At 38.2% G+C, this 141,134-nt stretch overlaps 3 protein-coding genes across 25 annotated transcripts in view; all 3 read left to right on the top strand.

Moving 5' to 3' along the window:
* The first annotated feature begins 22,785 nt into the window (after positions 1–22,785).
* On the top strand, positions 22,786–98,234 carry USP45 (ubiquitin specific peptidase 45). 15 transcript variants are annotated; one of them, XM_003897944.4, is made up of 18 exons: positions 22,786–22,894; positions 28,654–28,763; positions 30,103–30,275; positions 31,357–31,460; positions 33,896–33,996; positions 47,544–47,686; positions 48,072–48,167; positions 52,795–52,925; positions 59,657–59,744; positions 67,380–67,461; positions 69,572–69,663; positions 71,172–71,228; positions 71,559–71,702; positions 84,141–84,807; positions 86,991–87,088; positions 90,796–90,882; positions 93,243–93,396; positions 94,803–98,234. In XM_003897944.4, exons 2-18 carry the CDS (start codon positions 28,664–28,666, stop codon positions 94,931–94,933), a joined length of 2,448 nt encoding a protein of 815 aa, XP_003897993.1. In that variant the 5' UTR covers positions 22,786–22,894; positions 28,654–28,663; the 3' UTR covers positions 94,934–98,234. The 15 variants fall into 15 exon arrangements, 11 of the variants coding, with proteins under 11 accessions (XP_003897993.1, XP_021793321.1, XP_021793323.1 ...); XR_002521664.2 differs by lacking the exon at positions 84,141–84,807; XM_021937629.2 differs by lacking the exon at positions 90,796–90,882.
* Positions 98,235–106,362: 8,128 nt separating this feature from the next.
* Positions 106,363–133,440, top strand: PNISR (PNN interacting serine and arginine rich protein). Of its 8 annotated transcripts, none has more exons than XM_009205727.4 (13): positions 106,363–106,493; positions 115,238–115,317; positions 116,965–117,079; positions 118,961–119,149; positions 120,718–120,941; positions 122,354–122,525; positions 123,429–123,619; positions 125,527–125,664; positions 127,000–127,099; positions 127,816–127,869; positions 128,984–129,154; positions 130,057–131,143; positions 131,376–133,440. In XM_009205727.4, exons 3-13 carry the CDS (start codon positions 116,992–116,994, stop codon positions 131,404–131,406), a joined length of 2,445 nt encoding a protein of 814 aa, XP_009203991.1. In that variant the 5' UTR covers positions 106,363–106,493; positions 115,238–115,317; positions 116,965–116,991; the 3' UTR covers positions 131,407–133,440. The 8 variants fall into 8 exon arrangements, 7 of the variants coding, with proteins under 7 accessions (XP_009203991.1, XP_009203990.1, XP_017813640.1 ...); XM_009205726.4 differs by having other exon boundaries at positions 116,961–117,079; XM_031667316.1 differs by having other exon boundaries at positions 106,380–106,493; positions 115,238–117,079.
* A 4,220-nt stretch (positions 133,441–137,660) lies between these two features.
* The window catches only part of COQ3 (coenzyme Q3, methyltransferase), a 24,763-nt gene continuing 21,289 nt past the window's right edge, over positions 137,661–141,134 (top strand). Inside the window, exon 1 of one of the 2 annotated variants that reach the window (XM_009205723.4) lies at positions 137,661–137,822. In XM_009205723.4, the coding sequence (XP_009203987.1) occupies positions 137,810–137,822 (13 nt within the window). In that variant the 5' untranslated portion in view covers positions 137,661–137,809. Of the gene's footprint in view, positions 137,916–141,134 lie in introns of both variants that reach the window. The other variant, XM_003897943.4, reaches the window with a different exon arrangement.

Raw genomic sequence — 141,134 nt, 5'->3', positions numbered from 1 at the left:
CTAGGACTATGGCTGCACAGCTAATTTTTAAATTTTTTGAGGAAATAGGGGTCTCACTGTGTTTCCCAGGCTGGTCTCAAACTTCTGGCCTCAAGTGATCCTCCTACCTCAATCTCCCAAAGCCCTGGGATTACAGGCATGAGACACTCCACTTAGCTGGTAATCTAAGTCTTTTAAGTAGTACCTTGTTCTGGAGAGTGCAATGGCTTCTCAAAATTCTAAGGATATTAACTTAGGTTTTTTTGGTTGTTTTAAAATTTTCTTTGTTCCCTGCATTAACGCTACAGGTTGAGCATCCATAATCTGAAAATCTGAAATCCAAATTGTCCAAAACCCAAAACTTCTTGAGTGCCAACATGATGCCACAAGTAGAAAATTCCCTATCTGATTTTATGTGATGGGTCACAGTCAAAACTTTGTTTCGTGTACACAATTATTTCAAAATACTGTATAAAATTAACTTCAGGCTATTTGTATTAAGTATACATGAAATATAACTGAATTTTGTTTAGACTTGGATCCCATCCCCAAGATACCGCATATATAGGCAGATATTTCAAAGTTTGAGACACTTCTGGTCCCAGCTGTTTCAGATAAGGGCTATTCAAACTGTATTTCCTTTAAGTTCCTTTTTGCTGTTTGGTTTGGTCGTAGTCTTTCAAGTTAGAATCTTGGCCGTAATTGTCTCGGGATCCTTCATATTTGAGAGACACAGAGAAAACTAACTGGAACATCTCTGTGTACATGGGTAGGACTTTTCAGTGGTGAGCTTCATTATAGGTAAGAGAACAGCAAAACATTTTCCTTAGCCATGTCTCACACCCCTAACATGGTTTTTTAAAGGTTTTTCTTCAGGGTGGGTCAATTTTTCTGGAGAGAAAGCTTATCTCAGGTAATAGGAGCTGGGCTGTCAGTTCTGAGACGAAATAAGGCAAGAAGCTAGCTCACGGTTCAGTATTCAGTTTCACTTTATCTTCTTGTTTTCAGTAAGGAGTCCACTGCCATTCCTGCCCCCATATGTTTAGGAGTTTTCACCTGCCATCTTTACCCATTAATGTTAAATTAATGCAAACAGTAACACAAAATATCAGCTGCCTACAAACAGGTATCATATTGTACATATTCACACAGTAATAAATAGTGGCAAAGTATTAAATATTTGACGTGTTATCTGATTTAATCTTCAAAACTTTACTGTGAAGTAGGAACAATTATTATCCTTATTTGGATTCACTTCAACCACATTCTGCCATTATAATACCTTATTGGCCGGGCATGGTGGTTCACGCCTATAATACCAGCACTTTGGGAGGCTGAGGCAAGCGAATTGCCTGAGCTCAGGAGTTCGAGAACAGCCTGGGCAACACGGTGAAACCCTATCTCTACTAAAATACAAAAAATTAGCCAGGTGTGGCAGCGTGTGCCTGTAGTCCCAGCTACTTGGGAGGCTGAGGCAGGAGAATTGCTTGAACCTGCCCGGGAGGCGGAGGTTGCAGTGAGCTGAGATCGAGCCAATGTACTCCAGCCTGGACAACAGAGCCAGACTCTGTCTCAAAAAATAATAATAATAATACCTTATTAAAATTTCTTTTTTTCTTCTTAATCCTTTGCTCCCAGAGAAACTTTTAGCATTAAAAAGTGGTGGTGATAAAATTATATTTTTCCATTAATAAATTGCTGTTTTTTGGGGCACTGAAAAATATTTTTTACTGGATGGTAAGACAAGCATTCAATTTTTTGTGTCTAATCATACAAAATTTCTCATAGATTAGCTGCTGATCCTACTACCTCTATCCAGTATTTCTATGGCATATACATTCTAGATAGCAAAAGGGCACATTATCTCAGAATCCAAGAAACCCCACTGAGATCATAAGCAGAGAAGAAAGATGATGTGAATGAAAGAAACCTGAGATACTTTGATTGATTTAGAACTCTGAGGCTATCCACTGTTGCCAGTTTTTTCAGGACATCTTCCTCCTATTCCATTATGAAAGAGATGTAGAGTACATATAGCATTTAAAAATGTAATCTGGCTTTTCTCATACATATCTAAAACTTTTGATCTACCCTTATATTATCAAAGTAAAAGTGATATTCTCCCATTATTCAAATAAACAGACATTTATTAAATGATGTATTAAATCATATGCTGTATATTCACATTTTGAGGTCTCTGATACTACAGATCTTAATAACGGTTTTACTCCTAAGAGTTTTGTTGGCATAAGGCCAGGTGCTGTGGCTCATGCCTGTAGTCCCAACACTTTGGGAGGCCAAGGCAGGGTGATTGCTTGAACCTAGGAGTTTGGGACCAGCCTGGGAAACATGGTGAAACCCCGCTTCTACAAAAATTAGAAAAATTAGCTCGGTGTGGTGGTATGTGCCTTTTGTCCTAGCTACCCAGGAGGCTGAGGCAGGAAAATCACGTGAGCTGCCCAGGAAGTCAAGCTGCAGTGAGCTGTGATGATGCCACTGCACTCCACTCGGGAGACAGAGTGAGACCTGGTTTAAAAAAAAAAAAATGTATAATTTGTCTAGAGCCAGAGGTTGCAGTGAGAGGAGATTGCACCACTGCACTCCAGCCTGGGAGAAAGAGTGAGAACCTGTCTCCCTGTCTCAAAAAAAAAAAAAAAAAAAAAAAAGGCCAGGTGCGGTGGCTCATGCCTGTAATCCAGCACTTTGGGAGGCCAAGGTGGGCAGATCACGAGGTCAGGAGATCGAGACCATCCCGGCTAACATGGTGAAACCCCATCTCTACCAAAAATAGAAAAAAAATTAGGTGGGCATGGTGGCGGGTGCCTGTGGTCCCAGCTACTCGGGAGGCTGAGGCAGGAGAATGGTGTGAATTCGGGAGGTGGAACTTGCAGTGAGCCAAGATCCTGCCAGTGCACTCCAGCCTGGGTAACAGAGCGAGACTCCATCTAAAAAATATATATATACACACATACACATATATACACACACACACATATGCACACACATATATACACATATATATATATACACACATAAAATTTGTTAAATATATCAGAATAACTGACAACTAAAATTGTCTTTATAAGTTTGAGCTAATATAGAAGATAACATTATTCTAATTTATTAACCCTTTGTTTATTTGGGTAAATAGAATACATTATCAAGTTTTTTCTTAAAAAAAAAAAAGGGGGGGGGTACCAGGAATCCAAAGGTATAATTGTATAGTCTTGTTCAGGTGTAGCCAAGTGGGGATAACAGTTCCTGTCCCATGCATACAAAAGGTAAAAATAAGTGCTTACCTACCAAACATGTTAAATAAAATTGTCAACAATACTGTTAAAGCCTATTGTGTTCCTCTCCCTTCCCCTATTGGAAACCATTCAGAATTAGATATTTATTATTTTTATAATTTATTTATATGTACACTATGTCCATATGCCTAAATAATAATATAATATTTTATATGTTTAAAAACTATACTGGCCAGGCATGGTGGCTCACGCCTGTAATCCCAGTGCTTTGGGAGGCAGAAGAGTAGGATCAGCTGAGGCTAGGAGTTTGAGACCAACCTGGGCCACATAGCGAGACCCTGTCTCTACAAAAAGTGAAAAAACTACCCAGGTGTGGCGGTGTGTCCCTGTAGCCCCAGCTACTCTGGAGGGTGAGATGGGAGGATTGCTTCAGCCCAGGAGGTATAGGTTGCAATGAGCTGTGATCTTGCCACTGCATTTCAGTCTTGGTAACAGTGAAAAACCTTGTCAAAAAAAAAAAAAAAAAACTATATATGTTTCTGTAATTTGCTTTTTCCCCTCAACATTGAAGAGTCATCCATGTTAAGACATGTACCTCTGATTTCTCCATTTTCACTAATCCTGTCATCAGGCGTGTCTAATCTGCCATTAAACCTGTCTACCTTCTAATGGGTGTTTAATCAAAGTTACTGAATATATTAATCACAGTTATTTTAAAGTCTGTGTCTGAAAACTCCCAATCTGTAGATCTTCTGTGGATCCATTTCTCTTGTCATGTTTTTCCATTGTTTCTCAATCATAAAGTCCTATTGACTGCTGTGCTTAGTAATTTTTGGTAGAATACTGAAATTGTGTGTGAAAATTGTAAGGTGAAATTCTTTGTGAAAAACTGTAAGGATAATTTGTGGCTGTAGCTCAGGGATCTACAAATTATGCCCCATGGACCAAATTTGACCTGCTACCTGTTTTTGCCTGGCTTTAAGTTAAGAATGTTTGCTGTATGTTTAAATGATTGAAAAATAATCAAATGAAGAATAATATTTGACAACACATGAAACAAAATTCAAACCTAAGTGGCCATAAGTAGAGTTACTGGAATAGTCACATTATGTATTGTCTGTGGCTGCTTTTGTGCTGCAACAGCAGAGTTGAGCAGTTGCAACAGAAACCTAATTGGCCACAAGACTAAAAGATTTATTATTGCCAACCTCTGCTCTAGCTAGATAATGGTATCTTTCTCTAGAGAGGATTTACTTCTGGTAGGCCCTTAAGATATTAGGAAGATCACCTTAAGTCGTTCAGGGATTTAGTTGATTCAAAGCTTGTTTTGGGTTCTTGTGGGGGTTGTGAATTTCTGGTTCACCTCTACTTCTAGGGCATAGCTTTTCAGGGATTCCGACTAAAAGCCAGATGTATTTACCCAGAATCCTATTCCTTGATGGGCCCAGTACTTCAATGTTGGTTCATTGTCTACAATTTTCCTTCTCCCTGAGATTATGGCTCTTCTATGTGTGTGTGTATATGTGTGTGTGTGTGTATATATATGTACATACACACACATGCACTGACAGAAATATATATATTTCTGACATTGTCAGAAATAGAAGTTCAAGGTGATCAAATTGCATCCCCACCCCAGATTCTTCAATGGCCTTCCATCTCATTTAGGAAAAAACAAGTCCTTATAGTTACTACAAGAATGACTGCATGAGTGAGTCTAAAAATACATGGGTCTAAAGAGGCACAGACAAGAGAAAACAGGTTTATTTTGCCACCAGTGCATTAGCACACTAATAAGTGTAGGACTTAACACTCCAAAGGAATATACCCATGCTAGTGGGAGTCATTTACATTTAGGCATTTGTTCTCATTATTTTTAAACTGAGGTATAATCACTTACCAAAAATGTACATTTAAGTGTTCAGTGTGTTTTGACAAATGTATATACCTATGTACCAATACCTCAGTCAAGATACAGAACATTTCCATCACCCTAGAAAGTTCTCTCCTTGCCTTTTGTTTTTTGTTTTTCAATTTTGTTGTTGTTGTTCTGAGACAGGATCTCACTCTGTCACCCAGGCTGGAGTGCAGTGGTGTGATCTTCCAGGGTTCAAGTGACCCTCTTGCTTTAGCCCCCTGAGTGGTGGCACGCACCACCGTGGCTGGCTAATTTTTTGTATTTTTTTTGTAGAGACTGGGTTTCACCATGTTGCCCAGGCTGGTTTTGAACTCCTGAGCTCAAGCGATCTGCCTGCCTAGGCATCCTAAAGTGCTGGGATTACAGGCCTGAGCCACCGTGCCCGGCTCCTCCTTGCCTTTTCCAGTCAATCTTCTTCCCTGTAGAACAGCAACCACTGTTCTGATTATCCCCATATTAATCAAAATTTTTATTTTATTTATTTTTTTGGAGACAGAGTCTCATGCTGTTGCCAGGCTGGAGTGCAGTGGCGCAATCTCGGCTCACTGCAACTTCCGCCTCCCGGATTCAAGCAATTCTCCTGCCTCAGCCCCGAATAGCTGGGACAGGCTGCCGCCACCATGCCCAGATGATTTTTTGTATTTTAGTAGAGACGGGTGGTTTCACTATGTTGGGCAGGATGGTCTTGATCTCCTGACATCGTGATCCACCCTCCTCGGCCTCCCAAAGTGCTCGGATTATAGGTATGAGCCACCGCACCCGGCCCAATTTTAATTTTTTAAATTGCAAATTTCATCACTACCATGCTGGTCATAACACTGCTATAAGTCTTTAGAAGCTGTTAATGTATTTGCGTTGTTCAAATTTCACCTACTTCTCTGGATCCCAGATTAATTGATTTTTTTTTTTTAAGGCCACATCTGCATGTTAATCTGCAGGTCTAGCTCATAGCCCCTTTGATGACTAGAAGGTATACTAACACAAACGTCATACATGATTAGGTAATATAAGTAACCTGGTCTTTTAGAATACTATTGAATGACACTAAGCTACTTAAAAATTAATTCCTAGAATCCCAACCCTTGTATTTCCATGGCAAGTAACATGCATTATCTCAGGTGAGAGTACCATTTTCAATTTACAGATGAGAAAATGATTCAACAACTAATTGGCTTATACAAAAATCCCCTTACCGTAATCAGTGGTGCCAGGACTAGATTTTTATTATTTTGCTCATTCCACTATCCTAGGCTGCATGTACACAAGGAAAGAGCCAACTTGTATTCCAAAAATTCAATTTCCTTGTTTCTTCTCTGAAAATTCATAGGTTACCCATTCTTCCTATCCTCTGGCATAGTGTTGAGCACTGAAAACATACATCAAATAGTGCTATAAACTTTTTTTTGAGACAGAGTCTCGCTCTGTTGCCAGGCTGGAGTGCAGTGGTGTGATCTCGGCTCACTCCAACCTCTGCTTCCCAGGTTCAAGCGATTCTCCTGCCTCAGCCTTCCAAGTAGCTGGGACTACAGGAGTGCACCACCATGCCCAGCTAATTTTTGTATTTTTAGTAGTGACAGGGTTTCACTATGTTGGCCAGGATGGTGTCGATCTCCTGATCTCGTGATCCACCTGCCTCGGCCTCCCAAAGTGCTGGGATTACAGGCGTGAACCACCGCGCCCGGCCGCTATAAACATTTTCTGTACTTTATAACAGAAGATAGGAAATTTAGAGATAAATAATTCCATGGCTATTCACCATACAATTTAGACTCCACCTATGTAAAAGATTGTGTTACTTTTGAGTAAGATGACAAGAAGCCCTTAGTTTTGCAATCCTGCCTTACTGACAATAATTACAAGAAATTCTTAGACATATAAAAATGTAATATATATGAAACATTGCATTATACATTTATGCATCCATTTTTTCCTTCATCTACACACCTGTGAAAGCCCAGAGATACTGCTGTGTCCAGGGCCGCCTTCCTTCTCACTCCGGCTAAACAAGAAAACACTAGGTGGTCAGATTTGGAGGGCTTTACTTCATTGTACTTCTCTTTGAAGTCTCTTGGGTTCATCTGTAGAGCTTCACCTACCTCATCCACTGAAAGAAAATGTTAAGAATTTCAATTAGATTTTATATATAGTAAAGTATTTATATGTTTTTTAATAATTTAAGACACATGTCATTTACATGGTATATTGATAGACCCAGGGATTTTTTGATACTCCAGAATTCCCCATGTCTCTGTAACATCAATTAACATAATAGGTGACATCATTAGAAATAGCAGTATAAAAATTGTGGTGGTTTCCCATTATTTACTTCAAACCTGGAAAAAATAAAACAATTTAGGCAACTTCAAAGTGATATCACTATTAATGGCTGGAAATAATAGGTTAAACGAATTTCCCCCCTGTTCCAGTCAGTTAACTATCGTCAATTTTTTTGCTTTAATAAACAATGTATTCTAGGTATGTATTTTGCACAGTGACATAATAAATATATATTTGGTCTCTGCTCCTGGTTCCTGATACAAGAGGTCCTAAAACCCTTATAATTTCCTGAGTGATGGTGGTGGGGGGGTGCTGGGAGCATCTTTTGTTTTAATGTATTTCGTTTTGTACTCCACTTCCTGACACAGAGCTCCCAAATCCCTTGGAATTTCCTGGGTGATAGATTCTTTTGTTCTAATGAAGGGACTCTTGGTAGGTTCATGGATAGCTTCAGGATGGGGGCTGGTCACCAGAAAGACCCAACTGTGATTAGGAGCTTGGAACTCAGCCCCATTCTCATCCTCCAGGAGGTAAGAGCAGCTGGAGACTGAGTTAATAACTGATGACTACATGATGAAGTTTCCATAAATATCTCTAATGGGGTTCAGAGAGCTTCTGGTTGGTGAACACATTTAAGTGCTGGGAGGATAAAACGCCCCAACTCTATAGGGACAGAAGCTCCTGTGCATGGGACCCTTCTAGACTTCCCACTGTGTACCTCTTCATCTGGCTGTTTATCTGTATTTTTTATTATATTCTTTCAAATAAATCAATAAACTTGTTTCTCTGACTTCTTTGAGCAGTTCTAGCAAAGTATCAAACCCAAGGAAGGGGTCAAGGGAACCCCCAATTTACAGCTAGTTGGTCAGAAGAGTGGGAGGCCTGGACTTGTGACTGGCATCTGAGGTAGGGGTAGTCTTGTGGGACTGAACCCTTAGCCTGTGGGGTCTGTGCTAACTCTGGGTAGTTAGTTCAAAATAAAATTTTAGAACATCCAGTTAGTGTCTATAGAGAATTGGAGAATTACTTGGTTTTGGAAAACCCACACATCTCCCACACATCTGATATCAAAAGTGTTGTGAGAGTACAGAAAAGAATTTTTCAGCCAGGCATGGTGGCTTATGCCTGTAATCCCAGCACTTTGGGAGGCCGAGGTAGGAAGATCTCTTCAGCCCGGGAGGTGGGGTTGCAGTGAACTGAGATCACGTCACTGCACTCCAGCCTGGAGGACACAGTGAGAACCTATCTCAAAAAAAAAAAAAGGCGGCCAGGTGTGGTGGCTCATGCCTGTAATCCCAGCATTTTGGGAGGCCAAGGGGGGGGGGTGGATCACCTGACGTCAGGAGTTCAAGACCAGCCTGACCAACATGGTGAAACCCCGTCTCAACTAAAATTACAAAAATTAGGTGTGGTGGCAGGTGCCTGTAATCCCAGCTACTTGGGAGACTGAGGCAGGAGAATCGCTTGAACCTGGGAGGTGGAGGTTGCAGTGAGCCAAGATTGTGCCATTGCACTCCAGCCTGGGCGACAACAGCAAAACTCCGTCTCAAAAAAGAGGAGGAGTTTTTCCATGTATGCATGTATCCCCTGACTGTGAGCATCAGGATGCAGCCTGTGCTGCCCTGAATGTTTGATATTGGCCTTGTGTCAGTTCCATATTCTGCTCTTTCTAAGCCCCTTAATTGGTGGGAGCTTGTAAATACACATTCAGCATCTGGTGACTGAATTATGGAAATAATTTGTAAATCTTAATCTAAGTTACAATATTAAGAAAATTTTTATTTCATTTCCCCTTGCAAGCAAAGATATTAAGACATAGATTAGATGGGGACCTTACACTTTATACTACAATTGTAAGTACTTAATGGCACTGTTTCTTTTTTTTTTTTTTTGAGATGGAGTCTGGCTCTGTCAGCAGGCTGAAGTGCAATGGCGCAATCTCAGCTCACTGCAACCTCCGCCTCTCGGGTTCAAGCAATTCTCCTGCCTCAGCCTCCTGAGTAGCTGGGACTACAGGTGTGCGCCACCATGCCCAGCTAATTTTTGTATTTTTAGTAGAGACGGGGTTTCACCATGTTGGTCAGGATGGTCTTGATCTCTTGACCTTGCGATCTGCCACCTTAGCCTCCCAAAGTGCTGGGATTACAGGCGTGAGCAACTGCACCCCGCCTGGCACTGTTTCTATCTCTTAAATATAGTCGCCTTTTGGTATCTGAAGGGGATTGGTTCCAGTACTCCCTTATATACCAAAGTCTGTGGATGCTCAAGTCCCTTATATGAAATGGCATAGCATTTGCATATAAGTTATGCTCATCTCCTGTGTACTTTAAATCATCTCGTTTACTTATAATCCTTAGTACAATGTAAATGCTACGTAAGTAGTTGTTATATTGTATTTTGGGGGGTTTTTGTTGTTGTTGTATTGCTATTTTGGGTTTTTCTTCCTGAATATTTTCTCTCTAGTTGACTTGAATCCTCTGGTGTTGAACCTGCAGATACAGAGTGCCAACATATTGTCACATAATATGGTATTGTAATATAATATTGTAACATAACAATTGTAACATAATATGGTATTGGAACCCATAAAATAAAATAAATCCATGGGTCCATACTGACATAAGGATATAATTGAATAAATAAATTGGGAGAAGGGATTATCTTCCTTATACGGGAATTTCCAACTAATAAATATAGAAGGAATGATGGGAACAGAAAATCATTAGGCAAACACTCCAGTAATAATTGTTGCAGATAAAAACCATTGATAGATACAGATCTAGTGGGTGAAAGTGTGATGAGAAATGAGGTAATATCTTTCCATGAGATACTTACTAATTACAAAGGGAGAAACCTGAAAGATACCACTTTAACTAGTTATTCAAATATAACTTCACTCATCCCTGGGATGCAAGGCTGGTTCAACATTCGCAAATCAATAAACATAATCCAGCATATAAACAGAACCAAAGACAAGAACCACATGATTATCTCAATAGATGCAGAAAAGGCTTTTGACAAAATTCAACAGCCCTTCACGCTGAAAACACTCAATAAATTCGGTATTGATGGAACGTACCTCAAAATCATAAGAGCTATTTATGACAAACCCACAGCCAATATCATACTGAATGGGCAAAAACTGGAAAAATTCCCTTTGAAAACTGGCACAAGACAGGGATGCCCTCTCTCACCACTCCTATTCAACATAGTGTTGGAAGTTCTGGCTAGGGCAATTAGGCAAGAGAAAGAAATCAAGGGTATTCAGTTAGGAAAAGAAGAAATCAAATTGTCCCTGTTTGCAGATGACATGATTGTATATTTAGAAAACCCCATTGTCTCAGCCCAAAATCTCCTTAAGCTGATAAGCAACTTCAGCAAAGTCTCAGGATACAAAATTAATGTGCAAAAATCACAAGCATTCTTATACACCAGTAACAGACAAGCAGAGAGCCAAATCAGGAATGAACTTCCATTCACAATTGCTACAAAGAGAATAAAATACCTAGGAATCCAACTTACAAGGATGTAAAGGACCTCTTCAAGGAGAACTACAAACCACTGCTCAGTGAAATAAAAGGGGACACAAACAAATGGAAGAACATACCATGCTCATGGATAGGAAGAATCAATATCGTGAAAATGGCCATACTGCCCAAGGTAATTTATAGATTCAATGCCATCCCCATCAAGCTACCAATGAGTTTCTTCACAGAATTGGAAAAAACTGCTTTAAAGTTCATATGGAACCAAAAAAGAGCCCGCATCTCCAAGACAATCCTAAGTCAAAAGAACAAAGCTGGAGGCATCACGCTACCTGACTTCAAACTATACTACAAGGCTACAGTAACCAAAACAGCATGGTACTGGTACCAAAACAGAGATATAGACCAATGGAACAGAACAGAGTCCTCAGAAATAATACCACACATATACAGCCATCTGATCTTTGACAAACCTGAGAGAAACAAGAAATGGGGAAAGGATTCCCTATTTAATAAATGGTGCTGGGAAAATTGGCTAGCCATAAGTAGAAAGCTGAAACTGGATCCTTTCCTTACTCCTTATACGAAAATTAATTCAAGATGGATTAGAGACTTAAATGTTAGACCTAATACCATAAAAATCCTAGAGGAAAACCTAGGTTGTACCATTCAGGACATAGGCATGGGCAAAGACTTCATGTCTAAAACACCAAAAGCAACAGCAGCAAAAGCCAAAATTGACAAATGGGATCTAATTAAACTAAAGAGCTTCTGCACAGCAAAAGACACTACCATCAGAGTGAACAGGCAACCTACAGAATGGGAGAAAAGTTTTGCAATCTACTCATCTGACAAAGGGCTACTATCCAGAACCTACAAAGAACTCAAACAAATTTACAAGAAAAAAACAAACAACCCCATCAAAAAGTGGGCAAAGGATATGAACAGACATTTCTCAAAAGAAGACATTCATACAGCCAACAGACACATGAAAAAATGCTCATCATCACTGGCCATCAGAGAAATGCAAATCAAAACCACAATGAGATACCATCTCACACCAGTTAGAATGGCGATCATTCAAAAGTCAGGAAACAAATAGGTGCTGGAGAGGATGTGAGGAAATAGGAACACTTTTACAGTAAGCTGGGTAATGAAACTAGTTCAATCCATTATGGGAAAACAGTATGCATGATTCTCGCTGATCTAGGAACTATGCCCATATGACCCAGCCATCCCATTACGGGCATATGTACCTGTAAAGTTGATTGAGGTAAATTATGCTGCTATAAAGACACATGCACACACGTGATGTTTATTGCAAGCACTATCTGCCAGCAAAGACTTGGAATCAACCTAAATGTCCACTTGCAGTGATGGACGGACTAAGAAATGTGGCAATTACATACAATTCATGGATCACTATGCAGCCATGCATGAGCTCGTGTCCCTGTGGACATGGATGCAGCTGTCCGTCATTCTTAGCAACCATCACAAGAACAGAAAACCAAACAATCGCATGTTCTCACTCATAGGTGGAACTGGAACAATGAGATCACTTGAACTGAAGGGAACATCAAGCCACCGGGCCCATCATGGGAGTGGAGGGGAGGGGAGGGATTGGATTGGAGTTATACCTGATGTAAATGGACGAGTTGATGGTGCAGCACACCAACATGGCAGAAGTATACATATATAACAAACCTGCAATGCTATAATATGTACCTACAACTTAAAGTATAATAATAATAAATAAATTAAAAAAAATATATATATATAACTTCACTAGTAATAAGACATGTTGACAACATGTGCCTCCTGATACGACACCCTGAGAAGAACACACAATATCACTTCCTTAGTATTCTTGCAAAAAAAATTCATGTCCTGAATCTAATTAGAAAGAAAGCCCTGACCAAAAAAATCTACAAAATAACTAGTACCCTTTTTAAAAGTGTCAGTGTCAAGAAAGATTGAAGTCTGCAGATTAGTTAACAGTATTATATCAATATTAATTTCCTGATTTCAATAATTGCGCTATGTAAGATGTTCATACTATGTGAAGCTGGTAAGAATAAAGGAAACTGTTTTACTTTTGCAACTTTTCTACAGGTCTAAAATTATTTTTTAAAAAGAATATCCAAAAGATTTTTAAAATAACAAAAAAAGTAATAATGTTCGTATTTCACAACAAAATGACCACTGTAAGAAAGGTAAATAAGGCCAGGCACAGTGGCTCATGCCTGTAATCCCAACACTTTGGGAGGCTGAAGTGGGAGGATCACCTGAGTCCAGGAGTTGGAGACAGCCTGGGCAACACAGTGAGACTCCATCTCTACTAAAAGTCTTTTTAAAAAATTAGCCAGATGCGATGGCACAAGCCTGTAGTTCCAGTACTAGGGAAGCTGACGCAGGACGATCGTTTGAGCCCACGAGGTGGAGGCTGCAGTGGGGCTGTGATGGTACCACTGTACTCCACCAGCCTAAGTGACAGACTGAGACTGTCTCAAAAAAAAAGAAAAAAAAGAAAAAAAAGTAAAAAAGGTAAATTATACAGGTATGCTTCAAATTTTATTTAAAGTATTAAATATAGTAAAATTGATTTAAGTAGTGTAGAGCTGGTATAAGAAAAGGTTTAAAAGTCTGAGTCCAGAAAAGAGACTTACAATATACTTTATACGAGAATTTGGTATCTGCTAACAGTGACATTGCAAATTAATAAGGAAATGACATTATATTCAATAAACAGGCCAACTAAGTAGGAGAAAACACTAAGCAGGCTGTTACCTCATTCCTTACGCTTAAATTCCAAATATAAACCTAAAATCTTATTATTATTATTATTATTATTATTTTTGAGATGGAGTCTCTCTGTCGCCCAGGCTGGAGTGCAGTGGTGTGATCTCGGCTCACTGCAACCTCCACCTCCCGGGTTCACACCATTCTCCTGCCTCAGCCTCCCAAGTAGCTGGGGCTACAGGCACCCGCCACCATGGCCAGCTAATTTTATGTATTTTTAGTAGAGACGGGGTTTCATCTTGTTAGCCAAGATGGTCTTAATCTCCTGACCTCGTGATCCGCCCACCTTGGCCTCCCAAAGGGCTGGGATTACAGGTGTGAGCCACAGCACCCAGCCCTAAAATCTAATATCCTAAAAGTACTCATAGAAAACATGAGTAGATAATTTCAGTCTTAAGAAAGGAAGGCTATTCTAAACATGACAAAACTCAGAAATCATAAAGGTTTGATCTCATAAAAATGCTAAATTTATATATGGAAAAAGAAGAATGAACACTTTGAATACAAGTAACAGGAAGAAAATTCTTGTGACATAGAAAAAAACCAAAAGATTAGTGTCAATAAAAGAGAGTTCATACAAATAACTAGGAAAAAGAAAAAAATTCCCATAGAAAAATGGTCAAAATATATGAACATGGAATTGACATGAGAAATATAAACAGCCAATAAAATGTGAAAAGGTGCCCGATCTCACTACTAATTAAGGAAACACAAGATATAAACAAAATGTTGTTATTTTGTCAGGTTTGTAAAAATTAGAAGAATTTATAATATCAAATATTGGTGAGGGAAAGAGGAAACGGGTACTTTCCTACATTGCTGGTAGTGTATAATGTTACAAACTTTTGAAGGGAAATTTAGCTGTAATAACATTGTAAGTATGCATATCCTTTTTACCTCACAATTTTAGTTTTAGGAATCTATCCTACAGGAATCTTAGTATGAGTTAATACAGATGTGTATATATATGTAATTTTGTTTGTGGGTAGCATTCTTTGTAACATTGGAAAACTACAATAAGCTGGAAGTTCAATAAGGCAACTGTTGTAAGTGGTACATTTATACAATGGGATATGCATCATTTAATATAAGTTGTCCAAAAGAGTATTGAATTTAAAAAACTAGTTGTTGAACATTGTGTATAAACCTAAGGTTCCCAAACCTTCTGGGTTTACAATGCTTTTAATGCCTTGGTAATTTTTTGCAGGGCTCATAGGCCAAAAGAAATGAACAGCAGTTCCATGTATTAAGTAGTTAAGAAAAGCCAAAAGTAAGTTACAAAAAAAGCATATCTTCTTATAAAAAATAGACACTCTTTTGTTTTATTTATTTATTTTTTTAGACTAGTCAAGTGCAGTAGTGAAAAGGAGGGAAAGAGTAGAACAAGTTCGATCTGTAACTGACTGGACAATGAATTGAGGTAACTCACTACCTTCAGACCAGCCATACTTTTCTATTTTCATCTGTCATTTTCATGGATAGCAAAGTAACATACAAATGGACAAATAGCTATAAAGGTTTAAATGAACAGGTTTCCAGCTATTCCACTCCCATGTATATGCTCAAATGAAAACAGGGACTCAAACAAATACTTGTACACTAATGCTCATATGTATTCACAATAACCAAAAGGTAGAAACGACCCAAGTGTTCATCAACAGATTATGGATAAATAAAATGTGATGTATACATAAAATGGAATATTAGTTATAAAAATGAATGAAGTACTGACACGTGCTACAATACGGATGCACCCTGAAAACATGCTGAATGAAGCCAGACACAAAAGGATAAATATTATATGATTCCATTTATATGAAATATTTAGAACAGGCAAATTCATAGAGACAGAAAGTAGGTTAGAGGTTGTCAGGAGTTGTAGGGAGGAGGAATGGTGAGTTTCTGTTTGGGGTGATGAAAATTTTGGTACTGAAATAAAAAGTGTCAGTGGTTGCACAACACTGTGAATATAATTAATGCTACTGAATTGTACATTCAAAATAGTTAAAATCACATTTTATACATATTTTACCACAATAAACAAAACTTAAAAATACAGGGTTCCTCACCCCCTTCAGATCTGAAAAGTTGATTCACTGTGTCTATAAGATGAGATCTTAACCTAGAATCAAACTATTTCTCATCCAGCTAGCTGTTTTCTGAATTCCCAGAATATAAAGAGCCAGCAGGCTGAATTAATAATGCTCATTACTGCTCATTGTTAGGAACTGGAAAACTATGGTAATTTTATAATTTATGTTAAACTCAAGATTCTGGCTCTTAGCCACTGTGAAAGATAGTGACAGCAAGTAACTTCTTTAACTGGATCAAAGATAGTTATGTTTTTCTTGTAGTCATCTAACTGATATTTAACTTTCTATAATTCAATTATGCTCCTATTGGGAGGTGGAGGATGGGGGAAATAACCAGTGAACACTAGCTTTCTTGCCTTTCCACTCAGTGAGCAAAAGCCTGAAGCAAGCCTATTTGTTTGATGAGTCTCAGCTCCCCCAAGCCTCTCATGATATGAGCCTCTATTCCACACTAATTATTTAAAGCCAACAGTGCGTGTTTTTATGTACAGCATGTGCTCCACTTGCAAATCAACCACTTGATCTTGTGCTCAAAGAAACACTAATCTGTTCCTATACTGAAGAAAAACTGGCTATTTAGGATTTACTGAGAGATGATGTGTGGTTCTCTAGAGGAAAGATTTTCAAGAGTAATACAGACTGCACCTGATTTTCACATTTTCAGCCTAACCTTTGAATAACCTCCAGTTTTACAGTTTCCACATTAGTAAACCTAATATTACCTGGATATTCACTGCGGCATTACAACACAGGATAGAATCCAAGCTCCTTAGTATGTTCCTTAATGCCTTTCAACAACCCTTTACCAGCAGTTTACCAAAACCACTCCTCCCCCCATTTCTCCTCTTAGGCCCCAATTGCTCTATCCTCCAGCTACATCAAAAGTATATGTGTGCTCCTGGTCGGGCGTAGTGGCTCACGCCTGTAATCCCAGCACTTCGGGAGGCCGAGGAGGGCGGATCACGAGGTCAGGAGTTTGAGACCAGCCTGACCAACATGGTGAAACCCCCGTCTCTACTGAAAATACAAAAATTAGGTGGGCGTGGTGGCACGTGCCTGTATTCCCAGCTACTCAGGAGGCTGAGGTAGGAGAATTGAACCCATGAGGCAGAGGTTGCAGTGAATGGAGATTGTGCCACTGCACTCCAGCCTGGGTAACAGAGCAAGACTCCATCTCCAAAAAAAAAAAAAAAAAAAAGTATATGTGTGCTCTAAATACAGTTTTATAATGAAAAGAGGAGGGATTTTAGAGTCAGATAAACCTAGATTCACATTCTGGCTTACCCACTTACCCCTGTAACCCTACAGAAATTACTTAAAATTTTTAGGACTTAGTTTCTTATTTGTAAAATAGGAATATTATTATCATTTAAACCTATCAGCTTTAAGGTAATGTATATACAGTGCAATCAATCAATATCTATTTCTGCCTTTCCTTCGTGATTTATACATACTGCCCATTCTCAAAGAAATATCTTTCTCCCTCATCTCTCCATGAAACACTCTTACTCTCCTTTAAGGCCCAGTTAAATATCCCTTGCCACCTCCCCTTTAATCTAACAATTGCGCATCTAGATATCTATTTTAGTAAAATATTTGTACAAATACGCAAAGTGGTATGTACAACGATAATTACTGAAAAACTTTATAATAGCAAAAAAATTGGAAATCAAAATGTTCATCAATAGGTGACTGGTGAAATGGTGGAACATATGTGGCAGTTAAGAGAGTTACATTTGCCACCATAGAAGGCTTCTGAATACCTGAGAAAAAACTGCAGAAAAGTATGCACAGATCACATTTGTATATACAGTATTTTTACGTACTTTTATTTATGTATATTCATAGACAAGTGTTTAGAAGGGTGTGTATCAAGCCATGTCTGGGGAGAAGAGTGGGAGGGGGAGGATATATAAAGGAGCCACATGTTGCATTTTGTTTTAATATGAGGATAGAATCATTTAATACTAGCATTTTTTTTTTTTTTTTTTTTTTGAGATGGCATCTTGTCCTGTCGCCCAGGCTGGAGTATAATAGTGCGATCTCGGCTCACTACAACCTCTGCCTCCCAGGTTCAAGCAATTCTCCTGCCTCAGCCCCTCGAGTAACTGGGATTACAGGCACGTATTACCACACCTGGCTAATTTTTGTATTTTTAGTGGAGGTAGGGTTTCACCATGTTGGCCAGGCTGGTCTCGAACCTCCTGACATAAGGTGATCCACCCACCTCAGCCTCCCAAAGTGCTGGGATTACAGGCATGAGCCACTGTGCCCAACCACTAGCATAATTTTATATGTATATTTATTTATTTTGAGGCAGGGTCTCACTCTGGTGACCAGACTGAAATGAAGTGGCATGATCTCCCAGGCTCAAGTAATCCTTCCACCTAAGCCTCCTTAGTAGCTGGGACTACAAGAGCTTGGCTAATTTTTGTATTACAGCATAATTATTTAAATAAAAAAGGTACCTTTTTCTAATACTTTCTAGAACTCAGAGTCAGTTGTTCTTTCCATTGCAGTGTCACTTGACTGGGCTGTGTGTGGTGATTACTTGTGTCTGCCTTCCCTAGAAATGGGTGAACTGAGCTGCAGAGGCCGTATCACCAGCAGGAAGCCTGGCAGTTTAGGAGCTCAATAAATGGTTGATTTTTTCATGTTTGAGACAAGGTCTTGCTCTGTGGCCCAGGCTGGAGTGCAGTGATGCAGTCGTGACTCACTGAATCCTAGACCTCCCAGACTTAAGCAAGTTCTCCCACCTAAGCCTCACCGGTAGCCGGGACTACATGTGTGTGCCACCATGCTGGGTTTTTGTTTTGTTTTGTTTCTTTTTAGTAGAGATGGGGTATCACTATGTTGCCAAGGCTGGTCTCGAACCCCTGGGCTCAAGCAGTCCTCCTGCCTTGGCCTCCCAAAATGCTGAGATGATAGGTGTGAGCCACCACGCCAGTCCCAGAGCTCAATAAATGATTCTCTTTTTTTTTTTTTTTTTTTTTTAAGACAGGGTCTCACTTTGTCACCTGGGGTGGAGTGCAGTGATGTGATCTCAGCTCACTGCAGCCTCGACCTCCTGGGCTCAAGTGATCCTCCTGCCTCAGTCCCCCCAAGTAGCTGGGACTACAGGTGTGTGCCACCATAAGTAGCTAATTTTTTCTACAGACAGGGTTTCACCATGTTGGCCAGGCTGGTCTTGAACTTCTGAGCTCAAAAAGCTCAGCCTCCCAGTGCTAGGATTACAGGCAAGAGCCACCGCGCCCCACCAAATGATTCTTTAATAAAGGTGAAAGGAAACAGTCTGAGGCCAGGAGCAGTAGCTCACACCTGTAATTCCAACACTGTGGGAGGCCGAGGCAGGAGGATCACTTGAGGCCAGGAGTTGGAGACCAGTCTGAGAAACACAGCTAAAACCCCATCTCTACAAAAACAAAACAAAAGAAAAGGAGAGAGAGAGAGGGGAAGAAAAGAAAAAAAAAATTGCATACAAAAGCACCTCTTAAACCACAGACGACTTACCAACAGTTAAAATAGGTAGGTGGGGCTGGGGGGAAGCTGTGTTAATGCTGGGTCCCTGTAGCTGCATCCACAGATAAAAGTTGGTGCTGGAGAGGCGGCATGCAAAGCGAAAAGAAGGGACCGCTTTGAGTTCTAGACCCAACGCCTCCGGTAACCACCTTCACTTAATCTGGTTTCTGCTGGCTCATGGGTAAAACGAGGGGTGGTATTTTTATAGTTCTAACACGTTATAGTTCTAGGTGGCTGTTTCATGAAGCGCCAAGCGCTGCTCTCTAGCGGGTCACAAATGTAACTCGCAAGGCTGGGCTCAGCATTACGACTCTCGCGGGCAGGGACTGGCTATCTTGCTCGCTCCTCTGAGTCGCAAAATTGGCATTCATGTATTGCTCAGTCAAGCACCACTACCAATATAAACGCCCTCCCACACGACGTGGCTGGAGTAATGTTTACTTCTGTCCCTGCTTCCCCAGGGCGCCCACAGGTTCGGGTAGCCCGAGATCTTCGAACAAGAACTGCTAGTGGGTGTTACATTACCAGATGCCAAGAGTGATGGGTCTGACTTTTAACTGGAAGTCTAAAGAAGCGAGCACCCCCACCAATGTTAACCCTTGCCTGAAGTGCAAAGTTAGGCCCTCTCCCTTTTCCCAGTGACCACCAAGCTCACCGCAGAGCGCAGCCTTCGCGGACCCGAGGACAGCCCTGCGCTCAGTCCCGAGCAGCAACCAGGGTGGCACCATTGCGGACTGGCGGCCGCCGCGCTACTGACCACCTCCCCCTCCTCTTCCTCCTCCTGCTCCCGCCTCCCGGCGCGCTGCTCCAGGCTCTCCGGCGCCCTCCAGCCAGGCACCGGCCGAACCGGGTAGTGCCGCAAGGTGTAATTACTGCTTTAAAACCTAAAGGCATTTGGAAAGAAACTAAAGGTTATGCTTACTTTTTTTGTTTTTATTATTTTGTAGGAGACACAAAGTTTAAAAATAGAAAGCAGAAAATGTGACACATTAAGATTTAAAGTAAATAAACTTTTCCAATTTACCTTACAACATGATTTTCATACATTGGATTTGTTTAAAACTGACTACATGGATAACTTTTCTAAGGATTGTTCTTAACTCTAATAGCTGGTTCAACTGATGTAGGCATTAAAATAATGTCATGTTGTCATCTTTCCTCCACGAACTGATGATATTTGACTATAGGTTTGTCAGAGTTATGTCCAACTATTGTATAATATGTGTCAGTTTCCTATTGCTACCGTAACAAATTACCCCAAATTTACTGGCTTAAAACAACACAAATTTATTATCTACAGTTCTGTAGATTAGAAGTCTCACTTGGCTAAAATCAAAGTGTCAGCAAGCCTGTGTTTCTTCTGAGCTCCAGAGTAGAATTTCTTGACTTGTCTTTTCTATCTTATAGTGGTTGCCTGCATTCCTTGGCTCTCATGGCCTCCTTCTCCATCTTCAAAGCCAACAGCTTTGAGCTTCAAATCCCTGATTCTGACTCCTGCTTCTGTTATCACATCTCCCTCTCTTCCTCTGACTCTGCTGCCTCTCTTTTATAAGGACCTTTACATTCAGACCACAGAGATAATCCATGATAATCTTCTCATCCCAAGACACTTAATCACATCTTCGAAGTCCCTTTTGCCAGTTAAGGTAACATATTCACAAGTTTCGGGTTTGTAGAACATGAACATCTTTGGGGCAGGAGGTCATTATTAAGCCTACCACACAAAGTTTCTCATTATCTTATTTTTTATTTATTCTCAGATTGGTTCCCAAGCATAATAAAAGCTATATTTAACTGCAAATAGATTTACAGTTAAAAATTAAAATATTTGGCCAGGTGCTGTGGCACCAACCTGTAGACCCAGTTACCAGCAGGCTAAGGCAGGAGAGTCACCTGCGCTCAGGAGTATGAGGCTATAGTGCACTATGATCAGCCTGGGTGACTTAGTGAGACCCCATCTCAAAAAAAAAAAAGATATTTAGCATTATTTGGAAAATACATGGTTAGATAATCTTAAGGTAATCTATATTTTTATTTGATGTTTTCTTATAATGTCATTGTAATAGCACTAAAACATACTTACTGGCTAACATTTAAAAATAATTTCCTTTCTTTGAATAATCCATCAAGTAGTAAATTTTACATTCAATTAAGTGAAAAGATAAATGAGGAACATCAGAAATAAAAACTTGGTGTTACAGAATTTTCCTTAATTTATGTCAAGTTTTGAAACAAAGATTGAAATCTCTGGAGATTTTGGTTATGCTAAGGGTACATCCACTGGAAATCAATATTTGAAATTTGTCGTTCCCAAGAAAATTTAAGTATTGTATGGTATTTGATAATTTCTAAATTTTTTCTTATGAAGAAAATAACCTAAATTTCCATAATCTAATTCAATCCCTTTTAAAAAATCAATCATAAACTGGGTTTCCACATATAATACATTTTTAAAAATCTTTTACAGTGACACAATTAAGATGCAAATTATTTAGATTTACTCGTTTGCTTGTTCTTATTCCTCCAAGTTCTAGATCAAATGCAACGTGAAAATATATGAAAGCTTTTGATTTACGAAATAGACAATTTTGCCTTCAAAATTACACCACACAACCTATTATTATTTGAGGAATATTTTATTTTTCCCTAGGGAAAAAAATTATCCTAACCCCCCAAATGATAGTGTACCTCTATACCTATAACAGCACCTGGCATATCTGTGCTCAATTATATTTGTTAATGATCCTTGTAAGTACGATATAAGCAAATACCAACCTTCTTTGCCAAGTTCTCCACATGTAAATACTATTATAAAAAAAGTTTTTAAAGTAAAATTTAGTGTTTAAAATTTTAACTCTTGTATCTTCTGATTTCTACGCCAATAGTCTTATCCTTAAAGCCACATCTGTCCCTTGGCTGAAGAGCTGTGAAAGATCAGGAGACTTTTAGAACCTATCCATAACCAGTGTTGGCATTTGCAATATCCATGATTCAAACAAAATATTTTCAAAGCAACTACTTTTACTTTTACTATGCACTGTGCTGGCCACTTTAACAGATAACCGGGCTTTGAGGAGGTATATGTGTATTTGAAGAAGTGTACTATCTAGTTAGGAAGAGAGAAGGACAGGTAAGACAACAGCAATGGGGAAGAAAAGCACAATAATATATGACGAATGTTAGATGTGACTTTAAGAGTCCAGAGGAGGGTAACGGAGGGAAATCGGAGTTTGTTTCAGAAGGCGCCCAGCAACAAGTGGAACTTAAGCCGACTCCTGGAACATCCGAGGTGCGCCCGCTGGCCCAGGATCCTAATAAATTGCTAGTCGGTAGCTATTACTCTAAGATTACCAGGGGCTCTCCGGGCTCTGCGGACAAGCAGAACGCAGGCGCCACGCAAGCCGGCCCCGCCCTTCCACCCCTCCCGGCGCTCCCCGGCCCCGCGCGCGCCGCCTGGAACCTTCCCGGGCCAGGCTGCGGGCGGGCGGACGAGGCCCCACCTCTGCCGGGCGCCAGACGGGCGCGCAGGCGCAGTCTCCCCAGGTTGTAGACGCTGCGGCCCGGCCGGGCAGGGTGAGTTGGGGACGCGGCGCTGTGGTCGCAGCGGCGGTGTGGTCGCCGCAGTTTCTCGGTCTTCGCTTCGGCGACCTTGACCCCCTTGTGGGTGGGCGAGGCTGGAAGAGAGGCTCCCCACCCCCCTCGGCTTCCCGATCCCTGGGGTCGCCGGGCGGTCACCCAGGGCCGTGTGAGCGCAGCTCTGCAGGCTTCGGGTCCCTGCGGCTGCGGGAGAAGCCCTAGGCGTCAGGGCTGGCGAGGGGCCGCCTGGGAGGGGCCCGAGTCCCCTGGTGACCTGGGCGTGCGGCGGCCCCACACCCTTCCGTCCGCCTCCTCGCGGCGCATTTCTCTTCACAGCCTCGGAGTGTGTGTGTTGGTGACCGGAGGAAGCGTGTCTAACCCCGACTTTCTGGAAGCGTCGTGTATTAGGAGCTCCGGAGCCGGACTGCTTGGGTCCGCATCTCCGTCCACCACTTACTGGCTCTGGGACCTCTGCAAGTCAACCTCTCTTTCTCACTTTCAAGTGTAAAATGCGGGAAAATAATAGCAACTTACCTCCTAAGGTGGCTGTGAGGGTTGAGTGGGTTAATATCTGTGAAGTGCTTAGAACTGAGCGTGATACACAGCAAACCCTAAGATGCTGCTCATCTTTTTGAGCTTGGTATATAAAAGGAGATAGTGTTTTTTTCTTCTCTTTCCAACCCCCATAAATAATTGCCCAAGAGTGGGAAAAAAGGACTTTTTCTTAAGGATATGGGCTTTTTGCATAGCCTGTTTAAAAACAGCTTTCTGAACAACTTGGTTGCACATCCTACTTTAGAGAAAAGACAGGTGTTAAGTGATGGTGAAGTCGAAAACTGTAAAGTTTATTGTTTGGAAAACCGCATGAGAAAAATGGCCAGAACATATTTGTGCTAAAAAGAGTTAACATAGCAGGCCTGAGACTGCTATCTTTAGAAAGGACTGCTTGCAATGTTGGTGCTTGTTTGGCATCTGGGAACTTAGATTTTTGGGTTTGTGCTGAACAGTATGTTTTACACCGAAATTACCAGCTTCTGTAAAAATCCGGGACACCAAGTCTCTGATGGGCTTCCCTGCGCGGAAGCGTTGCATATGTGTTGCTGTATTTTCATTGGTGGAGGAAGGGTGTGTTTTGTTTGACCCCTCCTGGGAGGCAGACTGCATAAGGAGCCTACACGTGATTCCTCCAGACTCCACTTGTGTCTTTTTCTATTGTGATGAGCCTGTATATCCATACTGCATTGTGTAATAAATGTCAGCCATGAATACAATTATATGTTGAGTCCCGTGCATCCTATCAAAACTCTAAATGTGGGGGAGATCACGGAGATCCACAGCCACAGTTTTGTAAATTTGTATAAAGGTAAGGGATATAAGTGCAGTTTTGTTACAGGATCTATTTCCTAGTGATACTGGGCTTTTAGTGTAACTATCACCTGAATAATGTACATTGTTTCTATTAAGTAATTTCTCATTCCTCACCCCACTCCCATCCTTCCCAGTCTCCAGTGCCCAGACACAATTTTGATGATATAAAGTATTGGAAGCTCTAATAATTGGACTTTTAAATTTGTCCTTTTGCCTTAAATGGAAATTGGAAAACTGCAGATACGTGATTGCCGAATCCTGGGTTACTGTACCAAATGATTCTGTCTTTTTAGACATATTACATATAGCAGAAAAATCATCAGAAATTGCCTCTACCAAGTTAAGTTTGAGTCAGTGTTTTTGAAAAAAGGCACAGGTTGCTTACAGTATGTAGGTCAAATGCCTGGTTTTGTTTATTATTTTGTTAGCATTATCTGTGTTAATGCTCATCTTTATCAAGAGCTTATCTGTACCACGGCGGGAAAATATAACCAGTTTCTCATAGACCATTTTCTCTGTACTTTATTAGTTATACCTATCTCTTTTCAGGACATCAAATTTAAATTGATGGAGGTATTTGTAAATTTGGGAATAGAAAGATCAAATTTGCCATCTGCTTATGTCTCTCTTCCCTTAGTGAAAGACTAGATCAGTTTTTGATAAGTTAGTGGGGAGATGGAGAGGTTAGAGGTTTAAGGAAAGTGAAGAAGATTTGAAATGGCTTTGTGGATAGTATGTAAGTTTACCAGAAGGTGTAGTGAATAATAATGGACCTAGTCTCCTTTCTTAAGAGACTTTCTCCCGACATGGAGAAAATGATTAATTGGGTTCATCTAGGATTGGGTTCTGCCAGAGAGGTGATGTCGTCCTTAAGGCTCTGCACAAGTATTCCAGTTCACCTCTTTTTGGGTACATGTAATGTTGTATTCTTTGTACATGGGCAACCCCTCTCCATGTCTACTTGAAGTTAAATGTGCCATGTGACTTGCTTTAGGAAGCAGCTCTCCATTAGCCATTTCCGCTTCTCTCTACCCTTCTGTAAGGGTCATGGAAGGACTTGAGATGCAGCCTCTTGTCAGCCTAGACACTATAGGAAATTATGAGTGGCTGATCAGGCATGCTGGAAGGACTGGGAAGTTACGATCAGAGAAGGGGATACTTAAATTAGTGATTTTATAAGGTAGAACTGTAGGGGAGAGTAGATGAGGAAGTTTGGAGGGAGAAGGTAGAGATGAAGTGCTCAAGGAACTCAGAGGCTTTTTACATGTTCCTAACCCCGAAGCCCTTAATTTATTGCAACTTAGTTCAGTAGTGATGACCTTTGGACTTAATGGTAAACTTGAAAGCTCCCTTATTGTGAAATATGGAATGAATAAATCAAGATTTGGAATTTAATACTGAATTGAAAGATTCATTACTTTGGTTTTGTTTTTGTTTTTGTTTTTTTTTTGAGACGGAGTCTCGCGCTGTGTCACCCAGGCTGGAGTGCAGTGGCGCGATCTCGGCTCACTCCAAGCTCCGCCTCCCAGGTTCACGCCATTCTCCTGCCTCAGCCTCCCAGTAGCTGGGACTACAGGCGCCCGCCACCACGCCCGGCTAGTTTTTTGTATTTTTAGTAGAGACAGGGTTTCACCATATTAGCCAGGATGGTCTCGATCTCCTGACCTCGTGATCCGCCTGCCTCGGCCTCCCAAAGTGCTGGGATTACAGGCTTGAGCCACCGCGCCCGGCCTGAAAGATTCATTACTTTGATCATTGAAAAGTAAGTCAGCAACCATGAAAATCGTGATGTTGCTTAGCTACCAGGCAGGAGAGTAATAGGTAGGCTAAGCTACTCTAACAGAGACTCCAAAATATAGTGGTTTTAAAAAATGCTTAGCTTGTATCTAAAATCTTTTATAATTAACTGAATTTTTAAGAAATGTAAGGGATGGAGGTAAATAACACCATGAAGAAAGAGACAAATTCAGTGTGAGACATTATACAACTTTGCTGTTGAAAGAGTATTCTGTAGGCCCCCAGCAGTGGCTTCAGTTTTAAGCTTTTTAGATAGGTAGAATCTCAGGTCTTGTGCCAAACTTGTTCAATCAGAACTTTGATTTTAACAAGACCCTCAAGGTGACTCATGCACTGGCCTGATCTCTTTAAAAAGCTAAAGTCTTAGGCAAGTAAAAGGTTGAAGAACTGTTCTGTTAATAGATTAAAAGATACTAAAGAGACACAACCAATATAAAGTGCAAACCTTGATTGGATCTTTCAAAAAACCAGCTATAGAAGACAATTTAGGGCCAAATAAGGAAATCAGAATATGATGGAAAATGAGATGATATTAGAAAATTATTAATTTTCTTAGATATGATTACATTGTTATATGGGAGACTGCTTATTTTTAAGAGATACATGCTGAAGTATTTAGGGATGAACTGTCAAGATCTGTACAACTTTCAAACAGCTCAACAACAACAAATATATATATATATGCACACATATATATGTGTCTCTGTATACACACATATTGATATTTAGATTAAAAAAACATAGCAAATTGTTAATAGGTGTGGAATTGGTGGGGCACCATGCTTCATACCTGTAATCCCAGCAGTTTGGGAAGCCAAGGCCTGTGTGGATTGCTTGAAGCCAGGAGTTCAAGACCAGCCTGGGCAACATGTAGAAATCCCGTCTCTACTAAAAAATACAAAAAAATTATCTGGACGTGGTGGTGTGCATCTATAGTCACAGCTACTTGGGAGGCTGAGGTGGGAGAATCACCTGAGCCTGAGGAGGTCGAGGCTGGGTGAGCTGAAATCAGGCCACTGCACTCCAGCCTGGGCAATCGGAGTGAGACTCTGTCTCAAAAAAATAATAATAGCCGGGTGCAGTGGCTCACGCCTGTAATCCCAGCGCTTTCGGAGGCGGAGGTGGGCGGATCACGAGGTCAGGAGATCCAGACCATTCTGGCTAACAGGGTGAAACCCCGTCTCTACTAAAAATACAAAAAAATTTAGCCAGGCGTGGTGGCACGCGCCGAGTGTAAGCCCAGCTACTCTAGGGAGGCTGAGGCAGGAGAATTTCTTGAACCCAGGAGGTGGAGGTTGCAGTGAGCCAAGATCCGTCTCTAAAAAAAAAAAAAAAATGTAATAAATGTGGAATCTAAATAGTATATGAGTGTTCATTATACTGTTCTTTTAACTTTTGTAGATGTTTAAAATTTTTCATGATAAAAAGCTAGAGTGAACCCCCGCAAAATGTAGTAGCTTAAAAAGATAGAAATTGGCCGGGCGTGGTGGCTCACGGCTGTAATCCCAGCACTTTGGGAGGCCGAGGCGGGCGGATCACGAGGTCAGGAGATGGAGACCATCCTGGCTAACACGGTGAAACCCCGCCTCTACTAAATATACAAAAAAAAAAAAAAAAAGCCGGGCGAGGTGGCGGGCGCCTATAATCCCAGCTACTCTGGAGGCTGAGGCAGGAGAATGGCGTGAACCTGGGAGGCGGAGCTTGCAGTGAGCCGAGATCGCGCCACTGCACTCCAGCCTGGGCGACAGAGCGAGACTCCGTCTCAAAAAAAAAAAAAAAAAAAAAAGATAGAAATTTAATTTTCTCTTAATATTCTGGTGCTAGTCGTACAGCACAGGTAGAGCGGCTTTACTGTGCTTGGCTTACAGCTTCCATTTTTGATCCAGTATGGCTCATCCAGCTCCTGCTATTTCCTTGCTAGCAGAAGGGAGGAAAGGGTGAAGAGGACTCATTATCCAGAAGCAACACTTATTCCGTTGATGAGAACTTTAGTTTTGGTCATTCACCTGGACATCTTATATTTAGGGGCGGTGTCTTGGTTCAGCCCGCTATAGCAAATTATTATAGGCTGGGTTGTTTAAACAACACAGACTTATTTCTCACAGTACTGGGAGCGGGGAAGTCCAGGGTCAAGGTGCCGGCAAATCTAGTATCTGGTGAGGGCCTTCTTCCTGGTTTATAGATGGCCATCTTCTCTGTATATCCTCATGTGGATACAAAGGTAGCTTGTATTATGAGAGGCCAGTCTCATTCATGAGGACTCCACCTACATGACCTAATTACCTCGCAAAGGCTTCACCTTCAAGTACCATCGCTTTAGCGATTAGATTTCAACATACGAATTTGGGGTGGGGACACAAACATTTAGTCCATAACAGTATAGTTGGCAAAAGCCAGTGGAATATATCATGTGTATACTGATTTAACAAATATTTATTTCATTTCAACTGATGTTCCCTTCTTCTTCCTCTGTTGATATCCCAGACCAATTAAAATTGAAGTCATTTCAATTTTGATATGCATTAAATAAAATATAAAATTTTAATTTTGAAGACTCAAATGTATGAATTTTTTTCCCTCAATCCCTTCAGTAAATAACAGATGCGGGTGAAAGATCCAAGTAAAGCTTTACCTGAGAAAGCCAAAAGAAGTAAAAGGCCTACTGTACCTCATGAAGAAGACTCTTCAGATGATATTGCTGGTAAATTGTGATATTTGGCATCCCAAATAGTGTTGAGAAGAAATAACAATGCAGTTGACCCTTCAACAACATGGATTTGAATTCTGAGGATCTACTTGTACACGAATTTTTTTCAACCAAACGTAGATGGAAAATACACTATTCTTGGGATGTGTAAAAACTGCATACTCAGCAGACTGACTTCCTAAATGCAGATTCCACAGGGCCCACTGTGGGACTTGAGTATGCACAGATTTGGGTATATGTGGGGAGGTCCTAGAACCAACTACGCCACCCCACCTCCCTGCCTCAAGTATCTGAGGGATGACTGTATATGTTTTTAATTAAGAAATCTGTTACTCTTTATTTTTACTATTTTCTGCGTAAGCATTAGAATCACCTTGTCTAGTTCCAAAAAAAATCCTGTTGGTATTTTTATTAGGATTTTGTTTAGTTTATAATATGAAGTAACTTAGATAGGCTTTTTTTTTTTTTTTTTGTCTCTTTCTCATGGCCTATTAAAACCATGTCACCAAGCCACCAGAGCTTGGCAGATGGCCTTTGGGAGCTGCTGGCCTCAGGGCTTGGTTTTCTCTTTAGTCTCATGCTTTTGATTTAGGCCTCTGAGGATTTTCCTCACTTTCTTGCCGGTTTTCTCCATTTAAAGAGATATTTTTAATATATTATTTCCATTTTAGGTGTGCATAGTTGCATACAGCTATACACACACACTCACATATGAGTGCATATGTCTTGTGAAATCCGAACAAGTTCTAAGGATTTTACCAACATCAGCTTCCTGGTTTTGATATTTTACTATAGTAGTCCAAAATATTAACATCAGGGGAAGCTCAGTGAAGGGTGAATGAGACCTCCTTGTATATTTCTTTGTACCTTCCTGTGAATCTAAAATTAGTTCAAAAATTTAAACCGTAATAAATCAGGGACATCAGGTAAGGTCCTAATGATATTTAAAGAGATACTTCAGACATCCTTCAATGCAGCAAACTGGCTATCCTGAAACATCCAATTTTAGTACATGTATAGCTTTGTATAACCACCACCAATCAAGATACTTAACTGTATCATCACCACCCTATGTGCTGTCCATTTATAGCAACACCCTCTGCCTTGCGTCCACTGCCCCCTAAAACCATGAATCTCTTCTCTCATTCTATAATTATGTTGTATCATGAACATTATATAAATGGAATTACATAGCATATATTTTTTGAGTTATTTTGTGTGTTGAATCTGTGCTTTTTAGTGAACAGCATTTAATACTTTTGAGATTTGCTTAGTAATGGTAGCACTTTGGTGTAGCAAAGAAAATGTTGAGATTTTGTTTTATCTTATTCAGTAGGTTTAACTTGCCAACATGTAAGTCATGCTATCAGTGTGAATCATGTAAAGAGAGCAATAGCTGAGAATCTGTGGTCAGTTTGCTCAGAATGTTTAAAAGAAAGAAGATTCTATGATGGGCAGCCAGTACTTCCTTCTGATATTTGGTTGTGCCTCAAGTGTGGCTTCCAGGTAAGAAAAGTGTTATTTATATGTGAGTTTATCTGAAATATTTTCCTTAAATGCTTATTGTGAGCTGGACTGTTGGTCATGCATAGGAGTTAAGATATATTTATTCCAATTTAGATAGAAATTTTCCAAGAATGAACTTAAAAATGATTGTTAAGGTAAAGTAAAAGGTATGCTATGTTCAGAAAGTAATCAAGTGTGGTTTATAAATACTTGCGGAGGGAATTCAACCTATTTGCAGTAGTTCCCATATCTGGACCAGTCTTTACCTTTTGTATTTACTTAGGAAATGGATCCACCTTTCAGATTAATTTTTTTTCTCTCAAAACAGATTTTTCTGCTGCTTTTGCAAAATAGTTTAAAATCTTAAAGTTTAAAAGTTATTGATACCTGTAATAAATTTTCTAATGAAATGAAAAGTATATACTTTCTTTAAAAAAATAAGAGAAATCTTCATTATCTCACATGAAATGCCCAGAAGTAAGGCCACTTCAGGATTAGTTAATTTAATGGAAAGAACATTAAAAACTGAGGTTTATTCTGTTCTCTGCTCTGCCATCCTCAGGTTGTGTTCCTCTTTAAAAAAGAAAAAAACCTTTCTGGAAAGATTCAGCAGATTTGACTTCCCTTCATGTTGCATTAACCAGAATTGCATCTCATTTCTTTACTTACCTAGTGAGGGAAATCGCTATGATTGGTCTGTGTCTCAGTAGTTCTCAGTGGGTTGGGGTGAAGTTGTGTACAGGATTGGGAAATGTGTGTTTGTGGAAGGGCACCACTGGCCTGCCAGGATGCTGGGTGTTCCACAGTGTGCCAGACAGTGTGTACATTTTTAAATGATAGGGAAATTAACTTTGCCCATGATTGTTTTAAGTAAATACTGTGTATTGAAAAGCATGTTAACCTGTTTGCAAGAAATTAAATTTAATGAGAATCCATATTGCTTTTTTGAAACTTTCTCCTCTGGCCTGAAATTAAAAACAGAACAAAACTTTTCAGTATAAGTGTGAATATAATTTAAGTTTTGATTAATTTGAAACAAACATTTGTAAGTCATACAAAATAGCATTCTGTTCATCTTCAGGGATGTGGTAAAAACTCAGAAAGCCAACATTCACTGAAGCACTTCAAGAATTCCAGAATAGAGCCCCATTGTATTATAATTAATCTGAGCACATGGATTATATGGTAAGTTAAATTTTGTTAGTTCTTGTGTCCACTAACCACTCCCCCAATTTTTTTTTCTTTAAGCTTTTAAGGTAAAATATTTAAAGATGTTCTATCAGCTTATGGTTTTTTAACCTGAACACAATCTACGGGATACTTGAAGAAAATTAACATTACCTATGAATATAAAATTTTAATTGGAAAAATTTTAACTATCTCTCTACCTTTTTTTGTTGTTGTTGAGACGGAGTCTCACTCTGTCACCAAGGCTGGAGTGCAGTGGTGTGATCTCGGCTCCCTGCAACCTCTGCCTCCCGGGTTCAAGCAATTCTCCTGCCTCAGCCTCCTGAGTAGTTGGGACCACAGGCGCACGCCGCCACAGCTGGCTAACTTTTTGTATTTTAGTAGAGATGGGGTTTCACCATGTTGCCCAGGCTGGTCTTTGAACTCCTGAGCTCAGGCAATACGCCCTCCTCAGCCTCCCAAAGTGCTAGGATTACAGGCGTGAGCCACTGTGCCCGGCCTCTCTACTTTTCTCTGACATTTTCCTTGTAATATAAAGAAAAATTCTTTTTAGTTGATTTTTTTTGGTAGTGAACTTGCTAATACAGAATTCTAGTGTTGTAGAGACGGAAGATACTTCAAGCAGTCAGGTCATTTTCTGAAGGGAGAAGGAAGAGCTGGGCATAAGTAGCTTGTAAAAACTTTTCAGGTCATTCTGCTATTTAATCCTGGTTGAGAACCTAGTCCAGTTTCCTATGTTACCTGTAAGGAAACTATATAATATTTACCTTTTTGTGGTTATGAAGTAAAAATCCAGGTACTAAAACAAGTTTTTTTCGTGGGGCGTGGTGGCTAACACCTGTAATTCCAGCATTTAGGGAGACCACGGTGGGTGGATCACTTGAAGTTAGAAGTTTGAGACCAGGGCGTAATGCATTATGTTTATAAAACACTTTGAACACTTTCCAACACATGTTCTTAAATGATCACTGGATCTCATGAGGATAAAGGAAACAGGTAATTATAATATAGAGAGGAAACAAATTAATACGATGTATTAATGAGTAAACTTAATTGAGGTTAGTTTTCTGAATTGGAATGTGCTTTTGAAAATGTCTTTCCTAACCCTCTACCTCCAAATAAGCCCCCAGCAAAATAGAACAGCTATCTCTTTGAGTCTTACCCATCTCTATATGTAATCAAGCTAGAAGCCTGGCAGTTATTTTCTTCCCCTTTTTTATCTTATTTTATTTTTTAGCCTGTTAACAAAAGTAGACAGAATGGTATAATGAATTTTCCCATACCCATCAACCAGCTTCCGTTGTTGTTGTTTTTCCAGCTTTAAACATTATCAACTCACAGCAAGTCTTGTTTCATCTAGGCCAGGATTTCTCGATCTCAATACTCTTGGCATTTGGACTGTTAATGCTCTGTGATTAATTCCTTGTTGTGCTGTCCTGTACGTTATTGGATGTTTACCAGCATCGCTGGCCTCTACCCACTTAAATGCCAGTAGTGGTCCTCTCTCCTCTCACCAGTTGTCAGAACCAAAAATGTCAAATGTCCCCTAGGTGGCAAAATCACTCCTCATTGAGAACGGCAGTGATTCTCAACACCAGCATTGAGGATTGCTGACATTGTCTCACTCCTCCCTACCCAAGGCAGTTATTTTGACACTTCCCTTTCCCTCTTCTTTTATATCTAATTTGTTACTGTTTCTACCTGCAAATATATATAATGAATGCCCATTTCTCTGCAGATCGTCTGCTACTATACTAATCTGTTTCTGTTCCTAATGCCCTCCAATCTAGTTTATCATATTAGTGAGAGGGATGTTTTTAAAGTGTAAGTTGGGGCTGGGTGTGGTGGTTCACACCTGTAATCCCAACACTTTGGGAAGCCGAGGCGGGTGGATCACTTGAGGTCAGGCATTCGAGACCAGTCTGATCAACATAGTGAAACCCCATCTCTAATAAAAATACAAAAATTAGCTGGGCGTGGTGGTGCATGCCTGTAATCCCAGCTACTGGGTGGCCGAGGCAGGAGAGTCACTTGAACCCTGGAGGCAGAGGCTGCAGTGAGCTGAGATTTCACCACTGCATTCCAGCCTGGGAAACAGAGTGAGACTCTGTCTCAAAAGTAAAAAATAAATAAAATATAAGTTGGACCATATCATGGCCCTGCTTAAGAACCCTCTCATGGCATTTCATTATAAACTGCCAAAGATAAACTGCCAAAACTTTCATTTCAACTGTAAGGCTCTGTATGAATTGTCCCCTGCTTATTTCACTAGACTTACCCAATGCCTTCCGGGTACATTTGTATACAAATACATTTGTATTCCCTCCCATGTAATTTAAGACAAAAGTAACTAAATGCCAACTTTGTTATCTGATGTGCAAAATTATTGAGGATATTTTCATAATATTTTCTTAAATTTTATATTTTTTCAGGTGTTATGAATGTGATGAAAAATTATCAACGCATTGTAATAAGAAGGTTTTGGCTCAGATAGTTGATTTTCTCCAGAAACATGCTTCTAAAACACAAACAAGTAAGTTAAGCAATTACTAAATGAATCTGTGTTAAAATATAATATTTCATATGAAGAGTTCAGAAATTCATAAAGAATACTTTAGATTTCACTGTGACAGCCCAGTCAGTAATTTGAATAAAGATATTATGAGTATTGAATGGGTGCAGTGGCTCATGCCTGTAATCCCAGCATTTTGGGAGGCCGAGGTGGGCAGATCATGAGGTCAAGAGTTTGAGACCGGCCTGGCTAACATGGTGAAACCCCGTCTCTACTAAGAATACAAAAATTAGCCGAGTATGGTGGCACGTGCCTGTAATCCCAGCTACTCGGGAGACTGAGGCAGGAGAATTACTTGAACCCCGGAGGGGAGGCGGAGGTTGCAGTGAGCCAAGATCACGCCACTGCAGTCCAGCCTGGGCAACAGAGCAAGACTTCGTCTCAAGAAAAAAATACATATATATTATGAGTATCATGCATTCTTAGGTGGCAACCTTGTTATATGTTTATATAACCAATTTGAGAAACTGAAGTATGTCGTGTCTAGATCATGGGCTTTGAAGTCAGTCCTAATAAGTTTGAATTTAGGCTTCCCCACTTACTAGCCATGGTCACTTTTATTGCTTAGTTTCCTTATTTATAAAATTAGGATGATAATTCTGTCTTGTGGAATTACAATGAGGCCTAGAGATAATATTTTCTAAAGATTTAGAAATAATGCATGTAAAAATACTTGCATAGTACCTGTATTAGTCTTTTCTCATATTACTATAAAGAAATACCCGAGATTGCATAATTTATAAAGAAAACAGGTTTAATTGGCTCACGGTTCCACATGTTGTGCAGGAAGCATGCTGCTGGCATCTGTCCAGCTTCTGGGGAGGCCTCAGGAAACTTTCAATCATGGTGGAAGGCAGAGTGAGAGGAATCAAGTATTAATATAAACCTCAGGTTTTTTATTGAACAACTAGGTGAATGGACGTGATAATTTTGAGTTGCCTTTGAAGCAGAATTGAATTGCTTAGTAGGTGGCATCAGAAACTGAAAAGCTATGTAAAACTATAGTTGCCAACTGTTTTCTATAGCCCAGTGTACAGCTGTTTTTGTTAGCCATTGCCCTAATGAGACAGTAATGGTGAAGGAACTGGAGGAGGAACCAGAGAAGGTAAACTCAGGCTCCTGGACAGCAGTAGAAATGATTAATTTGATCACTTATTCATTTACTTATTCAACAAACATTTATTGAATTCTGTTCTGCACCAGGCATACTAGTTGTAGCTCCAATTCTGCTCAAATAAAGAACCAGGAAAATATGGTGGTGAAAGACATGTAATACTACTGGAATTGAAGTTGGTCATAATACTGTCTGCTGAAAAATGTGCATTAAGTTTCCTTGGCCATAATAAGAAGATAGGCAAGGATATGATGGCATGGGTGATGAAAGTACAAGTTTAGAAATTATTTTCTCTGGATTTTTTTTTTTTTTTTTTTTTTTAAACCTTAGAGGTTCCCTAAGGTTACGTACAAAGCCAGTCTGATTTTCATTCAGTTTTACAGATTTCTTGAATGATTATTACAAGAAAGATGCTAGGAAGGGAGCATAAAATTATGGTATGATGGAAAGTACATGGCTTTGAGGTTGGGCACGGTGGCTCATGCCTTAAACCCAGCACTTTGGGAGCCCAGGGCGGGCAGATCACTTGAGGCCAGGAATTGAGACCAGCCTGGCCAACATGGTGAAACCCCGACTCTACTAAAAATACAAAAAAATTAGCTGAGCGTAGTGGCACATTCCTGTAATCCCAGCTACTCAGGAGGCTGAGGCATGAGAATTGTTTGAACCCAGGAGATGGAGGCTGCAGTAAGCCGAGATCACACCACTGCACGCCAACTTGGGCGACAGAGTAAGACTGTCTCAAAAAAAAAAAAAAAAAAAAGACAGTAGATGGCTTTGGTCAGGGGATCTGGCATTCAGATTTGACTGTCACTAGATGTGTGACTCCAGGCAGTTATCTGTTTATCCAAGCCTCATTTTTCCATAGTACTTTATATTTCCAAGGTGCTTCAGGGAATAGAGATTGATAAGACAGTCCCTAAATCTTTAAGAGGCTAAAGATCTGAAAGAAGGTGTGAGATTAAAAAGTAATGATAGGCAAGTAGAGTAAGTTTTCTATTTTAAGTAACAACCAAAGTCCTTCAAATATCCAAAGAGGGATATAATGTTCAGTTGTAGGAACTAAAAAGGAATCATGGATGAGCTGGCTTTCAAGTTGACCCTTAAAGGATGAACTTTGGGCAGGTGAAGATGAGAGAAGAAATCATTTCAGGTGGTGGGAAGCACTAATACAAGCCTTAATTGTGCTTATGGAACCGTGAGATAGCACCTGGAATGGTGGGGAATGGGCTCTTGAGGTAGTTTGAAAGTGAGTGAACCTTTCAAAGTTGGAGAGATACGTGGTTCTTAGTTTAAGGCTTTCGGTGGTTCTAGGGCAAGATGTCATTATCCTTGTGGGTTAAGCTACAGGATCTCTCAGGCAAGTTTGATTTAAAATAATATTCCTTGGCATTCTAGAATAAGTTTTTGGATATAATAGTTTGTCATACTGTGTCTTGTATGCAGCTTCAGTATATTTTTATAAAAAATTTGGAAAATCAAATATGAAAGTTGTTATTTAGGTTGCAAGGATGCTGGATATGATTTTGCAGTAATCTTAATGGTAATCGTGAAGATTATAGCATTGTGAAAACACCTATATGTGATAATTCAAAAGGAATATGAAACTGTATTATTGTGTTTGCGTGACAGGATAAGTATGATTTTAAAAGATTATTTTTGTATTTTTGCACTAAGTAAAAATAGTTATCAAGAAGAAACCCTGTGCCTGTACGTTAAACACATTTTGAAGTTATGCATGACCAGACATTTTCTGTCTCTCTCTCTTTAAAGCATATCACTAATTCTTTTGTTTTTTTCTTCCTTTACTTTTAGGCGTCACTATCCTAAAATCAGATAGTATGTGGGTGGCTCACGCCTGTAATCAGAGCACTTTGGGAGGCTGAGGTTGGCAGATCACTTGAGTCCGGGAGTATGAGACCATCCTGGGCAACATAGCGAGACTTGTCTCTAAAAATAAAAATAAAATAAATAAAGTAAATACTATGAAAGATAACTTTTTCAAAACACAAGTTTAGTGAGTGGCACTGTCTTACATTTTTACAAGTCTCAAGTGTCTGGCTTAATAGAAAATGGCTGGATTCTCATATCTGCTTCTGCATTTAATCTTTTGTGATATTGCATGCCATATGGCCTCTGGAGAATGGCACTGTATAATTGAGAGTGAATGAAAGTAAAAAAAAAAAGCAAATAAAATCTTAGGCTTATTACGAAAATACTTTTGACCTTAAGTACCCTTGAAAGGAGGAAGTTGCCTTCCGACCCACTTTGAGAAGTGCTGAACTGTAGCACATTTGTCTTTATACTTTCTGTCTTCAGCCTTATCCATTAAGGCTCAGCTCAAATTTTACTTCTAGGATGCCTTCCCTTATCTCTTTTTTGGCACTCAGTGTCTGTGCAGCACACTTTAGAATCTAAAAACGCACTTTTTTGATGTTTCATATTTATGTTTGTACTTGTCTTATTTTCTCTCAAGACGGTAGGTTCCTTGAAGACTGGACTCTGGGTTAGATTCTCTTTTATTTTTATGTGAGTAGACAGTAAATACTTGCTGAATAAACCAAAGAGAATGTGACCAGTTTTTATTGAGGAAGTAGATAGATAAGCTTCACACTTTCACCCCCCAATCCTAAATATTAATATCAAAATTATTTATTCAGTCTTTTAATATCTTTGAGTTTCTGCTTTGTGCCAGATGCAGCATTAGGTGTTAGAAATGCAGTAGTGAATGAGACAGATCTACTTCCTAGTTCCCGTTGTTACTGATCTTTTGGTCTATTGAGGGATATAGACAAATTGCGCTTAGTTATACTTGCCTGTTTAAATAGTGCTGTGATGGAGCAAGTACCAGGGGCCGTGTGAACACTTTGGAATAGTATCTAACATCGATTGGAGGAGCCAGGCCACTTCTATTTAGAAGAATAATCCAACTTAGTTGGAAGCAGAAGAATATCTAGAAATTATCTGGGCAAAAAGGGAACGGATTGTGTGCTCCAGGCAAAAAAAAATAGCTCATTGACAAGAGCTCGATAGGTTCAGGGAAGTCTAGAGAGCTGAAAAGTTGAGTTTTGTGGTGTAGAAGATGGTGAGAGGTGAGACTTGAGGTAAGTAAGAACAGGTATTTAAGGGCCTTGTACAGATAGAATTTATTCTGAGGGCAGTGAGGAACCACTGTTAAGTTTTAAGCAGAGAAGAGGCTGATCAGTGATTTTGTATCTTAGATCTCTTGGTTTGACTTGTATGGAGACAGTTAGGAATGCCTATATATGTATAACTGCCCATTTATTATGTTAATATCAATTTATCATATGACAGTAAAGATTTATAAGGCAAATGGTTAACTGGAAGTTAGTTGATTTTGAGAATAAACTGGCAAGCTAATTATTATTTGGTTCCTAGCTAGGGGAATTGTGGGGCAGCAAGTTGTCTCTTTTTACTGGCTCTTTAAAGATTAAACTTCTTTTCAGCTGTAGAAATGGGCAGATTACATTAATACTACATGACTGGTTTAGGTAATTGCATTAAGCAGTTGAGATGAACCCCAGCTCAGGTTCCCAGAAGAATGCTTACAGCTGTGTAGATTTCACATCTGATGTTAGGATTTGCTTATAGAAACAAAACTCCCTCTACCACCCCCTTCCCCATACATGTAATAAAAAGGTCATATACAATGCAAGACTGAAAATAGGCAAATAAGCATTTTTGTGAGTCCCACCCAGATATAGGTATTATTAAAAAGTAGACCAGAAAACTTTGGAGACAGTAAAAAAAATCAGTGGTTGCAAGGGGTTGAGGAGAAGGGGTGAATAGGCAAAGCACAGATAATTTTTTAGGGCAATAAAACTACTACTATAATGCTGGATCCATGTCATTCTGCATCTGTCCAAATCCATAGAACGTACACTGCCAAGAGTGAACCCTGATGTAAACTATGAACTTTAGGTGATAATGATGTGTCAGTGCAGGTTCATCAGTTACAACAAATGAACCATTCTGGTGGGGGATGTTGATAAGAGGGGAGGCCATGCACGTGTTGGGGTGGGGGGATATGAAAATCCCCATTAACGTATGCTCAGTTTTGCTGTGAACCTAAAACCTGCTTGAAAAAAGAAATTTTTTTTTAAAGTGGGCCAGTGTCCTCTGAAAGGCTCATGAGGTTTCTCACTTTAATAGTCTTTTAAATGTCACGAAGTGTTCTACACATATTTAGAGAATATAGGAATTCCTGGTGAAATAATGTAGTTGAATATTGGTTTATTTTTTGTGAAATAGATACTGACAATCCCATGTTCTTTTCTAAACCAATACCTTTGGCTCATAATTTTAATACTGATGGGATGCCATTTTTAACAAGATTAAAGAGAAGACAAAATACTATATCCTGCTGAATTTATTAAGCTTGTGCTCCTGGTGTACAATAGACATGAATTATGTGGGATTTATGAAGGATGAGTTTGCTGTATCTTTTTTTTTTTTTTTTTTAAATAAGAAAGTAAGTGGTGGTATGTTCAGGATCTGAAACTCCATCTGAGGATAATATTATGACCTGTTTCAGTAACAATTTGATTATTATTTAATACTTAAAAAAAAAAAAGGTGATACACGCTGGGCACATGTATGGCTTATGCCTGTAAGCCCAGCACTTTGGGAGGCTAAAGTGGGAAGATTGCTTGAGGCCAGTTGTTCAAGACTAGTATGGACAATATAGCATGACCTATCTCTATTTATTTTTGTCTGTTTTTTTAAAGAGGTAATACAGTTCTCTAAAGTGACAGTCATGTTTCTAAGAAATTTGCATTTTCAAAAATAAGCACTAAAAATAGTTGTTTCAGTTTATACAAGGGGCTAGGCTCAAAAAGATAATGACATTTTAAGAGCAACTTATTTTTACCTCTGGGGTTTTTAATTTGGGGTTCCTCATCTGAACTACAAAACACAGTAAAATTATTAGAGTGACAATTTTCTCAGTTCTCCCAAAGGTGTCACATAATTAGTACTCTTCCAGATACATAGGGAGAAGTTAATTGCGTACAGTGGGTACCTAGGATGTTAGGGCCTAATTTTTTAAGGATTCATTTGAGAAGGGCTGCTACAAACTACGATTTAAAACGCTATAAATCCAAACACAAAACACATGCAGCAATTGATTACATACAGCTTTTACTTAAGAGTAATGGCTTTTCTATTCATATCACCACTGTCCTTTTGTTAGTGTCTTAAACTACTGTCACACTTATAAATTGCACCATCTTTATTATAACAGACAGTAGATAATGTTTAAGTGAGTGAATTCTGAAGCTAGACTGCCCAGGTTTGAATCTTCCCTCAACACTAACCAGCAGTATACCTCATTTCATCTTTGAAATGCTTCAGTTCTGACATGGGGACAGTTATCAGAGGTGACAATTTAAGGGAGATACGCTCTGAAACTCTAAATGCAAAATAAGTTCTCTTCCCCCTTGCCTATGGAAAGAAAGGGAAGAACCAGTGTTCCCCACTTTTGGTTTAACCAAGGCAATTCACAAATACACCTTTGGGAAAAGAAAGACACCAATTTAATGTTGCTTCACAACAAACCCACTATTGGTTGTTTTCAATTTTTTCCTGTGATAAACAAAGCTGTATCTTTGTGTATTTGCTCTTTTATTTTGTAGGTGAAAATTTTTTGGAATTTCTTGGCCAAAGTATAAATTTGGATTACTGTTGTAAAACTGCCCTCCAGAAAGCTTGTACAAAGGGTATAGTTGACAATAGTGCCCATAATTCCATATTTACCTTTATCATTCAGTTTTGTTTTGCCATAATGAAGTTTTTAATGTAATTGTTGCCAGGTCATTAGTCTTTTCTGTTTTTAACCTTTGGGTTAATATGCTTTGAAAGTCTTTGCTCTCCAAGATTCTAAAGATACTCACCTAAAATTTGCTGTACTTTGAGTTTTTTTATGTTTATGATTTAATATCCTTGAACTCAGTTTTTTTGTTTGTTTTCTGAAACAGAGTCTCACTCTGTTGCCTAGTTTGGAGTGCAGTGGCATGATCTCAGCTCACTGCAACCTCCACCTCCCAGGTTCAAACGATTCTCCTGCCTCAGCCTTCTGAGTACCTTGGACTACAGGGAAGCACCACCATGCCCAGCTAATTTTAGTATTTTTAGTAGAGACAAGGTTTCACCATGTTGGCCAGGCTGGTCTGGAGCTCCTGACTTTAAGTGAGCCTGCTGCCTTAGCTCCCAAAGTGCTGGGATTACAGGTGTGAGCCATCGTACTCGGCCTTGAACTCAGTTTTTAAAAAGATAGTGATAGGATCTCTAAGTGTTGAAGTCATTTTTATGCTAGAAAAATTTGAGGTAATATCTTAAGATTTTTTTAAAAGTTCTTAGACAAGTTGTTTTGTTGTTTCTATTGTTTTGTTTTGTTTTGTGTTTGCTTTGCTGGTATTTCAACCAGTTTTGTCTTAGAAGACTTGAGGTACATACAAAACCTATCAGTCCTACTCAATCAGCTACTTTTTGAGGACTCAGATTATAGGCTTAAAGGTAAACTACAGAGATGTGTAAGAGTTTTAAAAACTTAAAAGTGCCGGAAGTGTGCTCTCAATGTTCTTTGCATTCTAGGTTGATACTTTTTTATGTAAAGGATGACAGTGTTAGTAATATAGAAGTGATAAGTAAATTAATTGCTTTTATTTTGTATTAGTTTTGATTTATTTCCCAAGGTGAGATAAATCCCTTTTAATAAAATAACCTAGCCTGGAAACTCTGTGATTGACTGTATGGACCACTTTTTTGTAGGTGTGGGTAAGCCTTTAGGGGAAGAAAATAAATGATAATAAAAATTTTGTGTAGTTTGTCTTTATTGTCATAGCAGCTTTGTCCTCTTTCTTATACCATACTTAAAAACATCTTGAAGTTCATTCCTTATTGTATTTGGTTCTGTGTTTATAAAGGAAGAAGAGAGTTTTTAATATGATCTAAAATGTTTGCACTGCCAGATTGAGAAAAGCTTTGTTATCTCTGAAAACAAAATGATCAAAATATTTCTTCAGTAGAAGCTATAAATTGCTTTTTATTAAAACATACAGGCTAGGCGCCATGGTTCGTGCCTGTAATCTCAGCACTTTGGGAGGTCAAGGCAAGGTGGATCACCGGAGGTCAGGAGTTCGAGACTAGCCTAGCCAACATGGTGAAACCCCATCTCTACTAAAAACACCAAAAATTAGCCAGGCATTGTTGTGGATGCCTGTAATCCCAGCTACTCAGGAGGCTGAGACAGGAGAATCACTTGAACCTGGGAGGTGGAGGTTGCAGTGAGTCAAGATCATGCCAGTGTACTCCAGCCTGGGCCACAAGAGCAAAACTCCGTCTCAAAATACATACATACATACATACATACATGCATACGTACATACATACCTGCATGAATGTCAAATAATTGAGACTGATTCAGACATCCTGTTTTAAACTAGAATTATAAACTCTCAGTTGACAGCTTCTTAGTAAACACATGCACCACAAGTATATTTAGTTTCCACATGTTTTCCTGAGATATTAGTTATCATAAATTTAAGGCTTGGCCGAGCATGGTGGCTCATGCCTGTAATCCCAGCACTTTGGGAGGCCAAGGAGGGTGGATCACCTGAGGTCAGGAGTTCAAGACCAGCCTGGCCAACATGGTGAAACCCCATCTCTACTAAAAATATAAAATTAGCCAGGCATGGTGGTGTGCGCCTGTAATCCCAGTTACTTGGGAGGCTGAGACAGAAGAATTGCTTGAACCCAGGAAGCAGAGGTTGCAGTGAGCCAAGATTGTGCCACTGCACTTTAGCCTGGGCAACAGACTGAGACTCCGTCTCAAAGAAAAAAAAAAAAAAAAATTAAGGCCTAAAGTCTCTGCTGTTCACTATGTATCAATTCTTTGTACTCCAGTCATAAATAAGAAATTGGGTGTAAACAGTTATAGTGGTTCATATAGTGCCTGATACACAAAGGGCATTGATAAATAAATTTAAGTTGTTACATTTTATAAATGTACTACTTAGTAAAATTTAAGACTCGCACTTTTATTTTAAGTAAAACACTTAAATAACTCTTAGAGATGTTATTCTGGCCAAGTGCGGGGGCTCACTCCTGTAATCCCAGTGCTTTGGGAGGCCGAGGCAGGCACATCACTTGAGATCAGGATTTCGAGACCAGCCTGGCCAATGTGATGAAACCCCATCTCTACTAAAAATACAAAAAATTAGGCATGGTGGTGTGTGCCTGTAATCCCAACTACTCGGGAGACTGAGGCATGAGAATCACTTGAACCTGGGAGGCAGAGGTTGCAGTGGAGCTAAGATCACACCACTGCACTCCAGCCTGGGAGACAGAGCAAGACTCTATCTCAAAAAAAAAAAAAAAAAAAATATTGTATTTTCTAGTTAAATTATGTTATCTGTTTAATAGCATATTTTTTAATATTTTCTCACAGACTTACATGTAAAAGTCAACAAACAGACCCTTGCCACTTGTGTGAAGTGGCTATTTAACCATGAAATAAACTCTTTTTATTGCCATTGCCCTGTGGGTATGTTCTTTCTGGCAGTGCTGTCCATATTTGGTGGCTATGCATGGAGAGCCAGGTGGTGCTGAAAAGCATCGCACAGTGAAGCGTGGATATATCTAGGTTTGACATTTGTCATCCCTTACCGCTGAAGGGAGGGGGAAAAATCTGTTTTTCCATATGTTTATGCTTTATTTTGCCTGCAGTTTTGTCCAGATGGTCTTATGAACATTGTTTACTTTGGGATTCCATCCCAGATGTTTTGAAAACTGTTGGATAAATGTGGCACACAGATACATAAATCATTTGCATATTATGGTTTTTAAAATGTTATGTGTCTTTGCAAGATTAAAATATAATTTATTTCCAGGAGTATTTTCCCAAGTGAATAATGTGTCTGTGTATATATGTATTTTTTAATGTTTTTTAAAACAGGCCCAATGGGCGTCATGTGTATATATATTTCATAAGTATATAAAACATATATAGTTATTATCTGTAGGTTATTTCTTCCAGACATTCTGTTTTCATGTTAATAAGCTAAAAAAATATTGTGGCAACACTTATTAAGAATGTTAAGTCTGTTTCATGTTTTGGAAGAAGCCAAAAAAAAAGTTAAAGACGATATTTTTAAGGAGTCATATTTGTTTAGGGTTGCATATACCCAAATCTGTGAGAATCTTGTCCTACTGTTTTTTATAATTCTTCTCATTGTACATAAATCTCTGAAGAGAATTTAGGTGATAAAATGACAATGAATTTATAACCAGAAGATTATCATTGTGATCTTGGGCAAATCACTTAACCTGTTGGAGACTGAGTTTTCTAAATGTAAAATCAGAGTTCACAGCCTGAAAAAATTGAGTAATGCTTGGATTTAATTTCTCTCCCATCTTAAATCTCTCAGAAATCACTGTGAAACCACCTATTGGCAACAGCAATAATGAGAGTCTGAACCCTTCCTATTCTAGGTTCTATGTACAGGCTCAGATATAAACAAGAGGCAGACTGTTCTGTCTGGAAACCCAGCCAGCATCCATATGAGGGTTCCTCTTGTTTGTGTAGTGCTTCTTAAGTACTGACTGGCTATTTTCATTTGCTTTTATATTCATTTGAACACTACCTGGCCTCTTCCCCCTTTTCCTTTTTTCCATGCCTGGTGTTTGTACTTCAGTGACCCACTTCATTGATTGTGCTGGCCTTTGCCCCCAAGCTCTAGTATGGGGTTTATTTCTTATTTATTATAATATTTGGAGGACAGGAGAAGAGACCTATCTTGCTAGTTCTTTTCTGCTTTAACTCAGGATTCTGGAGTTGGGAGTTAAAAACAACTCCTTAGTATCTGGACAACAGATTCCAGTAACAACCAATAACATTAAAAGAATAAAAAAACCAGGAATAAGGGGGGAAGCCAGTTAATAGGGTTTATAAAAACTATTGCAGCACAGGATAAAAGTTGTTAGAACTTAAAACTCTTTTCCATGAAATAGGTTTGCTGGGCACGGTGGCTCACACCTGCAATCCCAGCACTTCCTGCTCCTTAGAACAGGGCCACTCCCACTCCAGTTCATCTCCTTTAATACTGTTTACAGAAGTAGGGCAGGTGTCGTAATTTATTTCCTCTTAACTTGTCAGAGACGTAAGAAGCTAACCTACTAGTTCTGCTGTTTAATCTTGCAGGTTTTTATGTGTTTTGAATTTTTATCATGAACAGTCCCCCCAGTGCTGTACCCCTTTGGCAGGAAGAGCAATAGTAAGAGACATTCCCCTATTTCCATCAGTCAGCCAAATATTTAAAAGTTAATTAGTAATGCAAGGCAGCATGTCAGTATTGGGTGAAAAAACATGTAATTGTAATGAACTATAAAATCTGAGGGCTGGCCGGCTACAGTGGCTCACACCTGTAATTCCAGCACGTTAGGAGCCCGAGGCAGCTGGATCACTTGCGGTCAGGAGTTTGAGACCAGCTGGTCAACATGGTAAAACCCCTTCTCTACTAAAAAAAAAAAAAAAAAAAAAAAAAAAAATACAAAAATTAGCTGGGTGTGGTAGTGGGCACCTGTAATCTCAGCTTCTCGGGAGGCTGAGACATGAGAATCACTTAAACCTGGGAGGTGGAGATTGCAGTGAGCTGAGATTGCACCACTGCACTTCAGCCTGGGCTACAAAGTGAGACACTGTTTTTTTAAAAAGAAAAAATCTGAGGGCTGAAGGGAATTTAAAAGAACATCTAGTTAAAACTAAAACATTTCAGAACTTGGGAATTTCTTGTCAAACTTCAAATTATCATAATTTTGATTCAGAGAGTAATCTGCTAAATACATGTAGTCACCCATGTCAGTAAATGTTAGGAATTGTTCTTTGTTTTCATATTAGTAAACATGAACTGATAATATAATTTTCTTTTTTTCTTTTGAGACAGAGTCTCACTCTGTCACCCAGACTGGAGTGCAGTGGCCTGATCTCAGCTCAGTGTAACTTCTGCCTCCCAGGTTCAAGCGATTCTCATGCCTCAGCCTCCTGAGTAGTTGGGATTTCAGGCGCGCGTTCCACCACGCCTAGCTAATTTTTGTATTTTTAGTAGAGATGGGCTTTCACCATGTTGGCCAGGCTGGTCTCGAACTCCTGACCTCAAGTGAGCCACCTGCCTCAGCTTCCCAAAGTGCTGGGATTATAGGCCTGAGGTACTGTGGCCAGCCTAATGTAATTTTCAAATCTGCATTAATTATACAAATCTGTAAGCACAAAACATGCACTTACGTGTCATACACTTAGGTATTTTACTTTTTGTATTACAATGTGGTTCTATTGATTTTTTAAAAACTTTTAATATGAACATTTTCAAATTAACAGAAATGTTGCAAGAATAATACAAAAATTGCCACTATAGGATGGTGATTTTCCTAATTCTGTCATTTCTTTTTTTTTTTTTGAGGCGGAGACTTGCTCTGTTGCCTAGGCTGGAGTGCAGTGGCTGGATCTCAGCTCACTTCTGAAGTTCCGCCTCCTGGGTTCGCCATTCTCCTGCCTCAGCCTCCCGAGGTAGCTGGGACTGGTAGCCACCTCGCCCGGCGCTAGTTTTTTTTGTATTTTTTAGTAGAGACGGGGTTTCACCGTGTTAGTCAGGATGGTCTCGATCTCCTGACATCGTGATCCGCCCGTCTCGGCCTCCCAAAGTGCTGGGATTACAGGCTTGAGCCACCACGCCCGGCCTAATTCTGTCATTTCTTCTATTAGCTGGCATTCTCTTATAAGGAAGTCTCTTCCCTACTTTTTCTCACTTAAAAATCTGTTACCAATTCAGATTCATTCTGCGAATAATAATCTATTATACTACCCTTACTTATTTTTATTGTCAAATTATCCTGAAGTGAATGAGCCTGGTCAAAATCCCTGTGTATTTTGACTTATTCCCAATCACACTTTTTGAGCACTTCCTTATTCTCTGGCATGGCAAAATGTTATGGAATCATTTTGCATCTTTGCTACCCCGGGTTAAGAATCAGCCTTTTCCCCTAGAAGTCCTTATTCCTTATCATGGGGAATGGTATTTAGAAGTTAGACCTTTTCTACTTGTTCTCGACTGTTCTTTTACATTTAGTTTTTAAATTCATCTACAATTTATTCTGTAATATAGTGTGAGGTACAGATCTGTATACTAAAGTTTAAATTAATTTCTCTAGCAATGAAATATAAAACCAAAGACAGTTGTGTTTATATTCTTCCCCTTCAGGAATACTGATTGAGAGAGACAATCTTATTTAAATTTAATTTTAATTAATGTATATAAATTATGTTAAATGACATATATTTAACTTTACATCATGTGTCAGTTATTTTTTCTCTAACTTGTAGGTGCATTTTCTAGAATCATGAAACTTTGTGAAGAAAAATGTGAAACAGATGAAATAAAGAAGGGAGGAAAAGGCAGAAGTTTATCATCTGTAAGAGGAATTACAAATTTAGGAAATACTTGCTTTTTTAATGCAGTCATGCAGGTAAGAGTCATCAGAAAGCTCTGTAATATGTAAAAAATTCTCTTAATTTATATGGTCATTGGCTCACCTGTAGACTATCAAATGACTGCTAAATGTTCCTCTAGAAATTTCTCTGTTTTCCTTTGTTTATGCTATCTTGGGCCATCGCCATATGTATATATGTACCTTATTTTCACACAGTGCTTCTTGAAAGGTCTTCTGTGTATTTTACCATGGCTTTATCGGTAATAGTGACCTTTACGAAATGTAAAATGTACTCAACTAAATCTTAATATTTTTTGAAATAGACATTTTTGCTATGCTAGATGAAATTTGAGAGTGTATTCCATAAAATCAGAGGCATATTTTAACTGAATCTGAAGACTTTAATTTTGTTTTCTTTTAGAACTTGGCACAGACTTATACTCTTACTGATCTGATGAATGAGATCAAAGAAAGTAGTACAAAACTCAAGATTTTTCCTTCCTCAGACTCTCAGCTGGTGAGTAATAACAGAATAATAGCTGCTTTCAGATGAGCCACTGATGTTACCAAAATCTTTTTTCCTAATTCACAGATCAGTCAACTAAGATAGTAGTCAGGGGACTTAAAAAATAATTTAAATGCATTCTGTGAAAATAATCAGATTTAAAATTTCTAAAATCATAACTTTAGGGTATGTTATGGTTCCAATATGCCATGGGTCATATAATAAAAAAGATACCAAGACAACTTTAAAACAAACATACTGGAAGAAACAAAAGAGGTTTGACTTCTATTGAGCAAAATGCCTATGACCCCTATTTTGTAGTTTCTGGTGACATTTGTTTAAATTTAGCATTTTTATTCTTTAAAGGGAGATGAAATTTTAATAGTGAGCATCTAAAGGTTTTTTGAAGCCTAGCCTGATGATAGATTTTTAAGCTAGTGAGAAAGATGAAAAAAAGAGCAGCCCCTGATATTCAGAAGCTGACCTGGCACCCACAGTTAGGCCATGTTATTCAGATGATCTCACAGAATAATAATCTGATACTAGGTTTCTCTGAGACTACGATGAAATGAGAGAAAGCAAGGCCACTTCATGATTTTGTCTAAAGCAAGGTCACTTTGCCATTTAGAAAATCTCAAACACCCTCCTTCAGCCAAAATGAGAAATGAATGACTGCTACTTTACGAGTTAGAGATTTATCCTCATTTTAGTCTCCCCCACCAACTGTCACGATATGTAAGATTTATTGAGATGTTCAATAATAGATTTACCCTCACTTTCTGAGGGCATTCACTCTAGAGTAAACCTCTGCTTCCTGAAACCCACCTTCAGATTATTCAACCAAAGCCTAAATCCTGGGTAGGTTCTTTATAGCGCCCTGTTACTAGGACACCCTGTGGTTCCCCATGCTGTGTGATCTCCCTCACTACCACAAGTAATAAACCCACCTACTTTAACGATAGGTGTGTTTCTGATGGGCTTTGGCTGGGGGCAGGGGGGAGGGGCGGTATTTATACTAGTAAGGATAATTTTAGTGAGAAATTGTTCAGCGTGTGTGTGTGTGTATAAGACAGTATATGTATAACTCATGATCTGACTTTTGAAAACAATTAAAGAAGAGTTCTAAAAATGCTTAGCTCTCTAAAAATGCTTAGTAGTCTTAGATTGTTTTTCTCAGTAGGCAGTTTTGAAAGACAGTACTGATATATATATATATATAGCTTTGAAAGACAGTATTATATATATAACATACTGTTGTATCTATAATAACCTCCATATATGTATTTACTATACATATGTTTACCATATATATATGTATGTATAGTTGAAAAGCAGCCTGTAAACATTTCTTGTTCAGCCCCTTAAAAATTTAATGATAGATTCCAATGCCCTATTCTAAAAAAAGTGTAGTGAGATCCTTGAAACTGCTAAAGGGAAGTTATTGCCTAGTCATTTAAAAAGACCTATTAAATGTGATTTCCTGTTAAATGCAATTGGATGTTGAGTTTAAATATTTGACATGCAGAACTGTGTCTCAGGATTACTATATGGCAGTTAGATACTGTATTTAATAACTTTAGGTTTGTATCATTCTAACAGGGTAATTTCAATCTTACGTCTTAGATTTTTAGGGCATAAAGTTGACCTGAGCTGTTGGACTACTCTTTGAGTAGGTTACTGCCCTTTGAATCGCCAGTTTATCTTTGTCTTTTGTCTATATACCTTTTCTTTCTTTTTCTTTACCTTTTTGTGCTGGCTCAGACCTCCAGTAACGTGTTGAATAGAGATGATGGGAGCAGTCAGCCTTGCCTTAATCCCAAAATTAGGGGAAAAAACACTCAGCCTTCTCCCATTATTACATATGAAGGTAGGATTTTCAGAGGTGTTCTTTATAAGGTTGAGGACATTCCTTTCTACTGCTAGTTTTCTGAAACTTTTATCAGAATGGATGTTGAATTTTGTCAAATGCTTTCCCCACATCTATTGAGATGATCATACGGTTTTTCTTCTTTATTCTGTTAATGTGGTGAATTACATTGATTCCTTTTTCAAATGTTAAACCTATCCTGTATTCCTGTTACAAACCCCAGTTAGTTATGATATTTTTATATGCTGCTGGATTCAATTTAATATTTATGTGCATGTCAACAATGTGTTTGGAAAACTTTTTAATGAAAATATTCTTACAAATGTATATTATGAGTGTATAGCTTGATGAATTTTTACAGCTAACACACTTGTGTAACTAACACCTTGCTCAAGTAACCTTACCAGCATCTGGAAGGCCCCTTCAACTTCCCCCTCCATTCACTACTTCCCTAACCCACATGAGTAACCACTAACCTGGTTTCTAACAGGATAGATTAGTTTTGCCTGTTTTAATACTGCATCTAAATGGAATCTTACTATGTACATTCTTTTGCATTTGGCTTCTTTCTATCAACATTATGTGTGAAATTCATCCTTCTTGCGTTTTCAGCAAACTTTTATTTTCAAAGTTTAAGTGTATTTTTAATTTTTATTTTATTTATTTATTTATTGAGTTGGAGTCTTGCTCTGTCACCCAGACTGGCGTGCAGTGGCACAATCTCCGCTCACTGCAACCTCCGCCTCCTAGGTTCAAGCAGTTGTCCTGCCTCAGCTTCCCGAATAGCTGGGACCACAGATGCATGCCACCACACCCAGCTAATTTTTTTTTTTTTTTTTTGTATTTTTAGTGGAGACGGGGTTTCACCATGTTAGCCAGGCTGGTCTCAAACTCCTGACCTCAAGTGATCCGCCTGCCTCAGCCTCCCAAAATGCTGGGATTACAGGCATGAGCCACTGCATCAGGTCTAAATGTAGTTTTTAAAACTAAGGTTATTTCCTTATCTTATTCTGAAGGTTTTTTATTCTGTCTAAAAAATACTTTCATTGGGAAAAGGGGAAGTGCAACTTGGTACTTGAACTTTAAAATTACCTTAGATTTTACTTTTGACCCTTGAGGTAACTTTCAGTTGACTTGGCAGAAAACACTTAAAAAAAAATAGACTTTATTTTTTAGAGCAGTTTTAGGTTTACAGCAGAAGAGAAAACTTTTTTTTTTTTTTTTTTTTTTTGGAGACAGAGTCTCATTCTGTCACTCAGGCTGGGGTGCAGTGGTGCCATCATGGCTCATTGCAGCCCGGGCTTAAGGGATCCTCCCACTTCAGCCTCCTGAGTAACTGGGACCACAGGCACGTGCCACTACACCTGGCTAATTTTTAAATTTTTTTTGCAGAGACGGGGTCTCCCTGTGTTGCCCAAGTGGGCCTCCCACTCTGGGCTCAAGTGATCCTTCCACCTTGGCCTCCCAAAGTGTGTAGATTACAGATGTGAGTCATGGCACCCAGCCCAGAAAAGCACTTTTGACATTCAAAAGCTATGAAAGGCTGAGCACCATGACTCATTCTTGTAATCCCCTAGCAGTTTGGGAGGCCGGGGTGGGAGGATCACTTGAAGCCAGGAGTTTAAGACCAGCCTGGGCAACAAAGTGAGACCTCCCCCCGACCCCAGTCTCTACAAAAATTTTAAAAATTAACTGGATATACTGGCATGCATCTGTAGTCCCAGCTGCTCAGGAGGTGGAGGCAGGAGGATCACTTGGGTCCAAGAGTTTGAAGTTACAGTGAGCTGATTGCACCACTATACTCCAGCCTGGGTGACAGAGTGAGACTTCGTCTCAAAAAAACCAAAAGTCTGTCTTGAGTCCTCTGTAATTTTCACTGGGTGTGGTGGCTCATGCCTGTGATCCCAGCTACTTGGGAGGCCGAGGCGGGGGGATTGCTTGAGCCTTAGGAGTTCAAGACCAGCCTGGGCAACCCTGTCTCTTAACAATAAAAAAGCTATGGAAAATTATAGCTTGTCCTTCCTGTGATGATAGTGGATTTTTAAGGATAGTTGGTATGAACTACGTATGTAACAGTTATTTCATGAATACAGGAATAGGAAAACACATTCAATAGTTGTCTTAGAAGATAACATTCTTTAATGTCCTGAGTTTATATTGGGATGTCCTTTCTATTCCTTGTCCTTTAGGAGAAAGTGTTATTGGTGGGGATAATACTTTAGAAACCAGATTTCTAGGGGAAAAAACATTCTGGAATTAAATGGGTTAATCCTTCACCCAATGTTAGCTGCTTTTGTCAAGCTTTATGTCTCTCCCCTTTAAAAGAGGGAGATGTTATGCTGACTTTGTCACGTGATTCCACATTATTATTTTACTAGTAAAATATTTGGGGAAAAGAAAGTTGTATAATCAATCATACATCATACACAAATAATCATACATTATTTAATAATCTACAAATATTAAGTAGATTAGTGATTTTACAGGAGAGTACATTAAAGGACAGTGAGAAACAACTAAAGGTTGGTGACTTTAGTTGGAGCTAATAGTTTTATTAAGCAAAGGGCAGAGGATATGAAAATACCTGTGTTTTTCAAGGCAGGTATTCTGTTTTCCATTTTTATATATTCATTTCATTTATGAAATAATAAAGTTTCTTAATACAATTGGGGGAATTTAGTTGCTGTTATTTAAGCAGAGTGTAACTGAGATTTTTAGTATGTTATTTTTAAACTGTACATTTCTGACATAGAGTTGATCATGTTTTTAAAGGACCCGTTAGTGGTGGAACTTTCAAGGCCTGGACCACTGACCTCAGCCTTGTTCCTGTTTCTTCACAGCATGAAGGAGACTGAAAAAGGACCACTTTCTCCTAGCGTTCTTTTTAATCAGCTTTGTCAGAAGTGGGTGCATCTACATTTTTAATATAAGTAATTATGAGTTACAAAATACTAATGTATTTATCACTTAACATGAATAGTCATTCTTACTGTAACTTTGCTATTACTGCCCAGACTATCAAGAGAAAGAACTAACATTTATTAGTTGTAGCTCTATGCCTTATGAAAATTATATCTCAGTCCTCAGAAGAAGCAGATTATGCTCATATATAAGGAAATGGAGGCACAGAAATTAAATGGCTCACCTAGTCTGAGTGAAAAGCTGAGAATCAAATAGAGGTCTATCCTGACTTGGATGCCTTTATTGTAATACCATAAAGTAAGAAAATCATAGAGTTGTAAAATCTAGAAAGTACTGTAAGATACCATCTAATCTAGCTTTCTTATTTTAGAAGATGAGCTGTGAGGCAAATAGAGTTTAAGTGAATTTCTCAAGGTATTACAGTATGTTTAAAAACCAAATCCTTGTGTGCCTAGAAATAAACACATAAAGGAACTGACTTGACTTTAATGCATTCATGTATTCATTTATATAAAAAATTCAGAGCTTGTTTTTTATGAGTTACTTGCTAGAATTCAGGGGTACACAATGTATATTGCATCACAAATGCACCCTGTCCTCATGGAACTCACAAGCTAGTCCAGTCCACAGTTACTGAAATATGTAGAAGGAAAATTCTTTGAATATGAGCTTGCATTTTTGCATATTTATAGACTTTAAAATCTCATTTTAGTTAAAACTAGTAATGAATGCCATGATTTTTATATATAGTCCAAAATAGAGGGCTTAGTGTATGTTTCATTTGGTTGGCAAATGATGTTTCTTCAAAGCCTGAAGACCAAAAAACCTGCAAAAGTCTCAGAGGCATGAGTGTTTCGCAGAGTTAAAAAGTTTTTAGCACAGCCATAATAAAGAATGAAATCATGTTATTTGCAGCAACATGGATGCAGCTGGAGGCCATTATCCTAAGGGAATTAATGCAGGAACAGAAAACCAGATACCACATGTTCTCACTTACAAGTGGAAGCTAAACATTGGGTACTCACGGACATAAAGATGGCAATAATAGAGACTGGGGACTACTAGAGGTGGGAGAGGTTGAGGGAGGAAGGGTTGAAAAACTAGCTGTTGGATACTATGCTTAGTACTTGAGTGACAGGGTCATTCGTACCCCAGACCTCAGCATCAAACAATATACCTGCAGGTAACAAACCTGTACATGTACCCCTTGCATCTAAAATAAAAGTTGAAATTAAAACAAAGTTATTAGGGCATTGTATGCTTTAGAAATTTGTTTCTGACTTTGCCAGAAATAACTTGTATAATTTTCTTCCTGGTTACAAAGGTTTATTAGCATTTTGAAAATTATTATTAAATAATGGGCACTCATAGGTAAAAATTCAAACTCCTCTCTATACTCCTCAGAAGTAACTATTATCTGATTCTTTCCAAAAGTGATTATACATACACAGGCATATGCAAATCGTTTGCAACTTGCTTGATTTGCTTAGTATATTTTTTCCATGTTAGTACGTGTGTGTATAACTTAGTTTTGTATGTATACACTGTACTTGCGGAAGTACATCTGTAGGATAAATTCTTAGAAATAGAATAACTAGATCAAACATTATTTGAAGAGTTTTATTTATTTTTTGTATTTTTTAGGAGACAGGGTCTCGCTCTGTGCCCAGGCTCAGGTGCAGTGGCCTGATCATAGTCGAATTCCTGGGCTCCAGCATTCCTCCCTGTTCAACCTCCCAAGTAGCTGGGATTACAGGCATGAGCATCCATGCTTGGCGGAAAAGTTTTAAATTGCTTTCTTTTTGTTTGTTTTATGGCGTTTACTTTTAAAAGAAGTATGCATTAGACAAATTTGTTTTTTTTTTTTTTTGAGGCAGAGTGTCGCTTTATCACCCAGGCTGTAGTACAGTGGTGCGATCTCTGCTCACTATAAGCTCCGCCTCCTGGGTTCATGCCATTCTCCTGCCTCAGCTTCCCAAGTAGCTGGGACTACAGGCGCCCGCCACCACGCCTGGCTAATTTTTTGTATTTTTAGTAGAGATGGGGTTTCACCGTGTTAGTCAGGATAGTCTCTATCTCCTGACCTTGTGATCTGCCCACCTCGGCCTCCCAAAGTACTGGGATTACAGGTGTGAGCCACCGTGCCCGGCCAGGTAATCAGGTAAAGATTTAAGCCATATGTGTTTGGGTTTATTTCTGAACTATATTCTGTTTCATTGATCTGTATGTCTTGTCTTTACCCCAAAGCCTACACTGTCCTGATTACTGTAGCTTCATAGTAAGTCTTGCAATTGAGTAATGTGAGTTCTCAAATTTTGGTCATCCTTTTCAAACTATTCCAGGTTTTTTTTGGTTTTTTTTTGAGACAGAGGTTCACTCTTGTTGCCCGGGCTGGAGTGCAATGGCATGATCTTGGCTCACTGCAACCTCCACCTCCTGGGTTCAAGCAATTCTCCTGCCTCAGCCTCCCGAGTAGCTGGGATTACAGGCGCCCACCACCATGCCTGGCTAATTTTGTGTTTTTACTAGCGACAGGTTTCTCCACGTTGGTCAGGCTGGTCTTGAACTCCCAACCTCAGGTGACTGCCCGCCTTGGCCTCCCAAAGTGCTGGGGTTACAGGCGTGAGCCACTGCACCCGACTGGTCCTTTTTTTTTCTATGTAAAGTATAGAATCAGATTGTCAGTTGGGATTGTTTTGAATGTGTAGATCAATTTGGGGAGAATCAACATCTTAACAATGTTGAATCTTTTAATGTATGATATCTTACCAGTTTTCTAGGTCTTTGATTTTTCTCATCAAGGTTGTATAGTTTTCAGCATACAAATCCTGCATTTGTTTTGTTAGATTTATCTTAAGAATTTCATGTTTTTATGCTATTTATTTTAAATGGTACTCTTTTTAAAAAATTCACTTTCCAATTGTTCATTGTTAGTATACAGAAATACAGTTGATTTTTGTATGCTGACCTTGTTTCTTGCTACCCTACCGAACTTGCTTTACTAGTTCTATTAGCTTTTTGCTGATTCGTTGGTATTTCTTATATAGACAATAATGTCATTGGCAAATGAAGATTGTTTTATTTCTTTCCAATCTGTATCATTTTATATCTTTTTCTCATTTTATATCACTGGCAAGGACAACCAATACAATACATATTGCAATAGGACTCTTCTTGGAAAAAAAATGAAAAAGGACTGCCAATACAATGTTAGAATGGTGAAATGGGTGTCTTGCCTTATTCCTGATATTTATCAGGTTGGGGAAATTCCCAGTTATTCTTAGTTTTTCTTTTTTTCTGAGAGTTCTTATCAAGAAATGGATTTTTAAAAAATACTTTTTCTATATCAAAATAATCATGGTTTTTTTTGTTTTTGTTTTTGTTTTTTGTCTGTTGGAATAGTAAATTATATTGGTGGATATTCTGACTAGCTTTACTAAGGTATATTTGACATAAAGTAAATTGTACATATTTAAAGTGTACTATTGGGGCCAGACACAGTGGCTCACACCTGTAATCCCAGCAGTTTGGGAGCCAAGGTGGGAGAACTGCCTGAGGCCAGGAGTTTGAGACTAACCAGGACAACACAGGGAGACTCAAACTCTATGAAAAAAAAAAATTTGTCAGAGCTGTGATGGTGCACACCTGTAGTTCCAGCTACTCTAGAGGCTGAGGTAGGTGGATCACTTGAGCCTAGGAGTTTTGAGTATACAGTGAGCTGTTAGTGTCATTGCACTCCTGTCACCCCGTCTCGCTGAAAAATATACTATTGGATAAGTTTTGACATATCTATACACTTTGTGTGTGTGTGTGTGTGTGTATATATGTACATTCATTCAATATAATGAATGTATCCATCACCCCCCAAAGTTTTGTGGGGCCCCTTTGTAATCCCTTTCTCTGGAACCTCTCCCCTAAACTCCATCCCTGGGTGGTATACCCCTTACCTGTGTTTTTGTTGCAATAGATTAGTTTGCATTTGGGGGAATTCTATAGAAATGGAATCATACAGGGTGTACTCTTTTTTATCTGACTTCTTTCACTTGGCAAAATTTGTGGTTTATTCATGTTGTGTGTACGTGAACCAGTCTCTTGAAGTTTCTATTACAGTGGTGATTATCAGACACTTTGACCACTTGTGATGAGCCTTATTTGGGAGCAAGGTCTTCAACTTTGTGTTTTTTGTTTGTTTTATTTGGTTTTCTGCTTCTGCATTAGTTCACTTAGGGTGACAGCTTTCAGCTGCTTCCATGTTGCTTGCTGCAAAGGACATCATTTTGTTCTTTTTTTTATGGCTGTGTAGTATTCCATGGTGTATATGGACCACATTTTCTTTATCCAATCCACCATTTATGGGCACCTAGGTTGATTCCATGTCTTTGCTATTGTGAATAGCACTGTGATGAACATAGAAGTGGATTAAATTTCTTTGTCTTGACAGTCTCATAATTTATGCTTGTACATGTATTTTTCTCTTATGCCTTGAGGTTTTCAAAAGTCCTCTCCTCTTTCTCATGGCAGTACTTTTACTAAAGTACATTTCCTGGGAATCCTTAGTGTTCCCCTTATTTTGAATAGGCTGAATATTTTCATATGTTTGGTGATTTTTCTCTTTTAATCCTTTAATAGGTTTGAAAGTCTCTCTTGATGTGGGTAGCTCAGACGGGCTCCATCATAGAGTCTATAAATCATCCTATGATTTTTTTTTGCCCATTTCTAGGTAAAAAAGAAAAAGCAAATCTAAGTTTATTAAATTTTCTTCAGTGGTTTAGAAGGCAGTAAATAGTTTTTGCAGTGGTTGAGATGGAGCTATAGGCAGAGACATGGTGGAAGCCGTTTCTCTTTGTTGAGGAATGATTTCCTTCTTGTGTGTCTGTTTTGAAAGCCATAAACTGCCCCCTCCTCCTAGCTACCCCTTGGCTAGTGAAGATCTCTAAAGGATTCTCCTGCTCCCTATTCTAGTCGTCTGCTACTTCACTGGCCTTCCTTGGAGTGTACAGCATAAGTGCAGGGTTCTGCAGTTTCTGCCTCTCCTGATGCCAGCTGTGGAGGTCCAGATAGGATTAGAATATGTGTCCATCTTGATTTCTGTCCTCATCTCTAATCTAGGAGGTAGGTTCTGGACACCACGTGCAGGTAGGGAAGCCCATCAAGGTAATAAAGTATTGTCAGCATGTTGCTATGTGCTGCTAGTTAGCAAGTATGTCTGGAGTGGTGTTTCCTCTTACAGGCTAGATTGACTACCAGTTAATGTTTTAGCAGTCAGGGACTCACTTTCTTTGTATTATTAGGATGAATATTTATCCTGAGATAATGAAGAATAATGCTGAAAGTACTGTACTTGGCCGGGTGTGATGGCTTATGCCTGTAATTCCAGCACTTTGAGAGACTGAGGTGGGTGGATCATTTGAGGTCAGGAGTTCGAGAGCAGCCTGGCCAACATGGTGAAACCCCACCTGCACTAAAAATACAGATATTAGCCACGCACGATGGCAGGTGTGGCAGGCAACTGTAGTCCCAGTCACTCAGGAGGCTGAGGCAGGAGAATTACTTGAATCCGGGAGGCAGAGGTTGCAGTGAGCTGAGTTTGTGCCACTGCACTCCAGCCTGGGTGACAGAGTGAAACTCCGTCTCACAAAAATAAGATAATAATTAAAAATAATTAAGTACTGCACTCAGTCAAAAGACCTGTAGTTACGTTAGTGGCACTTAGCTTGTTCTTCAGTTTTCTCAAGCATAAAGTGGAACTTATATTAATTATAAATTCCTGAACAGTGCTGTTTTGTATATCACATGAGATATGTTATAAATATCATCAATAGTTGTGAATTTGTCTTCTATAGTCTATTCTCATTCTTTTGTGTTTTGACAATTATTTCTTCATCTTAGGTCAGGACACTTTCTAGATTTAATACTTGTCTGCACTTAAGGCAAAATGTTCATTTTAGCATTAGAGTTTACTGTAGATTACTTTTTAAAGTAACTGAAATCAACCACATATTTCCTATGTCAGTGTCTCCATGAATAGTACCTGATCTTTCTATTAAATTAATACAGAGGAATTTTAATTATCAAGTCCATAAAAAATATATTCACAGAGAGATCAACTTATAGTCCTTTATTTGAATATAAATACTCTCTCGCTTTCCTTTTGGTTAAGGTAGGAAGATAATAAATCACAGTGGCTTGGGTTTGAATACTGGTTTATTTGCCAGCCGTATGACCTTGCAAATGATTTAAACAATACTGCTGAGTCCTCGCGTGTAAGTTGGCGAAAACAGTACATCCCAACAAAGTTGTCGGAGGATTATGCCTGAACGTGTGAAAAACTACTAGTATTGTGCTTAACATGTAGTAATTGCTTAATAAATGATAGCCGTATTCTCAGTGCACACTTAAGATCACACCCTAATTGGACCAGTAATCACATTTTGTCTATTTAGTTGGAAAAGTAGTAAACTGCGTCTTTATGCCATTTTGTGTGTGTGGGTGTGTGTTTTGGTAGAGAACGGGGTTTTGCCTTGTTGCCCAGGCTGGTCCCGAACTCCTGAGCTCAAGTGATCTGCCCCTCAGCCTCCCAAAGTGCTGGGATTACAGGTGTAGGCTGCCGCACCCAGCTAATAATATGCTATTTCAAGTGCATTTAGACAAGAGTGTTGAACCATGGAATGATTATGCTTTTTTTCTTTCCTCTTTTGTCTTTACATCACAGGGCACCTCGATTTAAAGATTTCCAGCAACAGGACAGTCAGGAGCTTCTTCATTATCTTCTGGATGCAGTGAGGACAGAAGAAACAAAGGTCAGGTTTCTTTATGTATATCATATATTCTCTTCAAGAAGAGGATACAAAACTAAGGAAGTATTGAGGGGTCAAGGCGGGGTGTATCATCTGAGGTCAGGAGTTTGAGACCAGCCTAGCCAATATGGTGAAACCTCCTCTCTACCAAAACATAAAAATTAGCCAGGTATGGTGGTGCATGCCTGTAATTCCAGCTACTTGGCAGGCTGAGACATGAGAATTGCTTGAACTCAGGAGGCAGAGGTTGCAGTGAGCCGAGGTCATGCTACTGCATTACTCCAGCCTGGGTGACAGAGTAAGACTGTGTCTCAAAAAACAAACAAAAAACAAGTAATTTCTACTACAATTTAAAAGTACAGTTGAGAAATAATTTAATTTTTTAGAATAAATATTCTAGATATTTTTTCTTTCTTCTGTAAGATATTCACCTTTATCCTTTTACAGCCCTATTGTCCTTTTTCGTTAGTGCCCTTTGGCTGTAAATAAAATAATTTAAACTAGCTTAAGTAAAAAGGAATTGTGGCCAGGCATGGTGGCTCATGCCTGTAATCCCAACACTTTGGAAGGCTGAGGCAGGTGGATCACCTGAGGTCAGGAGTTCAAGACCAGCCTGGGAAACATGGTGAAACCCTGTCTCTACTAAAAATATAAAAATTAGCCAGATGTGGTAGCGTGCGCCTGTAATCCCAGCTACTTGGGAGGCTGAGGCAAGATAAACGCTTGAACCCCGGAGGTGGAGGTTGCAGTGAGCCAAGATCGTGCCACTCTACTCCAGCCTGGGTGACAAGAGTGAAATGCCGTTTAAAAAAAAAAAAAAAAAAAAAAAGAATAGGGAATCTTAAGATGCAGGGAGATATTCCTGGGGGATACAGGAACAGGAAAGCTGTCAGGAATCCAGAAAGCATTCTTCTTCTTATCCTAGTTTCTCTGGCTCTGTAGATAATTTTCTTCATTTTTCTCCATGCAGACCAAGCAGTATTTGTATGTCATAGTTCCATGTATGTAAAAACTATATTGGCTATTCATGATTCTTGATTTTTAAATTCCCAGTGGAGAGAAACTTCATTATTCCATGTTGGATTAGACTCCACTCATGGATCAGTTGTTTGTGGCTAGGAGAGAGGAGTCCCAGCCTCTTGGATGAGAGAGCATTTCTCAGAAAAGGAATAGCTCATGGACTGGATAGATTCCCCAAACAGTGTTGATTGTAGGCCTATCCCCTAAATGATTGGCTCTTTATTGACTTTAATGTTAAATTAGTTAAATTCAACTTCTTCTCGGGAGGGGTTTCCTATGTACATAGGATTCAGTTTATCAGAGAAAATGTAAGATATCAAGGATGTCAGATACACAGTATGCACTCTCCATTTTCCTCCCTCTTACTCATAAAAGACATTGTTAATCGTTCCTAACAGTCCAGAATTATTTTCTGAGCACACCACTGTGGGCAGCCCTTGTCAGTCATAACTGGAATAATAGGTGAAAACCTGTTTTCCATTCAAGGCAAATATGCTTCTTAATCTGTATGGTAATATGTAATAAAAGCAGCCAAATGTTCAGTGAAGTACATACATGCTTGTGATAAGTAGTGCTAGGCATGATTGACCTTCCTTTTTAAAAAAAAAATTCTTCCAGGTATGGTGGCTCATGCTTGTAATTCCAGCACTCTGGGAGGCCAAGGTGGGTGGATCACTTGAGCTCAGGAATTTCAGACCAGCCTGGTCAACATGGTGAAACCATGTGTCTACTAAAAACACAAAAATTGGCCAGGCGTGGTGGTGCACACCTGTAATCCCAGCTTCTCGGGTGACTGAGGCATGAGAACCACTTGAACCCGAGAGGCGGAGGTTGCAGTGAGCTGTGATCGCACCACTGCACTCCAGCCTGGGCAACAGAGCAAGGGCCTACCTCAAAAAACAACAAAAATCCTGTGTTTTAATTGTTGTGTGGCAGTGTCTCTTTACTCCTAGTGACTGTTTCACGTGTCCGTGTGAAGAGATCACCAAACAGGCTTTGTGTGAGCAACATGGCTGTTTATTTCACCTGGGTGCAGGTGGGCTGAGTCCGAAAAAGGAGTCAGCAAAGGTGATGGGATTATCATGAGTTCTTATAGGTTTTGGGATAGGCAGTGGAGTTAAGAGCAATGTTTTGGGGTCAGGGGGTGGATCTCACAAAGTACATTCTCAAGGGTGGGGAGAATTACAAAGAAACTGCTTAAGGGTGGGGGAGATTATAAAGAACATTGATCAGTTAGGATGGAGTAGAAACAAATCACAATGGTGGAATGTCATCAATTAAGCTATTTTCACGTCTGTGGATCTTCAGTTGCTTCAGGACATCTGGATGTATACGTGCAGGTTACTGGGGATATAATGGCTTAACTTGGGCTCAGAGGCCTGACAGTGACCAATTTCCAGTGAAGAGAAAATTAGAGTTCTAACATTTTCTTTAAAGTTTCCTTTAAAAATAAGGATTGAGTTAATTACTCTTTCCTGCTACAAAACGTCACGTATCACAATCCTATTTTTAATTGTCCGTTTTTAATTATCTGTTTATTGACTTTCTTATTAAGCTAATTCAGCTTTTAGAGGTATCATTCCCTTTCTGCCACTTCTCTACTTTTATGTAATTGATCATAAATGCTACCACTTTCTATTTAATGTCCCTGTCTGTCGGCTTTCTTAGATTGTGATCTGTTTGAGGAATGGTATTATGTATTGTCTCTGTCCTGTGTGCCTTGCACATAGTAGGTGTTCTGTGAATTTTTGTTTGTGTGTGGGTTTTTTTTGTTTTTTTGTTTTTTTTTGACACAGGGTCTCACTCTGTCACCCAGCCTGGAGTGCAGTGGCATGATCTCACCTCACTGCAACCTCTGCCTCCCAGGTTCAAGTGATTCTCCTGCCTCAGCCTCCCAAGCAGCTGGGATTACAGGTGTGTGCCACCATTCCCAGCTAATTTTTGTACTTTTAGTACAAATGGGGTTTCACTCTGTTGACTAGGCTTGCTTATTTATTTATTTAGACAGTGTCTTACTCTGCTGCTTAGGCTGAAGTGTGGTGGTGTGATCTCGGCTCACTGTAACCTCCAACCTCCTGGGGTCAAGTGATTCTCCTGCCTCAGCCTCAGCCTCTTGAATAGCTGGGATTACAGACATATATCACCAAGCCTGGCTAATTTTTTTTTTTTTTTGTATTTTTAGTAGAGACAGGGTTTTACTACTTTGGCCAGGCTGGTGTCGAACTCCTGACCTCAAGTAATCTGCCTGCCTTGACCTCCCAAAGTGCTGGGATCACAGGCATGAGCTGCCACTCCAGGCTCCCTGTGAACGTTTTTTGAATGGGTTGTATGTGCTTAACCTTAAACACAACTTCTTTTGAGAATTTGAATTGGGAAGAAATCAAAATAATTATTCTTATATGTTGTACTAGCTAGTTTCTTTGTGATTTGCAATTATTTTGAATATGTTGTATTTGAATAAACTGATAAACTGACAGGATAATATTGTGTCATTTTACCTACATTGTGTCTAAAAAAGAAAAAAAAGAGATTTATAATTAGTTAACCATTGAGGATATTAGCATAATCCCCTAGTTAGTATTTGATCAAATTTTCTTAGAGCTAGGAACTGATACTTATAGTTGAGCTTCAAACTCAAGTCTTTCTGACTCCCAAACTAATGATCTTTCTAATTCTATAAAATACTGCTGATTGAAGTTTAGTTTTAATGCTTGGACATCTGTAGTCAGTAGAAATAATGATTTTAAGCCTGCTATTTAAAATGTAACCATAATTATTTTACTATTTGAAAAAGTATTAAATCGGATTCAGTAATTATGATATATTGCTGTTCTTGTTGAGGGGGTAGATGCATGTTGGCAGGGTGGGAACAGGTTGCTGTTCATATTATAAACAATAAATGGGCCTACAGATGATATGAGTTACTTTAAGATTAATGCAGATTTATCAATTGCTAGAGTTATTTTTTTCCTGGGGTTTGCAGGAATACGTTTACTATGTGGTGGTCATGTATCATTAAATGGAATTAAAAATTATGTAAGTGGGCTGGGCATGGTGGCTCATTCCTGTAATCCCAGCAGTTTGGAAGGCTGAGGTGGGCGGATCACCGGAGGTCAGGAGTTTGAGACCAGCTTGGCCAACATGGTGAAACCCCGTGTCTACTAAAAATACAAAAATTAGCTAAGCGTGGTGGCGTGTGCCTGTAATCCTAGCTACTCAGGAGACTGAGGCAGGAGAATCGCTTGAACTCAGGGTGGAGGTTGCAGTGAGCCGAGATCGTGGCACTGCACTCTAGCCTGGGTGAGGGAGTGAGACACGTTCTCAAAAAAAAAAAAAAAAAAAAAAGTGAGTGAAGTTAAAAGTCATGTGAATGGATTAAAATTATGTCTTGGGGTTTTTTTTTTTCTGTTGATATTATAAAAAAAAGTAAAATATATTCCTGTCATTTTTTTTCTATTTTACCTCTATAATTTGATAGCAGTCTTTGTTATAATAAAATTATTGTTTGGTCATAATGGTGCAGTGGGATGCATAGTATCTTAGGCAGCACAGCGGGACACGTTGGTTTTGAAAACTCTTATCTTTCTTGCACTATTTGAGAGCTTTAGATGGTGCAGTAAAATTAAAATGTCAAGTCTGTGGATCTGTTCAATTTCATAAGCGAGGACAGTCCTAACGGTCAGCTACAGTGACTATCGGGGCAGGAGCTGCATTGTCTGGCCTGGGAACTCCACAGCTGTTAATCGTGCTCTTGTTGTAGTGTGTCACTGCCATGTGTTTTCTTGATTGAAGAAAGGCTACAATGTTATGTCTGCCACCAGAATCTTTTAGTAATGATGAAAAACTACTGACCTCCTTTCATATGGTTTCATTAAAGTCTTTTCTGAACTACAAAGTTGAGGAATAGACTCTTGCTGAATATAGTACTTAAGGGATCATTTGTGCAGAAATTGTAAATTTTTTGTGTACAAAATCAAATTTCCTAGAAGTAGTTCTTTTATAAGGCAGTCTTTTTAATTTATAAATTTATGCTTCTTTGTTTTTTCCTTATAATTTGCAGTCAATAAATTAATATTACCTTTTTATTAAAGATTTATTACTATAATACATTGTCGGTTAGAATTATTTTAAAGGCAGAATATCTCAGCTAACTTAAACTGTACATTATTCTCATTCTTGTTTTTGAAGTATAAGGTGGAGATTTGAAATAGTTGAACCTTGACACTGCTAATTGATTACGTACTACAGTTATTAACAGCTCCCTGACCAAAGTATCTTTCTTTTAACCTAAATTATTCAAAACACAACTCCTAACAATGAGCTATTGTATATGGACCTAAACTCATTTATTTTCTTCAACTTGATGAATTACCTATTAACTTTTAAGCAGTTTAGAGTAGAGAATATAAATTCATGGTTAGGATAGAAATTAAAAATCAAAAGTCTAATATTTAAAAGTTAATAATGTAAACAATTTCATTTTACTCTTTTTAGAGTGTAATCACAGGTTTTTAGCTTTTTTCCTGCTGCTCGAATTGGTAACTTTTTAGCTTCTTTTGAGTGATATGACATTTCAGGATATATAGCGAAGTTTCATTAAATCATATCAAAAATCATGTCTGAATTAGTAAAATGTTTAAATTGTAGGATAAATTTACAGACTAAGTTGAGTTAGAAGTATTTCTCTTGAGTTGTTTGAAAGTATGATTATATGAAATATTTACAGGTGAACATTGGCATTTATTGGAATTTTTCATTTAAGTTCATTAAGTATTTCCCCTGCATGGAATTTACGCAATTCCAATTTGCTTACTTTAGTTCAATAAATTCTTTTTCAAGGCGTAAAAGTCAACTTTAGCTTAGACAATGTCTGAATTATATTAACTTTCAAATTTATTGAGTCTGAATTGGAGATTATTTCAGTATTTAATAGCTTCTGGGAGACATTTTAATGTTTGATTTCTTCATAGTATATAAGTGTATTTCAGGACTTGTGTCACACGATATGAATTGCTTTATGTTTGCTTTTGTCCCCTACTTTGTAAAATATTTAAGTGTTTTGACCTTGTATTAATTTTCAAAATATGCTTGAGGAGGACAGTAAACAGTTATAGGAAACATAATGTGTTAATCACAGGCCAGTTAATAATAAGTGAAAGTCGGTTTCACAATTATTGGAGGAGAATGTGTTAAAAAAACATATCATACACAGAAGAAACATAAATTATACACAGCAGAACAATTCTGAGGGGTCACGAGTGTCTTCTGCTCATCCAGGCAGCAGGGCATGGAGCAAGAATAAGAACGTGAGCACCTCCTTCTCCATATATTGTGTTCTTAGATTAAAAGCATGTTATAATGGCAGAAGGGAATCTTGGTGTTGACAATATGTCTGATTCATAAGTCTCATTGCTCCAATCTGGGTTCTTTACTTCTCATGTCTGATGTACACATATCCTTCTGGAATTCCTCCTAACCATGCTCCCGGGAGTTCCCTTTGCCTCTCGTGTTTTGGCCTTGCCGTTGCTTACATCCCATGTTCTTGTCTTTCTTCCTTTATGCTCTTTTTTTCTTTATTCAAAAGGTGGCATATACCATATATATAACTTTTTGTACTTTGTCTTTTTTCACTTAATATATCAAACTGATTTATTAGATGGGCAACGTAGGAAGAGCCTGTCTCTACAAAAAACAAAAAACAAGAAAACCCAGGTGTGACAGCTTATGCCTGTAATTCCAGCACTTTGGGAGGCTGAGGCAGGTGGCTTGCTCGAGCTCAGGAGCTTAAGACCAGCCTAGGCAACTTGGCAAAACCCCATCTCTACAAAAAATTTAAAACAAATTAGTCAGGTGTCATGGTGTGTGCCTATAGTCCCAGGTACTTGGGAGGCTGAGGCAGGAGGATCACTTGAACCCAGGGAGGTCAAAGCTCCAGTGGGTGGTGATCACACCACTGCATTCCAGCCTGGGCAACAAAACAAGACTCTCTCTCAAAAAAAAAAAAAAATTTAAATTTTGAAAGATAATTAACAAACTTTTCCCTCATCCTACTGTCATAATCTGAATTAGGAAGACAAAATTCATCCACTAATTAGGGGCATAGTTAATGTAAAAAGGTCACTTATTAAGTTTTATTCTTGGAATATGTAGTTTTATTCTGAAACTTTTCTGTGAGATTGTATCTTTCCTAAAACATACACAAGAGATGTAGAAATATATAATATAAACCTTGACATTTACTGAGAGCTGCTGAAGACAAATCATTATTGACAACTAAGTTCAAGTAAAACCATAATTAAAATTTGGGAGATTCTTCTTGCTATGGACATTAATTAATAAGTTTGGACTTTATTTATATGTGTATATAAATGAGGTAGTCCACATAGCATAGAGATTATAGTAACCAGCTTGATAGCTTCTTAATATAGAAAGGTCTTCATAGACAATAAATTTCATATGGTCTATTTTCTTTTTTGGTTCTAATTAAGAAGTGTCATTTTAGAGACAGGGAGAAGGAAGAAAGAGGGCAAATGAATTTACTCTAAGCCTTCTTTTATTAGGAGGATGAGGCTTGAGTTAACTATTACTAGACCAGAATCTATTAACTTTGTTTTACAGCGAATACAAGCTAGCATTCTAAAAGCATTTAACAACCCAACTACTAAAACTGCTGATGATGAAACTAGAAAAAAAGTCAAAGGTATGTTGACTCTTTGTTAAAACTTTTTTCTGTAAGAAAATATTAAATTTTTATTTTAGTTGGAAAAAGAACTGAGCATTATGTGAACTAATACACCAAAGTAGTGGCTTTAAAAGGAGGGCGTAGTTGCTGCAATGTCTGAAAAATACTTTAGTGGAACATAGAAAATGCTAGAATGTATTCATGTGAATTTATAAAAATAAAGCTAATACCATGTATACAGATTGACACTGATACCTTTATGTGAGGTCTTCTAAGGGAAACTTGAAAGGTTGTTGAAAGTAGCAACCACACTTGAAAGTTCATATTTATTATATTGTATCATTTGACATGTGTTTGGATCAATGGATTTATGGATTTTTTTTAGATGTAGCTAGACAAAATGCTTAAGTGCTCCAAAGACTCCTGCAAATAAACCGTTTATTGAAGACAGTGCTACAAGTGTAAGTGCACTTTGCCTACTCCTAGTGTTTGCTATTCATCCGTAAAAATATGAGCTCCAAATGATGATTAGCTAATCAAAGTCGGTTATTTATCATTATCAATACTATAGTGTGGGTTTATATACCTTGCCCTAAGTGTATATTCTGCATTGAGATGCTAACTAATGTTAGCATGAAGTAATTTTTAGAAGATATTTAAAAATATTATTTGTATTTTTTTCTAACTTTTGTTTTTGTGGTTTTATAATGTATGTACTACGGGTCTATAATTTACAAACATACACACATTGTTACTCTGCACTTTATTGAACCCCTAAATAGGTTCAAGATTTTTTTAAACTGTAGCTGCTCAAGTATGCTTTGTTCTTTTGTGTTGAGATAGTGCCATCTCGTGGATATTTAGAATAACAACCCAGTTTTTCTTTCTCCTTTTCCAGTTTTGTAATCTCTATTTCCAATCGCTTATAGTTTTTCTTGATGAAACATCTTTATTATTATAGTATTTTTAAATACAATTTTAATTAATGTTTGTTGATATATTCAGATATGTTTTCTGTCATTCAGTGCTCTAATACTTTAAATGATTTTAAATATTGTTTGTATGAAACTTGAAGATAGAGGCTCAAAAAATAAGTCTGAAAGAGGGGTGAATAGGTTTGTTAATGTACTTTTTCCTCCCATGGCTTATGATGGCAAGTTTCAATTTTTTATTAAAGTAGAGAGAATAGTATAATGCAGCCCTTTTATATCTGTCACCCAACTTAAACTGCATTCATGGTTTATGTTTAATCTATTTTCTCCCAACCTCAGGTTATATATTTTTTTTTTTTTGAGACGAAGTCTCGCTCTGTCCCCCAGACGGGAGTGCAGTGGCGCCATCTCGGCTCACTGCAAGCTCCGCCTCCTGGGTTCACTCCATTCTCCTGCCTCAGCCTCCGGAGTAGCTGGGACTACAGGCGCCACCACCACGCCTGGCTAATTTTTTTTGTATTTTTAGTAGAGATGGGGTTTCACCATGTTAGCCAGGATGGTCTCAATCTCCTGACCTCGTGATCCGCCCGCCTCGGCCTCCCAAAGCGCTGGGATTACAGGCTTGAGCCACCGTGCCCGGCCAACCTCAGGTTATTTTAAAGCAAGTCATAAGAATGTTTTTTTAATTTATAAATATTTCCTGAGCAGAATAATTTTAACTTTTAAAAATATAACCATGTTCTTAACTGAGTTCTTAATTGCCTATGTTAATTCCTTACACTTGCGTTTTACCATACTCTGTTATTTTCGTAGCCATGATCCTGGCATCCATAGTCCTGATAGCATAATCTCCTTTTCCATTCTTCTGTGTACTTCTGGTTAGACATGAGATTTTTTAAGTTTTAATGGGAGTAGTTGAGGTGTGGTAGGAATAGTGGTTATTGTTTTGTTTTACCTATTAAGTTTAAGAACAGTTCATTATTTCTTGGAGACTAAAATAGTTGATAGTCATAAATCTGCTACAAAATTGTAAAGGAGAAAGACATTGGAATATTGTATGTATAGTAAAATATATTATTAAATGTAGTACAGAATATCTTATTCAGATTACTTTTGAATAACCAGAAGATAGCCTGTTATACTGCTAGATGGATGGTTGACATGTTTTTTTGCATTAAAAAGTATGATTTTTACAGCATATGGAAAAGAAGGTGTGAAAATGAACTTCATAGATCGGATCTTTATTGGTGAATTAACTAGCACGGTCATGTGTGAAGAATGTGCAAATGTAGGTACTTTAGAATTCAATTCACATGGAATGGATTACAATCACATCATTTTTATTATATTTTCTTTCACATATAATTGTTGGCAGTCATTTTTAAAATTTGTGACAGATGATTACATAATTCTTGAAAGTCTTTTTATACGCTATACTCCTAGAAAGTAAATGTGGTAATTTATATATTTTTAAAAGTGAATATGTTTTGTGTTATTTTTCCTCATGACACACCTATGAGGCAGTTTTAGCTTATTTTAATATACTGAAATTCATTAGCTCTCTGTTTGAGAGAAAAACTTCTGTGAAGAGAGTAACTAACTATGTTACATTGCAGTGCCCTAAAGTATAATTCCAGACTGGGGGCAGTGGCTTATGCTTATAATCCCAGTACTTTGGGAGGCCAAGGCCAGCAGATCACTTGAGGTCAGGAATTCAAGACCAGCCTGGCCAACATGGTGAAACCCTGTCTCTACTTAAAAGAATACAAAACAATTAGCCAGGCATGGTGGTGGGAGCCTATGGTCCCAATGACTCAGGAGGCTGAGGCAAGAGAATCACTTGAACCCAGGAGGTGGGGTTGCAGTGAGCCAAGATTGCGCTACTGCACTACAGCCTGGGCAACAGAGCGAGACACAGCTTCAAAAAAAAAAAGTAATTCCAATATAAATAATTTAATGTATTAACATAATTTAGGGTGGTTATATCACATTTGATTTTAAGTTTATATGACGTATTAAAGATTTTTGTGTAGACTTCACTCACTTTGAATTTAATAATTTTTATTTTGAATGCCATCTTTAACAACTTAAAGCATGTATGAATTTTTTGTAGATTTTCAATTGCTTGGTAAGGAATATTTCTGTAAGTGTATGACTTAGAGTATGATAGGTTTAAATTTCTGTTAGATTTTAATAGTAAAAGGAGCCTTTATTCATTTTCCTGTCCCAGATTATGGAGTATTTTTCTGTGTTCTGTAGCCTTAAAGAAGCAGGATTATAAATTATATCTCATTCTAGCCTGTCATATTGAAACACAGAATGTATGACCGTGATTATTTAAGTTTCTAGACTATTCAACACAGAAGCTGATTTCTCTCTCACAAGATAGAGAGCATCTTTTAAAACAGAATTATCTTAAAGAATCTATAAAACACAGCCAAGCTCTCTGCTTTTTTTCATGGCTTTTTCTTAACATTTCATAGTTTACTTATGTTACAGCCCTAAGCTCACCAAAAATGTCTAGTCTCTTTAATCTGTTTTATTAAACAGTTTATTTTGAAGTTATTTTAAATATTACAGGCCGTATTGACAGTAATATAAAGTTCAATTGGATCACGTTCAGTGATGTTTGAGAATATCTTGTTTCGATTAACAATGTGCTGCAATACCCAATTAAATCGCTATTTTTTTCAGGAACATGTTTTGATGTAAAATATTAGGTTGCCCAGGAAGTTACAAAACTATGTGTTTAGGTTAGAATTCTAACTGAAGTTTTCAATGTGTTTTCCTTTTAAGATCTCCACAGTGAAAGATCCGTTCATTGATATTTCACTTCCTATAATTGAAGAAAGGGTAAGGAGAAGAAAACTAATGATGAAGCTTTTGTGAAGAACATTTAATCATTTATTTAAACATTTGTTGAGTATATTACCAGATATCTGAGAGTCATTATTTTTTATATATAATTGAGTTTGTATTTGTAATTGAGTCTGATTTGGGGGTTTGTGTAAGTATGCATAAAGTATGATACAGTTTTTATTCTCAAGGAATTTAAACTCTTAAACACTTTTATTTTGAGAATTTAATTTTTTGTATTTCAAATCAGTTAAAAATTTTAAGATGAGGACATCCAGAATTTATTTGCTAAAGAGGTTTTGTGTTCTGTACGTGGCATTTACATAGGTTTCAAAACCTTTGCTTTTGGGAAAAATGAATAAATATAGAAGTTTACGGGAGACAGATCATGATCGATACAATGGCAATGTTACTGTAGAAAATATTCATCAACCTAGAGCTGCCAAGAAGCATTCTTCATCTAAAGATAAGGTAAGACCATGAGCATTTGTTAGATGTCTGTTTTTTAACAGTTTTTTAACAAAAGTTTCAAGCACATCTAAAAGTAGAGAATATAGTGTAATAAACTCTCATGTACCCATTTTTTTGGCTTCATAATTATCAACTTGGCTACTTGTACACTATATATATCCCACATCCTCCCTTTCCTCCCATCCCGGACTATTTTTGGATAATCCCAGATTATTTTTGAAATAAATCCCAAATATATCATATACTTCAATGTGTATCTCTAAAAGAGAGTTTTGTTTTGTTTCGTTTTAAGACGGAGTTTTGTTCTTGTTTCCTAGACTGGAGTGCAATGGCGTAATCTCGGCTCACTGCAACCTCCACCTGCTAGGTTCAAGCAGTTCTCCTGCCTTAGCCTCCTGAGTAGCTGGGATTGCAGGCATGTGCCACCACGCCTGGCTAATTTTGTATTTTTAGTAGAGACAGGGTTTCACCATGTTGGTCATGCTAGTCTCGAACTCCTGACCTCAGGTGATCCGCCCACCTCGGCCTACCAAAGCGCTGGTATTACGGGAGTGAGCCACTGCGCCCAGCACTAACAGAGAGATACTCTTTTAAAAAACAAAAACCACAGTACCATTATCATATCAAAAATATTAATTCATTATAAATAAATAAGGATTCAGTCATTATTTAAATTTCTGCAGTTGTCTCATAAGTACTCAGTTTTTTCTTTCGCTTTCTAAAGTTTGGATTTTAGGATTTAAAAGAGGTCTATAGATTGCAGTGTCTTTTTTTTTGAGATGGAATCTCACTCTGTTGCCCAGGTGGTGTGATCTTGGCTCACTGCAACCTCTGCCTCCTGGGTTCAAGCAATTCTTCTGCCTCAGCCTCCTGAGTAGCTGGGAGTACAGGTGCATGTCACCACACCCAGCTAATTTCTGTATTTTTAGTAGAGACTGGGTTTCACCATGTTGGTCAGGCTGGTCTTGAACTCCTGACCTCATGATCCACCCGCCTCGGCCTCCCAATGATTGCTGTGTCTCTTAAATCTCTTTTCATCTACAGGTTCCCTCTCCCTCTTTTTCCTCCTTTGCAGTTTATTTGCTGAAGAAATCAGGTCCTTTTTTTCAGCAGCAGTGTTAACAGGTTCCTCTGTCACCTTTATTTCCCCTCTGAGACATTCAGATCTAGAGGCCTAGTTAGGTTCAGATTTAATTACTTATTTAATTTTTAGCAAGAAGACTTTTAGCTGGTGGCGTGTATACTTCCATCAACTAAATGCACACAATGTTTTATGTCTCTCTTTCTATGATATTACCAGTCATTGATAACCATTGTCTAGACCTATTATTTTACTAGGGACGTACCTGGTTGTTCAATTATCCCATGAAAATGGAAAATTATTCCATGAAATGGTGATCATTGATAACCATGTCTAGAGCTATTATTTCACTAGGGACATACCAGGCTGTTGTATTATCCCATGAAAATGGAAAGAAATCAATCTGAACTTACACTTCAGCAAAGAAAAAACTTTTTTATATGAAATGATTTGTTTTAATTTGGCAAACTGACATTAAATTTAACTTACTCTTTTTAAAATTTTATTTATTTATTTATTTATTTATTTATTTGAGACAGAGTCTCACACTGTTGCCCAACCAGGCTGGAGTTCAGTGGCATGATCTCAGCTCACTGCAGCCTCCCAGGTTCAAGTGATTCTCGTGCCTCAGCCTCCCGAGTAGCTGGGACTACATGTGCACACCACCATGCCCGGCTAATTTTTGTACTTTTTGTAGAGGACAGGGTTTCATCATGTTGGCCGGGCTGGTCTCAAACTCCTGATGACCTCAAGTGATCTACCTGCCTTGGCCTCCCAAAGTGCTGGGATTACAGGCGTGAGCCATGGCGCTGGGCCTCAATTTAACTTACTCTGTTAGAAGGCTTATGTTAGAAGTCACAAGACTTCAGAAAGGACAACATGTTTTCTTTAAATAAAAGCTAACTTTGCTTCATAAGATATATAGGACAGTTAAATTCAACTTGAGCATATGCTTTATTCTAATGGTATAAAACAAAAGCATCTTACGGAGTTTGAAAAGGTTAAAGCATTAATTGTGTTGCTATTCCCCTAAAAAACACTGGTTATTAAAATATAAATGTGTAGTGATTTTTTTAAATTTTTGTTTAGTTTAAAGAGTTAGGAGATTCTGTGGTACTGGCCAAAGTAGTTTTAATACATTCACTATCCAAATGTATGAGAGAAATACTTCCCACACAATATTGGTTAGGAACTGAGAATATGCATATATGATATATAGAAACTGTCTATACCTCAAAGATCTGGACACCACATGGGTATAACTTGTGCTTTTGCTGAACAAATTGGACCTACTCTTTATTAAAAATTTTTTTCATATACTTTTTTTGTTACTTTTTTTATTGGACCTATTCTATATTGAACATTTTTTTTATGTAATAGAGTTACCTTTTTTTTGGTTTTGATGGGAAAAAGTGCAAGTTTGCATATGGTTCTAAAATTAGAAAAGTACAGTTCTAATAACATCTTTAAGGTACTGTATTCAAGAAGCGAAAATTTAAATGACATAAATGTATTTCAGTCATTAGGAAGTTTATGTTTAGAAGTTATTTCCAATAGTTCAACTACAGAACCAGTTTAATCATGGAACCAGAATGATTCAGTAGTTAACTAATTTCAGTACTAGTTTTATAAAGATCAATAAAGTCTTGTTTTGCTGATTAGTAAAGCTATTAATAAGAGTATAAAGATATTTTTGGGCCGGGTGCGGTGGCTCAAGCCTGTAATCCCAGCACTTTGGGAGGCCGAGACGGGCGGATCACAAGGTCAGGAGATCGAGACCATCCTGGCTAATCCGGTGAAACCCGGTCTCTACTAAAGATAAATACAAAAAACTAGCCGGGCGAGGTGGCGGGCGCCTGTAGTCCCAGCTACTCCGGAGGCTGAGGCAGGAGAATGGCGTGAACCCGAGAGGCGGAGCTTGCAGTGAGCTGAGATCCGGCCACTGCACTCCCGCCTGGGCAACAGAGTGAGACTCCGTCTAAAAAAAAAAAAAAAAAAGATATTTTTGACAAACTTTTCTTTATAGTACTCTTTAATCTCTTACAGTAATAGAAGCGCCTCACATCTTTTAAAATTATACTGGAGGTACAAGTACTGATTTGATCATAAGTTTTTGAGTTCTCCACCTTTTTTCTTTGCCAAATTATATTAGTTATCTAAAATCACACAAAAACTTAATATGAAGAATGATAAAATAATTACATAAAAATAATAGTGAAATTAGCTGAGAAAATCTTGCCCTCAAGTTGGAAGATGTTATCTCTGAGTACCTTGAAAAAGTGCATTTTCTTTTTTTTTTTTTTTTTTTGAGACGGAGTCTCCCTCTGTCGCCCAGGCTGGAGTGCAGTGGCTGGATCTCACCTCACTGCAAGCGCCTCCTCCTGGGTTTACGCCATTCTCCTGCCTCAGCCTCCCCAGTAGCTGGAACTACAGGCACCTGCCACCACGCCTGGCTAGTTTTTTGTATTTTTTAGTAGAGATGGGGTTTCACCGTGTTAGCCAGGATGGCCTTGATCTCCTGACCTCGTGATCCACCCGTCTCGGCCTCCCAAAGTGCTGGGATTACAGGCTTGAGCCACCGCACCTGGCTGAAAAAGTGCATTTTCTTTTGCTTGCTGATAACAGGCAAATAATCCAGTTAAATAAAACACTATAAAATGAATATGTCAATTTCTGGCCTAAATACAGAAAAAATAGTAACAGGAGGCAGATACATAAACACAGTAAATAGCCATAGGCATATATAGACGTCCTTTTTAAACCAAAATCTAAGGTAAAATGAGCTGCAACAAATGGCTACCAAAAGATACCATGTGAAGTCTATTCCGTAGGCTATTTTTCTTCCCTTCTTTCCCCTCCCCACAGCTTTTTAAAAAACCATCATGCTGATTGAATAATTGTAGGGACTGGGAAATCTCAAATTGATATCCTTATTTAAAATCCTGCCTCAGCTCATTAGTTCAGAAAGAAATCCAAAAGTTCAATTCTCTGAGCCGCTTCAACACATAAGTATATTAGTTTTATGAATTTTTTTTTTATTTCATAAAACTTTAATACTTCTGCCGGAATCAGAAGTGCACTGTGCTCTGGTGCAATTTACATAAACCTTGGTTCCCACCACCTGTTAGCTGCGCAGCCTTTTGCCAATTAAGCTCTTTGAGGCTCAGCTCTTGCATTCAATTATAAGACCAGAATCTTGCTGTTTTTTTTCTATTTATCCCATCTGTTCTTTATTTCTGTTTCTACTTTTCATGCACTTTTGGTTTTAATTCAATAATTTTTGTGTTCCATCTTATTTCCTCTGTTTTCTTTTTAGTTATTATAAAAGATGTTATTATGGAATTCCTGAAACGTGTGTTGTGCTTCTCATCATTGGGGTTATATTCAGAAAATCACAGTCCTCTTATTTACATGGAAGAAATTAGGAAAATTTCAATCTTTGTTCTTTTACCAATCAGACCAGTCACCAAAAGAATACTGGTGTAGTTACAGTATCTATCAATATACTTAAAAATAGATTTGAGGAAAACCCTGTATTCAAAGGGATCTTACCTGATGTTACCATTTTTCCTAGGTGCTAAATTGCTCAAGGTATTATACAGAAGTATCTGAGAAAATGGCAACTTAACCTATGTAAATTTTTTTAAGGATTAAATTGAATAGATACTTAGTAGTTTTAAAGTCCAAGTAAAACAGTTGCAAGGATATTTTTGTTTATCATGTGGTGTTGGCTCAATTTACTATTGGGAATTTTGGAAACACCCAGAGAAGGTCATATATTTCCCCTTTGATCATTTTCATTTCTTATATTTTTAAAGTTTAAAAGTGGGCTTTTCCCCTCTACTTAGTGTCTGTAACAAAAAGAGAAGCTCCTTGCATCTTTTAATAATAGAGGTACAAGTACTGATTTGATAGTAAATTGAGTTTTTCACTTCTTCTCTTTGCTAAATTATACTACTGTTATCTCATTAAAACTGAACAAAGTTTAATATGAAGGATGATAAAGAAGCATCAGGTGAGGAAAAAAGGAGAATTAAAACCAAGATATAGTAATGTGAATACAAATGAAAGTTAGCACTGGTGAAAGGCAAAACATCTAGACTGAATATTTTAGAAAGTTTAAAAAATAGTGAAAGGAAACCATGAATAGATATTTTTTATTGGAAAATTATGTGAGGCCGAAAAAGCACTACCCAAAGGTCTGAGAGAAAAGATAGGGAATTATAATGTAGCCACCTGCTTAATTTTTTGTTTCCCTAGACCCCACTCCTCTCCCCTTTCCCCACCACCATTTGGTGCTCCACATTGCAGACAGAGCAATATTTCTAAAATACAAAATTGGTCATCTTATTCCTATTCCTTGTAGCCCTCAGAATCAAGCCAACAGGCATAAGAAAAATTCAACATCACTGATTAGGGCAATGCAAATCAAAACCACAGTGAGATACCATGTCACACCAGTCAGAATGCTGTTACTAAAAAGTCAAAAAATAACAAATGCTGGCGAGGCTGCAGAGAAAAGGGAATGCTTATACACTGTTGATAGAAGTATAAATTAGCTCAACCATTGTGGAAAGCAGTATGGCTATTCCTCAGAGAGCTAAAAACAGAACTACCATTTGACCCAGCATTTCCATTACTGGATATATACCTGAAGGAATATAAATCATTTTACCATAAAAACACATGTATGTGAATGTTCATTGCAGCACTATTCACAATAGCAAAGACATGGAATCAACCTAAATGCTGATCAATGACAGTTTGGATAAGAAAATGTTGTACATATAGACCATGGAATACTATGCAGCCATAAAAAAGAATAAAATCTTGCCTTTTACAGGAACGTGGATGGAGCTGGAGGCTATTGTCATTAGCAAACTCACATAGGAACAGAAAACCAAATACCACATGTTCTAACCTATAAGTGGGAGCTAACGAGTACACTTGGACGCAAGGGAACAAAGACACTAGGGCCTACTGGAGGATGCAGGATAGGAGGAGGGAGAGGATCAGAAAAAATAATATCAGATACTAGGCTTAGTACCTGGGTGAAGAAATAATTTGTATAACCCCTGTGACACAAATTTACCTTTACAACAAACCTGCACATATACCCTGAACCTAAAATAAAACTTGAAAAAAGAAATCTCATTGCTGTTCAAAACACACAAACAAGTCTGTGACTTATGTGCATCTGGTTAATTTTTGTCTGTCCTTCTTACCTCCCCACATTTGTACTCATTTTCTAGCTAGACTTCCCTAATTTCTTGTTCTTTGTCTTACCTGTGGGCCTTTGAACTGTTTCTTCTGCCAGGAACAGTCCCATTCTCCTCCTGTAGCCTCTGCTCAATTTCTGCATATTTCTCTGATCCACTCAATTCTGGATTAGTTCTTTTCCTCTGGCTTTCTATGGCACTGTATTTCTCCTGTCATAACAAAAATTGTACCTAACATTTGAGTTCTTAATTATGTCATGATCACTGTTTTCAGTTATTTACACCAATTATATTGAGTCAAGAGATGGATTAAATAACATGCCTAAGATCATACAGGTAGCCTATGGCAGAAATGGGGATTCAAGACAGGTTAAACAAGGACCATGTTCTTAACCAGGTATACTGCCCCCTGCTGACTTGAACTTATGTTTTACCATACTTCTATTGGGATGGATTGTAGGATCTGCAAACAGGAACTGAGTCTGTCCTTCTTGCCACTATGTGTCAGGTGCCTAGTTCAGTGCTTTGTACATGGATGGTGTTTAGGGAAACCACTGAGCTCATTCTCATGATTGCCGCCAGTAATAATAGCTGATACTGGCTGAGCACGGTGGCTCACGCCTGTAATCCCAGCACTTGGGGAGGCCGAGGCAGGCGGATCACGAGGTCCGGAGTGGAGACCATCCTGGCTAACACAGTGAAACCCTATCTCTACTAAAAATACAAAAAATTAGCCAGTCGTGGTGGCACATGCCTGTAGTCCTAGCTACTTGGGAGGTTGAGGCAGGAGAATTGCCTGAACCCAGGAGGTGGAGGTTGCAGTGAGCCGAGATCGTGCTACTGCACTCCAGCCTGGGCGACAGAGCGAGACTCTGTCTCAAAATAATAATATAATAATAATAATAATAGCTGGTACTTATGCTGCTTACTATGGGCTAGGCACTGCTCTGTGGGCTTTTCTACATACTGTCTCATTTAACCACCATGACAACCCAATGTGGGTTGGTGCTTTCGCTTTATGGGTGAGGAAACTGGAATACTGAGATGTCAAGTAATTTTTTCAACATCACCCAGCTAGTAAATTGGAGAACTTAAATTTGAATCCGGGCAGTCTAGTTCCAGAATCATACTCTTCTATCCTGTATCACTTCTTTGATAGTAAGCTTTCTCCCATGTAGTTTTGGTTATTTTTTCAAAATAGACTTAATCTTTGATCCTAATTTACGTTATAAACTTAGGATATTTTTAGTGGATTAAATCCATCATATGTCCACTAAGCAAAAAACAAGGATGGGAATGGGTACTTTTATATTTCACTGGGAGCAGGAGGATAAAAAGGATAGATAGAATAGTCTCATTCAAAAGTTCCTCAGACCAGCTGATCATGAGAATCACCTGTCTATTCAAACAAATTCTCATACCCAACCTCAGACATCATTAATGGGAATTTCTTAGTGGTAATGCCTCGGATATGTATCTTTTAAAGCAAGCCCTCTTAGGTGAGTCTGATAATCACCTGAGTTTGGAAACTATTCAATTAGAAATGAGATTAATTGGATTCTGGACACAGCTATTTTTATTAGTTGTATGATCTTGGACAAGTTACTAAAAACCTGTATGGGTCTATATTTTTCCATTGACCATTAATAATTTTGGTACATAATATTTGTACATATTTATGATATATATGTGATATTTTGATACATGTATATAGAATGTATTGTGATCAAGTGAGGGTATTTGGGATATCAGTTACCTTAAGCATTTATCATTTCTTTGCAATGAGCACATTTCAGATTTTCTCTTTTAGCTACCTTGAAATATATAATCTATTGTTGTTAACTGTAGTTACCATACTGTTCTATGGAACATTAGAACTATTCCTTCTAACTCTTTGTACTCAACTAACATACCTCTCTTTTTAGCTCCTCCACGACACCCTCATTCACTCTCTTCTAAGCCTCTGATATCTATCATTCTATACTCTACTTTCAGAAGATCAACTTTTTTTTTTTTTTTTTTTTTGAGACTGAGTCTCGCTCTCTTGCCCAGGCTGGAGTGCAGTGGCGCAGTCTCAGCTCACTGCAAGCTCTGCCTCCCAGGTTCACGCCATTCTCCTGCCTCAGCCTCCTGAGTAGCCAGGACTACAGGCGCCCACCACCAAGCCCGGCTAATTTTTGTATTTTTAGTAGAGATGGGGTTTCACCTTGTTAGCCAGATGGTCTCGATCTCCTGACTTCATGATCTGCCCACCTCGGCCTCCCAAAGTGCTGGGATTACAGGCATGAGCCACCGTGCCTGCCCCAACATTCTTTTTTTTTTTTTTTTTTTTTTTTTTTAGCTCTCACGTAAGAGTGAGAACATGGGATATTTGCCTTTCTGTGCCTAACTTGCCTCACTTAACACAATGATCTCCAGTTCAATCCATGTTGATGCAAATGACAGAATTTCATTCTTTTTAGGGCCAAAGAGTATCCCATTATTGATATATACTACATTTATCCATTCAACTACTAATGGACACTTAGATTGATTCCATATCTTGGCTATTGTGAATAGCACTACAGTAAACATGGGGGTGCGCAGGTATCCTTTTGATACACTGATTTTCTTTTCTTTGGATAAATGTCTAGTAGTGGGATTGCTGGATCTTATGGTAGCTCTATTTTAGTTTGTTGTTGTTGTTATTGTTGTTGTTGTTTGAGACAGAGTCTCACTCCATTGCCCACGCTGAAGTGCTGTGGCACAGTCTCAGCTCACTGCAACCTCTTCCTTCTGGGTTCCAGTGATTCTCATGCCTCAGCCTTCATCTCCCAAGTAGCTGGGTCTACAGGCGTGTGCTACCATGCCCAGCTAATTTTTGTATTTTATTAGAGACTGGGTTTCACCATGTTCCCCAGGCTGGTCTCGAACTCCTGACCTCAAGTGATCCACCCACCTCAGTCTCCCAAAGTGCTGGGATTACAGGTGTGAGCCATTGTACCTGGCCCTATTTTAATTTTTTGAGAAATCTCCATACTGTTGTGTTTGTTTTTTGTTTTTTGAGATGGAGTGTCACTTTGTCACCTGGGCTGGAGTGCAGTGGTGTGATCTCGGCTCACTGCAACCTCCGTCTCCTGGGTTCAAGTGATTCCACTGCGTCAGCCTCCCGAGTAGCTGGGATTACAGGCACCTGCCATCACGCCCAGCTTATTTTTTTGTATTTTTAGTAGAGACAGGGTTTTCACCATGTTGGCCAGGATGGTCTTGGACTCCTGACCTCGTGATCCACCCACTTTGGCCTCCCAAACTTCTGAGATTACAGGCGTGAGCGACCACGCCCAGCCATCTCCATACTGTTTTCTATGATGGCTGTACTAATTTACATTCCCACCAGCAGTGTATCAGACTCCTTTTCTCCACATTCTTGAAGGCATCTTATTATTTGTCTTTTTTGATAATAACCATTCTAACTGGGGTAAAATGGTATTTTATTGTGGTTTTGATCTGCATTTCCTTGATGGTTAGGGATGTTGAGCATTTTTTTTTTTTTCCATATACCTCTTGGCCATTTGGATGTCTTCTTTTGGGAAATGTCTAACATTAGTTCCTTATAGGATGAAGAGTTTGCAGATATTTTCTCCCATTCAATAGGGGTCTCTTCACTCTGTTGATTATTTCCTTTTCTGTGCAGAAACTTTTTAGTTCAATGTAGTCCCATTTGTTTTTGATGCCTGTGCTTTTGAGGTCTACATAAAATCATTACCTAGACTAATGTCCTGAGTGTTTCTCCTATTTTTCTTCTTGTAGTTTTATAGTTTTAGATCTTACATTTAAGTCTTTAATCTATCTTGAATTGATTTTTGTATATGGTGAGAGATAAGGTTCTAGTTGTATTCTTCTGCATATGGATAACCAGTTTTCCCAGTACCATTTGTTGAAGAGGGCGTCCTTTCCCCAGTGTTTTTTCTTGGCCCCTTTGTCAGAAATCAGTTGGCTGTAAGTATATGGATTTATTTCTTTATTCTGTTGCATTGGTCTATGTGTCTGTTTTTATACCAACCATACTGTTTTGGTTATTGTAGTCTTGTATATTTTGAAGTCAGGTAGTGTGAGGCTTCCAGCTTTGTTCCTTTTGCCCAGAATTGCTTTAGTGATTCTGGCTCTTTTTTGGTTCCATACAAAAAAAAAAATTTTTTTTTTTTTTTTAGGTGGAGTTTCACTCTTGTTGCCCAGGCCAGAGTGCAGTGGTGCAATCTCAGCTCACTGCAGCCTCCACCTCCCACGTTCAAGTGGTTCTCCTGCCTCAGCCACCCAAGCAGCTGGGATTACAGGTGCCCGCTACCATGACTGGCTAATTTTTCATATTTTTAGTAGAAATGCGGTTTCATCATGTTGGCCAGGCTAGTCTCAAACTCTTGGCCTTAGGTGATCCACCTCCCTCAGCCTCCCAAAGTGCTGGGATTACAGGCATGAGCCACTGTGCCCAGCCAGGTTCCATATACATTTTAGGATTGTTTTTTCTTTTTATGTGAAAAATGTCATTGGAATTTTGATAGGAATTTCATTGAGTCCATAGATTGCTTTGGGTGGCATGGTCATTTTAATAATATTTTCCTGATCCATGAGCATGGGATGCTTTTTCGTGTGTGTCTTCTTCGTTTCTTTCATCAGTATTTTATAGTTTTCCTTGTGGAGGTCTTTAACCTCCTCAGTTAAACTATTCCTAGGTGAGATTTTTTTTCTTTTGTAGCCATTATAAACGAGATTGTCTTGTTGATTTTTTTTTTCCAGCTAGTTTTTTGTTAGTATGTAGAAACACTACTGATTTTTGTATGTTGATTTTGCATTCAACAACTTGACTGAATTTATCAGTTCTAAGGGTTTTTTGTTGAAGTCTTTGGATTTTCCTATATGTAAGATTATGTTGTCTGTGAAGAGGAACAATTTGACTTCTTTTCCAATTTGGATACCTTTTATTTTCTTCTTCTGCCTGATTGCTCTGGCTAGGGCTTCTTAACTATTAGTATTACATATATAATAGGAAAGTTTGCTTCCAAAAAAAGTACTATATAGATTCATCAGAGTGGAACTTGTTGGCTGTTACCATAAGCTTTATTACTTATCATATGCTCTCTAGTATACCAAATATATATGGTGAAAATAAATACCTTATTTTCATTCAAGGAGTTCAGAATACTTGGTAAACACAAGAGACAATGTTATTTTTCCTGATTTTGAAGATTGAGGCAAGACACTTTTTATAACTTACCCTTCTTCTTCCCCTGAATGACTAAAACCGAGTATCAATTACTCATGATAGTCTTTTCTTTATTTTTTGTCTTGACCCTTCAGCCAAGGTATAGGAAAAGAAAAATGTAATTCGAGCCTTCAGCTGTGTGGAAACTTTAGTGAAACATTTCAGGTACCTTAAAATTTTTAATTAGTTGATTCCCCCCTTCCCAAACTTAGGTTATTTTATTTCTGTAATTTTCTTCCAGATTTATGGCAACCAAGCAACACCATGTCATAATAGTTTATAGTTTACTTTTGTTACTTTTTAATTTTTTTAAAAAATAGATACATTTTCAGTGTTTAAAAATGAACAAGTATGGAAAGGCTTATACAGTAACTGAAAAGTCTCCTTTGGGAAGCCAAGGTGGGAGGATCGCTTGAGGCTAGGAGTTCAAGACCAGCCTAGGCAACATGGAGAGACTTTGTCTCTACAAAAAATTTAAAAATTAGCCAGGTGTGGTGGTGCATGCTTGTAGTAGTAACTACATGGGAGACTCAGGTGGGAGGATCACTTGAGTGCTACTGCACTCCAGCCTAGGCAACAGAGCAAGACCCTGTCTCTAAAAGCAATTTTTTTTTAAAAGAAAAAAGTCTCCCTCATAGCCCTGTTCTACAAAAGTCCTACTTCCTTCCCCACAAATAGCCACTGTTACATTGTTGTTAGTTTCTTGTGTGAAGATTTACTTGTAAAATAGAACTAATTTTTAGTATATCTTCTAGTGATCTTAGTTTCAGTAGGCTTAGGAAATGGATCTGAGAGAAATGGTATTTAATAACTGTGATATGTTTAAATAAGAATTATTGGCATTTATTTTCAACGAGGTTACAAGATTCTTTTTCTTTGAAAACACTGTCAACTTACAGAGTCAACTAATTCATGACCGAAAATGTATTAGGAAATTGTCTGGAGAAACTGTTGTCACATACCAGAAAAAGGAAAACCTTGAAATGAATGGGGATTCTTTAATGTTTGCAAGACTCATGAATTCTGAGTCACCTCTGAATGAAAGCCCTACTGATGACAGTGAAAAAGAAGCCAGCCATTCTGAAAGTAATGTTGATGCTGACAGTGAGGCTTCAGAATCTGAAAGTGCTTCAAAGCAGACTGAGCTGTTCAGATCCAGTAGTGGATCAGGTGTGCACACAGATGGACCCCTTTACCCTCCATCAGCAGGTGAACTGGTGTACACCAAGGAGACTGACAGTGGTGATAAGCAAATGGCTGAGGCTATTTCTGAACTTCATTTGAGGAGCACTGTAACTGGACATCAAGATTTTGACAGAGAAAATCAGCCACTAAGTATTTCAAATAATTTATGTTTTTTAGAGGGGAAGCATTTGAGGCCTCATAGTCCCCAAAATGCTTTTCAGACTCTTTCTCAGACCTATATAACTACTTCTAAAGAATGTTCAGTTCAGTCCTGTCTCTACCAGTTTACATCTATGGAATTACTAATGGGGAATAATAAGCTTCTATGTGAGAACTGTACTAAAAACAAACAGAAGTACCAAGAAGAAACCAGTTTTGCAGGTAACTATTTTTTTAATTAAATAATTACTGATTTCCTGATAGTGTCTAGTGAGTTACAAATTTCACTGAGAATTTTACTGAGAATCTTGTTTCTATACTTGCGTTACTTAAGCACAGAGATTGTTTTATTCATATTTGTACCTGAGCACTTATGATACTGGGCAGAACAGATTTTCAATAGTTTTTTTTGTTTAAATAAATTGAAGAGCAGGAAGTATACAACTCTGCCTTAAAAATGCAAACTCATATAATCTTATTTGAGGGAACTATGTATCTGAAATCTATCCAGAAGACATACCCCTACAATTTTTTTTTTTTTTTTTTAGATGGAGTCTCACTCTGTTGCCCAGGCTGGAGTGCAGTGGCGCGATCTTGGCTCACTGCAACCTCCACCTCCTGAGTTCAAGGGATTATTCTGCCTCAGCCTCCTGAGTAGCTGGGATTACAGGCGCCCGCTACCATGCCCAGCTAATTTTTGTATTTTTAGTAGAGATGAGGTTTCACCATCTTGGCCAGGCTGGTCTTGAATGCCTGACCTCATGATCCACCCGCCTTGGCCTCCCAAAGTGCTGAGATTACAGGCGTGAGCCACCATGCCCGGCCTCCCTAAAACTTCAAATCGTATCACTAGTAAGATTAATGATGAGGCTAATGTGTTTCACAGATCCTATCAATTTGTTGTAAACTCAATGTAAGATAAATTTTGAAGATTTTACATAGTAGCATGTCATAAAGCTAGCGCTATAATTACCAAGATTAGTTGGTCAGAGGAAAGTGGAGAAAGGGGGAAAATAAGAAATTTTCACTTCATCTTTATCCTTGAATAAATGGAAAGAATACTCTGATTCTTAGTGACTACTCGTTTTAAAATGTAGACTTTATTATTAAGGTACGGTGAGGCTAAAAGATCAGGAGATAATTGCCCCTGAAGAAATAGTGTGTTATTCGTAGTTCCCAAGAAGAAGGGGCCCACCGTGCTACACAGGATCACATAGGGAAGCACCAGGGTCAGTCAGGAGGTGGGAGAGTGAGGGGAAAACATGAGCAGGAGCCTTTAGTGTGATTTCTAAAGGAAGGAATGTGTAAGGCAGGGTAAGCAGGCTTAGGATCGGCTAGTTTGAATAATTTTAGTGGGCTCTGGGATATAGGGGCTGTCTCTAGTTATCAGGTGCCTGGTCCTAGGGTGATTATAGCAAGTGGGTAGTGGTCCAGAGTGCAAGAGCCCAGTGAAGGAGGTTGTTGGGGTATGGGCTCTGGACTCTGGATTGGTTTGCATATGAAAGGCATGCATACATAAGTTGTTTACTATCTCTGTGAATTAGCCCTGGGAGGGGTTGTCCCTCCAGTGTTAACCAGACCCTAGATGTCAAAGCATCAGAATAAAGACAACGCTTAATACGCTAGTAATAAAGAAATGGGAAAAGGAAGGAATACCTACTTACATTAATCCAAGTTAAATATGCAGTTGGCGATCTTCAAATCCTAACATAAATCTTAGGAATTTAGAAATTGGGACTGGGCGCAGTGGCTTACACCTGTAATCCCAACACTTCGGGAGGCCAAGGCACGAGGATTGCTTGTAGCCAGGATTTCAAGACCAGTCTGAGGAACATAGTGAGATCCCATGTCTACAAAAAACGTTTAAAAAATTAGCCAGCTGGGGTGGCATGCACATGTAGTCCCAGCTACTTGGGAGGCTGAGGTGGGAGGATCGCTTGTGCCTGGGAGGTTAAGGCTGCAGTGAGCCATGACCACTTCACGGCACTTCAGCCTGGGTAACAGCAAGACCCTGTCTCAAACAAACAAACAAACAAAAAATAGACAAAAAATTTAGAAATCTTTTTAAACCCAAACTCTTCAACTACACATGTGCTTCTGGTGATTTTTGGCTGGAGGGCATTGACACAAATTACTTCTAGTCCATCTGCTTTCTACCTTCCAAAATTTTGTTTCAAGTGTTACCTCTCCTATTCTTTGTTCTTATTAACTGTGTGCCTTTAAAAAAAAATTCCTTTACTTTCATTTTAGCAGAGTTTTAGGAAGGAGTAAAGACTGCCCTTTCATCAGAAGTCCAATTTCTTTAACATTTTTAAAAATGTGGTATGATGCTTCTGTATAAATTTTTATTATATGGTAGATAATGTATAAAATGGAATTTTATAAATGTATTGTATTTTATGTAGAAAAGAAAGTAGAAGGAGTTTATACTAATGCCAGGAAGCAATTGCTCATTTCTGCTGTTCCAGCTGTCCTAATTCTCCATCTGAAAAGATTTCATCAGGTAAGTTTCTTCAGTAGCACCATAATTTTCATCATGTGTTTTACAAAACTTTAAGTCCTATAGAATATTGTCAAGGATTAGACAGTAACCAGTAACTTACTGAATTTTAAAATGTGTCATGTGAGATTTACTGCTCATCTAGCCATAATAGTTAATAAGACTTTCCTGATTAAAATTGTTTAATTCACAATATTTGAAAATTTAGGCAGCAGGAACCTAAATGGTATCTCCATGTATGTTTGTGTGGTAACAGAAAATAAGTTTTGTGGCCGGGCATGGTGGCTCCCTCAGTCTTTGGGAGGCCGAGGTGGGCAGATCACCTGAGGTCAGGAGTTCAAGACCAGATGGAGATAAAAGTCTTGCTCTGTCGCCCAGGCTAGAGTGCTGTGGCTCAATCTCAGTTCACTGCAACCTCTACTTCCCGGGTTCAAGCAACTCTCCTGCCTCAGCCTCCCAAATAGCTGGGATTACAAGTGCCTACTACCACACTGGCTAATTTCTGTATTTTTAGTAGAGATGGGATTTCACCATGTTGGCCAGGCTGGTTTCGAACTCCTAACCTCAAGTGATCCACCTGCCTGGGCCTCCCAAAGTGCTGGGATTACAGGCATGAGCCACCATGCCCGGCCCATACAATTTTCAAATAAAAATTTTAATTGTATAAAACAAATTATCAAGAAAACAAGGAGAAAACTTAAATGATTTTTTGGGGGTGGGGGTGGGGGAGGGAATCTCCCTCTGTTGCCAGGCTGGAGTACAGTGGCACAATCTCAGCTCCCTGCAACCTCAGACTGCTGGGTTCAAGCGATTCTCCTGCCTCAGCCTCCCGAGTAGCTGGGATTACAGGTGTGCACCACCATACCTAGCTGATTTTTGTATTTTTAGTAGAGATGGGGTTTCACCATGTCGGCCAGGCTGGTCTTGAACTCCTGACCTCAGGTGATCCACCTTGGCCTCCCAAAGTGCTGGGATTTTAGGCGTGAGCCACTGCACCTGGCCCTTAAATGAATATTTAACTTGACCTCTGTGTGAAAGACTTTCTAAATATAAAAGCTAATAAGGAAATCTCAAGGAAAACTATTGATAGTTTACATATTTGCAACATTTTAGGTGGAATCCAGATGTGCGAGAAGAGATTTTTCTCCATTCTGCCATCCCTGTCCACAGATTAAGTTCTGGATTCTTCCATAGTCAAGGTTATAGAAACTCAATGGAACTGAAATGGCATAAAAAACAGAAGCAGATGTATTATATCTTGTCATATCAGAGCGCCTAATGGAAAGGGTACATCTGCAGTGATTCTGTGTGAATAAGAGAGGATAATGCCAGATTGCAGAAGCTAATTTCATGATGCACCACAGTTATTTTATATTTGGTACTTGCATCCCTGTTTAGAAACAACTTACAGAAATAATTCTTGCCCTTAAAGGGAAATATTTATGGACATCCATCTAGGTCCCTTTTTCTCTCAAGCTAAATATAATGTCAGCAAAGCCACATTCTTACTCCCAGGGTTTGGGCATTATAGGGAGCAGAGTCCCTAAGCAATGCCTGTGTGTCTAGTTCATTGACATCCCTGAAAGCCTTCTCTATGGTAGCTTTAGGGCTGTATATCAGAAACATCCACAACACTTAAATGCAAATCTGAAACTGGATAGAGATCTTTATCATAAAAATGCCAAATTTTTAACGTTGTAAGTATATAAAGAGTCTTAAAGATCAATAAGAAAAATATCAGACCCTAATAGTAAAATGGGAAAAGAATATCAACTGACAGTTCTGGAAGTACAAAGTTCAGGCAAGTATTAAAAAGGTCCATCCTTCCCAGCAAAAGAAAGGCAAAATAAAATGGCAGATTCTTTTTTCAACCTGTCCAAATTAGCAAAGATATAGTAGTGTTAATAAGGATGGCCTAAGATACATTTTCATTTACCAGCATTGGGAGTGTAAGTTGGTAACATCTACTAGAAAGCAATTTAGTAATGAATATGAAGAACATTGAGTAATTTTTTTTTTTTTTTTTTTGAGATGGAATTTCGCTTTTGTCGCCCAGACTGGAGTGCAATGGCGTGATCTCAGCTCACTGCAACCTCCACCTCCTGGGTTCAAGTGATTCTCCTGCCTCAGCCTCCTGAGTAACTGAGATTGCAGGCACCCACCACCACGCCTGGCTAATTTTTGTATTTTTAGTAGAGACAGGGTTTCACCATGTCGGTCAGGCTGGTCTTGAACTCCTGACCTCAGGTGATTCACCCACCTCAGCCTCCCAAAGTGCTTGGATTACAGGCATGAGCCACTGTGCCCAGCCGAGTAATGTTTTAAACAAAACAATTTTTGAACAAAGCTAATGACTCTTGACTAAGTAACAACCTACCACAAGGAAATAGAGATATACATAAAAATGTTTGTGTGTCTCACTCAAGTTATGCCAGACGTAAGGCCTAGCTTAAATGTCCAATGTGCAGGACATCAGATTTATATTTTAATATGGAAAATGCAGTGTATCATTCCATTAAAGGGAAAAAGGCAGGAGACTGTAGATGCAAATATAAGTCTAGATATTTTCCAAAAATTACCACCTAAAAAAAGATTCGTCTTATATTAAAGTCCTTCACACAGTCTCTCGTATGATGGGGTAATTTCTCAACAGCAAAGTACTGACTGAGGAGAACACAAAAGCCTGAAATGATCTCAGACAGTGCTGGTATTGAGTGCTTATAGAGGTCACCTGATGAAAAAGGCAAAGAAATTGAATGTAGATTAAATATTCCTGGGATATGACGTCATAATTTCATGTCAGCTATTTTCAAGCCTTCTAAAGATCACTTGAAAAAACAAATCAGTAAGTGGCTACACTTTGGCAAAAAAATAAGTGTTTTTTGTCTTTAAAGAAAGATAAGCAATAAAAAAGCAACAGATCTACAGTAAAATTGTGATTAGTATGCAAATGAAAGATCAGTCATTGACATCATGAAAGGTTGCCTCTTTTAGTTTTTGTCTACCCATTCATTTCGGATTTAGGTATCTTCTCATTCCAACAGAGTCCATTTCTATGTACGGGTCTCCTCAATACCTTTGATATTTTATTAGCTAGTTTTTATTACCATTACATAATGCAAAGCATACACTTTTTAAGGTTTGCCTCTGAAAATTAGAAAAAGATAGCATATTTAAGAACATAAAAGTACAATTTTATTTATGTAATATATAGCATTTACTTTTACTGGTATAATGTTTTGAATGTTCAGGTTGTTTGTTTGTTTTAATGAATGAATATAATTGAATTTTAGAACTGAAAAAGACCTAATCTCATCCTTTTATACCTGGAATCAAGTTGACAACCAGTCACTGAGTTAGGCCTAGAACACCAATCTCCTTACTCTTTAGTTGAATATATTTTCATGATAGCATGTGTGTCAGTAGCTTAGCTTTTATATTGAATTTATTTTTCCATAAGCGTTGAAAAGCCACAGTGAAAGTAACTATTCCCCCTATTGTTTGTGGTAAAAATCCCCACATAAATGAATCTTTGCAGTAACAATTTATGAAACCTAATTTTTAATTTAGTCATATTAATTTTAGACTATTCATTAGTCACATTTTTATCTATGAAAAAACTGCTACAATTTCTCTGTTGGTTTTAGTTAAACACAGTGCTTTAGATCTAATTGTTTGTTGCATTTCAAAAATGTTTTGGTCTTTTTAAGGCTGGCTTGAGTCTTCGTAAAGTAAACAGACATGTAGATTTTCCACTTATGCTCGATTTAGCACCATTCTGTTCTGCTACTTGTAAGGTACAGTATATTAAGATATTTAATTGATTTATAAATTAATATGCTTGAAAGTATCCTATATATTATTAGGCAATGCTTTTTCTTAAAAAAAAAAAAAAGACTTCTCTTCTGAAAGGGAATTTTAATAGCCAGTGATTAAGTCAGTAATATGTGGAACATTTAATACACTGAATATGATTTTTGTCCTGTGGGAGACAAAATAAAGGAAAATTGAAAAGGTAAGGCATGAGGCATGATGGTTATGAAGGTCTAAGCTGTTTGTAACTGCTACTGAAGCTGATGGTTGCTGAGAGAAGTGAGGTTTTGTGTCCTCTCGTTCCTTGTGAACTGTGTAATCAGTAGTAGTTTTACCATTTGCGGAGTTCTGTATCTTGCAAATCAATATAGTAGTGAATTGTCTTTCGTGCCACTTCATGTGTACTACTGAGAATAATGTACTTGTCAGTGGAGTATGATACTTCAAAACTGCTGCTACTGTAATAATTAGGTACAGAAAGCAGACTAGTTTATCATTGCTTATTTTACATGTAAGAATTGTGTAGATGAAGTAGATGACTTTGTCTTCCTTGAGGGAAGCAGTTATGGGGTAACATATTGTCCTGTTCATGATTACTGGCTAGAAGTCTAGATTTTGTGGTATGTAATAGAATGCCTATTGAACTTAATACTTTCAGTACATGATAGTTAAAACAAAAATATCTTAAATGTAATTTTTGGTTGAATTACAGTGTATCTGCTGTGGAATACCAGCACTATCTGTCGATTATTAATACTCAGTATTCCTAGAATTTGATAATGTGGTAAATAATAATGAAATTTAACAAGCTCTGTGTTAAATTTATAAAAACATATTTTTAAAAAGTACCTATTACGGAGAATTTCCAATATACACAAAAGCAAATAGAATAGTACCATGAACTTCCAGCACCCAGCCCTAAATCCTTACATCCATGGCCAGTCCCGCCCTATCCACACACTAATTCACTTTCTTCTTCTTATCTTGAAGCAAACATCAGAAATAATTTCACCCATAAATATTTCACTATGTATCTCTAAAAGATAAGAATTGCTGCCTCTCGACTTTTTAACATAACCACAGTATCATTTAATAATTCTGTCATATCACCTAGTGTTCATATTTTCAATTGTCTCATAAATGTGATTTTTAAAATGAATTAGTATCCAGATAAGTACTGGATCTGTTGTTCATTTGTGCGATTTTTAATTTGCACTTTTTGGAATTTCTTTTAAAATTTAATTTTGTTTAATTACATAAAATATTTATATAGGTCCAAAGTCAAATGTACCTAAATAAGGTAAATTCGAAGATGTCTGGCTTTTCGCCACGTCATTCTACCTGTTTGCTCCTTCTCCCTGTAGGTAACCATTTAAAAAATTATGGCTTATTCTTTTATTATTTAAATATAAGCAGATAGGCATGTATATTTTCATCTACCCTCTTAAATAATGGTAGCTGACACTGTGTATCCTTTTTTCTGCCTTACTCTTAACATTACATCCTAGAGCTTATTCCATAGCAGCATTTAGAGATCGTCTGCACTCCATTTTTCAAGAAGCATAATACTCTATTGTGTGGATACATCATAGTTTATTCAACCAGTCCCCAATTTACAGACATTTTAATTCCAGTGTTTTGATATTACAGATAATCCTGCAATTAATAGTGTGGTACATGTCTTTTAACATTTTGCTCATGTATTTGTGGGATCAAATCCTAGACAAAGGATTAGTGAATCCAAGAGTAATACATATACAACTCAGCCTGATAACATCAAATATCCCTGCATAGGTCAGGCGCAGTGGCTTACGCCTGTAATCCCAGCGCTTTGGGAGGCCAAGGCAGGTGAATCACCTGAGGTCAAGAGTTTGAGACCAGCCTGTCCAACAAAGTGAAACCCTGTTTCTACTGAAAATATAAAAATTAGCTGGGCGTGGTAACAGATGCCTGTAATCCCAGCTACTTGGGAAGGTGAGGCAGGAGAATCACTTGGGGTGGCGGAGGTTGCAGTGAGCCAAGATCATGCCATTGCACTCCAGCCTGGGTGACAGAGCAAGACTCTATCTCAAAAAAGAGAGAGAGAAAAAAAAGAAATATCCCTGCATAGGGATTGTACCCTTTGCATTCCCATATGCAATATGTGTGAGTGCTTTTTTCCCCACAAATCAGCCAACAGAGAACCTTGTTAAGGTTTTTCAATTTTGCCAGCCTAATAGGTATGGAAACTATCTCACTTTTACTATGCATTTTTCTTATGTTAGGCAGATATACATTTACTTACTTTTCCTTACAACAGTATTTAACAGATATTACTAATTTGGGTTTTTTCTTTGTTTAAAAGAATGCAAGCATGGGAGATAAAGTTCTCTACGGTCTCTATGGCATAGTGGAACATAGTGGCTCGATGAGAGAAGGCCACTACACTGCTTATGTGAAAGTGAGAACACCCTCCAGGAAATTATCGGAACATCCCACTAAAAAGAAAAGTGTGCCTGGTATGCCATCCTAAGTTTATTTTTAAAAATGAATGTGTGCTTCCTTTTCTGGGAGAGCTAAGTTATTATTTCATAGATGCCTCTAGTGGATTTGCTTGCTTGCTTTATTTTATTTTATTTATTTATTTATTTAGATAGAGTCTCACTTAGTCACACAAGCTGGAGTGCAGTGGCACAATCTTGGCTCACTACAACCTCTGCCTCCTGGGTTCAAGTGATTCTTACTCCTCAGCTTCCCGAGTAGCTGAGATTACAGGTGCATGCTACCACGCCTGACTAACTTTTTGTATTTTTAGTAGAGACGGGGTTTCGCGGTGTTGGTCAGGCTGGCCTCAAATTCCTGACCTCAAGTGATTTGCCCGCCTCAGCCTCCTAAAATACTGGCATTACAGGTGTGAACCACCATGCCCAGCCTCAATTGGATTCACCTTAAGTGAGAATTCCCTCTACAAGTGCTTAGAGAATCTCAAATATTATGAAGACTGTACCCTTCTAGGTCATATGAGATGACATGGTATTTTAAGGTACTGAGTCATTGTGTATTATAGTGGAGTAGCATTTTATTTAACAATACCAAAAGTTTTTGAAGCCATACCAGATTGTCAGAAGAGTTGGAGTTGAAAATTTGCTGGCTTTGTTTATGGGTCATCCAACTAACTTTGCTTTTTTTGTTTTTTTTTTTTTTGAAATGAGGTCTCACTCTGTCACCCAGGCTGGATTGCAGTGGCACGATCTCAGCTCACTGCAACCTCTGCCTTCCAGGTTCAAGCGATTCTCCTGCTTCAGCCTCCAGAGTACCTGGGACTCCAGGCACCTGCCACCACACCTGGCTCATGTCTGTTTTTTGTTTTTGTTTTTTTTAAATTAGAGACGGGGTTTCACCATGTTGGCTGGGTTGGTCTCAAACTCCTGACCTCAAGTGATCCACCCACCTCAGCCTCCCAAAGTGCTGGGATTATAGGCATGAGCCACTGCACTGGGCCAGACAGCATTATTAATTATCCCTATAATATTAATGCTTTGAAAGAATTTGTTCTAATGAGAACACATGGACACAGGGAGCGGAATATCACACACTGGGGCCTGTTGGGGGTTGGGGGTAGGGGAGGGATAGCATTAGGAGAAATACCTAATGTGGATAACAGGTTGATGGGTGCAGCAAACCACCATGGCACATGTATACCTATGTAACAAACCTGCACGTTCTGCACAGGTATCCCAGAACTTAAAGTATAATTTTTTAAAAAAAATTCGTTATTTTTGGAAAATGCTCAACCCAAGAAAAAACAGACTTCTTAGGTAAAATTTGGCATTAGAGTTTGTAATGAATATGTTATTGTTTGTAATTTAGAGTAAGAACCTAAAGCATACTTACTTTAAAATTGCACTTCTTCTTGTTTTGCTAGGTTTGAAAGAGGCTGATAGTGAATCAGCAGGCCAGTGGGTCCATGTTAGTGACACTTACGTACAGGTGGTTCCAGAATCAAGAGCACTTAGTGCACAAGCCTACCTTCTTTTCTATGAAAGAGTATTATAACTATTAATGGTAATGATGATTTAGGTCATTTGTTTTTGAATGCTGCAGTGATAACTATAATATATAACGTGCCTTTTGTCTTCCCTCTTCTGTAGGAAAAGCATGTTCATCAAATAGTCCTGAACTTTTCCAACATTTTGGTGAACCCTTTTAAAGTAAATTTACTCAATGCTTTAAAATTCATAGTCTTAAAATAAATGTGAATTTTGTTTCCAGGTATTTATTCTGGGTTACAAAAACCTCCCAGAATTTATAGTAGGAAAGGAAACCCCTTTATGATGTGGCTCATTATTACAAGCATTCAGAAATGATGCTGGCTAAGTCAAATCATTCCTTAAGACAGTGTTTCCTAAATGTAATACCACCTTCCTGAACTCTCACATATTCTATATCATGGTTATTTTTTTAAAAATATTTTTAGCCTTTTTTAACCTTAGTCTTGTTTTGAGCAATCATATTCCATGTTTTATGTGCTTTTATATTTTTTATAATAAATATTAAAACTATTAAAGAAAAATTGTTTATCCATGTACCACTTAAAATCATCTCAGGGCCATCCAGTGGTATATGTGTACTACCATTTAGGAAACTGCTATAACACATAATTTCATGAAGTAACACCTAATATAGTGTAGTTCCCTTGTCATATTTTATACAATTCAACCATATAAAAGGGTATCACTGTAATTGCAGTAGTTTGGGTTTACAAATAATCTGTTGACTAGCCTATTACTTTGAGGTTTTGAAAAACTAGAAATATGTTGAGGCATTTCATAAACATATCTCTTGCACCCTCTTCCTGGTGGAGTTAAGGATAACTTGCAAGTGGTTGGCCACGGCCAAATATAGATGATTATAAAATTTAGAATTGGCAATTAGAAGTTGATAATACATATAGGACCATAGGATAGCTTTGAAATATAAATTGCCAAATTATATTTGTAAATGATAGAGAATTATATTAACAGAAAAATGTAATACTTTTTTTACTTCTCGTAAATACTAAACACAGTTTTGGGGTTTTGAAATCACTATTTTTGTCTTCAGCAAGCATCATTAACAAGTTGAGGTGAATTTAGCTTTTATTTTAATGGGACATTGAGCTGGCATTTTTTATTTTTTAAATAAATAATAGCAAAAATATCATTTTTTCCCTCTAGAATACAAATTATTTAGCTGTCAAAACTTGGCATGAAGAATATTACTATTACTTAGGCTTAAATATCAAAAAATAATGGCTACTTCAGTGTCATATTGTTGAAATAGAAACAAAACTGCATGGTTCAAGCATCCTAATCATTAGTGCCAGTGAATGATAGTGCAGGCAAGTGCCGGGTAAATGCCTAGTCCCACTTCATTCTCCTCCTGGGAAAGAAGGATAGTGGCTGCAGATAATGTATGGAAATATTTAATCAAGACTGACTGTCTTAAACACATAAGCATATATAATGTTATCAAGGTTACCAGTGCTGCCTTTTGATATATGGATGAACATAACTGATTAAAGATGGTAATAGTACACAAAATGCAAAGCTTAAAAATGTCATTGCATAAATTCTATTTTTAAGATGTTGAAATGTTAATAGTAGTGTTTTTCTTGATTTTTAACAGTGAAATAATCAAGAAATGTATCTTTAAGTTAATCTGCAAAGTCAAGCTGTGTTCTGTAAAAGGTATTTTACAGCATTTTCCATTTAACTGTAATCCGTTATCATTGGAGATCTCAGTACCAGAGCAGTGAATTTTTTGAAAAATATTGAATGTCTTTATTCAAGTCAGCTATCTTGGTAAGAGCAGTTTTCACCTCCCCCCCCAACTGCCCAAATGTAAATATAGGTCACCTAATTTTTCTTACAGAAAACATACTTTTAAGAGGCATGCACTTTTCATCAGATGGTCACTTGTTTCTTGTTTCAAAGATAAATATTTGGATAGATACCATACTTGCTATGTCAGTCTTGTTGCTGACGCTATTTTAACATCATTTAAAATGGAAAGATCTACGTATATTTTTGACATTATTCCAGAAGTAACATGCAAGTAAGATATTTTTATTTTCATTTTATTCATGTTAAATGAGCTAATTATGAAATTTTTTTTATGGCCTAGAGTTTATGAGTGCTTTTTCCTTGTCTTCTGAAAAATGGAATAAATTCAAGTTTTAATACTTAAGAATTTGCTAAATATAGCTTTTGTAACAGAGAAAGCATGTTAAATTACACATGGGTCTACATTAAAATTTTTGTTTTTATTTTGAATATTTCCAAAGCACATTTGCAGGGACAGTAAATTGCGAGGCTACTAATAACAACAACAATAGTTTCTGGATCACTTCAGGAAACAGTATAAATAAATAAGAATGTTTACATATCATCGACATAACTACCATAGTGTTGGAATGAATTAAAGTAAAACAAGTTTCACTAGCTTTATTTAGAAACTGGTTTACCCCAGCTTCCCGTTTTTTTCCAAATATATAAAAAAAAAATTGTTTGCCAATACTGTATCATTTAATGCTTTTAAAACTTGTGAAGACCACCTTTTTAGGTAGCTGAGAAGAGTGATAGTTGGTATCAATTTATTAGCCAGGCATGGTGGCTCATGCTGTTGGGAGGCTGAGTGGGGAACATCGCTTGAGCCCAGGAGGACAAGGTGCAGTGAGCCATGATCACGCCACTGCACTCCTGCCTGGTGAAAGGGTGAGACCCTGCCTCAAAAATAAAAAGAAGACAGTTGGTATCAACTCAAAGAATAGTTGATGCCTATTCTCCTATTTTAAATGTACCAATAGAGCTATTTTACTATATTTAATAGTTCTTAGCTTCCATGTGTGATGATTTTAATCAGTGATTTTATGCAATAGCAGAATAAAATTTTCTGAAGATTAAGCTGTGAAATGTATCAACCCTCATCTAATTTTTGCAGTACAAAATAACATGCTGATTCCTTTTAAAAAATTCATGTTTGTAATTTATTTTTCTGCATGTATTGATCAAATAAGCCTAAATCAAATATGTGCAATAAAATTGAGCCTTTAGATAGTATCTAGTACATTGTTAAAAAAAAATACTATTTCTAGATATTTATGATGTTTTTGTTTATGTAGAAATCATGAATTCAAATCTGTTTAAAAGATGACTATATTTTCAATTTTGAGTAATAAATTTATACTGTTATTCCTACTGTTTTTTTTTCTTTTGCCATGTTTCTAGAAAACAGCTGTGTAACTTATTGAGCATTATTTTTGATGTTACTGTATAAAACATGCATAATAAATATTTTTATTTATTTTATGTTACAAGATTGGTCCTGGAATTTTCGCAGTTTATGTTATTGACAGAATGCTTTATCTATCAACAATGCATTTGCTTATGTCTTAGTCCACTCAGGCTGCTATAAAAAAATACCATAAACTAGGTGTGTATTAACAGAAATTCATTTCTCACCGTTCTGGAGGCTGGGAAGTTTAAGATAAAGGTGTCAGTAGACTTGGGGTCTGATGAGGGCCCACTTCGGTTCATAAAGACAGCACCTTCTTGCTGTGTCCTCACATGGGAAAAGTACAAGGCATCTCTGTGGGTCCTCTCTCATGCAGCCCATTCACGAGGGTTCCATCCTCCTGACCTAATCACTTCTCAAAGGCCCTATCTCCAAATACTATCACACTGGGGATTTGTGAATGTTGTAGGGGACATAAACCTTCAGTTCATAGCAGCTTTCTCAGCTATATTCAAAATATCCTACATATTTTAGAAATTCTTTATTTCAAAACAAAATATCTTACGGGCCACTTTCATTCAGATTTCAGTATCTACCAAGGATGATCATCTTCCTTTCAGGGGTTTCTTAAAAGGTTACTTAGACAGGATAATTATTTAAAAGGGTAAGGTCCTGCACCAGCAATTAAGAAATATTTTGCCTACCCATTTGTGTCTAAACTTCTTTCAGGTAATGAAGCTCTCTGAGATTATGATGAAAGTTAAAGACCATCTTTTGTTTGTTTAGTCATTTAGTAAGTATTTGTTAGGCCAGGCACGATGGCTCATGCCTGTAATAGCACTTTGGGTGGCCAAGGTGGGTGGATCACCTGAGACCAGGAGTTCGAGACCAGCCTGGCCAACATGATGAAACCCCGTCTCTACTAAAAATACAAAAATTAGCTAGGCATGGTGGCGCACGCCTGTAATCCCAGCTACTTGGGAGGCTGAGGCAGGAGAATTGCTTGAACCCAAGAGGCAGAGGTTGCAGTGAGCCAAGGTCGTACCACTGCACTCCGGCCTGGGTGACAGAGACTGTCTCAAAAAAAAAAAAAAAAAAAAAGTATTTGTTGGATACCTGTTGTGTGGTAGGTACTAGGGATACAGCAGTCAACATAAGAGCCAGAAATCTAAGAGGTGAGGAAATACACATTCTAAGAATGTAAGGAAAATTTATGTTAATAGTAATGATATGGAGAAAAATCAAGCAATATGGACTCCCTATGAAGCCATGTGGAAATTAAGATACAGGGGATGAAGATATCCTAGAGATAAAAGGCATGGTGATATTAGTTCTGATAGTCCCCAAAGAGAAAGCTGAGTGTTGTAGGAAGAATGGGGTTTTAATTCTGGGGCCCTCTCTTCTGGCAATATAGAGACTGAGAAGGGAAGTCTTAACATCTGTATGTTCCCAGAAAAATGTATCTCCCTAATTTTTGCATGTAATTTCGAAGGTTCATGGACACTTCTAAAGCCATTTCATACATATTTTAAATTGCACCCAAGAAGAAATATCTGAGATGTTTGCATTCCCATATGTATTAGGATAGGCTGAGTTGTGCTGCAGTACAACCCCAAATCCCAGTGGCTTAACACAAAAGTTACTTCTGGTGCATCCAAAGTTCACTGTGAGTCTGCACAGTCTGCAAAGGCAACTGTCCTCCAACTGGTGATTCTCGTAATCCAAACTGATTCAGTCTGTGGCTGTACCATTTCAATATGAGGTCTCCCCATTGTGGCAGAAGAATACAGCATTAAAAGATCTTGCCCCAGCAATTACTCATCTTGGATGTGTCTCTGACGACCCATTGGCCAGCAGTAATCATATGACCCTGCCTAATTGCAAGGAAAGATGGGTAGGAAAGAGTCTCCCATGGGCTTATAGGAAAAGGAGAATGGGATATGTGAATTTGACAGAAGTCTCTACCACAATCCACCCCTCGGTCACCAAATAGGTTTTTTTTTTTTCCTTTTTTTTTCCTTTGTACACAGTGACTCTTAAGGGACAGGGCCCAAAAGTCCCATCAAGGTAAAAGTTTTATCCTCCAAGACCAGGCTCTCTGGAAGTGCTATATCAGGTTTGGATGTTTGCTCCTACTGTTCTGGAGACCCAGGAACCAAAAGGATATGTTCTGTTTTCCACATACTTAATGTACAGTGGTGGAACTGTATCCGCAATAAACATTCAGAATGGGTAAGAATGGGAGATACTGTTAGTATCCCTAAGTCTGGGTATGGGGCATATTCATGATTAGGCTCCTTTTCTATCTCCTAGGAAGAATTCCCTTGTGTGTTGTTCTCTGACTCTAGACTCCATCCTCTGGGAAAGTTTTTTTTTTGTTTCTTAAATCTTCATGGCTACATCTGAACAGCTACTGAGGAATATATATATGCCAACTTTGGGAGTTACAAAGCTTTTATTGAGACTATTTCTTAGATGACTGGGGACTGTAATTTCTCTTAATTTGGAATAGCCACAAGTTGTTTTGGCCACAATTTGTGTGTGTTTTTAATACAATTCTTAAAATTTTAGGTTTTTCATCCGTAGATTCATATGCCAGCAGCCACACCAGAGTTTTTTTGTCACATAGTTCTTGGGCTTGCTATATTTCTTTGCTTTCCTGCCCCCACACCTCACTTTGCGACAATTACAAGATTTGATGAGAGAGACATACTATACTCTTTGTTTTGAGACAGTCTTGCTCTGTCACCCAGGCTAGAGTGCAGTGGTGTGATCTCCATTCACCGCAACATCTGCCTCCCGGGTTCAAGCAATTCTCCTGCCTCAAGTTCCCGAATATCCGGGATTACAGGCGCCGGCGACCATGCCAGACTAGTTTTTGTATTTTTAGCAGAGACGATATTTCACCATGTTGGCCAGGCTGGTCTTGAACTTCTGATCTCAAGTGATCCACCTGCCTCGGCCTCCAAAGTGCTGGGATTACAGATGCGAGCCACCACACCCCGCTGAGAGAGACATACTCTTAATTACATTTTCACCCTCAGGCTTTTTTTTTTCCCCCAAGAGGAAAAAATGAAGGTTCCACATCTTTAATTAATCCATTGAAAATTTTTCCAAAATGGATATAAAGTTTACATCCTTAGTTATATTTGTTGCAAGCCTGAGTTTTAATAATCCTTTGTCACTTAAAAGCTTTCTCAAGTTTATTTTGGATTGCCTGTATTCCCTCTTGTTTCAGCTTTCATAAGTCAACTCTTTTTTCCTGAGCCCTTCTCTTTCTTTTTTTTTTTTCTTTTTTTTTTTATTATTATTATTATACTTTAAGTTCTAGGGTACATGTGCATAACGTGCAGGTTTGTTACATATGTATACTTGTGCCATGTTGCTGTGCTGCACCCATCAACTCCTCAGCACCCATCAACTCGTCATTTACTTATAATACCTTGTCTAGTGCATCCAAAACACCCACCACACACTAGTATCTGGTTTTTAAACCTCTTCCCCTAGCTCGAAATTCATTATGTACATTATCTGCCTCCCAGATTATCATTGGTAAGTTATATCAAATGCTTTATTGCTACATAATGTGAAGTGCCATGTTTCGAGCCTCCAATATTAGTTTTTTCTGCCAATCAATCCTAAGCTAATGCTTTTTATTTTAGGTTCTTTGTTTCAGCAGCACTCAACTCCTGTTACCAGTGTCTATATTTGTCTCAAGATAGGTTAGCCTTATGTTGTATTATCAAATGAACCCGGAATCTCAGTGGCTTATCTCATGGTCGTTACAAAGTCCTTTACAGATCTGAGGATCTTCCTGGAAACTGTTTCCCATGAAGCAACTCAGTTATCCAGGCTGACAGAGGATTTCCCAACCTGTAGCTGCACTGTCTGAAACATGGTGTATTATGTGAAACATGCAGCCTGAGGACGGTGCACCAACTCTTGTAAGTGTACTTCATTACTCACCCCACAATGAATTGGCCAGAACTAATTGATAAAGTACTCCCTAACTTTAAGGGGCTTAGAAATTCAGTCTTCTGTGTAGTAAGCCTGTGGAGAATCATACTGTCGAACACTAGTGATGTTTACTAATAATAATCGTCATACCAGTGAATTAAGTACAGAAACAGTAGTTTGAATCACAAAAGATTTTAGGTAAGAACAGGCAGTCATTGAGCATAAGTTTACCTTACTTTCTCCAACCAGGCCTAAAGGAACAACACCTGCATACAGCCCTATGTGATCTACTGTTAAATAACTAAAGTATTATTTTATATCCTCATATTTCATTATGCCAGATTCACTACTTTCTAGGAAATGCTTAAGTAACTATATTAAGAATCACAGAGTAGGACGGGTGCGGTGGCTCACACCTGTAATCCCAGCACTTTGAGAGGCCGAAGCGGGCAGATCATGAGGTCAAGAGATTGAGACCATCCTGGCGAACATGGTGAAACCCTGTCTCTACTAAAAATACAAAAATTAGCTGGGCGTGGTGGCACGCACCTATAGTCCCAGCTACTTGGGAGGCTGAGGCAGGAGAATCGCTTGAACCCAGGAGGCAGAGGTTGCAGTGAGCCAACTGCGCTCCAGCCTGGCAACAGAGCGAGACTCCATCTCAAAAAAAACAAAACAAAAAAAGTTGTAATTTGTACGGATGTGCCTGTAGCATGCTAGCTTTAAATATTTTTCATCCTCCATTGTATTATGTGGTAAAATATATACATCATCAAATTTACCACTTTAACCATTTTTAGGTGTATAAGTAGTGTCATTAAGTGCATTCACATTGTTGTGCAAATTTCACCATTCATTTCCAGAATTCTTTCATCATCCCAAACGAAAACTCTGTACCCATTAAATAGTAACTTCTCATTCCCCCCTTCTCCCAACTCCTGGGAACTCTATTCTACTCTCCATCTGTGTGAATTTGCCCATTCTAGGCACTTCATATAAGTGAAATTGTACAGTATGTGTCCTTTTGTGTCTGGTTTATTTCATCTTGCATGTTTTCAAGGTTCATCCATATTGTAGCATGCATCAGAATTTCATTCCCTTTTAAGGCTGAGTAATATTCAATTGTATATATATACCACAGTTTTAAATTTTTATTAAGTTTTAAGATGGATGTGATATGGCACCTAATAACACTATAAAGGTTCAAATCTCAAGAAACAGCAATAGTTCCTATTTCGATATATTTTCCACATATCATCTTAGCTAATTTCCATTTTGCTTTAAGGATAATTTGTTTCTGTAATAATGGAAGGTGACATATCCTCCCCTAGAATTTTCTACTTCACTCCATTCATTCATTCATTCGTTCATTCATTCATTCATTCATTGAGACAGTCTCGCTGTGTAGCCCAGGCTGGAGTGCAGTGGCGCGATCTTCGCTAACGACAACCTCTGCCTCCTGGATTCAAGTGATTCTCGTGCCTCAGCCTCCTGAGTAGCTGGGACTACAGGTGCGGGCCACCACATCCAGCTAATTTTTGTATTTTTTTGTAGACAGTTTTGCCGCAGTGGCCAGGCTGGTCTCGGACTCCTGGCCTCAGGTGATCCACCCTCCTTGGTCTCCCAAAGTGCTGGGATTACAGGCGTGAGCCACAGTGGTTGGCCAAATTTTCTACTTCAAACACTGAAAACAGAGGAAGTTAATACAAATTTTAACCTATAAAGTCCCCTGGTTGTTAGTCATTAACAGCAGATTGTCAAATAAGACTGGTAAAATAAGACTGTCAAATAAGACTGCTAAGCATTTGATGATCCAGGTGCAGGATGATCAGACTGCAGCAGATCATGCACATGACAGCTGCTTACATAGAAATTTAACACCACAACACACATTCTTAGAAAATTCTGTGTTGAAATACATATACTTACCTCATGTGTCCATAAGATCATAATGTTATGGGGAACTCTTAGAATAGGGTGGTTAGAGAAAGGGAACTGGAATTGGAACTGTAAAATTCATTTTCAGGTCTGGCAAACAGCAATTGCTGAGGGTGTCTCATTAAACTGGCACAAGGAACAAAATGTGAGGTATTTAATAATCCTCTCCATTTCACAATGCATTTCCAAAATGACTGGCCTACATTAGGATCATTGTTGAACGTATTAATGCAATCATACAGCAGATGTAAACATTTCTGTGTGCAAAGCAGATGCTGGGGACTTGGAGGGCAGAGGTGAGGGAGAAAACCCTTACCCGAAAATTGCCTCACCTTTACTAGGGAAACAAGCAAACAATTACAATATGATTATAGAGAGTAGGAACACGACAGTTTCACTAGGACAATCGGGTTTCTCTAAGATAGAACATTCCTCTGATGAGAATGTTTCTCAGAGAATTTAACTTGAAAATCAGACCTGATGCAAAAAACTTGGAAAATGCACAAAATCACAGCGCAGAATCAGAGGTTACTGATAACATGTGGTATATATCCTTCTTTTGCTCCATACAGTGGTTTTTATTTATTTTATGCTTTGGGACAGAGACTCACTCTTGCCCATGCTGGAGTGCAGTGGCGAGATCTCGGCTCACTGCGACCTCTGACCCTGGGTTCAAGCAATTCTCCTGCCTCAGCCTCTCTAGTAGCTAGGATTACAGGCACCTGCCACCACGCCCAGCTAATTTTTGTATTTTTAGTAGAGACGGGGTTTCACCATGTTGGCCAGGCTGGTCTCGAACTCCTGACCTCAAGTGATATGCCTGCCTCAGCCTCCCAAAGTGCTGGGACTGCAGGCAGGAGCCACCACGCCCGGCCCATACAGTGATTTTTAAAATCAGACTGTTGAGTAGTCTTATTTGTGCTAAGTGGAAATTAGGGAAAGGGTCAGAGAAATAGGGATTTCCTTTTGCCTTCAGTAGTATCCTCATGAACCTGCGTCATGGTGTTGTCAGGTGTAATCAATGAAGGTTTCTCACAAGATAAAATTTTATTTTGAGGACCACGTCCGTGGATTGGAGGAAAGGCAGATGGTTAGCTAGTGTGGACTTTTTTTATAATGCTAATTCAGGAGTATCTGGGTTTCTAGTGCTAAGGAAAACTGAATTTTCAGCAAAGGGCATCTATATTTTCACATCTGTATCTTTATCCATCCAGCTGTGCTCTTACTATTTTGTTTCTACGGTAATTTGCTATTTCTTTTGCATGACAATTCCCAATGAAATAATTTAGATACTTCGTGCACTTTGTCACGCAAAAGTTTTCATGTCACTCTCTGGAAAGGCACTTCCCAGGATGTAGTTAATAAACACTTTATCTTTGGAACATTTCTGTTATCCTTGTAACTTGTAGCTCCTAGCCTGGAAATTGATACTTTTGACACTTGAACGTTGTTCATATAAAAACACTGTGGAATCAACGTACCCTCTTTGAGGAATGGCATTGCATACGTCCTTTTGAGAAGCCATCTTGTAGTTGAAGGAAAGCAGCAGGACGGAAACCAGACTTCCCCGCCCCCGCCACGGTTCCCTAAAGGTCACAGATAATGAAAAACCGAGACTAGTTAAGCGAAGGAGAGATGAGCAAGTGTTCCCGGAAGGGGGCGCGATGTGTTGAGGTTAACAAAGAAAAAGACAGCTGCGGGGTCAGCTAAGGTCTCCGCTTTCGCTACCGACCCAGACTGCTCACCTTCACAAACTCGCTTCCCTCAAGCGGAACTCTCGGCAGCGCTCAAGCGAGAGTATTCCATCCTTGGAATTCCATCCTTGGAATACTCTCGCTTGAGCGCTGGAATACTCTGAGAAGGTTCCAGCCAGATGTTGGACTGCCTGAAATGCCGCTTCCAGCGCACTAAGCAACTTGAACTGCGCTAAGCAACTGGCCTGAATGTTTGGTTTGACCCTGGGGTTCCTCCGTAGTCTGTAAGTGGAGTTGCGAACTCAACCCCTTCTCCAAGGCGGGAGTGTTTCCAGGAGAGAACATACTTCCCCTTGAAGGAAGATCACGTTACTAAAGTAAAAAATTTGAAGGCGCCCTGTGTATATAACACGCTCTTGGCTTTCTGGCCACTATAAAGATAAAGATGGGTCGGGAATGGCGCCGGCTACATTAAAAAGTAATGTGCAGGAATGGTTCAGTTGCCCGGTGTTGATGGTTTTGCCCATAATAAAAATGGCGCCGTAACATGTCAACCGGCACAATCACGTGTTCACAAACCTGGATGAGAGATGGTATGGCTTCAGATGACGAACGGATGTTATTATTCTTTACTTCCGGGTGAGACAAATCGGGCGCCATCTTGTCTTGTTCCCGAAGAAGTAGAAGCATCGAAAGCGTTGGAGAGGTATTACCGGAACGGCGGCGACAAGGGTGTTCCCGAACTAGAGTAGGTAAGTGATGGAGAACAATTACACGTGGGCACTTGCCGGACCATTACAACCCTCTTAGTGTCTGTGGCGACGGTAGCGTAACTTAAAATAGGCTGCGTACGCTGCTTGGCGCGACCGCTGGAACCTCATTCCTTTAAAGCGGTGCAGCCCGCCAGACTTGGTAAATCAGAGCGGTGCTTTCGCTGAAAAGGAAATGTCCCTGTTAAAGAGAGTGCTCACGGCCCCATCTTCTAACAGAGTTTTCTCTCGGACGAGAAGAGACTAAAATTGTTGGGTTCCTGACCGGCCGTTAAACACTGCGCGTGCGCAGTGGGAACCCCCTTGTGGGGAGGGGGTTCGGGGGGCGGAGGAGGCGGGGGCTCCCGACCTGGAGCTTATACCCTTTGAGGCTCCGACTACGCAGGCGCGGTTCCTTAGTTTGTGTTTTTCGGGTGTTCTTACCTAATGATGGATATTATATGTGTTAAGCTTCAATAAAGAAACAGATAGTATTCGATAATTCAGTTTTTTACCCTGTGGAGGATGGTATCGTCATCTGAACAAATTGAGCACTACACAAATTTGTTCGTGGGTTGTTAAATTAACATTCTAGCTTAAGATTTTAATTCAACATTAATCTTTTACATCTTTTTACTTCCTCCTGCCCCCAAATAAAACAAAATAAACTTGGAATTCCTCATTTGAGTGCAGCAGGGCAAAACCAACAGAAACCAAACTACTAAAGATTTACTTGTGGAAGTTTTTTGCAAAGTGTCAAAGGGCTTATAGAGAAAATGAAACAGTTCTTTAAAGATGTTCTTGAGAGAGGTTTTTTTTTTAACTTACTAAAAGACTTTATGTTTTAGAACAGTTTTTGTTTACGTTGAGCACGTAGGACGTCCCCACTACACACACAGTTTCTCTTATTAATAGATATTAGTATGGTACATTTGTTGCAACTAATGAACCAGTAATGATAAATTATTAACTAAGATCCATAGTTTATTCCTACTTCCTCACATTTTATCTAAAGTCCTTTTTCTGTTCCAGGATCCCAGCTAGGATATCACATTACATTTAGTTGTATATTCTTAGGCTGTATATTCTTGGCTGTGACAGTTTCTCAGGCTTTCTTTGTTTTTGATGACTGTTAAGGGCTGAATTGTGCCCTTCTAAAATTCTTATCTTGAAGTCCCTACCTCAATACCCCAGAACGTGACTGTATTTGGAGAGAGGGTCTTTAAAGAAGATGAGGTTACTAGGGTGGACCTTAACCCAATATATTAATAACTGCTGTCCTTAAGAGAGTAGGACACAGAGGGATGACGATGTGAAGACGTAGGGGGGAAGACAACCATCCACAAGCCAAAGAGAGAGGCCTCAGAATGAAATCAACCCCATAGGTATTAGACTGTACGCCTCCAGAACAGTGAGGAAATAAATTTCTATTGCTTAAGCCACCCAGTCTTTGGTACTTTGTTATGGCAAGCATACCAAATTAATACAGTGACCTTCACATTTTTGAGGAGTATGGGTCAGGTACATTGTAGGGTGCCCTGCTTTTGGAATTTGCCAGACATTTTTCTCATGATTAAAATGGCTTTACGGACTGTGTCAGGAGAAGATCGCAGAGGTAAGATGCCCTTTTCAGCACATGCTATCAAGGATAGATACTATCAAAGTTACTTATCACATTGTTATTGACCTTGATCACCCTTCTGGAGTAGTGTTTGTTAGATTTTCCACTGTAAAGTTATTTCCCCCACCCCTTTTTGTACTGTTCTCTTTGGAAGGAAGTCATTTTGCAGAGCCCACGCTTACTGAATGGAGAGTTATGCTCTTCTTCAGGGTGGAATATTTACATAATTTATTTGGAATTCTCTGTGGGAGATTTGTCTCTTCCCTGCCATTTATTTGTTAATTTATTTTATCATATCATTATGGGCCTGTGGATGTTTATTATATAACTTGTATTATAATCCAGTACTTCTTTATTTTGTTGCTGAAATTGTTCCAGCTTTGGCCATTGGCAGCTCTTTGAGTTGTCTACTGTTCTCCTTTGATGTGCTCCTATCAATTTTTTTTTTTTTTAGCACTTTATTACTTTCTGGCAGTATACATGCTCTAGACTCATCTTTTACATTTCCTGTCGCAGTCCTAGAATCAGCTATTTATTTAAGGATCCCTGATTCCTTTTTTTGAAGAACGATATTAAAACCAAGTTCTAGTGCCTAGGTGTGCTCATTGCTACTAGGATGTCATTTTGGGCTCTCTCTCTACATTTATTTTTAAATTATTGGTATTTGGGAGGGGGTTATTTATAACCAACTATCCAATTCTGCAAAGTTTTTTTTTTTTGTTTTTGAGACAGAGTGTCACTCTGTTGCTCAGGCTGGAGTGCAGTGGTGGCACAGTCTTGGCTCACTGCAACCCCCGCCTCCTGGGTTCAAGTGATTGTCCTGCCTCAGCCTGCTAAGTAGCCGGGACTACAGGCATGCGCCACCATGCCCGGCTAATTTTTGTATTTTCAGTAGAGTGGAGGTTTCGCCATGTTGGCCAGGCTGCTCTTGAACTCCTGTCCTCAAGTGATCCACCCACCTTGGCCTCCCAAAGTGCTGGGTGTACAGGCATGAGCTGCCATCCTTGGCCTCCACTTTAAAAAATATGTCTTTTGAGCTACAAGCTGCAAATATTTCAGTATATACTAAAATGCATGTCACTTAAAAGTAGCAAAAATTCTGTTTTCCATATTTCAAATGATTACAAGATTAAGCTTTACCAGTGCCATTTCCACCTAATCTGAATTAAACAAATAAATTCTTTTTTGACTATGAGGTCAGTCAACTCATATGTGAGACTGAAATGTCAGGGGCGAAGAGAATTTTTGTATTTTCTGGCTTCTCAGCTTTGTGGTTGATTTGAGAAATATTTCATACTATGCATCAAATGATAGATGTGTTTCTGTAGCTCTCTGATTTTGTAGTTGATGCTCAAGGACTTTAAAATACCACATTTTAATTCTCATCCATCTCTTTCACAGTCTTTGAGTGACTTTTGTAAATATTAATGATTGTCACTTTGGCCACGCAGGGTGGCTCATGCTTGTAGTCCCAGCACTTTGGGAGGCCGAGGAGGATGGATCATTGAGGCCAGAAGTTCGAGGATAGCCTGGGCAACGTGGCGAAACTCCATCCCTACTAAAAATACAAACATTATCCTGGCGTGGTGTCGTGCACCTGTAGTCTCAGCTACTCGGGAGGCTGAGGCATGAGAATTGCTTGAACCTGGGAGGTGGAGGTTGCCATAAGCTGAGATCACGCTGCTGCATTCCAGCCTGAGCAACAGAGTGAGACTGTCTCAAAAATAAATAGGTGATTGTTATTTAAACAAGTCGTTTTAGGACCGCAAAGCAATGAAGTTCTAATACAGATCCATTTAAGAAGAGGATAAAATAGATAATGGCCATTTCTGGTTGTATTAGTTTTCTAGGGATACTGTAGCAAATTATCACAAACTGGCTGGTTTCAAACAGTAGAAATTTATTCTTCCACAGTTCGGAAGGCTAACAGTGTAAAACTGAGCTTTTGGTAGGGCCATGCTCTCTAATGGCTTTGTGGGGGATCCTTGTCTTTTCCTAGCTTTTGGTAGTTCTTGTCAATCCTTGATGTTCCTTGGCTTTTAGAGCCATCTACTCCAATCTGTACCACTGTGGTCATGTTACATTGTCCCTGTAAGTGTCTATGTTTCTTTTTTAATAAGGTCCCCCCTAATCAAATGTGAACTCATTGTAATTTGAATACATCTGCAAAGACCCTATTTCCAAATAAGGACATATTCACAAGTATCAGGAGTTAGGACTTCGGTGTATCTGTTGGACGGGGACACAGTTCATTCCATAACACTGGTGATAGCTATCACTCGATTTTTTTTGCAGCAGTGTGTGATGGTTTTGATGATCTGATACAAACCTTGGTTTTCATCTTTCTGTTCTTCGCAGACCCCATTTGTTTTCCAAGGAAATAGCAGTTAACTTTACTCCATAAAGGGAAATAACTCTTAGGAAAGTCTTGCAGCCTTGCCCATCACTAATCAGATTTCTCCGAACTTGAAAACTCAAGCCTAACAAACTTTAAAATTAAATCTAAAGGAAGAGTGAATAAATTGGTATCAATTTTTGATGTTATAAAATCACAGTAGCAGTATTGGAATGTCATTTTCATGGTTGAACATTAATGTATTTACTTGCTAACATTTCAGTGAATTATAAATATTTAACCACTTAATATGGACAAAACATTATGGAGAATTTAAATTATTATAAAATGTTTTCTCTTCCCTAAAGAAGATTCTTGTTTGAGCCAAGACAAAAACATGAAAATTTAATGCAGACCCTCTATAAAAAGTATTGTATATCATCTTTAACTTATTAAATGGAAGCTTTCAAACAGTGGAAAAGAACAGGGTAGCAAATGCCCATCTTTAAATTATCAGCATTTTCCAAATCACTTTTAAACCAACTTGTAAATGTCATTTTTAATGGTACAAGGTTATGTTATTTCGTTAAACCATAGTGAAATTTTAAAATATGTATCCATTGATTACTGTGTGTTGTGCCGTGTATTCCTTCTGTTTTCTAGGTTTTGCGTTTGTTAGATTTGTTAGTAGTGAAGATGAAGGAAGAAAGAGTAGCGTTCCTGAATCCTTGCCATAAAATCACTTGTAATCTTACTCTTTAATTAAAAAATAGTTAATGAAACTCCTTATCAAGCATTGTGCTATGTGCTGAAACATATATAAAAGTTTAAGTATTTCCTAGTTTTATACCAAGTCTTTACTACAATCTGTCCCTTGTCTACAAAATTTTAACGTAAGTCCAAATTTCATTTTCATGACCAGAGTTACCTGTTTTGGATAAGATTACCAAAATTTGCTCTAAATCCTGTAAGAAAATGAGACAGAGGACATTTGCCCAATGCATGAAAAATGATGCCGCTTGAGGCCTTTTCTTTTTAAGAATGCAGTTATGGGCCTGGTGCAGTGGCTCACGCCTGTAATCCCAGCACTTTGGGAGACCGAGGCGGGCGGATCACAAGGTCAGGAGATTGAGGACCATCCTGGCTAACACGGTGAAACCCTGTCTCCACTGAACATAAAAAATTAGCTGGGCATGGTAGCGGGCACCTGTAGTCCCAGCTATTCGGGAGGCTGAGGCAGGAGAATGGCATGGGCTTGGGAGGCAGAGCTTGCAGTGAGCCGCGATCACGCCACTGTACTCCAGCCTGGGCGAAAGAGCAAGACTCCGTCTTGAAAAAAAAAAAATGCAGTTATGTATAGAAAATTACTAAATTACAAAATCATCTCAAAACTGTTAAGCTCTAGGAACTGGAAATAGGAATCAGATAATTTTAATCTTTATTTTATATCTTTCTGTATTCTTTGAATTAGTTTATTCTGTGAATATATATTTTTAGAAAAAATACAGATTTTTTAAAGATATAAAGAACCAAATGAAGCTAATGAACACAGTCCATAATGACTAGTACAGGCAGTAAAAATTACACAAACTTCTTCAACTGTGAGACATTGGGCAAATGTCCTCTGTCTCATTTTCTTACAGGATTTAGAGTAAATTTTGATAATCTTATCCAAAACAGGTAACTCTGGTCGTGAAAATGAAATTTGGACTTAATATTAAAATTTTGTAGAAAAGGGACAGATTGTAGTCCCTTTTTTTGCACTTAATGCAGTTTGTACAGTAATACATATCGGTATGTAGAAGTAGAAATCTACCTTATTCATTTTAATGACTGAATAGGAATCTACTGTATGGCTCACTCTGATTTAACTTGCCTTTAATTTCATGTCACTGAAACCAGGTGTTTACTGTTACACAATATGCTGCCGATTTTTGAATTATGGTATGAATATTCACATTCATGGTTTAGGACCCTGCAGTGGAATTGCTGGGTCAGAGGGATGCGCACATACAGTTTTGTTAAGATGCCGTAATGGCAAATTGTCTTTTTTTTTTTTTTTTTTCTGAGGCGGAGTCCTGCTCTGGTCCCCAGGCTGGAGTGCAGTGGTGCGATCTCGGCTCACTGCTACTTCCACCTCCCGAATTCAAGTGATTCTCCTACCTCAGCCTCCCGAGTAGCTGGGACTACAGACCCATGCCACCATGCCCAGCTAATTTTTTTGTGTTTTTAGTAGAGACGGGTTTCACCATGTTAACCAGGCTGGTCCTGAACTCCTGACCTCAGGTAATCCACCCGCCTCGGCCTTCCGAAGTGCTAGGATTACAGGCGTGAGCCACCGTGCCCAGCCGGTAAATTGTCTTTTAAAAGACTAACCATTTGGTGTTCCACCTATGCCCTCATCCAGTAGTCATCCTCTATAACTAAATCAAGTTTCTCAACTCCAGACTTAATTAAAGCACTTTAATAAAGAGCCCCTAACTTCTAACTTCCTTAACTTACCATCACCTTCTTTACTGTTTTTTTATTCTGCTCTGCTTTTCCCAATTTCACATCTTTTTTCTATTTTTCTCAGCTTAAGTGTCCCAAACATTGTATTGCTTGAATAGTAGCTTCCATTAAAACTTTGGGGAAGAACAGCTTCTAAAAATATAGCAAAAGTAGAAATGGCTGTTTTAAACATACAGAAAAATAATTATAAGTGATACAAATCAAACTTTTGAAAATATGCAAATTAAAACCTCTGCATAGGAAAACTTTTTTTTTTTTTTTTTTTAAATAAAAGCTTTAGCCGGGTGCAGTGGTAACACCTATAATCCCAGCACTTTGGGAGGCCAAGAGGGGCAGATCATTTGAGGTCAGAAGTTTGAGACCAGCTTGACCTACATAGTGAAACCCCGTCTCTACTAAAAATACAAAAATTAGCCAGGCTTGGTGGTGGGCACTTGTAATCCCAGCTACTCAGGAGGCTGAGGCGGGAGAATCGCTTGAACCCAGGAGGTGGAGGTTGCAGTGAGCCCAGATCACGCCACTGCACTCCAGCCTGGGTGACAGAGCAAGACTCCCTTTCAAAAAAAAAAATAATAATAATTATAACAATAAAAGCTTCAACCTATGAAACAGGAAGACAAATTTAGACTAAAGAATTCTTTCAAAGATAAGGTGAAACCTCTGTAAGTTTTAGATTTGCTTCTGGAGAAGAAATGGAGTTGAGCAGAAGTGGATTGGCTTGATGACACTTTTTGTTTTTTGAGACGGTGTTTCTCTCTTGTTGCCCAGGCTGGAGTGCAATGGCAGGAACTCAGCTCACTGCAACCTCCGCCTCCCAGATTCAAGCAATTCTCCTGTCTCAGCCTCCTAAGTAGCTGGGATTACAGGCACCCACCACCACGCCTGGCTAATTTTTGTGTTTTTTAGTAGAGACAAGGTTTCACCATGTTGGCTAGGCTGGTCCTGAACACCTGACCTCAGGTAATCCACCCACCTTGGCCTCCCAAAGTGCTGGGATTACATGCGTGAGCTACTGCGCTTGGCCGATCACCTTTTTTTTTAAACCCCGTAATAGTTGTTAACTTGAAGAGTGCTACCAAAAGTGATGGTGAGAAAGCTCTAGTATTGATATTAATCACCACAAATTGAAACTTCCAATGCTTAGTTTTTATGTGTTTTTTATTTAATCCTCACAATAATCCTTTGGGGTGTAGACATTTAGGTCTTCTGTTTTACAGATTGGAAAACCAAGGGTTAGAGCATAACTTACTCATGTTCACACCACTAACAAACAGATGTAGGTAGGCATCCAGAACCAGAGCCTGTGCTCTGAAGTCTAGGTGACAGGTGGTGACCAGAAAACTTAAAAGGGGAACTAAAAAAGTTGTCCGTGACAACCATTAAACATGAGTAAGAACAACCTTTATTTAGAGTAATTTCTGGAAAAGTAAATTTATGGATTGGGAATGATGGTAGGGAGTCATTATACATCATTTTCATCATTTAAATAGTTTTAGTAAGTGCACATTTTCAGTTTCAGTAGGCACTTTATAGAGCTGTTGATAATGTCTATATTATATGGGTTTACAATTTAAGATAGGAAAATTATGCATTGAACTCTGATAAGCTGTTAAAGCGTTGGAAAGCACAGCAAGCTTTTTGGTCTTCATAAGTAGAAATTAACAGCTTCCTCATCATTAGCCTTTAAACAGAAAGTAATAGCTAGACACTGCTTGTTTGTTTAGTGTCTGCTATGTTCAAGATGCTTTCTTGTACCTTATTGAAGATAAAAAGATGAATACGTTTGTCTTTCTGTGAACTGTAAAAGCTGTTGATTGAATAAAAAGGAAACTAAACCATTTCAGGAACAAACTCTTCTCTCCTTGCTAGTGTTAATTTCTAAACATAGAATTCTATAGGAAAATTTAAATTAATACATTTTATTACCTTATTGTATCATCTAAGTTAATAACAGGTGGATGAGATCTTCATTTCAAATGTTTGTTGTTCATTTTTTCTCAATCTCTAAATTGTTTGACATTGTTTTTTATTATGAAGGAATTGTTCAAGTAAATAAAAGATACTTGGAAAGAAATAAGATGTTAAAATGCTTTGCCTCTTCATTTCTGGTGTATCTCTTTTCCTTAACTTTATTATGATAAAATAATTCCCCATTATAAAGTTAATGCAAGGAAAAGTGACTAACTTGGAGTTGGTCACACTTATGTTGCATGTCTAGAATTTATTTTAATGCAAATCATGATAATCTATAAGCAGACATCTACTTTTTTTTCCCCCTAGGGCATACATAATCTTGCTGCTATGCTTCGAAGCTGTAGTGTGAATCAACCTAAGTTTTAAACAGAAGGTGAACCTCTGAGGTCAGTTTAAATAGCAGTTGGTGTGTCTTCTTGGTGTTTCCTATTTATTTGTTAACTCTTAATTAAAGTTGTAAGTGAAATTAGTTTTCAAGGGCTCTGATAACCTATTTAACCTTAAAGGGCTCTAAAGGTGTACTTGGGAAACTGGAGAGGACACAAAGAGGAGGAAGAAGGAAACACTGAAGAGGAGTTAGAAAAAGAAATATATTTAACTTGGAACTGATACCCAAACCAGTTGTTGGCCTCATTTGTGCTATCTAGTGCCTATTTTGCCATATTCTAATAATGCTGTTGTAATTGATTAGTGTAACTTGAAGATGGGTACATTTGACTCATAAGGAAATCAAGGTAACAAAAGAAATACACCCCCCATAATCCACAGTGTTTTTCATTTGAGGGATTAGGATCTGCTGCAGACCTGTATGGCATTCTGGGAATGCTGCGAAGACTGGAGTTGGAAACTTTTAAAGGCCTGAATTGTAATCTCCAGTTGTCCTATTAGAGTTAATGTCTCTATTTTATTGTTATCCAACTTGCCTACTTTTTGTGATCCTGCAATACAAAGGCTTGCTTTTATCTTGTTTTTAGCATACAGGAAAGGATCAGTCTAGAAGGATTCATTTAGTAAACATTTATTAAATGCCTGCTATGAGCTAAGCCTTGGGATACAAAAATAAAGAGGAAACCATGCCCTGGTTGTGTGAGTCACTGGTTCTTGAACAGGGTTGTGTATCAGTATTTGATAAAGTACAAAAATATTAGACTTGTAAGACTTTTAAACCTTTTATTAGAAATGTTTTCAGACTAGCTTACAGAAAAGTTGAGCTAGTGTGATGATTCCCCCCCATACCATCTCCTAGATTTAATAGTTATTAACATAAAGTACCTTCCCTCCCATCTTTTCCATGCTATTTATATGTTAAGAAACCAGGTCTTGGAGGCTGTCTTACTTTCTGGATTTATACAGTTTATCTCATTTCTTTATTCTGTAAAATTGCTTTATATTTTAAGTAAAATCCAAAAGCCCAGTTGGACTCAGTTAAATATTTATTATGAGAATTCTTAGTGATTCTGTGAGCATAGTAGACACCTAATAATCTGTAGGGGTGGTATTTTGGCAACCTTTGAATTTCTGATTTCTCATCAACTTTTTTTGTAAGGTTTCCTGAATTAATATTTTATTACTTTTGGCAATATGATAGTTTTCTAATTATATTCTGCATTTTTCATTTTTATTAGCTGTAATTACTTATGAGGAAGAATTTTTCTTCATCAGCTGAAGCTGTTTGGTTACTATCTTAAAGGAATCTTGATTGGGGAGAAATGAAATCACTTTTTTCCTACATTCTTCAAAATAATTGTCCAGAAATTTATATTGTACAAAAAATGGAGTTTTTTTTTTTAAGTCTTTTTTGAGCTAAATTCATTGTTATGCTTGCCATCAAATTCTGAGACCAGCATTAACATAAAATTTTCTACCTCTCGTTCGGTACCCTAAAAATTCTAGTTGCCTCTGGCAAGCTATTGACAAGAATTTTAGACCTCTGATGAAATAAATGTATCATCATAAAATAATTTCTGATGTGAGGTTTTAAGATTAAATAACTCACTATAGTTTTTAAACTATGTTTAATTTATTGAAGATAGAAAATCAAATATATTTTAAAAGAAGGGATGTGGGATCAAGGAGGACAGCCTTGGCAGCAGTGGCCCTTGAACCAGCAACAATGGATGCAGTCATTCCAGCACCAACAGGATCCAAGTAAGGAAACCAATTGAATTTGAAAGGGCGGGGTTGGATATGTGTAAATGGGTAGAAGACACATGATAGGGTTAAGGGATATGGAATTAAGATTGGTGTATTGGACCATTTTATGGTCAGAATTTAATGTTCTCATAAATAGCCTTGCCGTAGCTTATATAGCAGGAAATGGACTTCCCTTTGGAAGACTCTCAAAAGATAGAAAGCTTTTTGATGATTTTACATTTTTTAAACTGATTTAGTCCTTGTTTTTCTAAAGAAAGAGAAAAGCCTAAAATATGTTGCTTATGAAGAACACACTTATGTGAATTCTCTTAAAGTTGTATATCATATTGAACTGGATGGTATGCTATATCATTTTAAAATATTTTTCTATGGACTATTTCAGGCACACGTAGAAAGGTAGAAGAGTATAGGGAGTCCCCCATTTATTACGTAGCTTTAACAATTATTAACTAGTGGCCAATTTTGTTTCATCTGTAAGACCACTTACATTACTGTGCCCTCGCTGGGTTAATCTGATGCTATTTCTTTTTTCAATAGCCATGTATCATTCTGTTATAGGATTGTAACATAATTTAACAAAGCCACTTTTGGATGTTTTATTATTTGTAGCTTTTCACTTTTTAAAACAATTAGCGTAATCTTGTGTACATATCGTTATCCACTTGTCCAATTATTTTCTTATGAAAAGAGCTAGGTTTTTTAAGTCATGGTAATTTCAGATGCAGATTGCCACATGTAACCCCATAGGGGTTACGCCAGTGTTTCAAACTGTATGAGAATATCTATTTAATCTTCATTAAAGTAAGATGCAGAAAAACATATCTTATTCTACTTTGTTTACTTTATTAATATTAGATCTTAATGCATTTTTGAGTGGACTTGCAAAATAAAAAGTATTAAAAAGGTCTTGAAATGTTAAATATAGATACTTGGAAGAGAGGTCAGGTGCGGTGGCTCACACCTGTAATCCTAGCACTTTGGGAAGCTGAGGTAGGCAAATTGCTTGAGCTCAGGAGTTTGAGGCCAGCCTGGGCAACATGATGAAACCCCGTCGCTACCAGAAATACAAAAATTAACCAGGCTCATAACCCGGACTCTACATGGATGGATGGATGGATGGATCATGGATGGATAGATGGGTGGGTGGATGGATGGATGGATGGATGGATGGATGGATGGATGGATGGATAGATAGATAGATAGATAGATAGATAGATAGATAGATAGATAAAAATTGAAAAATTGAAAAAATATATCTTGGGGGAAGAGTGTCTTCAAGATAGTGGGGAAATGAACTTTGAGTAAAGATTGGCTAAGAAGTTGTAACCAGACTACACTAGTCATGTTTTGGCTAGAGAAGGGAGCCTTTCTTAAAGAAGGGCAACCATGAGGAAAAACAGAATTAGGTAGCTGCACTCATCCAAGGCCTATAGGCTCGAATGCAGGCCTGGAAAGATAAATAGGACATGTTGAAGAAAGAAATGATAGCATTAGATTATTTTTGTGGTTTTTTTTTTTTGTAAAGGTGATGACATTTAAAAACTCAGTAAAGTAAGATACAGGGGATAAATTTTAAATGAATTAATATTAGAAATGGGTTAAGAGTGTTCTTGTGGAGTTCTTTTCTGAAAGTGTTAAATAGTTATATTATTTTTTAGCCTGAATATGGGTTATTTGTTAAGCACCCTTTCAGACACAGTATGCTTTAATATTTAAGATCTCTCATTTAAAAAATTTTTTTCTAATTTCCCTCATACCCTCTCTGTCTGAAATATTTAAGATCTAAGGAATAATTGAGATGCTTGTTTTACATAGAGGCACTATTCTTTTAGCTCCTACATTCTGAATGTTGAATTCAATGTTAATTTACGTTAGGCCAGATTGACTGGGCTGCATTGGCCCAAGCTTGGATTGCCCAAAGAGAAGCTTCAGGACAACAAAGCATGGTAGAACAACCACCAGGAATGATGCCAAATGGACAAGATATGTCTACAATGGAATCTGGTCCAAACAATCATGGGAATTTCCAAGGGGATTCAAACTTCAACAGAATGTGGCAACCAGGTTTGTTGTTTATGTTTTCACAATTTTAGGACTTTTAAAAAACAAAATGAAGATTATTATTAAATGTTTAAATTTGCTTAGTAGTATGACTTCCCGAAATTAATGCTTCTTAAAAAATAGGCAGTTTTCAATTTGATTTGACTTTGACATTTTGTGGTTAAAATTATTCTGTACTCATTCTGCTAGCATTGTGGCACTCAGTTTGATTCATTTCTTGGTTCTTCATTCCTAGGCTGACAGGGGCTGGGAACACTCTGGAAACCTCACTTGGCATCTAGGGAAGAGAGCATTCTTTGTCTCTCTATTGCAACCTCTGGCCTTTTCAGAAGCAGCACTGGCAGAGTAAAACATGTCTAGCCTCTAATTAAAGAAAAATTGTGTCACTGTGTGACAAATTAGTCTGTCAAATATACTCTGCCCCGACCATCCGCCTACCTTTTTCTTCCCTTTTTTTTCAGATAGTGATCTTTCATAAGTTTTTGTGTGTTTTACTTTTTTGTTTGTTTTATTTCACAGTATGATATAGATTTCTTGATGCTAATTCAGTCTTCCATGGCTTGTGTTATTCTTTTTTAATAGTCACTTGAAACTATGGAGGAATTAGCCTCACATTTGGGTATGCTGATGGTGAAGTCATAACCTCCTTTCCCTATTAATACTTTTTGTTTCTCCTTATAAGAATGGAGACCTCAGTTGAGACCAGCCTGGGCAACATAGCAAGGCCCTGTCTCTACAAAAAAAAAAAAAAAAAAACTTAACAATTAGCCAGGCATAGAGGCGCGTGCCTGTAGTCCCAGCTACTCAGGAGGCTGAGGTGGGAGGATTGCTTGAGCCTAGGAGATTGAGACTGCAGTGAGCTGTGATCACGCCACTGCACTCCAGCGTGGGTGACAGAATGAGTCCCTCATTTAAAATGAAAAATATGAGAATTCAGATTACTTTTAAAAACATAAATATTTTAGTCTTTGATACTGTGAGGTAGTTCGTTTCTAGCTTTCTTGAAAATGAAATTTCCCCACATTTGAAAATGCTTTCGTTCCTACGTTTAAGTTCTTAAATGACTCCCCCTGGCATCCCTACCCCTTAGTTTTACTCTACTTTGTGACCCCGGGCAAGTGGTTTACCTCTGTGTGCCTCAATTTTCCCTCCCGAAATTGGCAAAAATAATACCTGATTTCTCCCTACCTCACAGGGATGTTGTGAGGATAAATGTGTTCGTGTAAGAAAGAAATTATATAAAACCTCAAGGTATTATTTTTGTGGTGTTGTTACTAAACAAAAATATAAAAATTCAACAAAAATAGTGCTTTGGATTTTGGTACATTTGTTAAAAATAACGTTGGGCATTTGGTTAGGATATGAATTAGAGTGGAATTAGCTCATTTTGAATTACATATGACAGTTTAGTTTATTGCTTATTTTTAAGACAAAAGGAGTTTGACCAAGAAGTCATAAGTTGTTTTTTAAATCTGTATGTTTACTGAAAAATCTTTCTTGAGATCTTAAAATTTTGTGTTGATTTTGTTATAACCCCCTGTTGAATGTTTTTATGCCTAAATCTTAAATAGAATGGGGAATGCATCAGCAACCCCCACACCCCCCTCCAGATCAGCCATGGATGCCACCAACACCAGGCCCAATGGACATTGTTCCTCCTTCTGAAGACAGCAACAGTCAGGACAGTGGGGAATTTGCCCCTGACAACAGGCATATATTTAACCAGAACAATCACAACTTTGGTGGACCACCCGATAATTTTGCAGTGGGGCCAGTGAACCAGTTTGACTATCAGGTGAAAGATATTTTGTTGCTTTAATATTGTAGATGTGCACGTAATCCATTCTTTGGAAGTGTCTCATCAAGAATACCTAAGATACGTGTTTCACTTTTCAGACTTGTGTAAATAAGCACATTCCGTCTCAGAAAAGTTATCAATTTTTGAGTATTAAAATAGTTAGAATTTGTTTTCTGATTTTCTTACTTCATTAGGAAAATGCTATAAAAGATCATTAGGGAAAATTTTTGAAAAAAATGTGTAAGTGCAATAGCTATATGATGTTTTGTTTTCTAATTTATATTTCAAAATGGTATATTTAAATGTTAAAGACTAGAAAATGCACACTAATTGAATATAGCTTATGGTTAAGACATGAATAAAACACATCAACATAGATCATTTTCCTAAGTGTAATTCCTTGTGCTATGTAGAATTATGACTGTTTTTCTAGTGTCATTTTTTTTTTCCATTCTGACATGACATGTTAATGGAATTGTATATAATTTCCTCTGTAGCATCTAATTCATTCCTAGGGACATAGAACTCTGTGGGGAATAGTGTCATATGCTGGGCTTTATTTACTTTATTCCCTCTGCCAGGTTCTACCCTTAAATTATAGTGCTAGTTGTCATTTTGAAGTAACTGACTGCAATTATTAACTTATAAACTGCTATCATAATTTAAAATTTTGAAAGAAAAATCATTATTTTGTGAATTCTAAGGTAGATTTGATAATGGACATATAATATTCACCTTGAGATGGTAATCCTCTCGTTAATAAATATTCAGATACTTGTTGTATACTTGGTATACAGATAAAACAGTTTTTATCTTGTTTGAAGAAATGTAATGGCAGGGAACATCTGCTTACCCTACTTTTGTGTGGTAGATCCCATGTAAACAAGACAAAGAGCTGTATTGGCAGCTGGCCTAGAAAAGCCTCTGAAAATAGCAAAATTGCAGAAAATATTTAATGATTCGGTAACTTCTATCTTTGCTTATAAATGAATATATCTGCAAGATTATAGAAACACCTTAAATTGTTTAGTTCACTTTTTGTTCACTGTAAGTAGGGTGTTGAAATTGACAAAAATGTCTAGGTAAAGAAAAATTAGTATATATTTGATGTCTTAGTGTTGGTAGGATTAGCTTGTAAATGGATTTGGAATGAAAAATTTCATATACTTCTTCAAAGTAGCTTATCAGGTGGCTTTTAGAAGCCTCTTTGCATTTACATAGCCAGAAAATCTTAAGAAAAGTAAGCCTAGGTTCTTGGGACTATAGAAGTATCGGTGGATATTAGAGCCATGGAATTCTTGGATGTGCTGCACACATGGATTTCTACTGTCCCAGTTCATAACACACGTGTGTCCCAGAGAGTATATTGTATTAATTTGAAGAAAAAATAAACTGCAATACTCTTTCAGCATGGGGCTGCTTTTGGTCCACCGCAAGGTGGATTTCATCCTCCTTATTGGCAACCAGGACCTCCAGGACCTCCAGCACCTCCCCAGAATCGAAGAGAAAGGCCATCATCATTCAGGGATCGGCAGCGTTCACCTATTGCACTTCCTGTGAAGCAGGAGCCTCCACAAATTGGTAGCTATTTAATTAGTTTAGTGGACCACAATTGGCATGACTTTTTTTTATCATTTTATAAAAGGGATGTCTTATTTTATTAAAATTGTTCAAGTATCTCTGATGTGTTAGGAATTGACACTTTATTTTTTGTGGTCATAAAGCTTAAATTCACAAAAATGATACTGGGCTAAAATATTAAAAGGTTTAAATAATTTTCTTTAAATCTTTACATTAAATTCCAGATTTTGTGATGAAGTGCAAATTTATGCTAGCCATATCATTTTGATATTTTCTTCACTGTGGGCATTTCAGTACATTATGCAGATACATGAGCCCTTCTCCTTTTAAACCTAATTGTTCAGTTTCTGTCCACTCTCAGTTCATCTGATGCACTGCTGTCAGATTAATTTTCCTCTGCTTATTTCACTTCCCCTAAGTGTTCTGGCAGAAAATTTCAATTTTTAAATACCATTTTAGAGCCAGCCTATTTCAAGTGACAAATACATATTTATGCCACTTTATATCCGGAAAGTTCTAAATCGTTCAGTATTTAATGAACAGGAGCATTTATTAATAAATCTTTATTTTTTACATTTTAGAAAGAGTCTTAACTTTACAGCTTTTTTAACTTACTAGCAAATCACTTAATTTTTTCGAGTCTCAGTTTCCTCACCTGTGGAAGTAAGTGGAGTAATAGTAGTGATCTCTGAGGGCTTTTGTAAGGATTAAATTAGATGATGGTTAAACATGCTTTCATGGTGTCCTGGCAGATTGTAAGCACTAGAGCAGTGTTCCCTACTGTTACTAAAAGTGATGGCATTTAAGAAAACCTGATATTTAATGGGATATTTTTTAAATTTACTCACAAGTTTGTAGAAATGTTTTACTTAATTGACTTGTGTATATTCCCATGTGAAACAGACGCAGTAAAACGCAGGACTCTTCCAGCTTGGATCCGTGAAGGCCTTGAAAAAATGGAACGTGAAAAGCAGAAGAAATTGGAGAAAGAAAGAATGGAACAACAACGTTCACAATTGTCCAAAAAAGAAAAAAAGGCCACAGAAGATGCTGAAGGAGGGGATGGCCCTCGTTTACCTCAGAGAAGTAAATTTGTAAGTAGAATCCCCAACAGGAAATGCCATGTGATAATCTTGTTTGTGTGAAAACTTTACTGAAATAGATATTTTATTTTAGTCTATAGGAAAGTATTAGAGTGATGTTCCTAAGATTACGTTCATTAAGTGTATTGAGGATTATGTTTTTATATATGTGTTACTGAAGATACAGTAAGGAGAAAATGGAAAACAAGTTTATAAACATTTCATTCCAGAGAGCTGGCTAAATCTTGATAAACAATCTGTATTCGTTCATGATGGTACAGGTGACACCCTAGTGGTAGATTATAAAACAAATCTACCTTAAAATAGTAATAGAGAAATATAATCTCCCTCTTTTGAACATTTAAACATATACCTGAGAATGTAATAATTTTTATTGTTTTTGACATGAGCACTGGAAGTATAACAACATTTTAAAGTCTTTAAATCTTCATCAGTTAGATGGCTTGAGTGGTTTAGGAACTTTTTTATTCAGCAGGTGTGATAGCCACAGCACTGGCCAGTATGCAACTCAGAAAATTGGTCTGTCTTCCACGGCCATTTTGTGGTTTAGAAATAAGTCTCAAGAAGAGCAGAATAACTAGATTTTGGCAGGCTTTAGTTTCGCTTAAATTCCGTAAATTACTTTTATTTTCCCCAAAAGACATATACCAAATCTGTGTTTCTCTTCTAGATGTTAATTAACAAAAATAAGAAACAACAGAAAACCACTGTTGAAGCTTATTCTTTTTGTCTTTTTAGGCAGTTGGGGGATCAGGGCCTCACTCTGTTGCCCAGGCTGGAGAGCAGTTGCACAATCATAGCTCACTGTAGCTTTGAACTCCTGGACTCAATCAGTCCTCTCAACTCAGCCTTCCAAGTGCATAGCTAGGACTACAGGTGCACACCACCACTCCCACCTAATTTTTGTATTTTTTGTAGAGATGGGGTTTCACCATGTTGCCCAGACTGGTCTTCAACTCCTGGCTTCAAGTGATTCTCCCACCTTGGCCCCCCAAAGTGCTAGGATTACAGACATGAGGCACTCTGCCCACTCATTTTTTTTAAAAAAAATCCTTACATGAAATAGTGGTGTTCCAAATTTTTTTAAGCATCAAAAATTTGTTTGGAAATTATCCTTCCTCTTTCCTCCCAAATGCCTGTGGGATTGTGTTACATATATTTTTCCCCTGGTTCAGGTAGTCTTTCCACAGTAGTATCTAGGTGGTCATCTTGTCTTTTACATACTAGGATTATTAAAAGTGACTGGGGACACTCTCTGACAAAGGAAAGAGTCACATGCTATCTGGATCTTGAAACCTAAAACCATACAAAGACAGGAGACAAACTGCTGGCATTTGTTTAATCTGAAGTAGACCTTGTTTTTATCTTTTCATTATGGAGCTAAAAAGAAGCAAGTTTTACTGAGTTTCAGGGCCAGCTGAGAACTTGGCCCTGAAAAATGTGATTAGAGATTTTTCATTTTAAGTTGTGCAACTTTAGATAAATAGCTTAAATATATAGCTGTAAAAGTTATACTGAATAATATGTCTATGGTCCATTTATCCAAAGTTCTATAAGCCTCTCAGGCCCATTATATGTAATAGATAATAATTAAATCAGTCTCTGGGCATTATGTTTTTCTGGGTATTTATAAAATAAGTTTAAAATTGACTAAGGGAAAAAGAAAATTGAAAAAATAATTTATTTTCCTAAGCCATCTTGTAATCTTACATTTTTCCCAGGTTATGCTTTTTAAATTATCAAATGAAATCTGTAATAAATATAATTTAAATAGCAATTTCACTCATATTTCTGCTTCATAGGCTTTTTAGTTTGGGGTTTAAGATTTTCTGTATGTAAGATAAGGATTTTACATTATACACATGAATTTGGACTACCATACTATTATTTTTTTATAGGATAGTGATGAGGAAGAAGAAGACACTGAAAATGTTGAGGCTGCAAGTAGTGGGAAAGTCACCAGAAGTCCATCCCCAGTTCCTCAAGAAGATCATAGTGACCCTGAGATGACTGAAGAGGAGAAAGAGTATCAAATGGTAGAATGTTAAAGTTCTTACTATGTACACGGATTTATTTTGTTTGCAATTTTTTTTTTGGAGATAATATTAGAGGAAAAAATAGAAACTAGAACTGCTGACCAGTATTATTAATTGAAGAGAAGCTCCTTTTAACTTAAAACAATTATAGAAACTTTCATTAATAGGGACTTTTTTAAATGTTTTGATTTCAGGCTGGGGTAATCCTAGTACTTCACGGGGGGCAAAGGCAGGGGGATTGCTTGAGTCCAGGAGTTCAAGACCAACCTGGGCACTATAGTGAGACCTTGTCTCTACAAAAAATTAGCCAGGCATAGTGAGGTGCACCTGTAGTCCCAGCAACTCAGGAGGTGGTGGGAGGATTGTTTGAGCCTGGGAAGCGGAGGTTGCAGTGAGCTGAGGTGGTGCCACTGTATTCCATCCTGGGTGACAGAGTGAGACCCTGTCTTAGAAAAAAAGAAAAAAGTGTTTTGAATTCAGTGTCTCTACTATACAGATATATTCATAATATTTTTTTCTTTGATCCATATGATTTTGGAATTTTTTTTTTTTCTTTTGGAGACGGAGTCTCGCTCTGTTGCCCAGGCTAGAGTGCAATGATGGGATCTCGGCAAACTGCAACCTCTGCTTCCTGGGTTCAAGCAGTTCTCCTGCCTCAGCCTCCCAAGTAGTTGGGATTACAGGTGCCCACCACCATGCCCGACTAATTTTTTGTATTTTTTTAGTAGAGACAGGGTTTCGCCATGTTGTTCAGGCTGATCTCAAACACCTGACCCCAGGTGATCTGCCCACCTCGGCCTCCCAAAGTGCTGGGATTAGGGATTACAGGCGTTAGCCATTGCACCCAGGGTAGAATTTTTTTGAAGTTTTGATGTTAACAGAAAAAGATTCAGGATACTTTATTCCTTGGAATGGCTGCTCTGATGTCTAAAAATATTTTATAAATTGGCTTTGTGGCTGGGCATGGTGGCTCACGCCTGTAATCCCAGCACTTTGGGAGGCCAAGGCAGGCAGATCACTTGAGATCAGGAGTTTAAGACCAGCCTGGCCAACATGGTGAAACCCCATCTCTACTGAAAATACAAAAATTAGCTGGGTGTGGTGGTGCACACCTGCAGTTCCAGCCACTTGGGAGACTGAGGCAAGAGAATCGCTTGAACCCAGGAGGTGGGGGCTGCAATGAGCCAATATCACGCCATTATGATCCAACCTGGGCAACAGAGTGAGACTCTGTCTGGAAAAAAAAAAATGACTTTGTATTTTAATATTTTTGAAGATGTCACACTGTTGGTAGCTATAATCATTAGAAATACTGTATAAAATGCTCTTTTTTAGATGTTGCTGACAAAAATGCTCCTGACAGAAATTCTACTGGATGTCACAGATGAAGAAATTTATTACGTAGCCAAAGATGCACACCGCAAAGCAACGAAAGGTATATTTTGGTGTTTTTGATTTTGCTTTTCCTGGGGTATTTTGGTTCTGATGACTATTTTGGACTTTTTTTGTTGTCCTTGTTGGATTTCTACCAGATATTTGAATATTCTCTTGCATGTTTTAACTCTTAAAGATTAGATATGTAGACACCATATTAAAGCTATACAAATATTTTTATTTTATCTGACCTACATGAGTACAAATTAGCAGTCATGCTGTTGTCCTCTAAAATGTATTGTGGAAAATTCCTGATGTTCAGTTTATTTCACCTGATTTTTTTTATAGATAACATGGCATTGTATGACTTCTGATACAGTTTATTTTGACTAATGAATTTTGAATTATCAACCTTCAGTTTTTAGTTTACCAGTTATCTCTTACAGAAGCAAGTGATTCCCTACCCCTATATTTTAGTAACACCTTAAAAAATGTATTGAAAACAAAAATTAAGTTACATGTCATAATCTCAGAAATAGACATACAGATATACTTGTCAACATTTTTTCTCATTATAAACCAATTTCAGCTCACATCAGAGTTATAATTTCAAAGCCAGACATGATACTGGTTTAAAATGAATGTTATGTTTTTAATGTTTCTTCTCTCCCCAAAAAGCAGCAATAGTAGTAGATTTAACAATACCATAGACTCATGACTATGAAATCGTGGCTATTTGTGTTAACATGTTGTTCCTGTTGTTGATGTGATACAAAGCTCCTGCAAAACAGCTGGCACAGTCCAGTGCACTGGCTTCCCTCACTGGACTCGGTAAGTGTTTTCCATATTTGTGAAAGGGCCTAAAGGGAAAAATCACACATACATTGTCTCTCTACGTGTTCTGTTTTGAAACTGTATTAGTCCTACTCAGTTTATAAAAACCTAGGTCTTAGGGTTATGTCATCCTGTCTAAGAAGGTTTGCCTATATTTTTGACTGACTCATTCACAGTGAGAAATTTATAAATGTGATGGTTAATTCATAGTTTATTGGGGCAAGTTATATTGGAAGATTTCCTTATTGCTCCAATATATGCATTTTATATATATATATAATTATGAACACCTATAGTTTGTACTTGATAATTCATAATTTAGCCATGATAATATCTAAGCTCACTTTCAGAATTATTGCATACATGCCTTAGGGAAGAACCTATCCACTAATGTTTTTAATAACTTACATAGATTGTGTTGTGGCAAGTCAAGTTTTAATATAGAGGAAAGGGTTTATCTTATAGTAAAACAGTAGTGATGTGTTCATAATTTACTATTTGCATGGTATATTATCAAGGCTGTAAAAGCCTGAATTTGCCTTTTCCACATCTTCATTTCAAATTAATTTTTGTGAGGACGCAGAGAAGTGGGTAGAACCAAATGCCCATGTGGTTTTTGTTATGATTATTTATATCATTTCAGGGTGGGGAGTAGTTTCAGCACCATAATATTTCTGTACCAGGGAGATTATAGTATTCTAATTTTTTCAGGAAAAAATTGCTTAGCTCTAGGGATTTCTAAGCTTTGAACAATAAAAGTTAGTTTTAGAAATACTTTCAGGGTCATGATTAAGCCTTAGTGTGGCTTTGTTACTGCCCTGTTAAGTAGTTTTGTTGGTTAGTATGGACAGTACAGCAAACCCATTATGATTCCTTTACAGTGAGAAAGATATGAAATAGTCCAGAAAGAATAAGATATTAAGTAACCTTTGCCTGAAGGTTCTGTGAACTCCTTAAGCATTTGAATGTATACTTCTCCCCACCCCGAATAAGCATATTCTTCTGGGAAAAGGCAATGAAAAAAGAAATGAGCTTTCTTCTCAGACCTTGAAAAGTTTTTAGTGCATAGTATAACTTTTTTCATATGATAGACTGAGCTTTATGCACACAGGTGGACTGGGTGGTTATGGATCAGGAGACAGCGAAGATGAGAGGAGTGACAGAGGCTCTGAGTCATCTGACACTGATGATGAAGAATTACGGCATCGAATCCGGCAAAAACAGGAAGCTTTTTGGAGAAAAGAAAAAGAACAGCAGCTATTACATGATAAACAGATGGAAGGTGTAGTATACCTTTTAGACTTAATTTTGGTCCAGTTTTGTATTTCTTTTTATTTTTTAACCAACCTAAAAATATCAAAGGATAAAATAAAGGCTATATTATAAATAACATGTGATATAACTGAAACTAAAGTCAGAATTTTTGTTTGGTTGTTTTAGGAGCCATTCATTGCAGTGGCTATAAGCCAAGCTATTTAGGGTATTTTTATTTCTTGTTAAAATTCTTGAAATGAAAAAGATTACTTTTGAAATGGGAAAAATATATTTGTAAGACTATTGAAAAGTAATTTGTAGCTAGGATATATAAGGATAATAGAGAACCTAGAAGTTTTTTACTTAAGATACTTTACATAATAGGAATAACAAAAGAGAAAATTTACTTAGAATTTCTTCTTTGAAAAATCTAAGAAAGGTAATTAAGAGTTAGCAGCTAAGACGTCCCTATAAACCACTTATATTTACCTTTAAAATTTTGCTTTAGTTGGACAAAAGGGAAGTCTTTTCCTACTTGCCTCACACGCACCTCTACATCTTGATACTGTATTTTGCTACACTGTCCAGCAGGGTAACTTAACTAACTACAAGCTATAGAGGACTTGAAATGTGGCTAGGCATATGCTCTAGGTATAAATTACATGCTAGATTTCAAAAGCTTTACTTGAAAACAGAATTTTAAAAAATTTATTATGTGTTGAAATGATAATATTTTTGGTATATTAGGTTATTTTAGTTGTTCTTACTTTTTTAATGTGGTTACTAAAAAATTTTGAATTACTTATATGGCTTGCATTGTAATTCTATTGAAAGTGGTGTTCTGTTGTTGCAGTCTGGTAGCTTGACATTTGGTAGTATGAGAATTTTACATTCACATTTTCTTAGTGTTTTTGTCTTTTTCTGTTTCAGAAGAAAAGCAACAGACAGAAAGGGTTACAAAAGAGATGAATGAATTTATCCATAAAGAGCAAAATAGTTTATCACTACTAGAAGCAAGAGAAGCAGACGGTGATGTGGTTAATGAAAAGAAGAGAACTCCAAATGAAACCACATCAGTTTTAGAACCAAAAAAAGAGCATAAAGAAAAAGAAAAACAAGGAAGGAGTAGGTCGGGAAGTTCTAGTAGTGGTAGTTCCAGTAGCAATAGCAGAACTAGTAGTACTAGTAGTACTGTCTCTAGCTCTTCATACAGTTCTAGCTCAGGTAGTAGTCGTACTTCTTCTCGGTCTTCTTCTCCTAAAAGGAAAAAGAGACACAGTAGGAGTAGATCTCCAACAATCAAAGCTAGACGTAGCAGGAGTAGAAGCTACTCTCGCAGAATTAAAATAGAGAGCAATAGGGCTAGGGTAAAGATTAGAGATAGGAGGAGATCTAATAGAAATAGCATTGAAAGAGAAAGACGACGAAATCGGAGTCCTTCCCGAGAGAGACGTAGAAGTAGAAGTCGCTCAAGGGATAGACGAACCAATCGTGCCAGTCGCAGTAGGAGTCGAGATAGGCGTAAAATTGATGATCAACGTGGAAATCTTAGTGGGAACAGTCATAAGCATAAAGGTGAGGCTAAAGAACAAGAGAGGAAAAAGGAGAGGAGTCGAAGTATAGATAAAGATAGGAAAAAGAAAGACAAAGAAAGGGAACGTGAACAGGATAAAAGAAAAGAGAAACAAAAAAGGGAAGAAAAAGATTTTAAGTTCAGTAGTCAGGATGATAGATTAAAAAGGAAACGAGAAAGTGAAAGAACATTCTCTAGGAGTGGTTCTATATCTGTTAAAATCATAAGACATGATTCTAGACAAGATAGTAAGAAAAGTACTACCAAAGATAGTAAAAAACATTCAGGCTCTGATTCTAGTGGAAGGAGCAGTTCTGAGTCTCCAGGAAGTAGCAAAGAAAAGAAGGCTAAGAAGCCTAAACATAGTCGATCGCGATCCATGGAGAAATCTCAAAGGTCTGGTAAGAAGGCAAGCCGCAAACACAAGTCTAAGTCCCGATCAAGGTAGTATACTTTTTAAAGTATTTTGTCTGATTTTTTTAAAAAATTGACTGAATTTATTCAAAGTTGAAAGTGTCCTTTCTCTCTCTCTTTAATAAACTCAGTTTGGTACTTGATAAATAATCATAGTCTTAAATGTTAGAAATCCTATATAATATTATTTATTTAAAATTGCAGATTTTTAGTTTAAAATACATTTTTATTTTTAAATTTTGTCTTTTCCCTTTTTTTTCAGATCAACAACCCCTCCCCGTCGTAAACGCTGAGGAATGATGTGGCAAGAATGCCATGATGTTGTTTAAAAAAATTCCATGAGTTTTAAGGGCTTGTCTCATTATAGAGGCACATTGTGGCTGTGTAGGTGAAACCAGAATCTTTTTTTTTTTTTAATCTGTAAATAGGTGTACTTTTTCCAATGCTGCTCCAAGTTACTTAATAGGATTTCTTTGTATTACATTTTTTTCAAAAAATATAGTGCATAATAAGACTATAAACATGCCATTCTCTTTCAGCTGTAATGTTCTTAAAATTACTCTTGAATGTACTGTGATGTCAATAAAGCTCTTTAGTTCATTTTTGTTAAACTCTTGCACCTTAATTTTATGGTTTTAATCTAAGGAACGTACTTTTATCAAAAGGCAGCTGGAATTTTGTATAACAGGTTTTAAAGGTACCTTCTCTCACCTCCCCCAAAGAAAATGGTTTTTACTTAATAGTTTGTCAAAGTTTGTAAATTGTACCCATGGACTTTTGTCAGATTCCAACTTTAAGGCTATGAAAGAGGGCTAGAAATAGACCTTTACTTTTCATTTGGAAGTATTTGACAACTTTCTAAACTTTTCTTCCTATTTTGGGGATTTTCAAGTAATATATTCTCTGTGTGTATAACGTGTGGTTCACTCCTGTAAAATGAAATTGCTGGAATCAATCAAGCCAGTGCACCAGTAGAGTTATTTGTAAGGAACGATTGTGTTTGACACTAATAGTCAAGTCTGGAACTATATTCTACAGTCACTTCTGTTTTAGAAGCATTTTGAAACACTTTTTGGGGTTATGGAAATAAGACTCATGATTCAATATATTTATTTATATTTTTAAAGTATAATATGACCTCAAATTAATGGAGGAATGCTGTATTATGCAGGTTTGTGTCAATTTCATGACATTAAAATTGTCTGATTTTGTCCGTTTCTTAAAATTACGATTAGTGAGTGGTCTAACAGTTTAAGGCATTGATAACTTACGAGTAGAATGGGGCTCTCAAAGCATTTTAACTCAGTTGCTTTCAGGGTCCTTTTTTTTTATGTAATCACTTATTCAGTGATAAATGAATCTCTGAAAACAAATGCTTTTACATTTTAATTTTAAAAGAAAACAGGTGCAGGCCACAGAAAAGTTTTAAAGTATGCCTTCTTACCAGCAATAGTTAATTTTAAAAATCATGCCAGATTTTTGCCAAGATCAGTGTTTCCTCAACATGAAGATAGAAATAGATTTGTATAGTGTGCTCTTGTACCTCTACATAGGTTATTATATAATTTTGAGCAGTTATACATTTATCTAAAGGAAATAAATCAACTGTGAATAAATGCATGTTTACCAAAATGGCTGTTTACAGTGCATTTAGTTCTGATATTTATAAAGATGACATTTCACAGAATAACTTTAAAATAGTTTGGAATTCTATATAGTCTAGACATCAATCACATCTGGAGACAAAATAAAGGAAAATGTGCAATATTTTTTATGTAGGTGAGCTAACACAGTGTACCTAATTACAGAATTATCTGATTAATTTGTAATAGATAAGTTGTATAACATTTTCATATCTTAAAATGTTTTTTAGATCAATCTTGAAGTGAAATATTATTTTCAAAATAAAATTCTACAGAAAAATTCTGTTGGCTATGATATGCACATTTTTGGGCAAGATATGAACTAGAGCCAAAAGTAGTATTTGACAGTTTTATTTACTCTGCCGTAATTTGCAAGCTTATCAGTTAAATCTGTAGTTTTTTTAAAAGCCGTTATGACATTTGTGATTATTAGTACATAAATCAGTGTTATAATTTGATATTTGGGTTTTTCAGACTTTTAGTGCCAGATTTAGAGAATTCATTATTTTCTTGACATGCGATATAGTATTTACCTTGAGTGGTAAGGTTTTATAAGGTAGGGTTTTCATGATTTAGGATGTGAATGCGAAAACTTACATAAAAGTTAGATGTATAGTTTGGTTATGAAATATTTTCTAAAATAACACCACCAGAAAATTAACAGATTAAATTTTTGAGACAATCCTTGGTCTGGATTGGTTAATGAAAATGTCTTCTTTAAGAGGTTCTATTAAAAAAATATTTCTAGTGTGTTAGTTGTAATTGTTTTTGTGGAGTGGGGGTAAACCACACCATTAAGGGAATAAAATGTAATTTGAAAGCGGTGATTATAAGATTTGTTTCAGGCCCCAAAATATAAATAAAAATTGGTGTGGAATCTCATTAGTGTATATGTTTTCTGCCACTATAAAATTACCTTTTTAGCATGTTTCTAGTGGTGTAATACCAAGTAGGTAAATTTCGCAGTCTGTTTTTAGTGTCCTGGGTTTTTTGTTTCCTTAAACACGTGAAAGGTAATAGTAAAGAATTTTTTTTGGCTGGGTGCGGTGGCTCACGCCTGTAATCCCAGCACTTTGGGAGGCTGAGGTGGGCGGTTCATGAGGTCAGGAGATCGAGACCATCCTGGCTAACACAGTGAAACCCCGTCTCTACTAAAAATACAAAAAATTAGCTGGGTGTGGTGGCCGGCGCCTGTAGTCCCAGCTACTGGGGGGGCTGAGGCAAGAGAATGATGTGAACCCAGGAGACGGAGCTGGCAGTGAGCCGAGATTGTGCCACTGCGCTCCAGCCTGGGCGACAGAGCAAGACTCATCTCAAAAAAAAAAAAAAAAAAACTTTTTATTGTATTTGGGAATTTTTACATAGGAGTTGTATTAGGTTTACAGTCCCTGTAGTGTTGCCTTATGGAAATCTTTACATCTAAACTGAGTTTTTCTTCTCTTAGATAAATTTAAATGTATTTATTGAAGTTTCTAAAATGTACTGAGTACAGTCATATACCACATAACGACATTTCAGTCAGTGACAGGCCACATATACAACAGTGGTCCCATAAGATTATAATGTGGTATTTTTCTGTACCCTTTCTGTGTTTAAATACACAAAACCATTGTATTACAGTTGCCTACGGTTTTCAATATAGTATTTGTAGCCTAGGAGCGATAGGCTATACCATGTAGCCTGGGTGTGTAGTAGTCTATACCATCTAGGTTTATGTAAGTATACTCTATGATGTTCACATCACAATGAAAGCACCTAATTACACATTTGTCACATGTCCCCAAGTTAAGCAATATATGACTGCATAGTTACTGTTTTTTGGTTTTTGAGATGGAGTCTTGCTGTCGCCCAGGCTGGAGTGCAGTGGCGCAATCTTGGCTCACTGCAACCTCCACCTCCTGGGTTCAAGTGATTCTCCTGCCTCAGCCTCCTGAATAGCTGGGATTACAGCACCCGCCACCACACCTGGCTAATTTTTGTATTTTTAGTAGAAACGGGGTTTCGCTATGTTGGCCAGCTGGTCTCGAACTCCTGGCCTCAGGTGATCCACCCGCCTTGGCCCCCCAAAGTACTGGGATTACAGGCGTGAGCCATCGCTCCCAGCCGACTGCGTAAATGGAAGTATTAAGAGTCATTGGATTGAGCTGGCTCTGTTTCTTGATGTGTTTTAGGCAAATCACTAATCACCATGGGCCTTAACTTACTCAGCTGTAAGGGAGGAATTGGATGCGGTTTTTGTTTTGTTTTGGGATGGAGTCTCACTGTCGCCAGGCTGGAGTACAGTGGCGTGATGGCTCTGCAACCTCCGCCTCCCGGGTTCAAGCAACTCTCCTGCCTCAGACAGCCAAGTAGCTGGGACTACAGGCATGTGCCATTATGCCCAGCTAATTTTTGTGTTTTTAGTAGAGACAGGGTTTCATCATGTTGGCCAGGATGGTCTTGATCTCTTGACCTCGTAATCCGCCTGCCTCGGCCTCCCAACATGCTAGGATTGCAAGTGTGAGCCATCGCACCCGGCCAAATTAGATTATTTCTAAACACATCCAGCTGTTAAGTTTTTCAGTTTTAAGTGGAATTTGGTTGTAATGTGTAAAATTTAAAAGAGAAAATGGGCTTTAGCTCTTTAAAAAGCACACATGGGTTATATTTATACCATAAAGGTTTATCAGATACCTGTAGAGTTCCTTTAAAGATACCTTGGTTAAATCTGCCACATTCTGATTTTGGTAGTTATGATAGAATTATTCTGAGTTACCAATTTATGTAAAATTTTTAAGTAAATGTGAAAACTTACCAGTTAAACTAGTGGTATATCTTTTTTTTCTTTTCTTTTTTTTTTTTTTTTTTTTTTTGGAGACAGAGTCTTGCTCTGTTGCCCAGGCTGGAGTGCAGTGGTGTGATCTAGCTTACTGCAACCTCCACCTCCCAAACAATTTTCTTGCCTCAGCCTCCCAAGTAGCTGGGATTACAGGCTTCCATCACCATGCTCAGTTAATTTTTGTATTTTTTGTAGTAGAGGTGGGGTTTCACCATATTTGCCAGGCTGGTCTTGAACTCTTGACCTCAGATGATCCGTCCACTTCGGCCTCCCAAGGTGCTGGGATTACAGGCGTTAGCCTCTGCACCCAGCTGTTTATGATTTCAAAGCTACAAGGGAGCACTTTACCCTTGGATGAAAAGAAAAAATGTAAAATTGAATTACAAAATAGACATTAAGAGTTTTATGGCAGAATAAATATGTAGACTCTTACAGGTGAGATCATAATAATAGTCTGGGGAAGTATCTCCAACAATGGCCATATGCTGCATTACACCCAATACAACTTTCCAATACCACTTAGGTTTAAGAGTCATTGGGAAAACCTTTTGTTAATGTTTGTAGCAAGAAGTACTATTAGCTAGTTTTGCTTATCTGGGCCAGACTAGTTCTGGGTGTTCAAAAGACGTACTTCTTGTCAGCATTAAGGCAAATCATTGATTCCCTTTCTTGTTAAACTGAAAATGTATTGGAAAGGCTTTGAAGCCCATTGAAGTGTGGTACATTCAAAGAAAGTACGTACAAAGCTCCTAGAACTTTATTTAATCATGCTTGTAGTTTGCTTTTTCCTTGGATGTGTCACTCCAATAAATGTAACACATGCTACATTTTCTTTTGTGCAGAGCTTTCTGCCTTCATGTGGAGAGATGATCATGTATCTAAGGGTAGAGGAGCTCTGAAGAGGACATAGCAACTGAAAAGTGCGACCACTCTTAGGAGGAGGTCAATATTTTAGCTAAGAACCATAAATGAAAGACTATTCCTGTCTGGGTGGGGTGGCTCACACCTGTAATCCCAGAACTTTGGGAGGCTGAGGCAGGCAGATCACCTGAAGTCAGGAGTTTGAGACCAGCCTGGCCAACATGGTGAAACCCTGACTGAAACTACAAAAATTAGCCGGGAGTGGTGGCATACACCTGTAATCCCAGCTACTCAGGAGGCTGAGGCACAAGAATCACCTGAGCCTGGGGGTGCGGAAGTTGCAGTGAGCTGAGATCGTGCCACTGCACTCCAGCCTGAGCAACAGAGTGAGGCTGTCTCAAAAAAAAAAAAAAAAAAACAAAAACTATTCCTGAATGGTAAATTTCAGTAATTGAAAGAACCCTTTACCAATTTGACCCTGCCTGTTGAAAATACGGAATATTTTTTTGCCTTCAGTGTTGGAGATTTGTCATTGTTCTTGCCCAAAGAAAGACTTTTTGTGCATTTAGAGGTAGAATGTTACTGCTCACTGTTCCTAGCTCTAAATGAAGTTTGCCTAGACAGAGCCACAAACAACGCCTACTACATGATGTATATACCCGGTACAGGATAATAGTCATTTGCAGAAAATAAGTTTTACATTTGGCCTTCTGGCCATCTGATATTTGAGTGCCTTGAAAGGAGAAAGAATTCTTCCCTTGAGGAAGACGTGCTCCCATACTTTTGCGATTCTTAGCATTAGGGTCAGCGTCTTACAGGAATATAAAAGTCCTTGAAGAGACATCTGTTAAGTGTGAAATAGAGCTACATGGCAATAAAAGATCACACAGCACAAAGTAATGGCCTGATTGAGGTCAACTTTGAACATGAGGTTTCAGGTGGTCTTATAGAAATAAAGGATCTTCAAAGTTTATGATAGTAAAAATATCTTACAGTTTCATCGCATGTACAGTTTGCTAGATGAGCGTGAAAGTATAGCCATACATACACAACACTCGATACAATCATGAAAGTTGGCTGCAGGCCGGGCGCGGTGGCTCACGCCTGTAATCCCAGCACTTTGGGAGGCCAAGGCGGGTGGATCACCTGAGGAGGTCAGGAATTGGAGACCAGCCAACATGGAGAAGCGCTTGAACCCGAGTGGCGGAGATTGCAGTGATCCCAGATGAGGGACTGTACTCCAGCCTGGGCAACGGAACAGACTCCGCAAAGGAGAAAAAGTCGGCTGCAGAGGGCGAAAGTGGATCTCGGAACCTTTATGTTGGGGATCTTTTTTCGAGAGGGACCGGAAAAGAGGTGGGATCGTTTGTCGCGATGTGGGGCGGCGGTAAGCTGGGCTCCTCGGGGGGTTGGTTTTTAAGAGTGCTGGGGCCTGGAGGCCGTAATACAAAAGCTGCACGTCATCTAATTTCCTCGGCGGGTGAGTGGGTGCGGAGGTCCCTCGCATGCAGTCCATTGCGAGGGCTCGCAGCTCTGCGCATGCGCTGGGGGTGGGGCGGTGGGTTGTAGCTGGAGCTCGCGGGGGGTCAGCGCGAAACCTGAGGCTTGGCCCTGGTCCCAGCTCTCTCCACTGTAAACCTGGCATAGTCCCCTTGGCGGACGTCGGGGTAAAGAACTCAGTACCAGTGGTGCTGTCTGGAAAAGCGCAGGCCGCGGGTGTCTCGTGGCTGAGCTCCTTGCCCCAGGAGCCGGAGACCCACTCTGCGTGTGCTGCGGTCTTGAAGGTCATGCATCTTTCCTTTGTCGGGGCAGGAGTAACTTGCGCCTCGTAGTTATGCATAGCTTTGTATCTGTGTTTTGTTTGCACAAAGCTTGCTGTTTTTTCAGAAAGAATTTAAGGCAGCTGTACTACTTTTTGATTAATAGGTTAATTCAACAGACTGCATTTGCAAATGAAATCAAGAAAATAACGCGCTGCTCGGTGCTTGTAGACAGTCTGATTTTCGAACTCTCAGTGTTAAGTAGAAACAAGCTCATCTTTTACATGGAACTCTTAACAAATACTGTATGCCAGACACTGTTATGAGCACTGGGAATTTAGAAATGAATGACGCCGCAAGGATCTCTTTAAAAATGTTAGGATAGACCTAAGATCAGGATATAATGAACAAAAAAATGGAGAATCTAACCGCCCATTAGGTTATTAGTTGGTACTATCATACAGTGGAAAAATAGTGCAGCCAATAAAAATGATTTAAATCTATTTGTATCCACATGGAAAAATAATAAGATATAGTGTTAAGAAAGTAAAGTTTCATTGTTTCCTGGAAGAAGCCAAAAACAAAAAAAAGTTACAAATCAGTATGGATAATGAACTTGGAGTTATAGGTGGAGATATATAGAGAAATTTTGCAGTGATTGCCTGTGGTAGAGTAGGTGATTTTCTGTCATTTTATCCTTTATATGCTTTGCTTTTAATGAACTTTTTTTTAGTAAACGTATGTGTCTTTTATAATCAAAAGTTTAGAAAAGATACAGTAAACCTAGTTCCAGTTTTTGAGGGGTGAACATAGAAGGAGCCTCTAATCCATAATTGGGATCAAGGAAACTTCTTGAATGGGATATTTAGCGAAATCCTGAAGGAGGTGGTCAGTTTTAGAAGCAGTTGGCCAAGGCAGGCAGCTCACTTGAGGTCAGGTGTTCGAGACCAGCCTGGCCAACATGGCGAAACCCCATCTCTACTAAAAATACAAAATTAGCCAGGCGTGGCAATGGGCGCTTGTGATCCCAGCTACTCGGGAGGCTGAGGCAGGAGAATCGCTTGAACCTGGGAGGCAGAGGTTGCAGTAAGCCAAGATCACGCCATTGCACTCCAGCCTAAGCAACAGAGTAAGACTCTGTCTCAAAAGAAAAAAAAAAAAAGCAGTTGGAAAGGGGAAAGGACCGGCTTGAGAATCTGTGAGAAAGTTTGTGAGTAACCACAAAAGGTTCCTTGAAAAGTAAAATTTGTAGGTTGAGGGCCGGAGGTAAAGGCAGGGGGTGGCAAGGGATGAGGCAAGAGGCCTTTTTGTCCATGACACATTCATGAAAGGCCAGGCACACCTCCTGAGGTACACTATCCTGCGGACAGTGGAAATTACTGAAGAAGCAACATGAGCAGATTTATGTTTAGGAAATAACACTTGGCAGCTGTCTATATAGCTGTCTTCACAGCTGTCTACATAGAAAGTGGGACGGAAGCAGGCAAGTCTAGGCCCAGGAAGACCTTGGAGTAATCCAGACAATAAATTATGATTGCTGGAAATAAAATATTGGCAGGGTAAAAGTCTGTTACCTGTTTTATTCACCATCAGCATGGTGCCTGGTGGGTGCTGAATGACTTTTCAATAAATAAAATGAAAAAAAGCCTTTTCCCATTCCTTTAAAATCTCAAATACCAGGATGATCACAGATTCAAGGTAGAGAAGGAATTGGTAGCATTCTGTTTAAATACAAACTCAATTACTCTCTTTCAGTTGTGGTCAGATGGTAGAGTTGTTTTTATTTTTACTTTTTAGATTAATTAATTATTTTTTTGAGACAAGGTCTTGCTCTGTACCCCAGGCTAGAATGCAGTGGCATGACCACAGTTCATGGCAGCCTTGGCCTCCCTGGCTCAATCGGTCCTCCCACCTCAGCCTCCCAAGTAGCTGGACCTACAAGCAGGCACCACAATGCATGGCTAATTTTTATATTTTTAGTAGAGAAGGTGTTTCACCACATTGTCTAGGCTGGCCTTGAATTCCTGGGCTCAAGCGGTCCACCCACCTTGGTCTCCCAATGTGTTTGGATTACAGGCATCGAGCCACTGCATCTGGTCTAAGGTGGTTTTTAAACCTCTTGAGAATTGTAGCAATACTGATAACTTAGGGATTCATTTTCCAGAAATAGAGGAGGTAAGAGAGAGATCAGGGGTTTTCTGTCTGTAGAAGGCAGATATTGTTAAAATTTCTAAGGCTTAGTTTCATAATAGTAATACCTTATATGTCCTTATCTATGTATCACAGTTTATATAGTTAAACTTTATTCTTTAATAATATTTCATCTATCTACCTAAAGTCATACAGCAGGTGATATTTGAACTGGGTCTTAAAAGGTAGTCCAGATAGAGTTGGTGGAAAAGGAAATAAAATGAACAAAAGCCAGGCGGAGCACCTTTAATCCCAGCACTTTGGGAGGCCGAGGCAGGTGGATCACTTGAGCTGAGGAGCTTGAAACCACCCTGGGCAGCATAGCAAAACCTTGTCTCTACAAAAAAAAAAATATATACAAAATTTAGCTGGGCATGGTGGTGTGTTCCTGTGGACTTCGCTACTGAATAGGCTGAGGTAGGAGGATTACTTGAGCCCGGGAGGTAGAGGCTACAGTGAGTCATGAACGCACCACTGCACTCCAGCCTGGGCAACACAGCTGGACCCTGTTTCATAAGTAAGTAAATAAGTAAATAAATAAATAAATAAATAAAATGAGCAAAAGCCTAGACACATGAACTTTATTAAAAAAGAACATTGTAATGGATTTGGGATGGACTGTGAAGGGCTGATTAAAAAATAAAACCAAATAAATATAAGCTCAGGAGAGAAGTGTGCAGAGACTACAAAAAGACAAAATGTGAAATATAAATGACCATTAAACTTAAGAAAAGATGCTTAACCTCACT

The sequence above is a fragment of the Papio anubis genome, chromosome 6 (assembly GCF_008728515.1).
Source record: "Papio anubis isolate 15944 chromosome 6, Panubis1.0, whole genome shotgun sequence".
In the NCBI taxonomy this organism is placed as follows: Eukaryota; Metazoa; Chordata; class Mammalia; order Primates; family Cercopithecidae; genus Papio; species Papio anubis.
The sequence above is the reverse complement of the archived record's forward strand: the minus strand, read 5'-3'. Positions and strand labels throughout refer to the sequence as shown.

Excerpts from the sequence above, each read along its gene's own strand:
- PNISR (XM_009205727.4), top strand. The coding sequence starts at position 116,992 with ATGTGGGATCAAGGAGGACAGCCTTGGCAGCAGTGGCCCTTGAACCAG. Across the intron at positions 117,080-118,960 it reads CCAGCACCAACAGGATCCAA|GCCAGATTGACTGGGCTGCA; the intron begins GTAAGGAAACCA and ends AATTTACGTTAG. Across the intron at positions 122,526-123,428 it reads GCAGGAGCCTCCACAAATTG|ACGCAGTAAAACGCAGGACT; the intron begins GTAGCTATTTAA and ends CATGTGAAACAG.
- USP45 (XM_003897944.4), top strand. The coding sequence starts at position 28,664 with ATGCGGGTGAAAGATCCAAGTAAAGCTTTACCTGAGAAAGCCAAAAGA. Across the intron at positions 30,276-31,356 it reads GCCTCAAGTGTGGCTTCCAG|GGATGTGGTAAAAACTCAGA; the intron begins GTAAGAAAAGTG and ends GTTCATCTTCAG. Across the intron at positions 69,664-71,171 it reads TGTGTGAAGAATGTGCAAAT|ATCTCCACAGTGAAAGATCC; the intron begins GTAGGTACTTTA and ends TTTCCTTTTAAG.